This window comes from Platichthys flesus, chromosome 1 (assembly GCF_949316205.1).
Source record: "Platichthys flesus chromosome 1, fPlaFle2.1, whole genome shotgun sequence".
NCBI lineage: Eukaryota > Metazoa > Chordata > Actinopteri > Pleuronectiformes > Pleuronectidae > Platichthys > Platichthys flesus.
In genome coordinates this window covers 28,871,396-29,015,574 of record NC_084945.1, presented here as the reverse complement: position 1 = coordinate 29,015,574, position 144,179 = coordinate 28,871,396, and the positions used below count along the sequence as shown (strand labels likewise).

The following is a 144,179-nucleotide window of genomic DNA, read 5'->3' as shown; positions in this document are numbered from 1 at the left end:
AAAAATAATCAAAAATGATAAAGCTATTAATTAAGAATAGTAACACATTTAATTAGAAATGATACGGTTATCCATTAATAATAGTTCAAATAATGATTGAAAACAATAAAATTATCAATTAAAAATAATACAAATCTGTAATCATTGCTTATTGTCGCGGGGCACCACCCTGGTTACAGGGACCAACAATTCAATCTTTAAATATCAGTCTCAATGATATAGGTTATATTAATAATCTCAATATTTAGTATTAATGATTATATAATAAACAATGAAGGGTTTTAAGTTCGAACACAGGCTATAGTAATCCAGCTGTATACACATACATATGCACAAATAATCACAGAAATACAAATACTTTAATAACAAAAGTATTTATTAAAAAGGGGAAATAAAGTTAATGTTATTTCAATGATTCTTCATTTAACAAACTCCAATACTTCAAAGATGGTAACAACAGCAGCAGCACTTATCACAATTGTCACACATGTAATACGGAGTATCTATGTGTGTGTGTGGTCGTGTGTGTCTGCCTGTCTCTGTGTGTGTGTGTGTGTGTGTGTGTGTAAGAAAGAGAAAGGGGAGTGGCTATTGCGTAATGACGTGGTGACGTCCTCTGGCCGAATTCAAGGTGATGTTACATTCACGTACTTTCAAGATGGAGGTTACCTTAGTGAAGCCACGTTGCGAAAAGCAAAATGGCTGCCGGTCACTGACCTTAACAAAGGGGATCTTTAAGACAAAGAGATTTCTTATCTCGTGGTTTTGGCGCCGAATGGCGTCAAGATGTATAAATGCTCGTTAAAACTAGATTTATCCATGTAACATGAAATGTATAAATGTAGATCGGGACGTGTGTAAAAACAGGTTTAGGAGAAGAGAGAGAGAGAGAGAGAGAGAGAGAGAGATCAGGAAAGCTCTCAAAACATCGTCAGAGACAAACTTCCAGCGAAGCAGACCAGTTACGTGAGATTTATCTTTTAACAGATGTAAACCTCCGCACAATATCTCTGACGGTAACACGCAAAAAGGAAGCAGAGGCTCTGTACCGCGCTCTTCTCAAAAACACAGTAAACAAAGGAACCGGATGTGTCGTCTCGGCCCGCCGTGTAGCACGGCTAAAAACAGATCAGCGATCTACAAACAAACATACAATCAAACAAATGACACGCTAAGTATTTAAACTAGTCTCTGCCCAGACAATAAAGCCTCTTACTGTGACCTTCACGGTGTTGCATGCGCGTGTCGCGCAGATATTTCGGAAGTCCAGTGAATAATCGTGGCCGCTCAAGTTCTGTTGCGCTGGTTCCTCTGTCTCAGCGGCGTTGGCTGGGCCGAATAGGAACGGATTCGTCTTGCTCCTCAACGGGATGAACATCGTCCTTCTTCTTCAGGGATGTGGATTTGGAAAGAAAGTCTCTGAGCTCGGCCAGCGAGCGAGTGAGTTCCTGTGCACGGCCTTTTCAAGTTAAAAACAAAAATAGTCTCTATCAAAGTAAGATCAAACTTAAGATAAAAGAAAATGAAAGAAATGAAAGAAAATAACTCTGGTTGCCCCCTTTAGCAACTAAATCATCTGGAAAGACCCGGAGGGGTCTGTTGACGTCTTCAGAGCAGGGAAAATGGCTGATAAACTAGAAGTTAAGGTTACCCCCTTTAGCAACTAAAACAGCTGGGAGGCCCCGAAGGGGCCTCGTGATGTCTTCAGAGCAGGGTAAAAATGGCTGATAAGTGTGAGAGTGGGAGCGGCCAGGAGCAGAGCAGGGGTTTCTGGGGAGACCCCAGGGATTAAGTTAACACCAGAAGATACAATCTCCGTGCTGGATCTTAGAGGGAGACTTTAGCTGGCTTCATCTTGGCTCAAAGGCCCCGCTTTTACGACCCATTGTGTGTGGATCCTACCACATGGTTAGTTCTGTAGGGACTCTTGCCCAACACTGCATAATAGAAATCTTGCCTGGGCTAAGGCAAGAAAGACACAGTCTGAGGCAGATAAACTTATATTTAGGCAACTCAGAAATAGTTTTACCTTTCTAATTAAAAAAGCAAAGTCTAGCTTTTATCTCTCTGCAATAATGAACAATTTAAATGACCCTAAACAAATTTGGAAAGTGATCAAATCTATCTCAGCCACTGATAATCATAGCGAACTCCCACCCTGTAGTGTTAATGATGCTACCACTGTAACTGACAGGGCTACTATACTTGATTGTTTTAATATTCATTTTTCTGCCTCTGGTTCCTTATTCTCTTAGTCTTCTTCCACGATTGCTATGCCTGCCCTTAATATTGCGTCTTCTGCCCCAGATGTTGGAAACATGTCTCTAGGCCTTATCTCTGCTGGTCAACCTTCCTTTGTTTTTAGGTTGTTTTCAGTGGAAGAGGTCCGTAGAGCTCTTTGCTCGCTTGATATCAGTAAATCTGCAGGCCCAGATCACTTGGAACCATATTTCTTAAAGTTAGCAGCTGATTTTATTGCCAAACCGCTCCAACATCTTTTTAACCTCACTATCACCACAAATTGTATTCCTGAAATTTGGAAAGTCGCTTACGTACTTCCCCTTTTCACCCTACTTGCTTGAATAATTATCGACCCATCCCCAAGTTGTCCATCCTGTCAAAGGTCCTTGAAGGTCTAGTAAACGATCAGTTGAAAGATTTTCTCCATACTAACAACATTCTCTCCCCATACCAATCCGGCTTTAGGAAACAACACAGCACAACTACAGCCTCACTCAAACTCAATAATGATATAATAGACTGGCTGGATCAAAAGAAAGTGTGCACAGCTCTCTTTGTTGACCTTTCTAAGGCCTTTGACAAAGTGGATCATTCCATTTTGAAGCAACGCCTGCTTGATATAGGTTTATCTGAGCAGGCTGTTGGCTGGTTTAATAATTATCTGTCTAATAGAAAACAATGTGTTTGTTTTGAAGGCAGCTCATCCACACTGCTAAATGTCTCTACTAGTGTGCCTCAGGGCTCAGTTCTGGGCCCGATTCTGTTTGTTATTTATGTAAATACATTGGGCAGTAACGTCCCAAATGCCAAATTTAATTTTTATGCTGATGACACAGTTATATACTGTTGTGGCAACACTCTTGCCGAAGCCCTTGGCAACTTACAAATTGCTTTTAACCTTGTGGAAAATCAGCTCATTGAACTAAGACTGATAAATCTGGTAAAAAAATGAAGAGTGAAACTGGGATTCTTCTTCCGTCAGAAATCTTGTTTTTCTTTTTTTACCAGAAAAAAGTAGATTGCCACCACTTTCCTCCCTGTACTTGATTACAGTGATCTCCTATATATGAATGCCCCAGCAAACTGTCTACGTTCTCTAGACACTGTTTATCATGGTGCCTTAAGGTTTGTCACTGAGGTAAATCCCTCACTCCCCGTTGCATCTTATATGCTTGAGTTGAGTGGCCATCTCTGGCATATCTCCGACTTATACATTGGCATATTTTTATTTATAACGCTATCTTGGGTCTGCTCCCCCACTACTTATGTAATTACATCTTTAAATCCAAGAGCAATTACTCCTTACGTTCAAATGAGTTTTATTTATTAATTATGCCAAAAGTTCACTCTGAATTTGGTAAGCACTGTTTTAAGTTCGCTGCACCTGCTGCTTGGAATGCACTGCAAACAACTCTAAAGTTAAAGGAGGTCATAAAATTTGAACCTTTGAAGACTCATGTAAGAGAAATTGGAGCGGCTTCATACCGCACTTGTTCTGGTTTTGGTGGGAATCCGGAGCTTTAGTCCTGTTGCCTTATCTTTTTTTTTTCTTTTAAATGTATTTTATCTGTGTTATGTGATTTCTGTGTGTCTTGTGACTGTTGACATTTTTTGTATGCTGCTGTCTTGGCCAGGCTTCCCTTGGAAAAGAGGTCATTGTATCTCAACGGGGCCGACCTGGTTAAATAAAGGCAAATAAATAAATAAAAATGTTGATCGTTATCAAATTGAACTGAAGGAAAAGTTATTTACTGAGCCAAGTTGCCTTATATCAGCTACAAATGTGACAGCTCATGCTCAAACAACTGCTGTGGATGTTTCAGCTTCCGCCAGCTGCGCCTCCTTTCCAGTTGGAAGTGAGTGCCACACCTAACTCTCAGATTGATGACAATTGCATTAAGACTCTCATTGTCCTCCTCAACCGTACACTTACTCAAAACAATCAGGCAGAAGTTAGACAGCACTCACCTGACCAGTTACAAAAAGAGGTTCTGCAGGGTTTGTTAACCTGTTGAACACTCCACTCTTGCTCGCTGTAGACACAAGCGCTTGTGTTTGTCTTGTTTTAAGCCTGGCCACATTAAGAGAAACTGTCCGAATAACAATTTCAGACAGGAACATCAGATCGCAAACTCACCTCGAGAGCAGCAGCCTTAAAACTAATCGACTCACATTTGGGGAGGGGATGTGTGGGTGACAGTAAATAAACAGCACCAGTTGGTGTGAAAGTGATAGCTCAGAACACACAAAGAGTTGAACCATATGATGAACTGTTCTATGCTACAGTAAGTGTTAATAATAAATTCCAGATGAGATGAATGCTAGACTCAGGTTCCATGGCCTGTACATTCAGTGAAGAAGCAGAGAAAAAGATGCTCATAGAGAACATATTGTCAGAACCTAAACAAATGGACGAGGAAGTGGTTTTAGTAGGTTGTGGAGGAAAACTCGTGAAACCAAAATGTATGTACGAGGTTGAACTGAAAGTGTATGGTGAGAGTTGCATTGTTTTTGCTCTAGTGGTACCAGGTCAGCGAGATTACCTTATCATTGGTACAAATGTGATAAAGTTCCTTTTGCACCAGTTGAAAAACAGTGATGATTTTTGGCGACTTATAGCCAATAACAGTCTTGCATCATCTCCTGAGAGTGAGCAGTTCTTAGATCTCATGGCAAACACATCCCGTTGGAGGGGTTAGGAGCTGCCAAATAAGATCGTCACAGTCAAGCTCAGGCAGTGTCATTCTTCTGGCAAGGCAAGAAAACCTTGTTTTGGGCAAGCTACCTAAAGATAAACCTATGTCACCAGGAAATACTTTTATTGTTGAGCCCACTTCATCCAAATCAATGCCGCGAAACATCATGGTTGGCTGTATTGGGACACCGCTGTGGGGTGATAGATGGGTCCCCATGAAGGTCACTAATCTGCCTGATAGACCCATTAGGCTAAAAAGAAACTGTAAGCTTGCAGACGCATCCCCCTGCTTAGCTGTTGCGGATTTTGAGGTCTTTCAAGGCTCTAGCAAGGTTGAGAAAGCTGCCCCGGAAGAAGACGCCACTTTCACCGATCCTCAGACCTTGAACAGAGACTGCGAGATGTTGGTCTTAGGGACTTTGACATAAATTCATGTCATACTGACCACAAGGGGAAAGAAAAGTTAGTTCAGTTACTTGAGCACTACAATGACGTCTTCTCAAAGCATGCATTGGACTGTGGGGAGACAAAGGGCTTTGTCCATCGGATCCGACTGACGTATGTTTCGCCTTCCTTGTCGTAGAGTTCCACCTGCTCATTATCAGACACTACGACAGGTTTGTGACACTAATGGAAGACCAGGGGAGTACATTACATTACATGTCATTTATTTCACTTTTGTCCAAAGCAACTTACAATTAGTACACTCTACATTCATGAGGGGTTATTTAGGGTTTCAGTATCTTGCCAAGGACACTTAGGCATGCAGATGGGATAGAGTGAGATTCGAACCGGCAACCTTCTCGTTACCGAGCACCCGCTCTATCCCCTAGGCCACGCTCTCCCTATAGATCATACGGAAATCTGTGAGTGATTATGCCTCACCATTGGTGTTGGTATGGAAAAAGGACGGAGGTTTGAGAATCTGCACTGATTTTCGTTGGATGGATGCGAGAACATTAAAGGATGCCCAACCGCTCCCACATCAATCAGTTTGTTTGGCTTATTCACCTTACACCTTTTTCAGCACAATGGATTTGACATCTGGCTTCTATTACATCCCAATGGCTGAAGAGGACTAAAAATACACAGCTTTCACTACGCCACTAGGCTTACACGTGTACAACAGGATGCCGCAGGGATTGTGCAATAGTCCTGCGTCCTTCATGCGCATGATGTTGAGTATATTCTGTGATCTCAACTTCAGAAGCCTTTTATGCTATTTAGATGACCTGCTCGTTTTTGCACCAACTGAGGGTGAGGCTTTACAGAGACTGGAGATTGTCTTTGTAACCTGTTGGAAAAATAAACCAAACTGTTACTAAATATGTTGGAAGAAAGTGTTACAAATATAATAAATATGTTAGAAATATGTTCTTTCATTGAGAATTATTTTTATTTAATTTATACATTTATTATTTAATTCATAACTACATTCTTTATTTTATTCTTCATTTCATTGATCATTTCATTTGATCTCAGAGGTCTTTTTGATTCAGTAGATGGTCCTGTGAAGAAAAACTTTTCAAATTGATTTCATTGGTTCATTTCAGTTTAGCTGAGTTGCTATTGGTTAAGGCAACGCATGTCCCGCCTCCTTCACGTTAGAGACGCTGCGGTAGTGTGTGAAAAATACACAGAGAGCAGCAGGACGATAATTGAGACACAGAGGTTTTGGAGTGATGAAACTTTAAAAAATACACTTTATATTGTTAAAAGGAGGAACTGTGTAAACAGAGAAAAGTCCGGTGAACCACTGAAGCGACCCTGGGAACATCTTGTGTTTGTTTTATTATTTTATTGTCCTGGTGAGTACTATCTGTATTAGCAAATAGCTCTGTGAATTAGCTTAGCCTCGTGGTGGGTTAGCTACCGAGTGGGAACATAAAGTCACAGTGTTGTGGTATTTTTCTAATGATAGTAAAGGAAAACGGGAATATGTGTGTAAAATGAGTATGCATGCATGTTATTTACATTGTATGAACAGAGAAAGACATCATTTAGCTGAGTTTCATGGGTTATGAAGCTATATATTCTGTATATTACTGTGCTGTGGTGTGTATAGGTACGAGGTATCAGTAATCTGAGCATTTAATGGTGAACTGTGAGTGGTCTTATATTAATGGTTTTCTCACTACAAAACAGTGAAGTGGACATTTCATGTGTTAATATTGCGATGCAGCAGTTATCTTTTAACAAGTTAACAGTGAAAAGTTGCATTATACATTGATATTGATAAAATTAAACTGTACAGTTAAGAAAGGTTGAATAGATTTATATCAGTCTGTTATATTATACAGGCTGGGTTTTTTGGATACCCTGAGATCCTGGACCGTGGATGGAGTGATTCTCTCCCTGACGAGGGGGATGGCGAGCTACCCGCGTGAGCATTTTGGATTGAGGAGGAACCTTTCCATTCTTCATTCTCTGTCCTGCCAGAGTGGTAGGGTTGTGGGGAAGGACTTCCAAGAACTTTCGAATTGAACTATTTCTTTTGGGTAAAACATTTTATTTTATTTAGGGTGCACCCGGTAAAAAAAGACATTTCAAATAAGAACAAAAGTAACTGTCGGCAGTGTATGTAAACTGTTTATTTTCTATATATGTTAATACAGTGTTTTGCTTAAATCTACCTGTGTGTTCCTCTTACTCATTGCGGTGTCCAATCTCTTCTTATTACTTTGCCCTGCGAACCTAGTGTGTACTTACCTGTCAAGTGGGTTACATCTTCTAATGTCTGCAAGACCACAACCTCCAGTTAAGTCCTAAAAAGTGCCACTTAATGCATGCGTCTGTTAAGTTTTTGGGTCAGATCATAGATGACAGAAGGGTGGCGGTAGATCCGATAAAGGTCGAAGTAATTTCTAGGATGTCCAAAGCTGTTCTCATGGAAGATGATGGGTGTACACCTTAATTGTGGAGGGTCAGATCCTTTTTGGGATGGTATTTTATTACCAGCATTATATCCCTAATTGTTCTTCCATCGTTAAACCACTCTTTGCTCTCATTGCTGGACAGAAGAGAAAAGGAAAAGCGAAAGTAAAGGGAAATGCAGGGACATACAGGAAACTCAAACCCGATGACTGGACTCCAGAATGTGAAATTTGCTTTAGTCACTTTGAATCAATGCTTCCTTGGACAGGCTCGGTGCAGTATTGTCACAAATACCAGTATTCGGTCCAGTATTGTCACAATAGCTTTCCCAAGTAAGACTGAGCAGTTCCCAAAAGAGGTATCAAGCTCACAGGCTAGAGTTTTTGGCGCTTAAATGGAGTGTGTGTGAAAAGTTCAATCATTGGCTTAAAGGCACTTCATTCACAGTGTGGACAGACAATAATCCACTCACATACATAATGACCAAACCAAAACTTGACGCCTGCGAACAGCGCTGGGTTGCCAAGCTCACTCCATACATATTCAGTCTAAAGCACATTACAGGCACCAACAACATAGTGGCTGATGCCCTCGGCCGGGATCCGTTCGCTAGGACAGTTGGTCAGAGGCTTATCACAGAGCGTTATGACAGTCTACTTACTGAATCTGATGAGGTTGGAGAAGATGCGGTTCAAGATGCCTTTCGTCTAATGTTAAAGTGTTGTCAGACGAAGAGAACCAATCAAGGGTATGCTAGTCAGTCTCATTCTCTCCCACTGTCATGTATTACAGTTGTGAAAGCACTTCTTGATGCTCATGACCAATGGGATTATGCCACAGAGGTTAGAGAAGCTCAGTTAGTCCAGTCTGTTCAGCCCCTCGTACTGCCAGGAAAAGACCTGTTACCTACTTTCTCCCTGGAGGAGCTCCGACCCTAGCATCTCAAAAGTTTTGCCGTTTCTAAGTCGGATAAGAAGACCCTCAAGGAGGGAGAGAGACGGTTTAGAAACAGGGGCCTTGGTGCTCATAAAGCAGTGGGAGAGACTTAAAGTTCTTGATGGAGTACTTTACCGTGTTACCAAGGATCCCTTAAGTAAACAAAACAGACACCAGTTTGTTTTATCTTGATGTCTGGTAGAAAAGGCCTTGCGGGGTGTGCATGATTTAGCTGGACATCAGGGACAGGCAAGAACAATTCAACTGACAAGACAACGATTGTTTTGGCCTAGGATGGAGTATCAGATTTAAGACTACGTTAAATGCTGTCAGAGGTGCATCCTGGCTAAGACACCTGATCCATCCGCCAGAGATCCTCTCGTGAGTATCAGGACCTCAGCTCCTGTGGAGCTAGTGTGTTTGTTTTTTTGGAAAGCGGAAGACAGCAAATAGTGTTCAGTTGATGTTCTCGTTTTGACAGATGACTTCACAGAATTGGCTCACGCATTTACATGCGCAAATCAGACAGCAAAGCAGGCTGCTAAAAAGTTATGGGATAATGTCTTTTGTGTCTATGGGGATTGTCTGCGTGCTGGTTTATCCTAAATATGAGAAGATGAGCCGAACTGGGTTTGTTCAATAAAGTATTTATTTAGAAAGCAATGAAAGGTATCTGTAGCAGCAATTTCTGCTGAGCTCGGTTTGATTGACTCGTGTATAAAAGATGAGGGGTATAAGTTTGTCCAGTTGGTCCCTTTGACCATTTATTGTAGAAAGGTGGATTACAATTCGCTTGAAACAAACTAAAAGACATTAAACTTAAGAGACTCTTGTAGAGTAGTTTTCCTGTCGAACGTCGCAGCACACGGTAAAAAAAGTGTTGCCTTCCTCAGCCACCTGGCTGCTCTGGCTGCTGGCTCTTTAAGCCTTTCCCCTTGGGCTCCACCCTCAGCCTCTCAGGTCCCGTTCAGGTGTCCTTTATGTGGGGATAAAAACACTGTGTCACTCATTCACACACACACACAGACACACACACAGACACACACACACACACACACACACACACTAATAAAGAAAGATAACATAAAGGTTAATTTTGCTCCTACAGTATCAATCAGCAAAGACAATGGGCATCCAACACACTGCCCGGAACTCTAGCAGCCCCGGACAGTTTCGAGTCACATCTCAATACACGAGACCCATCAGAATGCATTGAACAGCCGACGTCTGTACGATTTTATAACAGTTCTTGGTTCCTCCTTCTGCGCACGCGTAGTCCATCCTCTTGGCATTAGAATAAGGAAGTGAACAGGAGACACTCCCGTTCAGTCAGACAGAGACTAGAGGTAAAATATTGAAATCCTCACAGTTTCCAGAGCGAATCCACACAGATCAAGGGGCCAATTTTGAAAGTGAGCTTAAAGCAGAACTACTCAGGTTGTTAGGAGTCTCCAAGTCGCACACTACGGCATACTACCCAATGGGGAATGAAGTGGAGAGATTCGATAGGACCCTCGGTAATATGCTTCGGTCGTTGCCATTGAGAGAGAAGGTCAAGTGGCCCCAACAAATACAGACTCTAACTTTTGCATATAATGCAACGGTGCATGAGACGACTGGATATGCTCCCTTCCATCTCATGTTCGGCTGTGTTCAAAGACTCCCTGTTGATGTCATGTTCAAACAGGTGTTACAGAACCCTGTGGTTGTTGATTATAGCAGCTATGTGAATACACTCATGTCCCACCTCCAAGAAGCAGTAACTATTGCGCAAAAACATTGCATCAAAGAGCAGGAAAAACCAGGGGTTACAATCAAAAAGTCAAAGAACTTATCTGAATAAGGGTAATAGAGTACTCCTTGCCAACAAAGGTGAGAGAGGAAAGAAGAAGCTTGCAGATAAATAGTCGGCGACAGTATATACCGTCATAGACAAAAACCCACTGACACACATATATAAAATGGAAGATTATGCGGGGGACACAAAAGTAGTACATCGCAATCTTGTCCTTGATATCAGTTTCCTGCCCATTGAATCTGCTGAGGGAGACACAACTGATGGTCAGAGTTCATTTGATGATTCTGAAGAGCAGTCTAATTCAGTGGATCTTGTTAACTCTTTTGGGGATGAGGATTCAGAGGGTAGGACAAGTGCTTGGGTGCTGATTGGAACAGGAGATGCCATCAGTCACAAATCCTTGGGTAATCCTCAGATGACAGACTGATGTTGATGTTGCTATAGATAGTGTGACGGCCTGCTGGCCTGTGCCGTTCCATGTCATGTATCTAACCCTCTGTTTGTGCCCTCTGGTCTCTCTGTGCAGTTTGGCTGATTGGAGGTGATGAGCCTTAATCGGTGCACCCGGCACGCAGGTTCACCTGACTCTTTAAAAGCTCTGGCTCCTCCTCCTTCAGGGGATTCGACCTGCAGCAGACACTGCCTAAGCCACGGGTCTTGGCCAGCATCGGCGTATCGTGCTGATCATTTGTTTTGGCTTTGTGCGTTGTCATTTGGATTTGATGCAGACGTTTGGTTAACGTGTTTTGGTTAGATAATTGCACCGCTCGAAATCTAAAATAAAACCATCGTTGTACATGGTCCGCTCTGTTATGTCATTTCTACCCTGGGTGTAGATAGTGACAGTTTTCTTGCCGTACAGACAGTTGACATCGAACACAACCAAGATAGCCAAGCATGCACACCACTAGACACACAAAGTGTAGTTAGGACACGTGCTGGTTGTTAAGAAGGTTAACCGTTTTGTAGACATAATGACTCAGGCGCCATTCACTTTTAGAGGGTCTCTTCTTACCCTGTCTTAGAGGAGTTCTCTTGTTTATTCTTCTTTTTTTTCAGTATATCTTATTGGTTTGAAAGACTGTAATTGATGTGTATTTCTTTTTCCTAAAATGTACACATTGGGACTCAGTGGTTTGGTGTATAAGGCACCATACTGCTCTATGAGAGATGTGAGGCTTGATCACCCTTTTATTTCTCTAAACCTGGTTACAAGGTAAAGCTTATACAGCTGTAGATACAGATTTTACTCTTTAGGTGGACCTGTTCCAGTTTTGACAGGATGTTAGTTGTATATGTTTTATCCTGTTACACAATCAGGATTTTGGTGTAATTCAGGAGGAGTGAATGTAGCAGGTATTAAAAGTAATATAGCATTCCACCAAAAATCCCTCCGCTTTTGTATATCATTGATTTTTGTATTCAGTGTTTGGCGCCCTCTATAGGTTGCGGGTGGTCATTGTATTTATTTTCACGGTTCTCACCAGAATATTCTGGACCTGGCTGAGACCGGCATATGACCCACGCTGTGCTTTGCTCTGCTGTTATTCTGAACAGAACAGAGAAATAAAGTCCTGAAAGACAAGGAAGAAGTTCCGGTCATCCATTATAAGAGACAACGCAGAGTTCATCACACCAAGAAGAGACCGGTTACATATACACAGAATAGACCTCATCGTCATTGTGTAACATTTAGAGTTATAATAGGAGGAGCTCACATAGTAGTAGATAATTCAACAACTAGAAAACACAGGACCTTGTCCTCATCTCACTTCCTCAATTTGTAGGTTCTGGTTAATTGGTTGAGTAAGGTTGTTACAACAATCGTCTATTCACTTTATGAAGCAACACTTAGTGGCTGCAGCTCCAGAAATGTGACACTGATTTGCTGTTTAAGTAAATACAGTAAAAGTAGTAGAAGACTTTACACATTAGTTGTATTAATCTTGTGAGAAAGAACTTCTCCCAGTATAGAGCCTTGTAGGACACCATGAACTCTTTTCTATGAGATTTAAGTGCTGTCAAAGTAGAGATTTTTTTCCATCTGCCTGAGCTTTGCATGTTTAAACTGAACAGTTTACCGTTGAATTCTATTTTCACTAATGCTCACCGTCAAAAGATAGGATCGCAGAAACTCTGCTCAGGCTGTAGCTAATCACTGCTCGGTAACATGAGACATAAGGCCACTGAAAAGCAGATGTGTAGCACTTGGGGTTATAATCAACTGCGCGCTTGTCGAGCTCTTGCTGCTCGTCGTAACCGCCATCAGTGAGTCGGATGGAGAGAGTCAGAGAGACAAGAGAAGTTGTTAATAAAAGTACTGCTGATAATACTATTAAAAATACACAGTCATGATGGTGGAAGTCCTTACTGAATGGCCGTCTGGCCAACTCTGTGTAAAAACAAACAAATACACATGATGAAAAACTCAAGCAAATTATATTAAAAGACAATGAATATATTCCCATTACACAATTATTAGGACTATTATTTAATAGTTAAACAATGATACATACAGATGATGTCTTATACGTGCTTTTAAGTAGTGTTCAATCTTGACTGTATGCTTTTATAACTTTAGCATAAATATCCAGTGATTCTATATTTTTTAAAACAAATCCAATTCATGCAAAGATTAAATGGCCTAGAAAATAAATGTTAATTAAGTTTCTTCTAGGACTAATTTGATTTTAATTGTTGCCGCAGCAGGACAGTGCACAAGAGAATCAAAATAAACCTCAATTGCCACTTCATTGAAGAAACATGCTAATCAAAGGCCTTTTTGATTGTTATTTTAATTACTATTGAAATCAAAGTGATTATACTTGTCCAAATAATATGACTGCTCATATGGTAGGTTTCATTAAAATATTTGGCATGTAATCATTAATTTACTTCCGTGACCCTACCATGGTGGACCCCGTGAAAAAGCAGTCCAAAAAAACACTCTCTAGGTCCAAACTTGACGATGACCATGAATAACACGACGAAGGCGTCAGCGAACCTCGTCCTACAAAAAAAAGCAGAAAAAAGAGGTGGTCATTTTGATGCCAAGTCACCGGTGTTGGGTAAGATCAGCTATCAGTGATCAGCACATTGATGCTGAAGCTTTCGACACCTTGTCACTCTTGTTTTAACTGTATTTGTAACCCTGTACATTTAGTATCTATACAGTGAAGACCAATTACAAAATGCTTACCTTTAATTCCGAATGCTTTAGAGGGTTAGACATTGAGTTCAGTAAACATCAGTGGCCTCCATACTCAGATGTGATAGAAGAGGCAGCATGAGTGTTCAGCTCACACATATAAATATTGACATCTCTATGAAGTTATCTCTGATGTATTGTTGCTTTATAAAATATAATTTGTTCGATTTAATATGAACCATATAGTAAATGGAGGTTTCCTTGAGATCGTGTCTATGTTTCTAAAAGTTCTTGTGTTTACTTGACAGAGTGATGCATCCTGCCACCACACAACAAGTATTCTCCTTACTCATATTTAATCCGATTCATATTTATTTTTATATGTGTAACCAATGTGCAAATGCCAAGACACAGGTAGTTTTTAAATATATTAAAAATTACAAATCGTTCAACAAAAATAAATATTTCTCAGTTAATTTATATTTTCCACTTCAGTTGTATAAGTTCAGTTCATCAACATGATTTCAGTTCATGCAGATTATTCCAGGTCATGCTTATTAATTTAGTTCAATCACATGATTTCAGTTCAGGCACATTAACTCAATTCATGCACATTAATTTAGTTCATGCACATTCATTCAGTTCAAGCTAATTAATTAAATTCATGCACAATAGATTAGTTCATCCACATTTATTCAGTTTAACCACATTCATTTAGTTCATGCGGATATGTGCAGTTCATGCTGATGTGTTGAGATCATACGCAAATGTTCAGTTCATTAATATAACTTATGTTGATCCAAGGAACGGAACGTTAACAAGGGAAAACCAAGGAAAATAAGGGGTTAGGGGGAGTTTGCTCCTACCACTCCCAGGGCAAGGAGGTTGGGTTCATATTAATCCATTTATGGTTAGCTCGCCATCACTGTCAGCTCTGACCAAAGGTGGGGGAAAAAACACCTGACTGCTGATCAAGGTCTACTTGATTTTGAATTTACATCTGGACTAACTTTGTAAATATTGTTATTTTCTTAATGGTTTCAGCTACACTCAGCATCTATTGCTCTTCTGTCCATCACCTGTCTCTGCTCTAAAAAGTACAATCTACTGACAATGCCAGAATGTAGCAAACGAAGTGAAGTTCTGTGATTGACTAGTCTAAAGTAACATTTAAATAGTACAATCAAGAAAATAGTATCCAGGGAATATCAATACTTCCAACAAATATTAAAAACCATATGGAAATCTGGTTCAGTATACTAAGAAGAGTTAGAAATGGTTCCCTCCCAAAATAATATTTTTTATTTAAAATCATTAAAAGAGCATTAAAATTCACATGTAAGAAGGGGGGAGGAATGATCAAGAGCCGAGGTTTACCAGTGTAGAGGCAGGCTAGTCAAAAAGGAGCGGTATCAATAAGAGTCACCCCGATCACACATGCCCCCCCCCCCCCCCCTTTTTGTTTCACTTCAAAAGAGAAATTTCAGTTAACGGCTGTTCACCGGAATCTGCAGGCAGCACAGACAACTGTCGGGAAGTCACACAGGTTTACCAGTTTCTGGCAGTTTTACAAGCCTGAGAATGTTGGGAGGTGACCCCCTGCTCCTAAGCCTAGGGGAGGCTTTCACATGTAAATGACAATGCTCTGTGCTTTATAAATGCAAATCAGGATAGTTTCCCTCTGAAAACCTTTTTCTAAACTTTCTGGCTAAACTAATTACACCAGGCTTAAAATAAATATATAACATGAAATGGTAAATTGTTCTTAAGTAGGCTAGTGTGCTGTATGAATTACATTGGATACCACGAGCAAAATCAATGCTATGAAAAACATTGAAACAATGCACATTATTTTAGCATTTTATTATTATCCAAAACACAATCCTAAATCTCAACCCCTGACAGAGTGGAATGATTACAGTCACTTATTCAATTGTGCTGGTTAGATGCACAGTCGATGAGTTAACCACACATCTACCAGCAATCCACTCAGCAGGAAGAAATTATGCGGAATATGATGAGTCTGTGCCCTGTAAGCTCCAAACCTCTACTGGCTTTACATAAAAATATCTGTCCTCCCAAAATACTGGCAAATACGGCACCATATTAACATGTCCATGGCAAACTAAGCTGTTGACTGCTGAAATTCCCTCATAATTTGAACTTCTGATTAAACTTTCTCAGTACTCCATTAAACACTAAACACTTTTATCCAAAGCGTCTTACAATATGTGCATTCAACTATGAGGGTACAAACACAGAACAGCAAAAATCATGTAAGTACAATCACTTAAAACCAGAAAGAATAACTGGGTCCTCAGTACAATTTATAAGCTGTTATAACTCCCCGCGGTTCGTTTACTCCGCTCCCATAAGGTTATCGTCGCAGAAGAATGCGGAACTCACGTTCTGTAAACAGTCACAAACTGCAGGGGATAAGATGATTTCCAAAAGATTTCCTTTGACTGAAATTCTGCTTTTCGTCTAGTGTTTGTTTATTAGCGGTCGCCTGATAGTGTCGTAGGAGGTCAAGCCTTTTTGATTCGGTGAGTATGGAGAAAAACAGTAAAGTAAAAACTTCCATTTGGATTGTTCCAGTTCCATGTGATGCCTTTTGGATAAAAAAATGCTGAACCTCTTAAGAAGAAAGGCTCCAAATACATCTGAACTTCTGGTTGTCAAGCGGCTTTCGAGACCCTCAAGCAGCATCTTGCTTCTCCACCAATCCTTGGCCACCCTGATTTCAGTCTACCCTTCATCGTGTACACCGATGCTAGTGATGTTGGAATTTGGGCGGTTGTGGCCCAACAAACTGGATTGTGGAGTAACGTCAGCCAGGGCCGAACAGGAGTTTGCTGCCGGGACCCCCGATGCCACAACTGGAGTGGCGTCGGCCGGGACCCTCCGGCGCTGGACAGGAAGGAGACCCAGCCAGGACTGGGGACTGGTGCCTGTAAGCCAGCTGCAGAAGAGAGAGGCTCCGGCTGTGGAGGCTCCCTCTTCAACTTCCGCCACCCAGAGCAGAAAACTTTTGGAGGCTGCGGGAACCAACAGCCTCCCAGGTAAGGTTTAGTGGATGGGGCTGGAGGGTTGATGAAGTCCCTCAGTCTGTCCTGGACCACCACAAGGTGCGGGACGAAATGGCTCACCAGCGGTCATCCCTCCAGCCATGCCTCAATAACAGAGATCTCCTCTGGGGTCTCTGCTTGGTGCTGGGTGCCTGGTGAGCACAGTTTGTCGACCAATGAATCAAAATAAAAAACTTGTCTGTAAAATAAATTACTCTCTGCTGGGTCCATGTCTTTGGTCGGATCGTTCTGTCAGGATTGGTGAGGCAGAAGGACCCAGGATGCAGAGTTTAAACTAAAGTATTTTTTAATGAAAAGTCTTACGACAGAAAAATAACAAGCAGACGCAGGAATCTCAAAAAATAAAAATGAAAAAACAAAAGCACATGAGAGAAAAACAGGAGGCTTACACAGGAGAAGCAGACGGAAGCTCAGGAGACACAGGATACAGAAGCAAAGGAGATCAGGACAGGACATAATGAAGGTTAGACAACGATTCGTCAAAGACATAAGGGGAGCACAGAGACTTATAAAGACACAGACAAGGCAGGGGCAATTGGACACAGGTGTAACACATGAGGACTGGTGTGGACAATCACAGAGAAAGGAAGTGAAGCAAGAAAACATACTAGGAACAGAAATTTCAAAATAAAACAGGACACATACAAACATAAGCACAATAATATACATGAGACATGAGGTAAGGAAACACTCCTAATAAAGAGGCAGAAACTAAACACTGGAAAATTCCAACCAGGTAGAGCATCGGAAGGGTAAATTTAACATTGTTCCTGATGCCCTGTCTATAGCTTGTGTGGATGCCGAGCCTGGCCAGGTTCCTACTTATGCCACAGTACAACCTGCCAAGAGGGAAATGTCTGAAGATCTCCAAATATCAGATGAGGCTATCTGGAAAGCTCAGCAGGCTGACGCTGATATTGTGCAGCTAAATGAAACCATCCTGGATTCAGGTGACCAAAACAGGACACATACAAACATAAGCACAAGAATATACATGAGACATGAGGTAAGGAAACAATCCTAATAAAGAGGCAGAAACTAAACACTGCAAAATACCAACCAGGTAGAGCATTGGAAGGGTAAATTTAACATTGTTCCTGATGCCCTGTCTATAGCTTGTGTGGATGCCGAGCCTGGCCAGGTTCCTACTTATGCCACAGTACAACCTGCCAAGAGGGAAATGTCTGAAGATCTCCAAATATCAGATGAGGCTATCTGGAAAGCTCAGCAGGCTGACGCTGATATTGTGCAGCTAAATGAAACCATCCTGGATTCAGGTGACCAGCTTGTGAACCCCACCACTAGATTCACAATCCTGGAGGACAAAGTATACAGGGTGATACAGCTTCCTCATAAAACACTCTACCAAGTATACATACCCACACCTCTTCGCCAACAGCTACTCCACCTCTTCCATGACCATCCACTTTCAGGACACCTAGAAAGGTTTAACACTTATAAGAGACTGCAATCCCTTGTAGGTTGGCCCAGAATGAGTCTGGAAGTGAAAAACTACTTCCAGTGTTGCCAAACCTGGAAAGCCAGGAAAGGGGTGACACATGGCAGGTAAAGATGGAAGTACGGAGAGGGAGAGGGAAAAACGAAAAGTCAGGCGAAACAGTTCTGATCGGTGGGAGGTTTACGTAAACCTACATATCTGGGACAAGAGTTGCCCAAAAACTGGACACTATCGTTGTTTCCCTGACCAGACCTAATGGGAATTCCTGAAAGTGTGGCCACTGCCATTTATAACACATCTGAATCCTGAAGTATTCTCATATATTGTGGAACTCTTATATTGTATAACTATAATAAAAAATGAAAATAGTGATCAAAAGTAGGAGTTTTCTGCGAAGATGAGTCAGTCAGTAACTAACATGAAGGGTGTCATCTCAGAACTCCTATTCAGCGTTCATTCAGAAAGCTGAGGATGCACGAGAGGCAGAGTTCACAGTGAGTTCACTGGCACACGCCTACGACTCCATCAACTCTCTTTCAGGTGTCCACAGTAAATGCAGTCTGTTTGAACATGCATGGCTCATCTGCATCAGGAGCGTTGGCATGCTGAATCTACTTGCTCTTCATGATAAATATTCAAATCATAAAAGTACATTAGAGGTTGATCAACAAATCCACAAATATCAGTCTTATTTTTACGTCACATGCAGATGGGTGAGGATAAACCATACTTAGCTCTCTACTGACATCTAAGGGTGCTGAGGAACATAACATGTCCAAGCCATTGTGACAGTGAATTATCAGCTTTCAGACAGTTAGTATATATATATATTCAGATAGTATATATTGGGTAGAAAGCCCTTGTGTTGACTGATAACTGTCTTTACACTGAAATTTAAAAAAATAGTGTAGAAGGAAGGAGAGAACTTTTTTTTTCTATTAATCAGCATTATTGTTGTATTAGAAATACCAAATAAGGCACACATTAACGTTGTGCCTCTCTGTCCTCTGAGCAGTCTGAAATATTCGGTTCTATATTACAATTATGTTGTCATTGGCTTTTAAAAATTAAAAGCATTATTTATCCAGCTCTTAACAGAGTCTAGTCTGAAACGTACATCCATGCTGTTCTGTCTCCACCATGTTTCATTAAATCTTTTACAACTAAATCATCTTAATTTCATAAGACCTAGAGCCAATGTATAAATGAGTTGAGCAATTAGTAGTGCTTTTTGGCATCTAGAGGATTATTATGTATGATATGTTATTACTATAATAATTACTGTTATTATCATTATTATTATTATTTTCAAGCTATTATTAATATTGCAGTAAAGTTTCCATGAGATTAACTTGTTTTATGGTTTTAACCATATTGTGCAATCCTAATGAAATATAATATTATTATAAGACTAAAACTGCAAGTGAGCAGAAAATGAACGAAGACAATACAATAGATTGCATGTATCTTAAATTAAGACCAACATTTTTGTTGTTTTATGTACTCTCATCCACGTTTAGGAGAGGGAAATCTCCTCAGTTTGAAGAAAGTCCTCTCAGAGAAGGTTCTCCCTAAGTATTGGAGCATCCCAGGACACAACTGCATGTGTGTAATTGTGATACAGTGTGACCACTTTATCACTTAACAACTGGGTTGAGGAACAATTTTCCTTAAGTAGGGCTTGAGGTAAGTTGGTCTTCACAAAGGGAATAACTCCTTGTCTCTTCAGAACTTCCACAAGCATTGCGTCCTTCTGGAGGGGCTGGTCATGATTCTGGTGTTCATTAAATAAAGAAAAGTAAAAGAGAGTAGTGATAATAACAGCAGATCAACTTGAGCCTTGTAGAGCGTATTGCTGTTGATTAACTGTGATAAATTATCACATATTACCTTATGGGTAAACAATGTTTTGATGCTAACTGGTACTCCATAAAAGAGACCCTGTTTGTTGGAGTCAAGAGTTGTCAGGTGATTGAAACTCTCCAGCAAGTGCACAGTGCAGTAGCTGAGCTTTTTGTTTGCATCTAGAGTCTGTAAGAAAACAGAGGACAAAAACAAATAAAAGTAGGATTAAGAGAAATATTTACTTAATTATGCTAAAATACCCTAGACACAGACATTGACATCCTTTGGTGCCAAAGTCTCTGCACTAATGATCAGAGGATGTACAAGTCAGAGTCAGCTGTCAATTATGGCGTCTCATCCCGTTTTTATCCAATCAAATAAATAATAAAAACAAAACTTACTAGAAAAAAGACACATGAACATTAGCGTAACACCAAAAGTCTAAAATAATTTGTTTGATGTGGTCTGACGTTTCAGGCTGGATCCAGATTAAACAGTTTAGCAAATGTGTTCATGACCTATCATGTCCTGAAAACCTCTCAACAAATGCCTGGGTGAGTTGTGCAAATTCCCCAACATATTTAGATGTCACAGGAGTCTTAAGCAATTTAGTCTTGCAGAGTAGGAACATGCAATGTTAGCACACAATATACAGTTCTTTCTCCAGCTGTAAAAGCTCCATTACAGCAATAAGGCTCCTCCACGGCAATGCAGCCAAATTCAATACAATTAATGCGCACACACCACACAAGCTCCACAATTACTGTAGCAACAGAAAAGGGGAGGGAAGGCTCTGCTAGCACTCGAGGAATAATGCCATGGAACAGAAATTATGAAAAGAGTTTAAAGCAGGTAATGTATTTGAAGGCACAGTAGTGATGCTGCTAGTGCTGAACTAATAGGCCTACTGCTACCTCAGCATTTGCCATGTGATTCACAGTGGGTGTGGGAAGCTTTGCCTGACATTGCTGTCTTATTGCTGTCCTTCTACCCAGCCTGTCATAGACTTTTCTCCTGTGCATGTCAGTTTTACAATGTGCCAAGCAGGGCCGGCCCTAGCAAATTTGGCGCTCTAGGCAAGCTTCACTCCTGGCGCCCCCCCCCCCCCCCCCCCCCAAGTAACTTTGAGTAACTTCATTGAAGTTACTCGGACACTGCTAGCTTGTTCTGACAACACCAAGGAGGTACGTACCTCGATTAATGCCTCATTTTACCCTAATTCTAGAATAATTTTTTTAATATCAGAATATTGGTTGGAGATATATGTTATGAGTCCCAAAATTGATACCACAGCAACAAAGTATATCTGTAGAATACAGCATGAATGCAGCAGCAATAACAACACGGAGCCTTCAGTTCCTCATCCAGACTGCATCTTATTCAAATTACACACAATTTCAAGTACAAGTATTTCTCTGAGTGAAACTGCATTTTAAGTGCATAAAACATACATTCAATTATTATGGTGTCTATTTCCTCCAAACATCTTAATATACATTATCACTCATAAAGAAATATAAACATTTACAATATATACCTATTGAACATAAGCTTATAACTGGTCTTTATAAGGCACAATAACAATACATGACTTAATTACAGAGTCTGTGTGTGTCGGAGCTGAATGACCCACTGTTAAGTAAACAATATACTATCGCGACCCGCCTGCAAGACGACGCGCAGGTAAAATAAACACCTATACAGGCGAATGTAGCCCCGCCCACCTAGTGCGTGAGTGTCTCCCCTCACTGTCCAGTGGAGTTTCTAAGTTATTACCAGTCTAAGTAGAAAATCAAAACAACATCAACACGTCTTAATTACACCCGTGGTGATCAACCGAAGCTTTAGGAGCTAACGTAGGTGACTCTCACCCACTACTAACATGTAGAATACAGGATGAATGCAGCAGCAGTAAAGACATGGAGCATTCAGTTCCTCATCCAGACTGCACCTGACAGTGCAGGGGTCAACTGCTCCCGTGCCAAACATTCCACTTGAGTGCTGCGGTCATTCACTGATTTCTCTAATGAAACTACTTAAATTACTTGGGCCATACCCCATATAGAAGGGGGCGCAAAAAACTCTGCCCAGCAAAAAAAATAAATATATATTTTGTCTTATTTTATTTTTAATTTTTTTGCTCGGCGCAGTTTTTGGCGCCCCCCTCTGAGTGGCGCCCTAGGCAACCGCCTATGTCGCCTGTAGGAAAGACCGGCCCTGGTGCCAAGCATAGCTGCCTCGTATGCATTTATTTATTTCTGGCATGAACCCTTTTGTTTATTAACCTGAAGACATCTGATAAAGAGGATGTATATTCTTGTCCTTTAACTGAAATTCCAGCCACGACCAGTTCCAGCTGCACTTCAGGCTCTCTGAAAGTAATTTATTAAGTAACAATTTTTTTATTTTTTTGGTTAGACATTAAGGGTAAATATATTTTGTGGGCTGTACTTTATATTTAACAGAGAAAAGTGGCAGTAACCAGATGTATCTTAACAGTCAACAGTACACACCAAGTAAACAAATTTAATTCAGGCAGTACGGACAGGCAAAACACTTAGACTGTGTCTCCATTCAACGGCCACATCCTACGGAGGGTCCAATCTATGGCCACGTACAGCTTGTCGGCTGAAAAGAAACAAGATGTTCTGGTCTTACGATAGCGTCACCAGGGACAAAAAAAGTTCTAAGGTTGATTATAAAATGTTTAAAAGGCACTTAAAACTTGTGTATCACTGGCTGGTCAGTTGAGTACATATATTAAAAAATAAATTCTCCTTGAAGTTTTCGCCTCGATTTTTGCCGCCATTACGTCACGGAGGTGGAATGAATCATGGGATATGTTGTGCCGGGAAGGATCCAGACGGTGCTTCCTCTGTTGCACTGGGCTCGAAGGACACTGTAGGAGCAATATTCATTTATTGTTAGCATGTCATATTATTCTGATTAGATAACCTGCAGTTTTATTTTTGGACACTTGGTGGCGGTCATTAGATACACATGGCTGTATAGGGGCATAGTTGACAGGAAATACAATATCAACAGTCTTGAGGGATGATATGATTTCAACTCCAACACACACAGGGAGTGGTATATGCACTATAGACTTGTTAGACACGGAATGACCTTCAATAAAGATGAAAATGATATTGGCTGATATCTGATTTGTTTAAGTTCTGCAATAGGTGGGGTGATGAGGTCAGAGATTGGTGATATCAGTCCACAGATGGTTAACTGACTGTCAAGCTGTTGGACTTCAAGGTATACAATCAAATGAAAACACATCACTCTATCATACATTGCTGCAGCTCCTCTTTTCATCCTCTCTCTGAAACACTTGGTTGGAGCTCCTATCTCTTTATGACCTCCCTGCCAACAAAGCCCATCTCTGCTCTGATTGGCCAACTGGCCCGCTCTGTAATTTGTCAACTGCTCCCGGGGAAATGTCAGCCTTCACTCTTGTTCTACCTGGCTTTGTTAGGAAGTATTGGCAGGAGTACTGTTGAGGCGTTGAGGAGCTTTAGAAGCAACGTTGTCTGTGGGGATTTTTTACAGACCCTTTTCATACAAACAATCTAGATAACACACTTATAGAAAAATAACATAGGAAATAAAAAAACATGCTATATAAAGTTATGAAAAAACTTGTAATAACTTAGTGTAACAGTCTTAAAAGCATAACACAGCACAAACATTAAATCGTGCAAATTGTTTTTCCTGAGGTATAGAAACACGATAAATGTCCCATAAAACATGTTTTTATGATGTTTTCAGTTTTACCTTCAAATAAACTAGGTGAAACAAGAATTATATTTCTACTCTGAGGGCTTGCTGAGGTAAAAGTTCTCTTCTCAGAACAACAACTGACATCGACATTGCAGGTAGATCTTCAATCTCCAAAACCAACAGACAGATTTCTAAACATTTACCTAGATGAAATTACCACGTCTTTCCAATCTGAACAGTTACCCTCTCATCATCAGTCATGTGTTATCCTTGTAAGTAGAGTTGCAGCTGGCAGCACCTGATTTGACCAGACCAATAGGTAAGAAATATAAAATGTTGATGTCTCCTGAAGGGGTGTGGTAAGTAAAGGGAACTAATAAACGTCATCTTAAATTCTTAAAATGTAAATGTATCTGTTCAGGAATATTTAACAATAATTGCTGTGTCTTCATTGCCAGTTGAAACATCACAGAGCCACTAGAGAGCACCATAAAACTGCATCAAAGATGCCTCTTGGTTGAGTGTCTGCACAGTGCACAGGTGGGCGGATACGATGTAGCTTTGCCTTTTATCATCAGCAGTAGGTGGCACTATAATTGTTTAATGCCTCACTGATTAACAGGGCTTGTAAAATGATATGTGCACATCAGCACGCTCACTACGTTTTATTGGTTTGTTTGTATCACCTGATGTGTTTTTACAGATGTCTTTGCACAGCTGCAGCTATAACGTGTCACCTCCCAGCTGCACTTTATTCAGATTGAGGTCCCTCCCTTAAGTGCAGCATGTTTGCCTAATACATAAATGATGCATCTGCATTAGTGTCAAGTTAATAAACATTAACATTTGTTTTTTATAGATGTGTGCTAAAATTGTTTCCAGTTTTGTTGTTGTAAAAGTGAATTATTTCTTAACCATCTCAATGAAACATTCCTTTGATGCAGTCAGGCTTTTTTTCACAGATTGTGTTATATTATCAAAGTGCAAAATCATGCAGGTAGAGCCCCATGAAAATGACAATCACAAATGAGCAAAGCAACAAAAAAAGACAGTTATAGAGGTGAATCAATGAGAAACGTGTGATAAATAACAGTAAGTTGAAGCATAGCACAGTGTCAAAGCAGCGTCAACCCTTAAAGAGCAATAGTTTGGTTTCTGGAAGAATCAAAGCACTGAGACCTCTCCGCTCAAGGTCAAAATTTGCTGCTGATAGGAACATGTGCTCAGTCCCTGTAAAGGGATAAAATTACAGTATCTTCAGACTTCGGTGGAGGTATCTTCCTCACAGAATGATTATTATATCACAGTGTCCTGGTGAACTCTAAATTCAGGGATGGACACACCAAAGATGCATGACACATTTTAGAGCTGATCATTAAGACCAAATCGTGACATGACGCGGAACACATGTGGCCTCATTCTTTTAGCTGTGTGAACAAACTTTTTTGGGATGGGACTGCCTACCTTGCTTACATCCTCTGATTGGCAACAATTATTTTTATTTGACACTTCTCAGTAGTTCACCACAAAGCTCAAACAATCATGTGATTACCATCTCTAATGGTCTCTGTTGCAGGAGAAAATAAGGATAGATAGATGCTGACAATTCTCGCAACAAAATATAATTACAAACTTTGGGTATATGAAAGAAATATAACAAAATAGGATTTGATTAAATATGCAGAGCATGTTGAATATCGAACCAAGACCACAGTAAATAGGAACTATAAATGTATATTATCTGTAAATGTATTTTTCACATTTCCTTTCAGATCATACAAAACGTGGTAAAAATTGTGGCCCAGACACAATCCAATTCCATCTGGTCATTATGATGCAGCCATTTATTTTAGGCATTCAGCTCTCATCATATCACCTTCACAAGGAAAATGCACTTTGAAATGATTCATGTTCTCTCAGGAGCATTGAGAAAAGATTGCTGACACACAAATGTATCATTTCCTGTAAAGACTGTTAATAATCTATTTTAACTGTAATGGTTGATGGGCTCCTCACAGATGGATTGAAATGAATCACAAAAAACACACATCAAACTTTAGGAGCACATTGTATAACTGTGGCATTAAGAAAAGAATGTGGTACTTGAACAACAACCACAACTCTTATCATTTTTAGCTGATGGGACTCCTGGGTGTGACTGGTTGGACAACCTCTAATGCTCAGCAAGGTCAGAGATAACAGTCTCCTCTGGTTGGTCCTTGCAGCTGTACAAAGACAGATGTGGTCATCAAAAGGCTCAGCTTACATGTGTGGTCCAGAACTAAGACACAATCACCCAGAGCACAAGTGAATCATGTAGCAGCAGCGCCTCAATGATACTCAGACCGTAAAGGTCCCATATCCTCTTCTCATGTAGGTGCCTGTATATATAGTGCACCTGTATGTATCGCTGATAGCTAGTTTACAGTAATGTATAAAGCATTTGCTAACAGTTGTTGTTGTGGCAGCACTTTGGATATTCTTTATTTAATTCAGATTTTGTCTTTTTTTTTCTGAACCATTATTACAACTGCACAGTTGTCTGTTGTATGTATATGGCCAAAAAAACTCTTTGTTGATTTTGTGTTTTTAAATGTGTTTGTGTTGTGAATTGTGGCTGCATGGGCGCTTTCCGTCGCTGTAAGACGTTTTGTCATTTCCTTGTGGTCAACAATAGTTTGTTATTCAAATTCTGTGTATGCCATAAGTGATTTTATAGGGAAAGGGAAAATGTCCTTTTAAAGGAACTCTGAAATATATTATTTCCTTAGCCACTCAAAGTAATGATTTACATAGTAAAGGTAGGGAAAACAATTGGTGGCGGTTTTGTTCAATCTCGACTTTCTGGTATCTGTTAATTGGCTCACAGCACCAGCTGATGTTGAGGCCTTGAGGGTAAATTACTCAAAACAAATGACCGTGATATTTTTGTAACTGTAGTGCATACATTTTTGTACATGTAGGAATTATCTTTTGAAGATACGTGTAGGACACATGCTTTTGTACTTGTGTGAAATACAGAGGGGTATTTGTTTCTGAAACATGTATTAGATATATGTAATGTTTCTATGTATATATTTTTTCAGGGCTGTTTTGTCTTTGTATTATTCTGTTAATGGTGTTTGTATTTGCAATTAAATGGTAGGGAATTTGCTAAACTTTGTTTTTTGGTATCATCTTTGTTCCATACTGTTGTCAATGCTAACAGCTATTAGGGAGTTAAAATTAAAACTAAAACGTAGTACTACTGTAGCGTTAAGCTTGACATTTTCAAAAAAACAGAACCAGAAATGTATTTTAAACAATGATATCTGACAGCGGGAGATGCCTGTGAACCAAAGATCCTTACATGTGATAAACTTCTAAGGTAACTGTATAATGAGGTCCATGAGACCTCAGTGAAAGCTGCTGGTGAGAACAGGCCTTTAGTCATGTGATAGTCTTGTGACCGCCTCTCACCAAGTATATATACAGAGGCTACGATCATTCAAAGGCAAAGATGAACAGATGACATGTCAGGGTTAAATACATAACAGCAATGTGCTTTAAAAGGCAGCAACCTGCAGGGAATCTTACTTTGGTGTTTAACTGCAAGCTTTGTGCTCCTGCACTTGCTATTGCTGCTTAGCCCCTCCAGGAGTCTGTCTGAGCAGAGTGTCCAGGTTGTACATCTGTAGTTAGGAGTTGTCTGATCTCCACGTAGAACAATGCAACAGATAAGAAATACTCCTCAGAGTCCAGTAACACAGCTGCAAGCGACATCTGTTGGAGCTTCAAGGTCTTCTCCAGCTCCACAGTCCCTCTTCCCCCTCAGCTCCAATCATAATCCAACAGTTAGGAGCCAAGTGAACATAAGGCACATCACACTATCGCTGTGGCCAAAAAAGCCCCAGGCATACATATTATGGTTGAATACGAGCATTAATTATATATAATTATATATATTATAATATATATTTATATATAGAAAAGAGGATATGTTTTAGCTACTTTTTGTGAAGTGCAGTACATTTACTGCAACACATTGTTCTAGAGACTGATTTATTATGAACTACTGGTCAGTGAGTCCAAATATTTCATGTGGATGAATATGCGCCCAAGAGAACAACGAATATGGAGTTTAGACCCTTTGCTTGTTACCCTTGCATTAACTCTATAACCTCAACAAGTTCAGCATATACAAGATATTTTTATAAGTTCTGGCTTCACTGAACAATGGTTATGCTGGATTGGTTAAAATGACATAAGAATATAAATGATTCAATTAATATTATGATCATATCAGAGAGTTTCAGATGGTCAAAGTCAACCTAAGACATACTTTAAACAGATGTTGATGCATTCTGATTAGTCTGTAGCTTATTTATATAGAAATTACAGCATTATAGTAATCAAGGCTGATAGTGATGAATGGTTGCATAAATCTCTTGTATTTGCCTGGCACAGAAATAGTTATATATGTTTTTTAATGGCATTGATAAAGGTCTTAATTAATAACAGGATTTCTTTAGGGGTTTGGTGTTTTATGCCAGAGAATGCAGCTTGTGTTGAACAGCACAGGATCAGCTCTCAAAGATAGCAAAGCTATGATATTGGGGATAGTATTACTTAGAATATACAAAGTGAGTTGCTAACCGAAAAACAAATTGGAATCAAAATAAAATGTAAAAACTACTGGTAAGATGATATCAAACAAAATTTGCAAGCGATTATTTGAGTAAGATAAGACAGGAAATGAAAGACATAACCACAGAGATCATGATGATCGTGATTGGTGGGTCGTGATCTTGACGGGGGTGGCAGCTAATCACGGATTATGATACAATATGCCTACTCATTAGTATTATGACTACTATTAGTGACAATACCGTAAATCTGTCATTACTGCTCCATTCATCTCTTTTCTTTACTTCATCAATGTTAAATATTCTTATTTTAAGTTTATGGTTCCTTTATTGTGTCCCGTGAAAGAGATGTGTTTTGTATTACAAGTGCTGCTGAATCAAAACTTAACATAACTTCAATAAAGGCAGAACATTTGCATTGGATAATGTGCTCTGGTACATTGGTGTTGCACTTGTGTCTGTTCTGGAAGAGGAATCCCTCAGATGTGTCTCTCTCTGAGGTTTCTTTTTTTGGTCCTACTAGATGGGTTATTTTTCGTAGTTTTTCTTCATTGTTGCTAAGTGTTAAGAGACTAATTGTGATTTGTGAATATTGGCTTTACAAATAGGACTTGATTGTTTGATTAAATGAAAGGCCGAAGATTACCTTTTTCTGTTTATAAAATTAAAAGAAAACTCAAGTTACAATATATTAACTTATCGTTCCAAAAAATTCAACATGTCAGAAAACATGTCACAACTTATATAGGCCTACACAGAAAAGCTTAAAGGCAACATAAAGCATATAGCAAATATAGCTTTGATAAAAATACTGAGACTTGAACCTAACATACCTCAATGGTGGGTACGGCCATGATTAATTTGATCCAACTAGAGACAAGGCCACTATAGCCAGGAAAACACACTAGTACTTGTCAGTTACAGCAGCTCACTGAGCTAGTTATCTTATTTTGATTCATATAGTTAAAGCTAGGGTTAGTAATCCTGGAAAAGTTAGCAAGAAAGAACTTTAAAAGATTTTGCCCTGAAATCTCTCACTTTTTACCAGGTATTAACTATAGCACTTATAGTATGCTCTAAGAACTTCTGCAAATTAATATTTTTCAGGATTGTATTCTAACATTAAATAACATAATTGAAGAGAATCATGTTATATCTTATTTGCCTTTAATACATAATACACTGAAACTTAATCTAAATATGTTGTAGTTAGATACAATACAAATATAAATTTTGCACCTAATTCACAGAATTTGTTTGTTCACTTGTGTGTTTTATATATTAGTTTGAATGATTTACTTAACTGCTGTTATTTTTAATATTTGAATAAAGTGCTTCTTTGAATGTTACAGCCAGAACCCCCCCCCCCCCCCCTTATTATCAAAATGATCTGGCAAGACATATACTATTGTCGACGGGCCAGTGTTGACCTTCAGGCCACCAGTTGTTAGCTACTGTTGTAATTTATTCCGAAATGCCCCGCCTCCACTGACTGCAGTACTGTTTTCCTGTTATCGTTTGTCCAAATCGAACCAAGCTTAGCACTTCACTTACCTAGACCACTAAGAATATGCAAGCAAATTGTGAAGTTGATAGCGGTTTACAAGATATGCGTTCAACAAACAAACAGATGTTTGTGGAATAGATAAATTCAGGACGTAAAAAAAAATTCAATATGAAAACTGATGGTGCTGTCCCTTTAAGCAGTCAGTTTGCCTGTGATTGGCCAGAGCGGGTTTGATTCAATCTGTACTGATGTGGTCTGGGATGTTCCACTGGGGCTCCGGAGCAGCAGGTTTCCCCAACACAGAAACACCAGTCCAGTCAGACTGAGAAGCAGGCAGTTTCTCCTGACGCTGATTTCATGACCTCAGTCTTGCTCTGGCACTCTGAGCAGAGACAACATGAGCACAGTGTCGGATTCTTTGGTTGGCAGCAGCAGGTCTCTGTCTGCAGCCAAGAGACACAAGAGTATCAGAAAGAACTCCAGGAGGATTTATTCAGCGTACCAGGACCACCAGCAGGGGTGAGTTAGCTCCGTCTGCTTTCACTTCTTCAGGTGTACCTTTATCAAAATTTCTGGGAAGCCCATCTGCTCCACTCCACTCCCGCCCATCTCACTCTTTCTCCCTTTCTTTATGGCTGTCATCTTTCTGAGCTTAAAATGACATCACGTAGGTTATATAATTAGGGACTTCTTAATCAAATAGTCTGGAAACACTATAAAGTGTACTTTCCTTTTTGCTTTGTTACTATATATTCCCCTACATGGAAATCTGACCTGTAGCGCCACATTGTATATCAAGTCACAAGTGTTTTTTATCCTGTCTAGCCTTTTTTTTATGCTTCACCAAATTCTGTCAGAAATGATTTTTCCGACTTCATCTCATTTATTTAGATAATTAGAAGCCCAGCCAGGTCACTTAAACTGCTGCCGTCTGCAAGACTTATGTTTATTTTTATGTAGAAACGTATATGTTACAGAGACCAAAAGCACAGAAATTAGTACAAATACAGTAGGAAATAAGGAAGTGAAAAAAACTAAGAAATTCTTCTTCCTTTCTAATTCTTTTAGTTTCTAAATTTTTTTTTTTTAAATTTTACACATCAGATGAAAGACGGTGAAATGTTTTTTTGTTATCCTCGTATTCAAAGGTTTTTCACACACTTTGGTACTATGATCTATCTTCAATTTAATTTTGGTAATATTTAAAAAAATTATTATTATAATAAATAGTCAAAGTTATGGATTGATTATTACAATGGAACGTTTACCAATTTATAGAGCAGTATGTTCTGTATGTATCTGATTGTTTACTTAATTATTCTGATTGCGTAAAAAAGGGTTTGCATCTTCCAACAATCTAAATATCCCCACAATTCAGACTTTGCCTGCTCAGATAGTGAAAATATATCTGCATTTTTGTCAGTGCCTAACAGTCCTTCCCTCGTGATTCACAAATAATTCACAAATCTTGATTTTTCCCTGGTGTGACTTCCTTTGCCCTTAACCCTCAGCAAGACTATAGGAAAACAATTCAAACAAAACCCTATAGAAAAAAACAGAAACCTCAGTTAGAGCCAGAAGTGCGGCAATCCCTCTCCCAGGAAGTTTAATCGATTTTGCCGGTAACACAGAATGTGAACAAAATAGCTAAATTTACAACATTAATGAGAAAGGACACTATTTAACATAAATCAGAATTTGGTTTATTGGAGAGGTGTGTACATTTTTTGTAATATTACAAGAGTAAATGTTTGACCAGGGTGGGGGGAGGAGTAATGGCAATTGTAATGTGAGAGGTATTGCCAATAATAGTCGTATATGAGTAGGACTATTTTATATATAAGCAATCTAGTTGCAGTCAGGATCAGCTGCCTCCCCGATCCACATCCGTGATGATCCGGATCAAACTGTCCACTGTTCAGCCTCAGTTAGCTGTGGAAAAGGCAGCCATCGGATTGACCATACGATTTTAACCTTTTACAAAGAAATAATGAGTGATCTCTGGGGTGGGGGGTTATATGGTCTCCTGATGACTCTTGCTGTCATACAGTTCCTGAGATGACACTTTATTTATCTTTCCTACATGTCTCATGAAGTTATCATTGCCCCCTTTGACCTATACTGCAGCTCCTCAGATGATGAAGATAGAGAAGAGGATGAGCGGGTGGACAGCAATGACCCAGAGGAAATGTTCCAGAACATTCAGTACCAGAAAGAGATCATCGCCAATATCCGGACCAGACCCTGGCCAATGAGACGCAAGCTCAAAGTTCTAAAGTACCCCTCTGTTTTATTGTTTCTTGTGTATCTGCAGACTGATAGATAAATGTGTCCCTTCTGTTCTTGAACACACACACACACACACGCACACACACATGATAATTACATTTCTTGAGAAATAATAATGTAATGGATTTTAAAGCAAGTGCACCAAACCCTCAGCAGTTCACCCACTAAACTCCCAAGAAGGTATGATGACTGTGTCTCATACTGTCACTGAAACACATCCATTAATCAACAAGACTTTAGGAAAAAATTAATTAGTGTCGAAGAAAGTAATTGTTAACCTGTCCTGGACTGATTTTTGCAGAAGCTTTTTCCGTACAATATCACTTATATAGTAATACTTAAATAGTTGTTTTTCAACACAACTTTGAGGTCTCACTTATCTAGCCTATTTACAGAATAAGAGGTGGTAAAGGTGCATTGGGTATGTTATCATTTCACAACTCGGGCAGGATCTGTGATTGTTTATTAAGATGGACGACTCTTCTCCCCCTCCTGCTCCACAAAAATCAAGCTCAAATATCCCAGCTGGTGGTGCTGCCATTCTGCACTGGTGACATAATTTGGGGGAATGGAGCTGCAGCATTAAGGTCCTGCTGATTTGTAAATAACTTATTAAAACCAAACTTCAGACACTTGAACGGTGGGATTGGAATTACCTATAATGAAACTGTCTTTGGGAGGAAGTTAATGGACGTGATTTATTTGGATTTATCCACACGTTTTGGCCTGAGTTTTTGGAACCCTCATGAAATGTCCTTCATTTACAGACATTTTACATACATGTACATTGATAAAAAATATTCCTCATTATGTTTATAGAGAACATAGTTAAGTAATGATGATCGAAAGTTATTTTTGGCATACAGGGTTGGCATAGCCTCAGCTGCATCCCAACACGGTGTGCAACTTGAAATTCCTTTGGAGAATTAGTTATCTACGTATTGCTTACCTTGATTGGATCCTTGTCTTTACTTAATCCTTGGAGACACCAAGAGCTGGGTAGATCAGGCAGAGGACAGATAAACCTCTTAACTTTACATAGCTCTTTACTTGACTATTAATTGGCCCTGTTCTCCAACCGTTTTTAGGAAGACATTTTTCCTTAATCCCCGTGTGCATTTAGCAATGTTTCTGTATCCAGGATTTGTTCTTATGTTTTCAGGTACAGCTTTTTTGATTACGACAGGCATATCAAAGCCTACAAGTTTTTCGGGTTCATAATTATAATTTGGGTTATTACTTAAAGATGTTTACAGGTTCTAAAGCTCAAAAAGCGCTTTGGTTTATTCATACTGTCCATTGCTGCAGCGCGGCTCTGGCTCAGAAACCCTCTGTTTGAGATCCTGCCCCCCCTCGAAAAAACTACTCCCAGACTCAAACGACGAGTCCCACAGAGAGGAGCTGGTAGTCCCGGCAATCCACAATGAAGACTGGAGCAGTGGTAAGTAACATTGTTATTTTGACTATTTCTCTACTTTACATGTCCGCTGACTATACAGTAAAGTTGTACATTACTGTGTTTGGGTGCACTTGAAAGAATGCGCATAGACGTGGAAAATATCTAGCAAAAAGCAAAGGAATATGAAAGTTAACACTATCTAACAATTAATACAGCAGTTACTAAAGTATGTTGCTAGCTACCTGGTAACATCATTAGCCCACACTTAACATTAAATGCATTACAGTAAAGCACTACTCTGTCTTATTTAATCACACAGGATCAGGATGTAAGGCGGGTGTCCCCTTACCTGAAGGTTGGCCAAGGTTTGCAATTCATCCCCTTCTCCCCCATTCTGAGGTAAGGACACTTACCTCAGTGTCCTTGGCCAAGACACTGAACCCCCAAATTGATGTACAGTACTTGTGTGACTGAATCTGTGAATGTCAATAACTGTACTGTAAACATGTTGCATGGTCATCAGGACAACAAAAGCATTATATGAATTCAGACCATTTACAGACCATTAATCATATATTTGTTTCATTGCAGCCATTTGCTGAAATAAAAAAGTTCATTTTATTTCTCATTAATGTACACTCAGCACCCCATCTTTACAGAAAAAAACTGAAATGTAGAGATTTGTTGTTCACACCTGAATTTGGGGATCCTCTGCCTTTTTTCCTTGCAGATCCTCTCCAGTTCCGTCAGGTTGGATTGTGAACGTTGGTGGACAGCAATTTTCAGGTCTCTCCAGAGATGCTCAATTGGGTTTAGGTCAGGGCTCTGGCTGGGCTAGTCAAGAATGGTCACAGAGTTGTTCCGAAGCCACTCCTTTGTTATTTTAGCTGTGTGTTTAGGGTCATTGTCTTTTTGGAAGGTGAACCTTCGACCCACTCTGAGGTACAGAGCACTCTGGAATAGGTTTTCTTCCAGGTTATCTCTGTACTTGGCCGCATTCATCTCTCTTTCAATTGCAACCAGTGGTCCTGTCCCTGCAGCTGAAAAACACCCCCATAGCATGATGTTGCCACCACAATGTTTCACTTTAGGGATTGTATTTAGCAGGTGATGAGCAGTGCCTGGTTTTCTCCACACATACCGCTAGAATTAACGGCAAAAAGTTCAATCTTGGTCTCATCAGACCAGGGAATCTTATGTCTCATAGACTAGGAGTCCTTAATGTGTTTTTTTGCAAACTCTATGCGGGCTTCGTTATGTCTTGCACTGATGAGAGGCTTCCGGCGGGCCACTCTGCCATAAAGCCCAGACTGGTGGAGGGCTGCATTGATAGTTGACTTTGTGGAACTTTCTCCCATCTCCCTCCTGCATCTCTGGAGCTCAGCCACAGTGATCTTAGGGTTCTTCTTTACCTCTCTCACCAAGGCTCTTCTCCCACGATTGCTCAGTTTGGCTGAAGCAATCGTGGGAGCTGAAGAGTTCTGGTCGTCCCAATCTTCTTCCATTTAAGGATTATGGAGGCCACTGTGCTCTTAGGAACCTTGAGGGCTGCAAAATTATTTTGTAACCTTGGCCAGATCTGTGCCTTGCCACAATTCTGTCTCTGAGCTCCTTGGGCAGTTCCTTCGACCACATGATTCTCATTTGCTCTGACATGCACTGTGAGCTGTAAGGTCTTATATAGACAGGTGGGTGCCTTTCCTAATAGTCCTATCAGTTTAATTAAACACAGCTGGACTCCAATGAAGGAGTAGAACCATCTCAAGGAGGATCAGAAGAAATGGACAGCATGTGAGTTAAATATGAGTGTCACACCAAAGGGTCTGAACACTTATGACCATGTGATATTTCAGTTGTTTTTTTTTTATAAATTTGCAAAACTTTTGCGTTTCTGTCAAGATCGGGTGCTGAGTGTACATTAATTAGAAATAAAATTAACTTTTATTTTAGCTGATTTTAGCAAATGGCTGCAATGAAACAAACAGTGACAAATTTAAAGAGGTCTAAATACTTTCCGTACCCACTAATTATATATATGATATAATGTAAGTTTTTATTTTCAACTCTAATAATGTCTCATTCTTCGCCCACAGGTGCCTCTGACACCTCGCCTACTGCAGCTTTGTCAGCCCACTGGAGGCAGACAACCCACTAGAGGAAAAAAAACGGATTATTTGTCTTCTTACAGTGAAGACTGTTACTTCTGGAAAACGAGCTGACTCTGATTCTGAGATAGGAAATGACCCACAAGATGCAACTTCACGCACAGTACACAAGTCTGTGTCCTGATTAGAGCGCGACTAAGCCACGTTTTATCATCCCACTGTGCCTGTTCTACACCTGCCTGTTTTCTTACCTGTGTTGTGGGCGGCTGTGGCTGAGGGGTAGAGTGGTAGAGTGTGCCCCCCATAGAATAACTAAGTGCTGCAAATAGATGCACTGTATGAATGTGTGTGTGAATGGGTGAATGTAGAACTATACTGTAAAGCACTTTGAGTGGTCATCAAGACTAGAAAAGCGCTATATAAATACAAAAGCATTTACCATTTAAAGCTGTGGAGCTACTTTCGAATTATTCCTTATCATGAGTGAGTTCCCTCAAACAGTTGTATAATATACTGTAAATATTTGTGTGCTGGACGTTGTGTGCAGAGCTTTTTACAAGTCTATGGTGCAGAGTGAAGTTGAAAAACGTTGTGTTCATTCTACCTGTTTTTTCTGTAGTGAAATGACAATATTTTTTATGAAATTAAACTGAATTTTTTGTATTACTGTTCACCTGTGTGGCTTAATTATTTATTGAACTGGGGCTTTAGTTCTAACATGTCAAGCTTACGATAAAAAAATTATGTAAATTATTATTTGGGGCTATACAAATACAACTGAATTAAATTTAAGCTGTTTTAGAGGTCTGTATGCAATCGTCACAATCTTCAGACCAGAGTTCAAAACTTTAAAAAAACAAAAGCTATGTAAATCAGCTCAATATCAAGCATTGTAGTTACAAAACAAACAAATTGCCAAACAGGAAATGATTCTGTGAATGTTGTTGCCATTGACAGCGATCAGCAGCTGTGCTGTTAGTCTGTGCTCAGTCCGATATGCTGAGATAAAATAGTTAATATCAAAAGGAACTGGGGATGGTTTTAAGTGGTAGTTTGACATGTCAGATGTGTATCCAAATCATACACAAATTGACTCTGCCCTCAGGATCACTAAGAATAAAAAAGAGTGAGATATGCATTTCATATACAGACAGAACGTGTGATTAGACACTAACTGTGAAGGCTTCCATCTAAATTTGAACCACATGTAATTGGACTTGTAGATGTGCAGGCCGAGCCGGAGAGAACAACAGCTGATAGAGAGCTTAAGATGTGCTGAGTATGTGCCATGGATAACAGGTTTTATAGTGGCAGTTTGTCAGAACCGGAAAAAGTTTTATTACCATCATCTAGGATGAAGTCTGCATTTTTATAACCGTTTTAATTTCAAACTGAATGTCTGCGATTGCTCCAACTGCAGCAGCTCACATTTCACATGGCAAATCATTTTTATCTGCACTTGACAAATTTTTGTTTGTTGACAAAAACCTCAGCCTAACTGAAAACATGTTATCATAAGATAAACCTGTTCAATTTCCAACTCGAAAAGCTACAGTTGCTTTCCATGGATAAGGAGTGTGTTAAGTGCACGTTGAACGGCTGCATTAGTTACAACATGGATCATATAGCCCTCTGAATTGTCCCCTGTGCTGTGAAAGGATGGGCTGGTTTCACTGTCTTATGGGCTGTTAAGCTGCATAATTACTTAAGGCAATTTATTTCAATGAGTGCAATATGCTGTAACTGGATATAGAGGAATCAAGGTAAACAATTATTTTAAAATCTTAAAACAACAGTATTCAGTTTTCAATAGTAGGCATTTACTGAAACGAGTTGGGTGTAAAGGATGGCGGACACGATTAATGTTACGTAGATGTATCAGACCAGGTAACATTATTGATGTGAGCTTGAAAAGATAGTTTGTGTCAAGGATGACAGCCATCATCTTAACCTGAGGGGAGGGAGAAACTTTAGGTTACTTTCGTAACCCCGGTTCTCTGAGTAGCATGAGTGAGATTTTTTCACTATGGGACAGTGTTAATTTTGGCAGCTATTTTTGATTTAGTCTTAGTCTTTTGACAAAAATGCATTTTAGTTTTAGTCACATTTAGTCATTTTTATCCTTCTTAGTTTTAGTCTAGTTTTAGTCGACTAAAACAAATTACATTTTAGTCTAGTTTTAGTCGACGAAAACGAATTACATTTTAGTCTAGTTTTAGTCACATTTAATAGCCACATTAACCTCCTTTTCTATAAAAACATATAGCTGCAGCCTAATAGCTTAAAAATATATGTTTAGTTTTAAATGTAAAAACAAAAAGTGAGAGCAGGTCAGACTGGAGGCGAACACAGAAACTGCAGCTCGGTAGAAACCAACTGCAGCTTCTGCTCTGATCAAGAAGCTGAGGCGCTGATCTCTGATCAGCTGAGACCAGATAAACTCTGTGTTTTCACTGTTTCCATAGTTAAGAAGCAGTCGGTCACTGAGAGGCTTCTTCACGTGTACTAGCTCTGATCTTGTGTCTCTGAGCGAGTGAGCAGGGTGGGGGGCGGAGCCTCGGGACCGGTGCGTTATCTGGGAGCGCACAGACACACACACACGCACACACAGACACACAGACTCACTCGCACGCTCCTGATACTTTATGACGGCCTGATACAATGATGTTAAAAAAAATGATTGTGACATTTTCGTCTCGTCAACGAAAGTTAAAAATAGATTTAGATCCGTTCGTTACGTCTTCGTCTCGTATTAGTCATGGAAAAAGGGTCGTTAACGAATATATTTCGTCATCGTTTTCGTCAACGAAATTAACACTGCTATGGGATACGCCCCTCGCGCGTATTCACAGAAGCACTTATTCCAATTCGCCAGCCCTGATAGGCTGGCAGTCGTGACGTCCGCGTCAAGGTACCGCACCTTAAATACGGTGGACGCGGCGTCACACGTCATTCAAAACAAGCACACCTCTTCTCGCTTCACCCCAGTAGCAAGAAGGGCGGTCTGGTGAGACTTCTCACTCATGCTACTCAGAGAACCGGGTTTAAGAAATTAACCTAAAGTTCTTTTTCTTAGCATTCGTTTCGATGTCTCACTATGGGATATGGAGACTCCCGTATTGCCAGACAAGCTTATCTCGGTGACTGACCGCCAACCCCCCCCTCACTTAAAAGTGAGATCCACATTGGAGCCCACGCTCAAGCGAATTATCTGGAATGATAGTCGCTGTTAGCTAGCTTCGGTGGCAGGCAGTGTGGTGACCGCAGGCTCCCGGTGCCGTTTAGCTATTCAAATAGAAGCAACTACCTATGGTGAAAGCAGACGGATCGGCGTTTATTCCACTAGCGTCCGGCGATGGTGGTGTTAGGTCTGTGGACAGCAGCTAGTTAGCATCAACGCTGATTAGAAAAATGCTTGTTCGTGAAGCGAGAAGAGGTGTTTGAATGACGTGTGACGCCGCGTCCACAGTATTTAAGGTGCGGCACCTTGACACGGACGTCACGACTGCCAGCCTATCAGGGCTGGCGAATTGGAATAAGTGCTTCTGTGAATACGCGCGAGGGGCGTATCCCATAGTGAGACATCGAAACGAATGCTAAGAAAGAGAACTGGAGAATGATCAATACTGAAGGAAAATACGTCAGATTTTGTTATGGTGGAATTGGTGCCAATAAGGAGAACTTCGGTTTTTATCACTGTTGATTTTGAGGAAATTGTAAGGGAACCAGGATTTGTCCTGTAGGCTATCAGTGTCAGGTTGGGTTAAACAGGTGGACCCAGAAGCAGAGTTTTAAACAAAAAGAGTCCTTTCAATGATAAATATATTTAACAGGCGAAAACAACAAACACAGGAATCTCAAAACTGAAAAAACACAGAGCACACAGGGGAAAACAGTAGAAAGTTACAAGAGAAGAGAAGAAGCAGGGGACGCAAGCTCAGGAGATGAAGCATTACGACAGGACAGGAGATTACGACAACGAACCAACAAGGAGAAGCACAGAGATTTATATCCACACAGGGAAGGCAGGGGCAATCACAAAGACAGGAAGTAAAGAAAGAAAACACACTGGGAGAAGAAACTACAAAATAAAACAAGAAACAGAACACAGAGAGTGGGCAAACATGACACACAGACACAACTCATAAACGAACAAACACAGGGATAAACATGAAATACGAGAAAAAAAATTGTTTAGGATTTGGCTATAAATCAATTCAAATCAAATTTGATTTGTATAGCCCATATTCAGAAATCACAATTTGTCTCATAGGGCTTTAACAGGGTGTGACATCCTCTGTCCTTAACCCTCAGCAAGAGTAAGGAAATACTACTAAAAACCCTTTTAACAGGGTAAAAATACGTAGAAACCTCAGAGAGAGTCACATGTGAGGGCTCTCTCCCAGGACGGACATCATCAAGATTGATGGAAAAAATCAGGAAAAAATCATCAAGATTAAAGTTGTTAGCATCATTGATGAGGATAAACATTTTGAAGGATAACTTCAATACTATATGTCAAGCAGTCATGCTGCAATCATAGTCTATGGTCAGCAGCCAGCAAGATGATGATCCACCATTCAGATCGTATCCACTAAAGTCCACGGTCATTGTCCACTGCAGCTTATTAGGAGTCATCATCAGCCGCCGCCTCGGTCGTGGTCCACCACCATTATATGATGCCAACGCGACACAGGATCGGCCATTACCACTACGATCAGCCCGCACGATATAGAATCCTCCATACTGGATCCACCATTGCGACCACTGATGCACCCTCTGTCCCTTTTTGAATTGCTCACTATTGTTTTAAATGTATGTAAATCGTTTGGTATTATTACAATAAAAGGCTGTATTGGCAGATACCAACGGCGCTCTGTTGCTTCCATTTACTTCAAGACCAACAACTGTCATATTTTATCACACCCTACATCAAAAAATATAGACATAGCAATGTTGCAAGCACCAATTAGAAGCTTTCATGGTGTACCAAGTGAATCTTGATAATGTAAATCGCTGGCTGCCAGAAATCCAGATTGGTTAGAACTTGCATTTGTACTGGTTTGGCCCAGCTCCATTAGGTCAGCCTGTCTACTGGATGCACCTCAGCTCATAACTCCAAAAGCACAGCTGTAGTGGATCTTTATTTGCTATTTAGCCAGTCATCATCACAGGAAAGGAGGTCTTCAGGCTTCTTGAACAATCCCACTACTCACATCTTCCTTTAGCTGTGCCAGTGCATCCATAACGTAGCATGGTGTCACCACAATATTTATATGTTTACTGCAATTTGACTGATTACTGCACACCTTGCCAAATTAATCACGACAGTCAGTTGTATCCTAACCTCTCCCCCCTTGACATTATTTGGAAATGCAAGTTTAAAAGGTGACAACAATGTATTTATTTAGGTGGCCTCCAGTGCCCGCTGTGCGCCTGACAGCACTGTTCCCTGCAGCAATTTTACACACAAATCTAAAGTAATTTGTGATGCACAGTCTAAAGATATGTTATTAAATAGTATTTATTGTTCTTAATCATTAATTCACCCATCACCATCTGCCATACTTATTTTCCTGCCTCTAAATCCTTGTATGTATTCGCTCAGGGTTTGCATACAGGTGATACCCTGTTTTATGTATGCAATGGTTAGAAATGAGGTCCTGGGACATTTACCTGTGGCCTGTGGGTTTTTGGGGCTCGAACAGTCAACTTGACTGTTGATGATACAATAACCAGATATTAGGTGAGGAAAATTCTCGCATTTCACACCTGCTATAAGTAGAAAAATGTAATTGTTTCTCAGTTATAGTGTAGTGCCCATTCTAAACATGCCTGTTGCTTGGCCTGTGGTAACTACTACTACTACTACTTCAGAATTATTCCTTCACATTAGTGAAGCAGGTTCTACAATATACTGTCAGTTTTTGTGTTCTGATGTGTGGATTTATCTGCAGAGAAGAATCGTGTGTGGTTTATGTATGAGTTTGAATGATAAACTGAAATGCATTACATGTCAGCTATTTCATGGCAGCTCTTTCAGAGGTCTGTTAAGCAATCAACACAACCTTCAGACCCAAGTTCAAAACCTGTCAAAATAAAAGCTCTGTAATTCCACTCCATATAAAGCATTGCTATAATTTATTTAATTGTATTTATTTGTATTAATACTGAAGGAACCGTGTGTCTACATTGTACCAAAAGGGGCACTGCACTTTCACAGCACTTTTTCACATACAAAAATACATTTGAAGCCGTTTGGATGAACAGTTTACGATATCTGTGGATCTGTAGAAGTGGTGAGGTCAGCAGAGCATGTAGCCTGTATATATGAACAGGAGTCTTCATACGTAATAAAGATACCACCCTTACCGGAGTGAGTGTGTGTGTGTGTGTTTGTTTTCTAGGCAGGCCAGAGAGATTGTTCTGAAGTATGAGGGCCGACTGACCAGAACCAGAGGCTACCAGACTGCAGGAGCTGATGTACGTACATACTATTCATTCAGTATCTTCCACTCTCACATTTCTTCAACAATGTACTAATACATAATATTATACCATATAATACTATCACATACTAATACCACAGCAGGACTTGCATATAAATAGGAGTATTCAACCGGAACTCTGCATGTTTATAAACCAAGGAAACAAACTGACTTTGACCTAAAGTGATTGGATGCTAGCTGATCGAGGGGTGACTCCTGAATAGTTTCTTTATTGTTAATAGGTTTAGAATAATTCTTGCACTCCTGAAAGCTTTTGTAAATCTATTCAGCACAGTGGCCATATCAAGGGATGGTCAAGGCACACTATGAAAGGAACCTATCCTGTCCAAGTCCAAAAGATGGATCAGAACAGAGTAATCAGGCTCATAACACTGGTGCAAACAGTAAACTAGAAGGGCACTCTGAGAAGGTATACCTCCATCAAGACTAATGCCCTACCTCACCATGTCGAAAAGTGTTTAGTTTTATTATAGACTGTGGCACCCCACCAAATTCAAATTTGTCCTGCCACACTTTTCTAATGAATGAACAAAATTCACAGTTCTCATAGTAACGTACGAGATCTCTACACTGGTGTAGCTGTGTGCAGCACTATTTCTGTAGCTGTTTGCAGTGCTATTTTCATCCTTCTTCTTTTTATGCGCACTCACACACTTGTGCAGTTGTCACAGCCGTGAGAGACCTCATAGTTTCGGCGGCAGTTGTGCCTGTACCAGCCAGTGTCATGTAATGTAGTTCTTTCTATCATATGAAAACATAACCTCTAAGTGGACATACCAACAAAGATGGCTCTGCTCTGACTCTACTTACATCGTCTTTCCTAAAGTGTGTCACTGTGTAATATGTGCTCTGTATTGTAGGGCCACAACTCTGCGTACTCTGTCTGACTATGTGCTGAGAGGAGCATCTTAGTGTCATTGCACTGCACTGCAGTAACTTGACCATGCAGAGCCAGAATAATAAAACATGTTGGATTACTTTTGTACAGCCTGCTGAGTTCAGATTTTTACTAAGCATATGGGCTGAACAGACATTAACACACACACACACACACACACGCGCACACACACACACACACACACACACACACTCCAGATCTGTATGTCTGTATTACATACACACATATGGGATCGGCAGAGAGAAAGAGCTGTGCAGCTGCACCACAGCAGCATGAGTGAATTTATAGCCTGTTGTTATAGCTCAGTTTAATTAAAATGTGCAGGCTGCTCAAGCTCCATTAGAATAAATTTACTTTTAGTGAGCGGTGTGCTGATATGGAATTAATTCTACAGTTCGGCTCCCAGTTAATCAACAATCAGTCATTTGTCTGCCTGACCTTATCTTAATTATTAACCATCTCAGTTCTGATTGTATCATCAAACACAATCACAAAACAAATGTCAACATCTTAAATTGTTATTAATCTCTGTCACCATGTTTTTTTTTAATAATTGCTTCAAGTCTAGATAGTTATTAGATATGAGTTATAGAGTACACAGGTCTTACTCCTATTTATTTTGCAGCTGCTGAAGAAACTTTCCCGTGTACTGTACAACATTGTGGTTCTGTTCATTCCCTGGGAAGTGAGGATCAAGAAAATTGAAAGTGAGTTGTCTGTATGTCTATATCAAGGGGTGACTGAGTGGTAGAGCGGTCATCCTCCAACCAGAAGGTTACCGGTTCGATCCTCAGCCTTCACATCTGCATGCCAAGGTGTCCCTGGGCAAGATACTGAATCCCTAAAACAAATGGCCCTCATGGATGTTGAATGCACTTATTGGAATATCAGTGCAATAGGTCTCAAGATTATAATTCATAATGATGAAAAAGTTATAGTGCATTTCTTTGAATATGCATTGTTGTGGAGCCAGCCTGGTCCTGTTCCTGGTTTGGCCTCATTGCTGACGCCAGCCCCTGTTCCTGCTCTGCTGCACACGTCCCCATAAATGGCACTGACCTCATCCAAGAAAGCTACAAACTTCCTATGATTGAGAGACCTGTTCCTCCCTCACTGATATTGGGAACTATGGTCACTAAATCTATGAAATGGCTAAAGTTCAGTGTTGGCATAGAGGGCCTAAAATCAAATTAATACAGGATTTAAGACAGGTCTTCCTTGTGTTACACATTGGCTCATGTTGTGCAACAAGAAACAAGGAAGGTCACAAAGTTCAGCAGTTGCAGTATTTATTTTACAAAGGAAACTTAACATAAAGTTAAACGTGGTAGCCAGTTCTGTGGGTGGGTGTAAAGAAGTAAGAGTCACGCAAATGCCAAGCTGGGATATCCAGGTGGAGGTAGACCTGATGAAGGGGAGAGAGAGCCAGACCCCAGTCTGCATGCCTCTTAAATATTGGTCAGTCCAGATGGACAACATCCCTGCTGATCTCTAGGGTTTGACTCCGCCTACAGGAGCCTGAAACACAAGCACAACCCCACAGCAGGACAATTACATGGTTGTCACACTTACATCGATGGCAAACCTGTGCACTTTAAACAAGGTTGAAATAATAGTAGTATCATGCAAGGGAATACATGGGAATATTGAGCTCTGCAATTTGGGAAATTAAAAAAAAAAAAATTAAAGGCTGCGCAATAAAAACATCATTCAAAACTCTATTCTAAAGATATATGGAATACAGCATGTCCATTTAGCCTATTTCTATTCATGTATCCATCAATTGTAAATATTTGTAAAGATGATTCCAATTGTTTGGCTAACTATTTATATCTCTGGCATTGCATTAGTGTTTTTTTACAAGCTTTTTTTCTCATATTATTCTACAGAACACTTCCACATGCACTATCTCATGTGTGGAGACATTTCACCCCAGCCGATGTAGAAGGAAAGGCTGTGTGCATTTGCAAATACTGTGCAAAGACCTATGTTAATAATGACACAAAGATCCAGAAGCATATAGTCAAGGGCCCAAAGTTTCCTCAGGGCTCAAATCAGCCTATTACAAAACAAAATGTCTATATTTATGTCTATATATGACAAGGTAAATACAGTTAGTATAAATTACCCACACAATTTCCAGTTATTTTCTGTTAATTAACGTTAATTCCCTTATATTCCTGTATATTCCCATGTAAAGTTTCCCACTTTGAATATTCCCGGAATTTTACAACCCTAATTACCACTAATACTTCAAACCATAGTAACCATTTCAACAGAGGGAAGATGGGCAAGTTGCCGTTCCACATCTTTCCATCCCTCAGCAAGAAAGTGTTTGGGCCTACTCTGTTTCTTGTGTTTTAAGGTGCGCCCTCTAACTGTGGGCAGTGTACTTACAATTAGAACTCAAATGTGTTCATAAATTATGTGCCTGCTTCCAATACCTGCCGAATCCAAAAACGTATTGATATTTGGAAATCTACTCGCGATGAACTTGTCTTGAACTTGGGTATATTTTTTGTTTTCATAAATATGGCCATGGTATGTTTTGTAAATGCATTAGAGACGATTATTTTCATTAAAAGAAGATTTCATGCCATTGAAGGACTGTATATAAAGTGTTTACAAAATGTATGTTTTTCTGTCTCTTTAAGGTCACTTTGGGTCGGGCGTGGCTTCCTACTTTATCTTCCTGCGCTGGTTGTTTGGGATTAACATAGTCCTCACCATCATGACCGGAGCCTTCATTGTTCTACCAGAGGTAAGCATGTCTCTGATGCTACATCCTATATGAAAAAACAAGTATAATTCTGCCCGTCATATATTGATTATTGTAAATAATGATTTACTGATTTGTGTTTTATATAAAGAGCAGTCCCTCCATTTTCTTCAAATTCTATTCGCAACAGTGTGAACATGTAACTATAGATCCCTCTTTTCACGATTAATACCCTTCACACCTGTATTCCAATAAGTTTTGGGTTATCAGACTATTATCTGATAGAACTGGACCACATGAAAGTACAGATATATATGCGAAAGAGAGGCATTGAAGTCAAATCCCTATGCTAATTGGCCTAACTACCTCCGGGGGTGGTCAGGTATGAATTGTGACCACAGTAAAAACAAGCTTAATGCAATTAACTTTGCTTATTCACATACAACAACTATGTGGGTGGACATACATAATCATGGCTAGTCAGTCAAGACCCATGAGGACTCGGGTCCCTGCTCAGTCTTCAGTCCTCAGCTTCTGCTTCAAAAGCAAAACAAACAAACCAACAACAACCACAGTAGCGTGGCTACTATCTGTATTTTCTTTTTTCTAGTAATGGAAACTGAATATTAGCTTTCAATAAAAACAGCTCTAAAAATAGTCTAGGAACTGAAAGCTATTTTGTCTGAGACACACCTTTGATTTGTTCCATGCAGAACCTGAACGCAGCTAAGTGTGGGGGAATGAAATGATCCTGTAAAGTGATAAACTGAGTTCCATGGAAGAGCACAAGTGACAAGGAAATTGTAAAAAAATAAATGATTTATTAATTAATAAAAAATGGAGAAAAGCACATGCATTAATGCATTTTTTTACAAATTAATTCCAGAATCAATAAATGAATAGACTATGTTACAAAGTTGATTATTTTTAGATTCAATATTTTGATAGGCAATGAGTAAGGATTATAAAAATAACCATGACACTTGTTCACAGTGATGTCTCATCTGTGGATCATACATGTACACAAACAGTTAACCCATACATATGTTTGTTTTCGCTCATCTGTTGACAATTTTTTATTGTTACGTTATATATCTAAAAAGGTATGAAATCCCATAGGAACTGATTTGGTGCAATAGAATAATTATTATTATGTCGATAGAGGCTTTCCAGGCCTTCAGTTCCTTTTAGATGTAGTAAAGTAAAGTTAAAGAGTCTTGAGGCTTCAATTCACGTTGTCTCTGTCAGGCCGTTATTCCTCCAGGAACCTTCAACGCCATCTTGATCAGAGACAGATGCTGGAGTCCATATTCAGAGTGCAGCGTGAAGTCTAACATCTAGTCCGTGAAGATCAGTTGCAGAGCCTCCTCTCCTGCACACAGACACATACACACACACACACACACACACACACACATTCAATATAAAATCTCGTCTAGGGCTCCAAAATTGCTAGGGCCGGCCCTGCACTGATATGTAACACTGCACTGATATGTAGCACAGTATATTTAACCATATTCTTTTTTGACTCTACCTCTGGAAATGCTTTCTTCATATAATCATTAGTGCTGATTAGAGCATCCGTATTTCCTCATATTTGGGTTTGTAGCCTGGGGATTTTACAGCAGCCCAAGCTAAAGTATAAACTTTAGACGAGAACAAAAGATGGTACAGGATTTATGTTTGTCTCTGAAGTGGCGACACCAGCAATTTCCACAGACATGACTTATCACATCATTCCCCATACCTAATTTTATCACTATGTTTATTTCTTCTACACTTCTCCCTCTCTCCCTCCTGCATTTGTATGTGGACTTACTCTCCACTGTCTTCTTTTTTACATCCAACCTTTATCTCACCTCTGCTTAGTGAGAAATATCCTCTGACATCCAACATAATGACATTGTGTCAAGCTTGTGTCATGTGGCTGATTGTGTGACCAAGGAGGAAATGGAGGGTCGGTCCCCAAAGATATTCTACATTTGTACAACTTCGGACAAGGAGGTTCTGTTTTCATCTGAGATTGTTTGTTAGTTAACAGGATTACACAAAAACTACAGGACAGATACCACAAAACTTGCCACACTAGGGGTCAGGGAAGAACCCATTTCTCTCGGTAACTATAAAGGATTTATTTCAACACTTTTTTAACATTGCGAATTTCACCTATGCGTTGATAATAAAAAAAAAATTATATGTGAATCTTGATGAAAAAATTCACACATATTAAGGGGGTTGGTATCAGTGAGAGTGTGTAATTTCATGAGACCCAAATAAGAATCAGAAGTTACTGGATTAAAATGTGGTTTCATAGGGGTCTAGGCCTTTTTCAGTTGCTGTATGTTAACAAATAATGTTAGAAACCAGTAATTACAACCAATGTGAAGCTGAGAAATGCAATGGAGCTTTAGATATAAGACTTGTTTTAATCTAAGGGCACTGTTTGGCTACGGCCGAGATGCAATTAGTTTCCTACACCTTCTGCGGTCATGTCCGTTTTATGGCCCAGGGCCTTATTAGATTATTTTCAGGATGACTATGTGTATATATTGAGTATAAACATTGCAGAGGTAAGATCTGTTGTCTGACAGAGAGAAGGTTTAAGAATGATTGACTGAACAAGGCTTTCCTGTATGTCAGTGTGGGTTTTCTCAGAGATATTCGTGACTCTAAATTGCTCGTAGGTATAAGAGTTAATGTTTGGTTGTCTCTGTAACTTAGAGCTGTCTGGATAAGAAAATATTTGATTTATAATATGGAACTTAACTATTCACCCCAACACTGACTGCATCAGTGAATCCACACTGCAGGTCCTCTCATCCACTTTCCAGGCTGTCAAATAGTAACACTGCAGCAGAAGTTGTTTTTTGTATTTTAGGTTGGAGACGTCCACATCACACACCATCATGTTGCAAACTCCAGTGGTAACTGCTTTGAACCGTGAACATATTGGCATGAAATAGTTGAATGAGGGTGATTTATCTGTGCCCACTCTTTCTTATGCTGTGATTAGTGAAATACAAACATTTTATGACTCACACATGATGCGGTTGGTATTTATGTGTGTTTGATAAATAAAGACAATTGTTTTTCTCTCCTAACATAAAAAAGAGCTTAAATGTATTCATAATAATAATAATAATACTTGAAATTGTTCTGATTGTGTGAAGTAGCTGCTGGCTGGAGCATCATTTGGAACCACAAGGAGTAAAACTATCCCCAAGGAGCATCTGGCCTCAGCCCAGGACTTGGACACCATCTGGTCTCTTGGGGCAAGCCTCTCTCTCCTTTTATTATTTTATCAATAACATATTACACACAGACAGAATGACCCATTATTCAAACATTACTTTATTGTCTCCCAGCCCTTATTACCTATTTAACATCCTCCACTTTCACAGTTAGAATAGTAATATTATTTATTATCATTATTCAATCATTACGAAAATCCCTTTATACAATTAAATTAAGACCAATAATGAATCACACTCTGGACGTAGTTGACCTTCATGTCATGTCATCATGTGCTGTACCTCCATGTGATTGTTGTGAACATGTGTTGTATCTGTTGGATCTCCACAGGGCTACCTGCAGTACTCTGTGTTATTCTATGGTTACTATGGCAGGGTGAGAAAAATTGGCAGTGCTGGGTATCGGTTGCCCCTTGCCTACTTCCTGGTTGGGATGGCTGTCTTTGCCTACAGTTTCATCATTCTGTTAAGAAGGTATTCATCCTGCTCTTTGCAACTTACTCTGATGTAGTAATGATAATATGACAAAATATTATGAAAGGCTGAATTCATGAAGTTTTCAGATGAGGTCGGATTTATATCAGATTATGTAGTGACAAGGCTGCACCCGCATTGAATATAAAATAATTAAGTAGTGAAATCATTTATTTTAAATGGATCACTGCAAACATCAGATCGGCTCATAGCAGAGGAGTGAGCAGTGGCTTTGTCCTGGAAATATTAAATGTATGTATTTCTGAAACAACAAACCATGCTTTGTAAAACCACAGCCATCTACCCATAAGGATAGATATTGATACTATATTTTATGTGTAGACCAGAAATATAAATATATTGTGATGATGATGTCAGAGGAAGGATGTCACAGAATATTGTTTCTATTGGGATCAACTATGTCCACAAATTCCTTGGAAACCAAGCCATTATCCTGTTCTGAAGTCTTGAACTGGCCAACTGACTGGATACCTGGTTGCATCACTATCCTAAACATATCTCCCGCCCTCATTTTGCAGAATGGCCAAGAACTCTCGTCTGAGTTTGGCCAGTGCCTCTGATGAGAACTTCACGTTTTGCTGGAGGGTTTTCTGTGCCTGGGACTACTTGATAGGAAACCCAGAAGCTGCAGAGAGCAAGGGAGCCGCCATTGTCAACAACATAAGGGTCAGAAAAACACAAAGACACACAAACTACATACTCAGTGAAATGAACATATGTAGGTACTCCTACATAAAGATTGAATCACCCTTCAAGCAGTTACTCTGATATTTTAGATTACTTGAGTTCTACACTATGACTGTCAGCAGTTTTCCATAAAACAAAATAAAAAAAATGTTTTCCCGCACAGGAGGCCATTGTCGAGGAGCAAGAAAAGAAGAAGGACACAAGTTTGTAGGTGTATTTATTTGCTCTTGAGTAGTGACTTCCTTAGCTTCGGTGCTTCTTTCCCCTTTAATCAGTCCTGCTAATTTACAGCAACCAGCTTGTTTTTAAACTTTCACCCACTTCACAACCAAAGTTGAAAGCTTTAAAATAAGGTATGAAAATAAGCGTCTTGTCAAATTAATAACAAATTTTACAATAAAACAATGCTTTCAAAAATGTCGTTACAAATCTATTAATAGATCTTTAAATGACAAAATAAAACCACTTAAAAACCATTCATGAATGAAATCACATTTCATTCATAAATAATTATTTTTGAAAAAATATATTATTTATTAAATAAATGATTCATTACTATATATTTGCGACAAGTCCGTCAGATTGAGAGGAGTAAATCATTATGTGAAAGTAAAAGATGCGCAGCACTGATGTTCGGTTCCAAAGCTCTGACCTCATCACCACCCATATAAAGGTACAATATCTGCCCCCCTCGGCTAAGGTGGGATAGAGGTGGGGCTTTGAAATGCTATTTGAACAGCGAACTTTCAGGTTCTCATGGATGAAATGTGTGCTCTCAATCCAATCATTGTGTTTCGGTGTGTTTTAAGGGCAGTTCTAATTAGTCTGCGCATCTTAGCCAACATCCTGGTGCTGCTGTCTCTGGCTGGCAGCATCTACATCATCTACTTTGTGGTGGACCGTTCTCAGAAGCTGGAGCAGGAGAAGCCTGAGCTGACGCTGTGGGAGAAGAATGAGGTAGCAGAGCAGAGCGGACATCATCATCCTCAGCATCATTAGGTTGATTTGATTATCATGCATATAATACACTTCCAAGAAATCAATGACAGTGGAGAAGCTTCCATCTGTCAGTGTCATCTTTACATTTACTTCCAAGAGCCTGCTCTTCTATCAACCTGCTATTCTATCATACATGCATACACACCAACACACATACATATGTACACATACTGTACATACCTATGTTTAAATAAATACATACACCCATACATAGGTATCTGCATACATACATACATTACATAGAGATTTGTGAGCATGAAAACTTGTCCAGGAAGAAATGTGTACAATGTTGTTACTGAAGTATTCTTGATTTTAACAAGGTCAGGGATGGAAAAGTTGTTGCTCTGCTTCATTGTAAACATTAACAACATTATCAGTGATTTTGGTCGATTCTACCTTTTCCTTCATTGATACATGCCCTGCACTTCACCGCAGTGGAGGTTCCTCTTGTCTGTTTAATCTTGATATGTTTTTTTGCCGTGCGTGTGTTGTTCGGGATATGCACTGATAGATAGAGAGGAAGGAATCGTCTTTTCTGAGCTATTAATTTAGTTTGATATCTGTCTTGATGATAAGAATGCGGCACTCAATGATGCAAAATAAACAAAATAACAAATAAATCCTTTGAAATGAATTTAACTGAAAGTTACAAACCTTTTTTGAAAATGTCAGGAGTAGAGAGTACAGATATTTTGTTAAAATGTAGGCTAGCAAGTAAAAGTAACAATTTGGAAAAAAAAAACATTACTCAAGTAAAGAACAGATACCTGAAAATTATTTTCGTAACAAAATATTTCTAATTCGTTAATTTCCATCTTTTATAATAGTTTCCTCGAAAATCTGTCAGTAATTTTTGTGTAATCTTGTTTACAAACAAACATATTATCCAGACAACAATCAAACAGATGGGTGACAAAAACGGGCTCCTTGAGGTAGAAAATTAGCACTTTCCAAACTTTGGTGAAGGTCCTCTAAATTAAGGAATACCGGACTACTAATGTTGGTGTCTCTCATGTCAACCCTCTGTTCAGGTGAGTGTGGTGGTTTCTCTCATCACCATGATTGCTCCGTCTGCCTTTGAACTTGTGGCTCAGCTGGAAATGTACCACCCACGAACCTCGCTGCGATTCCAGCTAGCCAGGTGCTCCAACATCCAGACACAGATCATTCATTGACACACTATATTATATATTACAGGCCTTACTGAACATTAATCATATCTTCATGTGTTTACAGAGTGCTGGTTTTATACCTGGGCAATCTCTACAGCCTAATTATTGCCCTACTTGATAAAGTCAACAGTATGAGCTCTGCTGTGAGTATAGAAGCCCTGGGGGATACTTTCTATGTTCACTTTTTCTTAGGGAGAGATGAGAAGATGTATAATCTCATGTCAGTGTGTTAAGTGCAATGCTGTAGTCGGGACATTGTTAGCTAAGCATAAAGACAAAAAGTTAGGGTTGTCTCAACCTCTGCATTAACCGATATGTCTAATCGACAGATTTGTCTACGTTACTGATTTTGCTTCTCAAAGTTCCTATCACATGCCAGACTGTATGTGGTACCGTGTTTGATATCCAGGTTCCAGTGAGCACAGGTAACTGGTCTGACTCCAGTTCGTTCTTGGCCACCATCTCTCAGCCCGAGATAGAAAGCCTCTCTACCCTGGTGTCTGAGATCTCTTTGTCTGAACATCGCAACAGCACCTTAGCGACCATCGCCACAGTGCTGGAAGTCACCAACAGCAGCCAAAGCATCTCTGGGACTGTCCCCAACCAGACAGCTCTGTTTGAGAGGAACACCCGCTCCCAGCAGGACCCATGCTGGGAGACCTACGTTGGACAGGTTCTGTCTTCTGACCATTACACACCATATTTCATGCATGTGGTTAATCTCACTTTTCATCAACAAAAAGTAGGTTCAGAAAAATGATTAATGGTAAATGGGTTTTTTTATTTATATCAATGCTGCCTTTAAAATGAAGATGTTTGCTGTACACAGGCAGATTGCACACGTCTCTTGGGATCTGAATGTGTTCTCTTGTCAAAATGCTGTTTCAGTGACTTTGATCAAAAATTCCTTCACTTTAGCAGGCTTGAGGTCCAAATTTGACCTGCTAACGATAAGTAAATGTGCTTCAGGGCCGATTCACTGAGCTAAAGGTTCCCACCAAAAATATAGACGTGAGGATAATTTAGCAGTCTGTAAATTATGAACCAAACAGAAGCTCGTAGGCTTGAGAGGTGAATAATGACATGAACAGCACAATGTTAGCATATGTATATGATGTGACATGCGTTTGTCTGTTGTGTGTCACCAGGAGATGCTGAAGCTGTCCATCATTGACATGATCTTCACTGTGGCCAGTATTCTGCTGATTGACTTCATCAGAGGTTTGGTGGTCCGCTACCTGAGTGACTGCTGCTGCTGGGATTTAGAGAGCAAGTTTGTAAGTTGTAAAATGTAAAGTTCCTCCATTAATCAGTTACCAGACTAAAAAGTTTAACTTAGTAAATTACATACTGTCTAATGTGTTATTTAGGGAGTATTAGAGGTGCTGGTAGGCAGGCTAACTGATGTACCTTGCTTCAAATCTTTTTGAGAAGCTAAGCTTACCAGTTGCTGTCAGTCACACTAAATGTTGAACTCTCACTTTAAAGGTACCCTGTGGACTTCTCTTCTAAACCAACAAAGTCTTTGTTAAGTCCCATTATTGCTCTCAAATAACATTATGCTTCATGCAGGAGCCAGTTGTATTCATTCTTAAGTGGACAAGCTATATTAATTACTGGCACTTATCCATAATGTTGAGTACGGATTCCAGTGCCAATCAGACACAAGTTCCTTCATGGTCGGAACCTACCCGACCAGTGGGATTGGTGGTTATCGGGGTAACTTCAGGTTAACTTAGTTTTCAGTCCTTCGAAGCTCATTAACTTCTTAACAGGGTAAATCACCACGGTAAATTATGCTGGCTAACGGCAAACCTGCTCCGGAAAAGGTTAAGCTGGACATAAGTGATCAACCAGGAGAAAATCCTCACATCTAAACAATTTACAGGTTAATGGTCTTTTCTTATTTATTGTTCTTTTGTCAGGTACAAGATCTGTTACATAGTGTTGGGTGCATACTATGTCTTAATTACAGCACTTAACAGTTACAGGACATTTTATAGCTTGACCAGTTAACATTGAATATGTGATATTGAAATGTTAAAAGAAATTCTTAAAATTTCAATAAAGAATATTATTCAAATGTTAAAAGAAATTCTTAAAATGTCAACAACAAATATTAAACTGGAGTTATAAGCAAAAATAGCAATCTCTTAGTGTGACACTATGAGGACCTAAAGTGGTAGTTATGAATAATTAACTATTAATAAACAGTTCATTTATGAATAAATACAATTTTACTACAATGAACTTGTTTGTAAACACGGTTGAATGTCTACTCAGGTGGCAGACTAGTAGAATTGAATTAAAATATTCGTCTTGACTTAAAAGTTTAAAATGTCAATTATTTCTGGCGTTTTATATTGCATAATTATGAATTATTGCCAACTGTACCCTCCCTCACAGGGAAATGATCAGAATGTCTTCAGAACAAAGGTTCAGTGAAAATATGATTGTTTTAAAAAAAGTGGTCTTGTGTCCCACTTTACCCCAGCTATGGGACTACCATAATAACACATGTTGTAATAGTTAAAATCCCGACAGCTAGATTGACAACCACTAATATCGGACAGAATCATGGGGATTGGTCAATTAAGCACATTTATGATTATTATGATTCATGTGAGCTCTTGCACACCCTAGCTTACCTGCATATTGTTTCTCTGTCCAATTGGCAGGGACAGGGATATTGTTTGTCTCTGCGTATTCAAATGCCAGTTCACGGCACTTAACTGGAGCAAGGCCATGGCACTGGTCAGCTAGTTGTTTCAAGTGTTTGGCAAGCTCCTCCTCCATCTCATCTGTGAATATTCTCTTTGCCTCAGCTTCTGCACCCCAGGCTACTGATTTTACTTTCCCTTTCTCTTTTTTCTTTATGAATCTTTTGAGGGTTGTCTTGTCAATATTTCAAACCCTTCCAGCTTTTCTTAAGGACTTCTTTCCTTGCATGACCTCAGCGGCTGCACTCTCCATCTCTGTGAGGGGTGTTTGGCCCCAGGTTTTCTTCCTGGTGTATAGTTTTTTGGCATGATGGCTTTGTTTATGACAGCATTTGTCCCACTTTACCCCACAGCCACCGTTTTCGAAAAAACAACATCTCTTTGCAATTCAGGCTAATCTTCAGATCACAACATAGACTTCAATTCCTGAAGTATGTACTGATGTATTGGTCCCTTTTAGAGTTAACATCACAGCACATGTCAAGTACTAACATTACGTGGAACTCTGCTGTAAACACACATGGCTCCTGCAACGTTTAACATTATTGTGAGCCCATGTGAAGCACATCAGCTGATAGAGTGGATGTCCTGGCCCTGGTGGTTGGGAGAAAATTCAAGATGAGTTTGGAGCTGGAGTATTTTGCTGTATTAAACATTCAAGCTATTATTTAGTGTTTACTTATTGTAGTTGGGTAATGTTTTATTAATGTTTGTATATATATAAGTGACCTATACTTTCATTTGCAATTTTGTACTAAAAAACCGGCCCTGCACAGGGATTTTTGTCAAAGTAGACTGTCTTTCTTTAGCATATATCACATTCATTTCCCTTTTTAATTTCTCTCCCATTCTGTCTGATGCTAATAATGTCTTTTTTTCCTACAAGGTGTAGATTAGACGACACTGATTATAGAACAAACTCAGGACTCAGAACCCTTTAATGTTTGTCCCGAGGGGAATGTTCTCCTGAGTGAATTTGAATTATCTTCCCTCTTTGAGCATAAAACGTGAAAAAGATTGACATGTAAAACTGGATGAATTTTTTTTTATAACACAGAATTTTAGAAACCTTTTCACTAAAACTCAGAAAACATTGGGGTTGTAACAAAAATGTCAATTAACAGTGTCAACTCTGTGTTTAAATTCTGCTTGTGTACAAAACAAAATATGTTTGCTTTGGTTAGCTCATATGCCCCTAACTGTACCAGTGTTCCCGTTTTTCTTATCCTGGGAGTTTTTTTGTATCCATGCCACAAATACTGAAGAAATTATATTTTGACGAGCCTGTTTTAATATCTTAAAGATTTATGTTTAAATCAACATCATAAACTACACCACAATCATGCTTTTTTCTGTCTTTCCTCAGCCTGAATATGGAGAATTCAAAATAGCTGAGAATGTCTTGCATCTGATTTACAACCAAGGAATGATCTGGTAGGTCTGAAAAATGAGGACATCTTTCCAGACAGTTTTACTACATCAGCACTACCTTGTCATGGTGTGTGTAATAGAGGATCTAATTCAGCATTAATAATATCGCTTCTGCTGGTATGTCTCCCTGACCCTATTTAAAGAACTATGGCCCTCTATGATCTCTTCATTACACCTCTGTGTCTCGATCAACTGTATTTCCTGAGCTCATTTCAGAGACGTCGTCTTGCAACAATGGACACAATGAAATGAAACAATGAGCCACTGGATATAATGGGTTTTATATGGACTGTGACCCCAGTGAGTGTGTGTGTGTGTACTGACTTTTGTAATCCTTCCACCCAGGATGGGAGCGTTTTTCTCTCCCTGTCTTCCTGCCTTCAATGTGTTGAAGCTGATTGGTCTGATGTATCTGAGGAGCTGGGCCGTACTCACCTGTAATGTTCCACATCAGCAGGTGTTCCGAGCCTCTAGGTCTGACACACACACATAAACATACACACACACACACACACACACACACACGTATTTTATTATATTTGAAATAGTCCCTTTTTTCTGTTTCTGGTCACACCAAAATTGTTTAACTTTTCGAATATACTGTTAACCCCTATTGCTCAGCATCTTACCTAAATTGCATGCAGGTTAATTTTTTAACGATGATTAGCACTGCAAACAAATCAAGAATTCATATAAAAGATAGAATTAGTCTGCACTGTACTGACAAACACAATCACAGACATTGCAAGTAGGAACCAGTTCAAATTTCCCGAAAAATTAAATTATGTTAACTACCTAACCCTATCACACAACCAGTTGTGACTGGACCGAAAAGTTACATTAATATTATTATTAATATTATTATTATTATAGTTGTGTTCTCTGTGCCTTGTGGCCTTAATTTCAGATGAATTCACTAGATTATATTCCTGGATCAGCAGAGCTTTTGAGGAGCTACATGTGTCACAATGATTAAGTCATAATGTACAGTATTAAGGGGAAATTCTAAGGTCTAGAATTAAATCCAAGGTTTTTTAAGAATAAAATATTTGTAGTGTTATGAGAAACAGTAGAGCTACGTGTATAATAAGCCTTTATAAGCAGCCTTATATTCAGTATATTGAAATCTCAACTATCACTTAAAAACATTTATACATTTTTTATCAAATTTGACATCAGGGGAGCTGCAGTTTGGCTGAATAAAAAGCTTGGTAATGTTTGAATTTCAACCAATCATCATTATGGTCAATATGATCTATATGGCGTAGAATAATCCTTGCTAGATGCTGAAGAGAAGAGTGCGTTTCAGTGTTAGGTTACTTGAACTAAATGCTCTTGGAGCCTGTATAATCTCAATATTAAATGTGTTTTTATCACATAATTGTTAGTTGTCAGTAGTTTTGGCCGGTCTAATATTGGAGTTACATTGACACATGACCCATCGGTTACAATGACACATATAATATATATGAATATATGTCTATGGTTAATGACTTAAAAGAGAAAGATAAAAAACAGGCATTATCATATACACATGGACAGAGGTGGAATGTAGGGAATTCTATAGTTGTTTAAAAGCTTACACACAATCACAGAACAAAAAGACAGATCATTTTATGTGCATCATTTCTCTTGTGTCACACACCATCCTCATGACTGAACTCTCCATGCTTTGATGATGCTGAATCAGCATCATTACACGCATCTATCCTGGTTTTTCAAGCTATTTCTTGTTTCCATTTTCCTGGTCTGCTGCGATAGTGACAAATCAGTGTGTCGTGCTATGGTGCACAATATGCATACGTACACACTGATATACAGGCCTGCAGTGCTCAGCCCACTCTGATTTATGTAACAAGGCTGTCAGTGGCTCTTTCAGTCCTTATCAGTCAGTCCCAGATGTGCTGAAAAGTCCCCCCCCCCCACCCCCTCACACACACACCCACATGCACACACACTCATGCAGCTGAGAGCACATTTAATGTGGACCATTAAATGCAGTTCTCCTGCAGAAGACAGAGATTGATACTGACACATTGCTGATGAAATTTTTTTGCTTATAATTACAGTTCTGAGACACTTAAATGTGTTTAACACTGACAGTATTTCTGTTGGTCATAATGTGGTGATCTTTCTTTATTAATGAAGTAGGCTGGTGTCGGTAGACCAAAATGAGAAATCCAGGAACTGAAATTAGATACTTGACGTAACTTTCCGGCTCAGGCCAGTCATGGTTTTAGTATGTTTATAACACATTAATATGATGGTGAAACAACGTAGTAATGACAAGCATCAGAGAAGCTACATATATCCTGCACACACTGTATATACACCACATCAGTCAATGCTGATAATATTATTTTGATCCATGTCATTGCTTTAATCGCTTCATTTATTTTTACTTTTAATACTGACATCATGATGACATCATTCCGACCAAAATATTTTTTATTTTTGATCTGAATAATCTTTAGGTCATGTCTGTAGTCCCATCGGATCCAGAGCTTTGTGGAAAAATCTAGTTTTGAACTTTGACTCCATTGTGATATCACTTATCATATGATATTTATATTAAGCTGCAGATTGTAAATGGTTAATGGTTTTGTATTTATATAGCGCTTTTCTAGTCTTGATGACCACTCAAGGCGCTTAATATTACAGTTTTACATTCACCCATACCCACACACATTCATACAGTGCATCTATTCGCAGCACTTTTGATATTCTATGGGGGGGCCATTCGGGGTTCAGCATCTTGCCCAAGGACACTTCCGCATGCAGATGGGTCAGACTGGGGATCGAACCGCCAACCTTCAGGTTGGAGGACGACCACTCTACCCCTCAGCCCCAGCCGCCCTGTCTCTCAATTAGTTGTGGAAATATCTTGGAATATGTGTGGAACATGCTTTGTTGAGTTATTGTTTACACACACACACATGGGATAACAACAGGATAATTATAACATAATATTTGCTGTCATGGCATTGAGTTTTTATTCATGAGAATTTTTTAGTAGTTGAGAACAGATATATTTTATATATAATAGATCTTTACAAATTCAGTTGCCTATAGCTGTATTCTATCTATATCTGTTATATTCATAAATATGTCACTTTGATGCTTCAGCTTCAGCTTCAACAGTATGAATGCCATCTGTCCTATGGTAGGACGAAATATGGAAGTCAGTAAAAACTTAAAATTGAAAAGAAAAGACTTCACAAGGAGGAAATGCAGACACAGACGGACAGGCTGAAAATGTTCAGTTATTTTTTACTGAAGTAGATAGTGATGATAGAAGCTGACAAGCAGGCTAACGGACAAAAGAATAGGGTGTCAAGAAAACAAAAACATGCTAAACACAAGGACAAGTGACTAGGGGGAAACTTGTACTATGAGCTGATTCTAATGAGATGAGAAACAGATGAGGTGGTTGTTGGAGTGAAGACAGGTGAGGAGGTTGTTTCCAATTGAGAAAGGGTATGAGGACATCTGGTGGGCAAATAGAGAGCGACAATAAACAGGGCAGCGAGAGGAATCTAGTGAAAAGGACTTGGCACACACAGTTTATCATTGGAGTGGATGGAACCATTTTATCATATAAACTAAAATTTCAGCAGAGGGCTTTAAAAGCAGCTGAAGACCAAAGGTTTGAAAATAATATAAATAAAAAAACTGTTCTTTCTTCAATGTCCTTTTTGCTTTACCTTTTTTCAGATCAAACAACTTCTACCTGGCTATGCTGCTCTTCATGCTGTTTCTGTGCATGTTGCCCACTATCTTTGCCATAGTCAGATACAGACCTTCGCAGCATTGTGGACCATTCAGGTAAACACATTTATTTGCTGCGATGACATGAGTTCCTTGTCACTGAAACTCAGTTTGCTAACATGGTCTAAAGCCTGAAACATGCTTCTGCGTTTTCACGGGCCCATAAGCGCAAGAGCCCTTCCGGGTCCCTTACGTGCTTATGTATCCATCCTTAAGCCTGAAACATGCTTCTGCGTTTTCACGGGCCCGTAAGCGCAAGAGCCCTTCCGGGTCCCTTACGTGCTTATGTATCCCTCCTTACGTGCTGACGGGTGTCGACCCCCTTTTCTAAAATTTACGGCAAAGCTCCGCAAGCTCACTCAGCCCGCAAGGCTGTGATTGGTCTGCTCTACATCCCTTCTGGAGCTGCATTTCCGGTTTCATGCCCCATAATACCGGCAGAAATCACGGAAGATTTAGAAGAACGAATATGGACCAAATAGAAGAGCACTTGGCAGAAGATATCCGATAGTATGATCACTTGTATAACCTGTCACTGACTGGCGGATTTGTCCGCCAGAAAAAGGCTACGAGGAGCCGCAGTGGCTATGTAAATAAAAAATCGACGAAGAAGAAAGAAGGCGTCTCTAAGGTCGTCTCGACAAAAAGCATACTCCGCCTAGTGTTCTGGCGCGGAATTGCTTTGTAAGACGCGCAACGGTTGGGGAAGCATGAATGAAAACGAGTCTTGCGCCACAGCGGCGTGAAAAGACGCAGACGCAGTCGCAGAAGCATGTTTCAGGCTTTACGTGCTGACGGGTGTCAACCCCCTTTTCTAAAATTTACGGCAAAGCTCCGCAAGCTCACTCAGCCCGCAAGGCTGTGATTGGTCTGCTCTACATCCCTTCTGGAGCTGCATTTCCGGTTTCATGCCCCATAATACCGGCAGAAATCACGGAAGATTTAGAAGAACGAATATGGACCAAATAGAAGAGCACTTGGCAGAAGATATCCGATAGTATGATCACTTGTATAACCTGTCACTGACTGGCGGATTTGTCCACCAGAAAAAGGCTACGAGGAGCCGCAGTGGCTATGTAAATAAAAAATCGACGAAGAAGAAAGAAGGCGTCTCTAAGGTCGTCTCGACAAAAAGCATACTCCGCCTAGTGTTCTGGCGCGGAATTGCTTTGTAAGACGCGCAACGGTTGGGGAAGCATGAATGAAAACGAGTCTTGCGCCACAGCGGCGTGAAAAGACGCAGACGCAGTCGCAGAAGCATGTTTCAGGCTTTTTAAGGCTAACATGGCACCAAGAATCACTTTTACACTGAATCATATGTCACAGAATCTCAAAGGTTATTAACATGTGCCAGTCTTAGCCAAAAGGCACATTTTCAATAGTTTCTCCTCTTTTACTGGAATATATGCCAAACATTTAGAATATAATATAATAATTTTTATATATTAGGTCTGTGTCTATAGTTGCATCCTGTCTTGGTATTTTACAAAAAGAAACTCATTGCCTATGTCACACATTCTGTAACTAAACCAGCATTATATGTATACATCAATGTACTGTAGCGACTTTTGCAGGGCTTAACAGATTTATTGACATGATACTGGAGGGCCGTGTGTGGGAGTTGTGAGACCATTCCCTATACCGACACTTTCAAGATATGCCATGGGCATTTTAATATGTTTTAAATGTGCTGTGTCTTTATTTAATAGAGCAGAAGTTTGTTGTGAGTGTTTCACACTCAGATCACAAAGTACCTCCCCTCAAGCTGATATGGGATCTCAGCTTATGTATTTTGCAGTGAGGGTAACATGACAAGTTGTTGGTAAGAGGCAGCAGATATGATGCCAAGGTGAAAAAAAAACTAAACTGAATATTGTTGGTGGTTGGAGTAGTGTTTATGTTTATGTTTTTTTCCCCCATAACATATGATAACATAATTACAAGTGATTTTGTTTTTGTTGCAGTGGTCAAGAGAAGATTTATGACATCATCTCTGAAACAGTGGCCAGTGACTTTCCCCTGTGGTTCAGTAACGTGATGAATTACGTCACCAGCCCTGTTGTAGTGCTGCCAGCACTGCTGCTGCTGTTGTGAGACTGCACACACACACACACACACACACACACACACACATAATTTAAACAATCTAAGTACATGGTTCAAAAGCATTGCACTTCGTGTCTTAATCAATCAGGGGTGTGTATAACAATAACAATAAACCAATCAGAGTGCAATGTCCCATTCTCTTTAATGGCCAGGTGAGTTTGCATCTTGACAAATATAAAGAGGTGTGATTTGCCAGGTAGTTTGCCAGGTAGTTTTCACATTAGTGACTACTCCCTTCAGACCAGGTTTTTGTTGGTCAAAGGCCACTGCTGCCTCAGGATAACAATGTGGCAGGCTACACCTCACTTGAAGAACAGCATGTCCAACAAGTCAATTTTCTCAAATGGGTTCAAGAGCACTTGCACTTTAAACAAATTGGGCAATGGAATTTTGTCACGCTTGGTGCTGCTTTGTGCTGGATTTAAGATAGGACCTTTGTCTGCAAATGACTGCAAATTAACCTGCCAACTTGATTTCTGAATTGTCCTTGTTTGTTTTTCAGCATGCTGATATATTATCTCCAAGCCATAGCCAGATCCCTCAAATTCACCAACAACCAGCTGAGGATGCAGCTCCAGACTGTGAGTTTCTAATGTCTGAACTCCTCGACTAGATCATATATTATATATATATATATATACTGTATATATATATATAAATGTGGAATTTTTCTTCCATCTCTTCAGGAGCGAACTGACGACAAGAAGAAAGTCTTTCAGATGGCTGCAGGTATTTGTGGTGTTGTGTCAGGTCTCCTGTGTGGGTCATAATCTCTTCAAGAGTCTTGACATCACCAACACTTGCCCTTGTGCTGATGCTGTGACATTTAACCCTTCCTTAGCAAGACTTCAGGCTCCAGAGGCTGCTGCTGACCAAAACCTGGAACAGCAGGAGAGTGACATCACAAGCCAAGAGGCCTCCATCCACACGCCATCCCCCCGGAGGAATGGTAGTGTCACAAACTTTCAGTCGCCTGTTCGTCGCGGAAACAGCATCCGCACCATCACCCAATCAGCGTCTCGGGCGGACCTGAGCAGAGGAAGTGGGGCTGGATCTGGCAGAAGTCCAACAGTGACCATACTGCCCAAACACAGGCTGGAGCATATCCCTAACAGGTCTCACACTTATATAGTTTATTGATTTAACCTAGCATGTTAACTTCAAACAATAGCTGACAATTTAAGTGATGGATTGAAGTGCAATTTAATTGATTTTGAAAATATTTACTTGTATTAGTAAAGAATAGGGCCAATGATTTAAAATGTTCTTGATTATTATTTAAAAAACCTGCATAGTTTGTGCTTAATTAGCATTAACCTGGGTTTCAGTGAAGACTTTTATTACTGCTGTCTCAGTTTGTTTTTCATCCTGACAACAAATGTTCTGTGGAAAGCAGTGTAACTTGTAAGTCATGTGAATGTTTTTGGCATGAAGAGGTTAATCCTGCTGCAGTTTGGCTTTAATGGAAAATAGCAGTATTTATTTTTCCTTTTTGCACGTTGAAGACCATTTCTGTTCAAACTGCATATATATACACATATCACCGCTATGACAATACACAAAACATGCAACCATTGATTTTCTTTAATTTCAGTTCATTAACCCTTTTAATTACACATCACAGTAAACAACACAAACATCTTGTCTGCTTTAATTTTGTCAAGATTACGAGGTTGTATGCAGTGCAGACATTTCAAATCAGTCCATGCTTTATTGCAGCATAATGCTATGAATACATAATATCAATGTCAATATAAACGGATAATCATATAAACTGATTCTTATGTGTTGTCCTCTCTCAAAACAGGCCCCCACCATTTCTTAGTGGCCCTAGTGGATCTTGTAGGTCTAAGTCCTACCATCACATGGCGTACAATCCCCCAGCTCGGTATTCTGACAACATCCACTCTGACCCCCTGTACAGGAAGACCGTACGCTCAATACATCCTGTTGAGGCTTCTGGGTTCATCGCTGCACAGAGTTATGGAGGACGCCTTGGCCATACTCGCTACGTGATTGTCAATGAGCACGAGCCCAGGAAGAAGCTGCTGCGCTCAGCCACTCGGATCCCTCGCCATTACCTCATGGAGGAGCCTGCAGAGATCCTAGAGCTGTACCCACGCAACATCAAACGCTACATGCCCCGCACCACTCACCACCAGCTACATCCTCACCGGGCCCACCCATCACAGCAGCATCTGAGTGAGGAGGAAGAGGAGGAGGAGGAAGAAGGAAAAAGCAGGAGAAGGATGTCACAGGCTTATCGGCCTCATTCCCTCTCTGACCTCCACCAGCCAGCGCACTTCTACGTCGGTGACCGTGTGGAAAGCCACGTATCCATGGCTAAAGACAGCCACGCAGCTCGAGGAAGATATGGAGCACAAGAAGAGGATGACGAGGAGGATGGCCGAGAAGAAAGAGCCTGGAGGGATATAGAGTCACATTCACAGCCCCAGGCCAATGTGAAAGGAGCAGACCATCTTCTTGTGCGAACCAGGCGTCACATCCATTCCCCGGGAAGACACTGTCCGTCCCCAGCCAGGACCAGGCTCACAGAATCTCACATGAAGCCCAAGACGAGGCCGAAACTGGAGACCCCTGTGACAGAGTCAGACTCAGCCTCCCTGGCCTCCAGCAGTGACCAGCAGAACAGCAGCACTGACCAGTACATACAAGTCATCCACAACAAGGAGCGCTATCTCAAATCTGATGCCAGGCAGGGAAAGATGGCCAAAAAGAAGTCCAAGACCAGCTTTGATCTAAATGTCACTGAGTCAAATGACCTGGTCTGCTCCAATGTATGACATCTTTACTTAAATGAAGTATATATTACGATGTGTTAAAACACTGCATTTAAAGCACAGACAGTATTATAGATGTGATTTCTTACTCCTTTGAATGTGGTAATGTATCATTTTGATACAGCTGATTAAGTTACATACTATATATGATAAGTTATAGTGGTGTGCGCCACACTTCCTTTCTGTGCTATCACAATAAAACCCTCTGTATAGAAACTCATTGATCGTCTTGTACAGTAAATGTACACCTGCATTGAAGTGAGCACTACAAGTCCCAGCATGCTCTGCTGCAACCACCGAGGTCGCCAGGAGCAGGTGCGTGAAGCCAACCAGATTACAGGAAAAAGTCGGCCGCCTTGACCTTCAAAATAAAACATGTGAAACTTGTGGCTTCATTCGCCGTTGCGGTTTGCTCAGGTTCTTTGCAAAATATCTGCTTAAATCCCCGTGTACTATTGGAAATATAGGATAATGGTCACAAAGGTGCATGATACGTTTCAAAGGACGCATGGGATTGTGAATACTCCTCTTGTTTTGAAAGTAGTAACCGGAAGTGCATAATTTCTAGTTGATTTGGCGACTCGGGATTCTCAGATTTCAGGGAATTCTTCCAGATACTTTGGGTTTTTATGGATTTGCACACCGAGGGTTACACGTAGTCTCAGGGTAGCCGAATTAGAACTGTGAGTAGTTGTGTTTTTATTCACGTACATTTACGTCGCTAGCTGCTCGTCTTTTAACGATTCGTGTTTACATAGCGAATCTCATTCATTGATTTTTGGCTAACGCGAGCTGTGTAGCGGCGGTCCTCGCTCACCTGACCGGGCTCTACTGTCTGACTGGACCCGAGGCACAGCTCAGCGACCGTGGGCTTCTTCTCAACTGAGGAACAACCGCCCGTGTTACGACCGATCGTTTGGCCGCTTTAACGCCTGCTAGTCGGCCGAAGCGAGTTAGCGAAGTCAACTTTCACCCACTACCATGGATTATAAAGATAAGGCGAAGACGGCGGCTGACTGCTTAATGAGCTACAAGAAGGACGAGTCCGGGTGGAAAGTCTGTAAGAAGTCTGTAAGTGTTCGCTGCTTTTGTCTGATGTGAACCATTTCAATCCACTTGCTTGATACATGGTGTCCTGTGGCACCGTGAGCCAATAGGAAGCTGCCGTGAGGATGGCGTGTTATGATGTTACACGGGCAGCCAACATGACATTACAGGCTGCTGCCAAACTGAGTCGTAACTCAATGGGTCCAGCTCCAGCGATCGCACCAAGCAAATGCATGTTTAATTCAATCAATTCGTTAAATAGATTGTGAAGCACTTCAAAATGTAAACCTTTTAAACAAGACTATTATTGCCATTGGAGTAAGCAGATGTTCACTCACACACACTCACATATAGGGGACAGTAAAACAGATAAAAGCATAAAATACATCTTCCACTAAGTCTACAGTTTTTGTATTTGTTGACACAGTCAAGTTTGTGGCCCTTGACTGTCAGTAAGTGATGCCAGTGAGTGAGGGTCTACTTTATCTAAAATATTTAAGGATAATGATATAGATTTAGGATCAGAGTGTTATAACTCTGTCATATCATTGTTTTAATAGAACTTTAACATCTGAACTATTGACAGCTTTGAGTGGTCATCAAGACTATAGAAAAGCTCAATATTAAATACAGACCATTTACCTTAGTTAACTGATTCAGATGTCTTGACTATTGATTCCAATGTTTGAAAAGGCTCTCACAGACCACCTGTACACTGGCTAATGCATGCAATTATCCAATCAGCCAGTCACAGGCAGCATTGCGATGTTTATAATGTGAATGAGAAAATTTAAGAGGAGAAAGGTCAGATTGGTTTGAGGCGACAGAAAGGTTACAGTAACTCAGATAATGTCTCTTAAAAAACTGTGGTGAGCAGAGAAGCATCTCAGGATGAACGACATGATGAACATTGATGGTTCTACAACAGAAGAGAACACATCAGGTTTCAGAAAGTGAGGCTGCAGTGATACAAACAACACTGAAGATTGACAAACGCTTATTGGATTTAGAGTCATAATCTGAAGTCAAAAGCATGGATCCATAGAGACAACCTGCCTTTTGTCAACAGTGCTTAGTGTTGCTGGTGGTGTGATGATGATGGTGAATATGGTTTAAATGTCACAGTTTATCTGAGTATTGTTGCTGAAAATTGTTATCCCTTTAAAGCCACAGTTTACCAGCTTCAGTAAACTGTGGCTTTAACCCTAACCCTAACCCTAACCATGCTCCATGTTACAAGGTCAAAGTCTCAAAGTGGTTTCATGAACATTAATGAATGAATGAATGTGTTGTGGACATGTCAACATGGAGTATATTCTCAAAGACAGTTTTTAGTATCAGGTGGAAACCAGAGCACATAGGGGAACTACCAAATTTTAGTTTGGTGTTCCTAAAAAAGTGGTCACTGAGTGTAAAGCTTGTCATTTCCAAATATTCAGAGATCAATATGTCCTCATGTCATGTCTTGACAGAACACTTTCAGCCCGAGCCCAACACTGACTCTGAATGAACACATTTAATTGGCAACATGTTGCATCAGCTGAGACTGACACACTAGCTCTGAAGTAAGAGGTTAAAATCACATACTGTATTAGTTTATGTGGCTGTTTTGAGATCTGCAGCTTATCAGAGGAAACATCATGTACCAATGTTGTTCACCATACAAAGGCAAATGTTACGTCACACGTCACACTGACCATGCAATGTTTTATTTGGCAGAATGACGTGGTAGTATCTTGGCGCCCCTCATCAGAGTTCCCTGGGAATGTGTGAGTAACCTCAACTTTATCTTTCTCATCAGTATATGGCAGTAAAATTAAACTTTGATTTCTTCATTGATATACTTTTTTTCATGAATAAGTTGTGGGGACTGTTTATCTGTGTGAAGGGGTTAAGTCTTTAGCCTGTCTAAGAAAGTATAAATCTAATTTACAGCAGAGTCATGCCTTAACAATCTGCTTTCCCTGACTGTTTCCTGTCGTCTGACCTCCATGTTAGTTATAAGGGGGAGGGGGTTGTCAGCGGCACCCTGGAGAAGGTGTGGGAGTGCCTGAAGCCAGTGCCCAATGGGCGCCGAGTTAAATGGGACAACAATGTCAAAAAGTTTGAGCTTGTGGAACAAATCTCAGAGGTGAGTTGCCTCATCTCATTTCTGATGAAAAAGATGTTATGTCACTACCATTCTGAATCAGTTAAACCAACTCTCATTCCATGCGTCACAGATGCACTAAAGCTTAACATATTGGTGGCTTCATATGGCAGCACCTGTACTGAGTACCTCAATTGAATAAGTTACATCATGTGTGGTCTACTGTACTTTAGACTCATACATTACCTGATACCTGGGGTGATATCCATTTTTTGCTTTTGGTTTGTTTGGCTCAGACTTTAAGTACATTCCCTTGTCTCTCACTCTTGCACAGGACACCTCCATCTGCAGAACAGTCACGCCCTCAGCAGCTATGGGTATCATAGCTCCACGAGACTTTGTAGATGTTATTTTAATCAAGCAATACGAAGATGGCACCATTTCATCAAATGGTGCGTAATGACCCATTCTTGTCTACTGTACTTGCTTGCTTTGTTTTTCTACTTTCTAAGATTCATGTCACATGGCAGGACCTGACCTCTCTTTACTTTCAGTGATTTTGATGCAATTTACTGTTTACTGAGGGTACATTAGATGTCGAAAGGTTGTTTTGGGCTTTGAACCATGGGCCTTCTGTTTGGAGGACTAAAGGTCAGAGATTACCTTAAAGCAGTGGTGTACAAAGTACTTGAAAGCCATACTTGAGTAAAAGTACAGATATCTTACCTGAAAGTGACTTCGGTAAAAGTAAAAGTCACCAGTCAGAAAATGACTTGAGTAAAAGTCTTAAAGTAGCTCATATTAAATGTACTTAAGTATCAAAAGTATCTGGTGTTGAAATGTACTTACCTATCAAAAGGAAAAGTACAAGTATCAAATTAAAAATGTAAAGTGCTTTTTATAGTAGGCCTACACAGAAACAAAACAACCGAAATTGTTCTATTCAGACTTTATTTCAACTGATTTCAATTATTATTTATAAAATAATATAGAACTCATATATGAACAAGTGAAATTGGAAGTGATGAAACTTAAAATGAATATTAAATAACATTTTCTCACTTTCTAACAAAGAACTTTAACCACTTTAAACAAAAAATGACGGGTTGTATTCTTACCGTGCCATGACAACCATGCCATATAACAGGTCTTAAAGCGACACTTGTAGAACATGAACTGACAATGCATAAAATACAAAACCCGACAGTGTTTTTTTCCTTTTTGTTTATATTAACAGTGATTGATAAGGTCTGATTTTGAGACCCGTTTCCCCATGCAACTACACAACCCAAACCTATACCAAAGTTTACAATTTTGAAATAAAGAGACCTAAAAACTCAATGCAGTGGTTAAACTTTGGTAGAGGTTTGGGTTGTGTAGTTGCATGGGGAAACGCCTATAATGACTTTAATTTGTCATAGTGCTTTATTAAAAGTCAACAAACTTGTGGTTCATCTTTAGCAGAAGTTGATTCTCAAAATTGCGTGAATCAAGCCGAGCTCTTCGAGGGCTGAAGACAAGTCCTGCAATGCTAAATAGTCGTTCACAGGCTGCAGAGGCAGGCAGAGGTGTGTTCAGCTTAACAGACAACTTGCAGACAGCAGGGAACGTCTTCAGTACATCCATCTGATCTGCTGTAAGGGCCAGGTATCCATCTAGTTGGTTGGAGCTGTCTTGAGTAACGTGAGAGCTCTTCAGCGAAGAGAAGAAGTCTCCATATGCAATATGTTGCAGCCAGAGAATATAAATGGGAGAATAAATTACCAACTGCACTCAGACAATGGACATACAGAATATACATAGATTCAGCAGAAAGAATATACTCTACAAATAGCTGTAAATGTGGTGAACTATAACAATTATGAGCTACATGCAATCCAAACAACAATTTGTGTATGCACGCCTACACTTGGACCATACCTGGACGCGCATGCACGCGTCTACTTTGTAGACACGCATGTTAAGTAAAATGCTCAACTGTATCTGTTCTGTTGGCAAACTATATTTTACCAGCGACACTTTTGCACTTATTCCTGGCACAATACATAACATGACTCTGGCTGCCATTACTTAATTCACTTACCTGAATGTGTTTTTTGAGGTTCGACGGAGAGTTTTGAAACGCCATTATTTCCGTCTCCCTCGGTAGACACAAGAGGCATTTCATTCGATAGGATGTATCTTGTAGCCCCACGAAGGCAAACATGGTCGCGGGATACGGCCACGGGTGTGGTGGATTTGGTTCTTTGGCCGTGTCTTCAGCATCAGCGGTGGATGAGGTAGCCATGGTGGTTTACTCCGTGTATGGTGCCGCCCTCAGGTTATCCTCGCGAGACACCGTCGGTTCTCGCGCAAACACGCACAGTCCGGATAATCCAATCGCGATGAGAGACAATTATAATTATATTCAGATTTTAATTTGTAACGAGTAATGAGGTGTTCAATGAAAATGTAACGGAGTAAAAGTATATATTCTTTCTTTTAAATGTAGTGGAGTAAAAGTAGAAGTCCTGATGAATATAAATACTCAAGGAAAGTATAGATCCTCAAAAAAACGACTTAAGTACTGTAACAAAGTACTTCTACTCCGTTACTTTACACCACTGCCTTAAAGAAAGTAACAACCACCATTTGAACAGGTAAATACTGGTTTAAACAATGAGCAGTAGCATGTTCCACTGTCACAAACTCGTGCAGTGTTCTGTGGCCTCATTTATAGAACAGTCCTTTGGATTCATACTAAAAGTGTACGTGCAGACAAAAGCCGAAAATGGTGTACATATACTAAATCTGATTTTATAAAACCATGCGCATGCACACCTGAAGGTGATGTCCACTTTATAAATCACAGTCCACCTGGAAACTTTAATGATGAAGTGGATCAATAATCTGCTTCAGTTCCCCATCGTCACTTTCCCGTCTCCAAAATGATTGTGACAAGGGTCAGAGTTAGCGTTGAAGCCCATTCTCTTCTTAGACTGCAAACCTGATACTATTTCCTATTATCATTTTTTTTTCTATAAAGATTAACAAAATCAAGATGGAGTTAAATAAATTTAAATAATACAAAAATGGAAACTCTAATTCATATCATAAAAAAGCAATAGATATTAAGATGGGGAACATTCACTGAGGATCTATTGTTTTTGGGGATATACATGCTGAATAATTTGGTTTTAAAGCATCTGGAACCACTTATGTCAACCTTTGATATTTTAGGGTCACATTAAAGGGATAGTTCACAGAAAAATGTAAATTCACTCATTATCTACTCACCACTATGCCGATGGAGTTGTGGGGGAAGTGTTTGAGTCCACAAAACACTTCAGGAGTTTCATGGGTAACAGTGTTGCAGCCGAATACAAAACAATTGAAGTCAATGATACCTCTTCTTCAGATGTAATTAAAGAACAGAAAAAACATAACATGCTTCTTAAAAGTGTTCGCAAGCCCCGAAATTCATATTCTACTCAAAACGGCGTCATTTACACCATGTTTTAAGCCTAAATCTCCTTTGATATCTTTATACTAGGTTAATTAACCGACCCTCTGGCACACCATCGTATGACTAAGACCGCTAGCTTTGCTACTTCAGGTAGCGGACACTGTTTACCACTGAAACTCCTAAATTGCTTTTTGGACACAAGCACACACCCACCCCTCCATCGGCATAGTGATGAGTAGATAATGAGTGACTTTATATTTTTAGGTGAACTATCCCTTAAAGGAAACAATTATAGACCCATAAGTGATTATTATTTGCAGTCCAAACCTTAAAATATAACACTTAATAGTGCATGAATTAGTCCTATTAATTATGAAATTTCTGTGCTGTATTTGCATTATTTTTTAGTAATGATATATGAATATGTTTTTCCCATAAAGGATGACGATTATTAACCACCAGCTCACCACTAACTCAAGCAGCAAACTGTATTATTTAGCCACTTACAGGAGATGGAAGTACTGCCTTTTTCAGACAAGTTGGGAACAAAGTCATAGGTGACCCAAACTGATTCAAAAGAGCCTCCAAAGATGAATGCTCAAAGCTCTGCTGTAAACAATCGTCACAGTTCACTCCTGGTGGTAAAGTGCTGTTAGGTAATCTGTGTTTCTTGTACCAGTGGACTGTATTCCCACCTGTCAGCCAATAACTGCCTTGTAGGAGAGACCAGTTGTACTTTTATACTGACACACATGACAGTGATAGCAATCGTCTCACCTAACTCAGTGATAAAGCAAATTAGTGTTTCCCAGGAGGCAAACGGTTGCTTTAATTGCAATGTGTGTTTTCAATCAGCCACCAATGTGACTCACCAGAGCTGTGCTCCCCAGTCTGGCTTTGTGAGAGGATTCAACCATTCTTGTGGTTGCATCTGTATCCCAATCTCAGGGTGCGTACACTTAACACACACACACACACATTAAACAAGTACAGTGTGAGTCTGGAGAGCTCACTGTGCTACTTGTGCTTCTCTTTTTTTCTTATATTTTCTCTGTGTGTTTGTTCCACTCTGTCTCCAGAGAGCCCAACAAAACCCAAGTTTTCAGCTTCTTCCAGACCGACCTTGGTGGCCTCCTCCCTCGCTCTGTGGTTGACTCGTTCTTCCCCTCCAGCATGTCTGAGTTCTACAGCAACCTGGCCAAGGCTGTGAAATCCCTCAAGGACCTTTGACATGACACGTTCAGAGATCTACCTTCAAACTTGAGGCCTCCCGACTGGTCAGGCCAAATGTCCATTCCAGTTTAAACCTTCCAAACTCTACAGCAGTCAGAACACTCAGACCACTGAACCCAATAGATATAACCCGCCCTTCATGTATATTCCTGTTACTGCAGGAGCAATCCTCTAAATCTTCAACAGTCAAACCATATTTTGAAAGCAGTTTACAATGAAAAATGGCTAAATTGATGAGGGCTTCCTTTTGAAAAAAACACCCATTCCCTTTATTCCTAGCTGTGGGATGAATTTAATTTTAACCTATTTTACAGAATGAAAATAGTTTGTAAAATTGTGTTGGTACATGTTCTAAAGGTGCAGTAAAAATTCATGTTGCATGTACCTTATTTACCCTATGCGGGTATCAGATTGCAGTACTGCCTCATACCTCATATAGTTGTTTGTGTACTTGAATTGTTATAGTTTTGCTCATCTCCACTCACCTACTGGAGGAGCCGTCTGCCTTTTTAATGAGCTCCACTGAAGCACAGGAGAAATGGTTTAAGTGGCTGGATGTTTTGATTGGGAATACTTCATGTTAAATGTGGCTCTACTAAGCAGAAAAGAGTTGCCCATTTTTCATGGCATTGGTTTCTGTTGTCCATTTCGCTTTCTTTTTCACCACATTCAGTTGTCATGCACTTTTAGTTTCATTCAGCCAGCTTCTCAAAACTCACAACGACAAAGGTTGTCAACACATGATTCACAGATGCTTTTCTGTTAAAGTAACACATTTGAAGATGCTGCGAGATAAGACTGTTAACGTGACAATGTGTGTAATACGATGATTATTTTCAGTAGGTGATACTGTAAAAGAAAGAGATGGTTCACTTCAGCTATGTTCTTAAGATGAAACATTTCTAATGCGGAATTATGAGTGACAAGGGTCAAGACTCTTTCCAAAACAACCGTATAAAACTGGAGAGCTTTACTAGGGATCATGTAAAGGAGACATTGGTGTGAAAGACACTAGAATGCACACACGGTTTAAGAAGATGATAAGAGTTTTTAAATAGTTTTATACTTTTAATTTAAGTGTGTCTGTAGGGAGTTCAACCAATGCTAACATAGAGTGAAACAACTCTTCTATTGTGATTTTGTACTTTCAAATGAATCTCTTTCAAAGCACATTCAATCCCCACATTAAAATCCTGTTATTTTGAATGCTGATCCCAAATGACGACACATACACTGAACCTTATTATAGAGTTAACCTACAAATGAATCTTACCTCACTGTATCACATAACACAAGAAAGCATTTTATATGTTTTTGGATAAAGACACACGGTGATCCACAAGATGAGATATGTTGTAGAATCTGTAGTAACCTATTTCCAGGGAATAGTTTTGTCATAATCCTACCTCTCTGTCTAGACATTGCAGTTAATGAGGCTTCTATGTGGTTAAACAGAAATGGGAAATGAACTTAAAGTGGGCATTATCATGGAGTGTTGTTTCCCCTTGTCCAGCTCAGGGCATGTCTGATCATTCTTTCATTTTAACTAAGGGCGTATGAGACGTGCACAATCAAGACAATAATAATAATAACCATTGGCTTTATCTATGTCATGTGGTCACATTTTCAGGTTTGATGGGGAGAGACATACCTGCACACAAACATCATAGCTTACACTGAACACTTGAATCAAAATTTTAAAAGCATGTCTATATTTATTATCTTAGAATTTAAGTTGCTATCATAAAAGTGCTACCTGACGTTATATATAAAATATTAAATGCAAACTGAAAGTGTTTCCACAACTGCCAGATAACTTTTAAGGTATTTGGAAAAATAACCTGTACTGTATCATTTTAATCTTCATCACTGAAGCTCACTGTGGTAGAGGAAATGAGAAAATGCTGAAAACGTTGTGTGCTTGTCTCCCCCCCCCCCCCCCCCCCCTTATTGGTTCCTGAATGATAACTTGGGGATTAAATTGATTGCTTCAACACGATCATTAATAAGAAATGCCTTGGTCTGAAATGAGTTTCATCAGAGGGTGAAGATGAGCATCAGAGTCGGGGGGGGGGGGGGGGGTTATTTGTACAATGCTTAGTGATGGTTGGTTTATATCAAAATTCCATAAAAAAGTGTTTTCTTCTTTACCTGATCACCTATATTGTCTTTTTACCTTGCCTTGTAGCCAGTAATCATAATGAAAGACCTCATTTCCATTTACAAATCATATGTGTTTAAGATGTGATTTGCTTGCATCTAAAGGCATTTTCATGTATATATTGTTTAAAATGAGCCAGCAGGGTTTTATTTAAACGTCACATTGCCCCATGGAGGTGGATGCTGAACTCGAAGAAACAGATACATGAAGAATACAAAGGGAAGGGAAATGAGAACCTTTGACATCATGACCAAATCTTTACCATGTGATCTGTATTTGGTCATTCTGTCTTCTTCAAGAAATTAAATGACATTCCTCTGCATGGAATCCCAATATTCTAATGGAGTTGGGTTGACATCTCAGCTTAAGAGAAGTGATGTGCAGATCTCTACCTTTTTTCATCAAGTTATGATGATTATGTATATATACAGTTTCGATTAACATTTGTTGACTTTGGTGATGAACTTGCTTTGTCTCCATACTGACATTTTTGGACATATAACATGTACACTACGGCAGTTATCCATATTTAAAGTATTAGACGGATATACAGAGTAAGTTCTATGTTTAGTACTTGAGATTCAGACACCAATCCAAAGTTTTCCAGTGCAGCATTAGTCTACCATGTCACATGAGCCTACTACTCATTGTTTTAACATGCAGCTGTTCACCTTGTACTGTTCTCTACCCATTTAATTTTGTATTTCACCAGCATTAAAATCTGATCAAAAGAAGCATCTGTTGTCCATTCCTGTTTGTCTTCTTTTTGTGAAGTGTATAAAAGAAGAAGTTGACGAGTCATACACTTGTGAAACCATTTAATATGCCAACAGAAAAGGAAACGTTGTGAAATGTATACAACTTATTTTTAATTTGTTATCGCAGATATGACTCATCTATAAATATCACCTTTGTAAATAGCGATCTTTGGTTTCTCATGGCTTGCATACGTACACATTAAGGCATCATGTTTGTGTATCAGTCCTGACTGAACAATGGGTTAATTTTAAGCATGGAGAAATGTTGCATGGACAACACTTACAATTTATAGAAAAATAGTTTTTACCATTGCCATGAATACATTCCTCTGAGAAAAGAAACAAAAACTTGACATCTGTCAAAGTCCTTGCTCTGCACTCTCAACCCATTGATCACTTGCTCACAGCATCAGTCTGAATATTGTGCACTTTTTTTTATTGTGGATCATGAATACATTCAATGAACACAGAGGAGATTGAGTCAATTCAAATATTTTTTCCCTGTGCATCAATGAGCACTGAGGACTGAACACAGACACACAACTGAAACTTTCCTGCTGAGTTTGGTCTGACTCATCATTTTGTAAATGGCTGTCAAACTGAGGTACTGAATCAAAAAAAACGCTCCACAGAGCTTCATCATAAAGGAGAGCGGGGTAATGTGAGACATCGGGTAATGTGAGACACCCCCTGTATCTAAGCAACGGAACACATTTTTGGTCATGTGACAATTATGTTTTCAAGCCCCTCCCAATCCCCCGTGCCATGAAGGAGAAGTTGGTGCTGGTGGAGTGGAAAGTATGTTTTTTCACAAAAATGGGGCCAAACACCCCTCGCAGAGATGGAGAGTGCAGCCGCTGAGGTCATGCAAGGATATAAGTCCTTAAGAAAAGCTGGAAGGGATAGAAATATTGACAAGAAAACCCTCAAAAGATTCATAAAGAAAAAAGAGAAAAGGTAAGTAAAATCAGTAGCCTGGGGTGCAGTAGCTGAGGTAAAGAGAATATTCACAGATGAGATGGAGGAGGAGCTTGCCAAACACTTGAAACAACTAGCTGACCATATCCATGGCCTTGCTCCAGTTAAGTGCTGTGAACTGGCATTTGAATACGCAGAGAAAAACAATATCCCTGTCCCTGCCAATTGGACAGAGAAACAATATGCAGGTAAGCTAGGGTGTGCACATGAGAGATCACATGAATCATAATAATCATAATGTGCTTAATTGACCAATCCCCATGATTCGGTTACTAGTCCGATATTAGTTTTGGAATGTGTGGTTGTCACTCTAGCTGTCAGGATTTTAACTATTACAACATGTGTTGTTATGGTAGTTTTAAATTGGAATAAGTAAGTGGATTGCTTTACCCCCTTGATTTCTCTGGTCTGTCTCACTTTACCCCGTAGCTCAATCATATTTTCACTGCCCTTTGTCGTGAAGACATTCTGATCATTTCCATTGCTAGGAAACATCCTGAAATAATGGAAAATGTGTACATTTTACTGATATATAATTTTAGCTCGCCTAGAGGTTAGCAAATGTAAAAAATTTCTCACATTACCCCGCTCTCCCCTACATACAGTACCACTGCAGAAAAAAGAAACATTTTCAATCTGTACGATTCTCTTAATATGTTTGATAACATATTTGTTATTTCTTTAATTAAAGACAACAATAAGGACGAGACCTAATGAATGGCATGTCCATTTTCATCAGTACAACAGCAGCACAGACTTTCTCCTGTATTTATCTCCTAATCAGACAGAAATATGAAGCAGATGACAGAGGCGGCTGGTTAGGCCTGATCGGTAGCTTGTTAATTAATACTGTGATGGACAGATCAGATACTGTCACCTCTTTGTCATACTTTTGGCTGACTCTAATGTATCATACTGTATATTAAGAAAAAAGTTGTCACCATCTTGTGAACATGAGTAAATAAACAGCCTTTTAGTCTCCTACATTTTAGGCGTAAAGATAAATCATGACTTTTGAATCAATAATACAAAGTGTTGTGCTCTGGAATGATTTAACTTGTTTACACGATGCAGGACATGGCATCAATAGCCTCAAACATGTTTATGTGTAATGATAGGACAACTGATGAATCTAATCTTTCAATTACACAGTGTCACGTTGCTGCAGCAGTAGGAACTAAAGCTGACGTTTGTTGTGTTCACTTGGGTGTTGTCACTTAGGAGCATCCCAAGAGTGGAGGCTACCAGCTGTGTTTGGATCTGTAAAGGGATTCCTTCATTTGATATTGTGTGTTATCATCACATCTATTTACTTAGTCCTGACAGTGCAGTTTTTGTGCAGTTGTGATGCAACATTGGATGTTGTTTCAGAAATACTATACTGGCCAGCATAGAGTGCAATCAAGCAAGAAGCTACACATTCACCACAGTGTAGCCTAACACAGTGAGCCCTAATAATAACATTGGCGGTCTGATCTAAATGAGCTGTTTGGATTTCATGCAGTAAGTCATTGTGTTGTGCACCTAATTTATTTACTTGCGAGCATGACACTGGCCAGGCTCCGAGCTATCATCAAGTGATTGTCTACTGAAGGTAAAAAGTAAAACTCTTAACACAAAAATAAAGGTGGACCACATTTATACCTGATTTCTAGGAGTTTGTTAGAAGGCCAACATTGGTGTGTCCCAAGTTCCGATGTTTTCTTATCCTTTTCGAGCAGCTCTCTGCAGCCACAGTTTGTCTCATTCTGGCGCTCCCTGTTGCTCTCGCCTCCTGATGACCAATGTGATTGGTCCCTCGGGTAAAGCCTTGATCATGTTCCAGGCCTCGAACCTTGTCATGTCCTGCAGACTGCCTCCCTGCACCTGCAGCAGTTCATCTCCACACTGCAGACTGCTCTGCTCTGCAGCTCCACCTGACACACACACACACACAGCCTTTTTAGCTTTTTTCACAGTATTACTATAAATAATATCAATATGTTGTCTTAATTTCAGAGCTGCCTTATTTTTCAAATTAGTTTCTCTGGCTAAACACGCGTTTGTTTTCTCTAGAAACTGTACTAAATACAGATACATTTATAGTTTGAGCTGACACCAAACATGAATCATGTCCTTTCCTCTTTTAAGACTCTTTTAGTTGGTTGGTTCATGGTGATTTTGAACTTTTGAATTTATCAGGTGTTGTTTCATTTCCGTTTTAAAGGTCAAGTGTTATTTAGAGAAATTGACTATAAGATACATTATTTCCTTTTCATTTGTCCGTTTTCATTATTTAAATAATTTAAGTCTTTGTACTCAGACAACAGGTTGTATTTGATGCAATAGAATGAGCTCGTTTTCCAATGTTTACAGCAGCCCAGAATGAACAAACCCGACACTGGCTATATAGGACGTTTTCTCAATATAATGTTACCCGGAGACCACCATGGGCTCTCCTATACTGTTGGAAACAGAAGATTATTCAGTTTGGTATAATCTGCAAAATTACCACTAGATGGCCCCAAATCCCACTCACTGATCCTTTAAAATATCCTCAACATACATGTACCTGTAAAGATCCTGTTGATGACTAAAGGCCTGTCTCCATGGATCGAGCCTTTTCCTCCCTCCAGAGTAAAACCAACTCCTCCAGCTCCTTTGTCCAGCTCCACCCTCACCGGAGCCTTCTGCTCCTCCACTGCAGCACAGAAAAACAGTGAACAGGACAGGGCAAATGCAACCTTCATAACTCCTTAGTACTTAGAACAAATAGTTATTAAAGTTACCATATAACAGGTTAAATTAAGAAACTGTTTCAGGCCTACGTGAACAGCATTTGTCTGCATCAACTGAAAATCCTCCCTTAGAAAAGCTATAGATTCCATAAAGTCTCAAAGTGTCAGGACTGCACCTTTGTGTGTGTTTGTATCACTCACCTGAAGGGTTCGGTTCTTCGCTCTTGCAGCCTCCCCCCTCTCTGCCTCCCTCCTCTGCTCTCTTGCAAATGACCACCACAGCCAACTTCAGATTCCGGGCCTGACGCATAGCAGCGGTGGCCTCGGCATGTGTGACGCCCTGCAGTGTTTGTCCGTTTATGGACAACACCTCATCTCCTTTCTGAATGGTGCCCTCCTGAGCCGCCAGGCCGCTTGGAAACACTTTGTGTACCTGAACAGAAGATAATATACAAGTGTCACAGAGAGAGATATTCAGTGGCACAGACTAGACGTAGCAATGTAGAGGGTTAAAACGTGTTTATGGTAAATGATACTGGAGTGCAAGACTTGAGAATATGACGTGCCTGGGATTATCTGTTATCTGTTTCATTATTTATCCACATTATTGACACTGGGTTTTCAGTCAAATCAAACTCTTTTAAGTCCAGGTTAGATGTTCCTAATTCCATAAAAAAGCTGTTCACCAGCAGAGACATCCTGACACACGGTAAATGCCACCAGAATAGAAATCTCTGTGACAATCAGTGCCTTTGCTCAACCAGACCTAGTCTCACATGATGTGCTACGTGTGACTGCAAAAGTCAATCTCAGCATCTCAACAGAGGAAACATGCAGCCACACTGGATCTGAGCTGCAAAGTGCTAAAGTTAATGATCGTCAGAAGTTTGGTGTCAAACATGCAGCTTCAACAATACCTCATTCTGACTGGGACAATGTTGTGCAGACAGGTTATTGCTAAGAGGCTAAACCCTCATTCAGAAGGTGGTTTAATGAAGGATCATCAGAAAATTGCCAAAGAAAAGCAGTTTAAACCCAGCAAGAGTGAGCTTGGTATGACATATGTGTTCACATATTAAGTCTGACCCTTGAAAGACAAAACTGAATTGGTCCTTGATAGGAACCTCCCTCCACCTCGGCTCTAAATGAGCAGTTTGAAGTTGTACTGAGAGCTGCTTACTGTCAGAGCTTTGGTCTCCAGGTCACAGCCGCCAGCGATGCTGAATCCCAGACCTTCTCCCTCCTCTTTATGTAGAATCACAACATGGATGTCCACCAGTTGCTGTGGTAACAAAAACAAAACATGTTTTATTATTTTTATGAAGGGACTTTGAGCCATCAAGCAACCTTCACAAATATGTGCCTTTATTTACATTACTAGAGGTTTCCAAATGTTATATAGTCACTTTTGAGATCTTTTTCTTTTTCCAAAGAATCCGGACCAAAATGGCAGCATATGCTATAAACAACCACCTGCTGAAAAGACAACATGGCCATGACTTTATGCCTAAAATAATGTCGTGTGAATAGTCTCAACGACTGTCCCAAAATGTGAATGAATGATGAATAAAATGCATGAATCAATTTTATGAACATCAACTGTGGAGCCAATGGTTGTAAACCTGATGATATAGCATGATATGTCGCTAAGTCAAAATGTAACAGGAAAGTGGTCATTACGTTTTTTTCAGAGTGCAACATGTGAACGTTTTTCAGACAGTGACACCTTGTGTTTGCAGATCACAGAATGTACTGAATGTGTGTGTGTGTTTGTGTGTGTGTGTGTGTGTGTGTGTGGCGTGTTAATATACAGCAGATGCTGAGCACACAATGGCTCCCAGATGGCTGGATATTTGAGTTGTAAGTTGTTACTGAGATTTGACCAGGAGACATGTGAAGTTTCCCTCAGGCCAAAACAACAAACATTGTTCATAGCTATCTGGAAGACAGTGAAATGTTTTGTATTTCGAGACAGTAAGTGACCTGCACAATATATTATAATATACAATATAATAAGGGAAACAGAAACCAGGCTCTGAGCATAGTTATAAAAAAAATCTCCAACCCTTGGAAAGCTCACTGATCAACCTCAGCTTGTTTGTTTAATGAACATGTGAATAGGGTTAGGCTAGCCTTGTTTACCTGAAAAACAATCTGAGTATTTCTAGAATTTAGACCACAGCCCTGAGTTTGTCTATTAGAGGTTAATATATTTTAATAAATTACATTTTTCCTGAACGTATAGTTCAGTATATAACAGTGATACTGCCAAAGGGCTTCAATGGATGGGGGACAAAGTAACGTTAAGAAGGTGGTGCCTATACTGAGGGAATCATGGACCATCTGCCTGAGGGGAGGAGCTGCTACTAGAGACGACTTGAGTTAGAAATGAGATGATTTTTGAGCCTGACTGGTTATAGTTTGCTGAAGACTGAGCTGGGAGTTGTGATGTTCACCGTGGTTTTCATGGCTGTGTTTATAACCTGGTGGATCTTGGCCTTTGACCTTATAGTTAAATTACCAAACCATCCAGAGATACCTTAGCACAGGGGGCTCTCCATCACTGCGTGATAGATTTTACCTTCAGCGTCTCTTGATCCAGAATTGTGACTTCCTGGATCATCCTCTGTATTTCCTGGGAAGAGATGGCTGAGATGACGGTATGAGCAGAAGCAGAAGTGACTCCTGCTTCAACATGAGATCCCCCCTCCTCTCGCTCAATGGTGCACTCTCTCAGTGTGGCCAAGCTGCGTTTCAAAAAACAAAAACTGAGATTAGGCTGTAATCGGTTACACAAATCTGAGCATATTGCACACCAAGAGTGTGCAACTGAGCTGTTAACAAAAAAGTTGGTGATAAAAATGCTGCTCTACCGATTAAACAGGAAGTTGTTTTTTTAACCTGGACCCACTTCCTTATGAATATCAAACCGACAAAGTTTGCCTTTTCAATATGTCTCAGTGCAAATCTTACCTGACAGAGAAGCCTCTGTCGCTGCTGTCCACTGCAGGAGCAATATCACACCCAGGGTTTGTAGTATCCACTGATGAGGGGTCCTGCAGGTTTGGGGAGCGAGGGTCACTAGAGCCGGTGTACATGGGAAGAGAACGCATCAATGCTTGTGAAACCTGGAATAGAAACAACATTGAAAAAAATTGATTTTAGACAATTTTAATCTACTTATCCTTGGACAACAATGGTTAATGGACTGGATTTTTTAACTTTCTTATAGACCACGCAACGTGCTTTACAGTACAAGTTGCTTTTACCCAGTCATAAAGTGCTTCTACACACCATTCATACACTGTCTGCAAAGCAAAGCCATTTGGGGCAAATTGGGGTTATTAACTTGCCCAAGGACACAGGAGGAGTCCTACAGGAATCTAGGGTTCGTGATTTTTAAGGTAGTTTTCCACAATTTCTTTTTTTTTGAACTTTTTATTTCCTTTTATCAAATGCAGTCATACAGTACATCACATCATTTTAACATGAAATTAGGTGCCACAGGTGAAAATAACAGTGGAGCGTTCTACAGTCAGTAATAGTTCTACAGTCATCATGGCACTCTTTTTACTACTATTAGCTGCAGATAAAGTAGTATACATGATCTGGATAAACTGTTGGTTGTCCTACACCAAATTGTAATGAACTAATATCAACCTCCATATAATGTCTGAATGTTTGTGCAGATTTGGTTTAGAAACTACTTTTAATAATAAGTTTAGCACTAAAAGGACATTTTGTGTCTGCCTATCCTAATGGGGAAACACAGTAAATTTGGGTATTGTGATGTAAGATGGAGACAATAAATAAATCCTGGGCACTGTGATTTATAGGTTTAGGAATTCAAGTCTGCCCTTACGTCTCTGATTATAGTTCCTAACATGTATGACCGATTACCTGGTTACTGAAGGCGAGAATTTTTCCTAAATTCTCTGCCTCCAGGCCTCTCAAGGAGGTACTGTCTGTAGGGAGACCAGCACTCAGACTTGTGCTCAGCTTTTTTTCTTGGGTCAGTGCTGCACCCCCCTCCGTACCCTCTGGAGGACTTTCCCCATCTTCTTGATTGGATCTAATGGGTGTCACCGGGGTTAGGACATCGCTGAGATCCACTCTCTCTAGCTCAGACAACTGTTTGGATGGTGAGACATTGCTGTCATCATGAGCTGGTGGGGAATGTGAATCATTCATCCCCGGGTCCAGATCAGTGCTGATGGAGTCAATGAGTGGGAGATCTGTCTCTGTCTGGACAGAGGGAGATTCATCTTCCCAGGACTTTTCTGTTGTTTGAAGACAAGCTTGAGAAGAGGAGGAGGTGACAGCAGAGGGGGACGTGGAGACAGTGTGTTCTGTCTCCTGAACACATGTAGTTTGGTTTGACTGGATCTCTTTGGTGATTCCATGTTTGCGGTTCCCAAAGTCTTCAAGTGAGGCATGGTCCCTCCGGGCCTCCTTCTCCATCAGAGGAAGGGAGCTGGAAGGTGACACAGGCCTCCTATGCCCCCCCTTTTCTGGACTCTCTGGACTGGAAAAAGTCTCAAATGAGTGGATCTTTTGTTTGATTGACACTGCAGATGAGGCAGATCTGATTGCAAAGCTTCTGCTGAAACCCACAGCAGGCCTCTGCTCTGCGGGTTTAACCTGCTTCTTCTGGTCCTTCTCATCTCGAATTTTCCTCAGACTCTGGCGAAACCAGGTGGGCTTGGGTGCCACCGGGGGCCCCCTCTTTGATTCTGGAGTTTCACATGTGTTTTCAGGGGTCATATTGGACTGAGGATCTGAAGTCACATCTGTGATTGTACCATTGAGCTTAGCGGGGCTCTCTTCATCGCTCATGGTGGAAGACTTGAGGTCGATGGCCCTTGTGCGGTCAGCTAGGTGTTGGCAGTGGGTCTCGGACAGTTTTTCAGGGGATGTGTCTGAAAGGCGAATCCAAGGATCCTGAAGCTGCTCTTGGGAGCGTTGTTCAATACGAGCCTGCCTCCTCAGAGCTCCTCGTTTTGGCTCTGAGCAGAGCACTGCTGATGAATCCTCTGCTAGATGAGGAAAGTAGGAAAGTTAGAGAAAAGAAAATGTGTGTCAGAGATTTGTATGGCAAAATATATCGATAGATATTACTGTGTATTCACAGAACAATATGGTGAAGAGACCCGGTGTAAATAAAACAGATGATCACCAACTTGCTGTGGCCTCAGATGAACACCATCATCATGATTCAGTTTTATTCACCGACACATAGAAGCCCTGCTTCAAACAGGAAATGGAACCTCACTTACTTTCCACTGACATACTTACAACAAACATGGCCACAGGATAGGCTTGCGGTCACATTATTTATATAGACTATATGTGAAGTTACATTCAGGTGCATAAATGTAAGATGGTAGTATCATTACCTACCTATGTGTTGACTGTCGTCGGTGCAGGCAGCAGTGTCTGAATGAGTGAAGTCGTCTTTGCTCCCCTCTAACTGTTCTCTTATTCGCTCTCCTTCCTGCTACACAAACAGGAAGTATTGTGTCACGACAGCTTCTCTAACAGCAACCACAAAAAGGTGCAGTAATGTACTCTGCTTCCGCTCTGACATTCATCTACATTCATCTGCTACTTTTAAACTGTTTGATTCAGTCATTCACTTGCTCGTAAAATGCTCAACAACTATGATGCACACCGACATGCAACATGCAAATGCCTTCATGCTGACATGCACACAAAGTTTTATCTGCACAATATGCATTTACACAACTTTTCCTTACAAGGTCATGAATTGACACAAACACACACACACACACAAACACACACATACGTAACCCAGGGAATAACAACATAATCCAATAATAAGAAGAATCAATATTCTTATTATTATTTATAAACACTACAGAGTAGAGGCTTAAATAGTACATATGTAATATTATATATTTTAGTTACTATAATTCAATTAATTCAATATAATCTACATTTGCCCAATATTAGGAGTATCTCAAATATTATAGAGAGAAACTCCACAGTTACCATAATGAGCATTATAATAATTTCCCCATTATCTGTATAATCTATTACTGAGCAGAAAGGGTTTCGTTTTATTAGATCATAAAAAGCTCCATGCACTTAGCATGCTTTCACTAGGACGACACTGAATGCCACCATCACTTCTTCACATACATTCCTGAAGAGTAACCTCAGGATCTTTTGCAAGGCTTTGTATATACTGCTGAAGAGCTACAGGCAGTGGAGGGACAGCAGTGAGAAGCATGATTGGTACACAGGAGGAAACATAGTTAGTATCATATCAGCAGTATATTTAGAAAGACACACACCCACAAACACTCTTCGGGTCAGTGTTGGACAAGTGTTAAACACTGAGACGGAGATCTTATGGTTCTGTAGTTAGATACTCTTAGATAAAGCAAATAGCTATCATTGTCTCTCAGACAGTGGAAGGTAAAAAGTGATATGGTTAGGGGATGACCTGCGTAACCCCCTCAGCCACAGTCACCCCAATAGATCAATTTAATGGCCAAGAGAAAAACTATCCCAATTACACACTAAGTATTGATAAATGGCTGACATTTAGGTGCTGGAGAAAAATTTAGTTTGGGGTTGAATTTGTTTGTGTAGAACTCACACATGTAATACTAAATTTGTTTTCTTTCTGTGTGACTCTCTGCAACCACACATTCTATAATGCCACAAGTATAAAAGCAATGCAGACCAATAGATTGTTTGTCATATTATCACAGAGTAAGTCCAAAGTCTATGCTTGTGTAGTCATAGGGTAAAGGGACAACTAAATTATGAGCCCTCATGTTGTGAGACAGTCGATCATGATAAAAAAATTAAAACAATACAAATATTCTGCTAAATGTGCAAAATGTGCACAAGTGACAAATTTCAAAAGCAGACTCATTGTTGTTCAGCAGCTGTAGTCTCAGTGTTGTACCTGGCAGCTGGTGTGTGATGAATACTCCAGTCCTTCGTCTCTAACTGGAGATCCTCGACTAGAACCACTGGAGTCTCCATTGTAGCCCTCCTCGCTGGTCACATCCTGAGGCCAACAGTACCGACGTGGAATAGCACGCATGCTGCAGTTAGACTACAAACATACACACACAAACACACATGCACGCACGCACACAAGCACACACACACACACAGTATTAATGTCTGTGACAACAGTTCATTCTCCCTCAGGCGAGATGGGAATAGATGGGAAAGCTGAGTGTCACGGCTTCACCAGTGTATTCCGGCATGTCCATCAGAGTGGTCAACAATTACATTACCTGGACTCTTGGTACTACCGTTTTCCTCTCAAGGCCCAGCCTTTAGACCCTCTACATGCCGGCTGTCGCTCGGGAGGTAGAGCTGGTTGTCCACTATCCAGCTTTAAACCCAGTGTCCCCCATTCTGCATGTCCTGTCCTTGTGCAAGATGCTAAATCCCAAATATGAGTGGATATGTGTGTGATAAAATGCTGCACATTGATGCACTGTATGAATGTGTATGTGAATAGATGAATGGCAAAAATATTGCAAGGGGCTTTGAGTGGTCATCAAGTATAGAAAGTACTATATAGAAATAGAAAATGTACTATTTACCACTGTAATGTATGAAGAGCTGTAAACTTGTCCCTGCTGTGCCCCGCCTCCTGCAAAGTAATACTGAGATAGGGGCTTTGTTGCTTTTTTTAACCTGTCTCTACAGAAAACCGCAGGAGTTACTTTGTGCATGTGTGAAAGGCAAACCGGGGGTAAAGTCCGGACCCAACCATCCAGGCTTATCCGCAGGTCATGTCGGAAAACAACTTAAGTTATGCTGCTGGATGGATGGATGGATGGGTGGATAAGTCGTTGGATGGATGGATGGATGGGTGGATGGAGGATTGGATGGATGGATGGATGGATGGATGGATGGATGGATGGATGGATGGATGGATGGATGGATGGTGGATGGATGATGGATGATGGATGGATGGATGGAGTACCTTGCTGCCCCTGAAGGCCAGATCCAGGGCCTGCTGACTGGAGTTATTGGCAGGAGGAGAGTTGTATGGGATATTATAGTCCTCTTCAGGATACATGGGCACAGACAGTCTGTTGTCCAACCACGTGTCTGTTACAGACTACAGGACAAGGAAGATAAGACACACTACTACATCAAAAGAGATAACATCTAAAGACACTGATCTGACTTATTTTGAAATCGAATATGACAACACAGAAAAAGAAATCGAAACATACGCTGTAAGACGCTGTATGTGAAAATGTCAACAATCACTTTGAGCTCACTAATCTGTATATTGAACCTTTCCATACAACCTGTGGTGTGCCTGCTTACCTTCGGTGTGTCCAGGCTGTGGACACGTGATGATGGCTGATGGTGTGTGTTGTGAAGGTTGTGCATGTTGAGACAGCGGTTGTAGTGGTGGCTGTTGGTGTTATCACTACAGGAGCGGGTCATGGTCTTCTGTGCTCGTCGAACCGTCACCTGACTGAAACTCCTCTCTAGACAATGCTCACACCTCTGCCGACTGTGAGAGCAAGACTCCAGTCTGCGCAGCCCTGGGACAGAACAACACAAATGATGGTAAATCATACATCAATTGAATTGTGGGAAGAAGCAACTATGCTCGATGTGGGGAGAGCACGCCAACTCCACAGAGAAAAACCAATGACTCCCCCCAGCTGTGTCATGACCATGCTAAACAACCAAGGACCACTGCACTGAATTAACATATGAAGATGAATTTAATGTTTGTATTTTGTGTCACTGAAGGAAGAACAATTTCTAAGGTTGCTAACTGCTGGGTTGCATTAAGGTAAGTGGAGGAATATATGCAAAGGAATATGTTTTGTGATTCCTGCAGATTTACAGAAGTGAAAAAGATGGGGATTAGGACAGAGGAAATGAAAGCTAGCCTGAGTAGGAACATGTGACTATTGGAAATAAATAATAAACAAATTAATATTTTACCATCAATACTCCACTGGCTCTTATCCTTCCTCAGTTTGCTGCTTTCCACTGCTAGAGTGATGGCATCAGTCAGTTGCTGCTCTGATACCTGTGACACACAGAGGGCAGAAGATGGGAGATGTCAACATGACAGTAACATCTTGCTGCGCAACGTAAAGAGCAGTGGTTGTGTTTGTGTTCCAGAGCGGGTACACGTTTACTCTACCTGAATAGCACAAAAAATGCTAAAAACGAATACATTTTTTTGGTGTAAAAAGTGATGAAGCCAAAATATCAACAGATATAAGGGGAGAAATGTGTGTGATGACATTGTTATGTAATTATAGCCCTCTTATTGTAGTAATAGATGTAGATGCAATGTGTACAAGAAAAGAAGGGCAATAAATGGAAAAATACCATATCTGTGATTTCTATGAAACATGCTAATCAAAGCCACAACTTATTGCTCCATTAAAGAGCAGGTAACTAATTGACAACATACAAGGGAAAAGAAATGTCTTCAGAATGTCAAGAGAGAAGATTTCCATTTGGTACTGCACCATATGAAAGAATCTACTGTTGGAAATACAGTACCTCAAAGGTCAGTGATGGACTTACATGTTATTGGTTTTGCTCATTTCATGGGTTTGTTGAAATGATACCATCTTCAGAATAAATTAGATGTTTAAACTATGGCAATCACGAAATAACATGTTAGATTCAGTTTAACAAACTAGAAATTAAAAGGCAGAAGGGGAGAAATGAGGGACTTTCAAATGTACAATGTATTTATTGAATGCACTAGATATAGAGATTCATATATAAATATATTTAAATACCGTAATTTATGATCTTCTTGTGAGGATTGTGGAGAGTTTTGTATGATTAGTCTTTTGTGCACTGAGGCTTGTGTTTCTGTTCAGAATTTGTCACATAATTTTTTTGTGGTTGATTCTTTAGCGGCTTTCAAAGACTTTAATGGAGTGGTAAATAGTTCCAAAAAAATGTGAGTGAAAATGTGTATAATTCCTCCCTTTTCCCTGAGGATGCATTTTTCAACATGCATATATGATGTATGTGAGGTGATTTCTGCTCTTACATATAAGACTCACATACTTGTGATTTTCAGGGCTGTAGGAGCCACTAAAGGCTCCTACATGTTCCTACATGCTCCTAATGTTTTTTTATTAAATTGTCATGAAAGGACTAGTAATGATCTGATCTTTGATTATTCCGGAAATGAAAAAAGAGGTAACACAAACACACACACACACACACACCCACACACACACACACACACATACACACACACACACGCACACACAGTGTAGAGTCTCCAGCTGAATGTCTTGGAGTGTGGAATGAGGTAGGCAGTGAAAGGAAATCCACACTAGCAACACAGATGCCCACAGTTGCACCCATGAAGCAACATTAAGAGTGACCCAGGAGAGGCTTTGGCCCCTTCAGCCAACTAAATCGCCTGATGGCTGAAATAAAAGAGGTGGAGGCGTGGCATACTTTGGGGTCGGGGTGGCGACTGATGATGATGTGGACTGGACCTGGTGTGCATTGGCTCAGGACTGTGTAGACGTCATTCAGCGCCATGTTGTAAACCACAGTGTCGTTGATCTCCATGATCTCATCTCCGCACCTAAAGGTAGCCAGCAAAAGTTCAGGAACAGAAACAAAAAACAACTCTGAGAGGAGAACTATTTGACAAACACATGCATATTGTATACAGCAGTATAATCATCATATTATATGCATCGTACTACATTATATATATATATATATATATATATATTTATATATAAAGTGAAGACTTATCTTTAAGGTATTTCAAATGAAATCTTATTTCCATTGCTGATCAATTTATTGCCTCTTGTTGAATTGTTTCATGTATATGCCAGGACTGTGTGCGCTGACCAATCCCAATATGTCATGAACCCTGACCAACCCGTTAAACACTTACTCTTAAATGCCTTTCTGCCATGGGAACTTTTTGGTTAATGTATTATTACCTTTTGTATTTTTGAAGACATTTTCCTTCCAGCTAATCACAGTTAAACAGCTCATTTTGGTGTTTTATTGTGTTGTTATTTCGTTTGATGCCTTTCAGCGAATTTCTGTTTCTTGTTTTCTTGCTTCTATTAATTGCCTTAAACCAGCCTGCCCTCAGGATTAATGAAACATTATTATATTGATTGCACTGTATTGTTAACACTGAGGCTGAATGGGAAACTCTAGTTGTTTTTTCATACCGGAGTCGACCATCCATGTGTGCTACAGATCCAGGAGAGAGGGTGTGGATGTAGATCCCTGGACATCCATCACCAGATGGAACACAGCAAAGTCCAATACCCAGACCAACACCAGCCTCTGAGACACACGCAAATCAAACTTTATTGTGATAACATGATGATGTTTCCCTGAAAAGAGATAAGCCATACACACAGAGCCACTGATATCTGTTGTTCTTTTGGCCATTAACACATATTTGATTGATTCATTGACAGCCACTACAAGTTAATTAAGTGATGTGAACAATTTTGCAAGGACCTGGTGAAGACCAACTTATCTTCAGTTTAACAGATGACGATGTTTGAAAGGAATGCAGGGTATAACCAAAATGTGCTTTGTTTGCGTTATGTTACATTTTTTAGAGCTTGACTTGTATTATGGACCAAAAGGAAATTATTCTTCTTGTGAATTCCTTGATGTGTTAATCTTTAATTACAACTTTTTTTTGTTGACATGAAAATAAAACAAACTGAATATTAGATTAAGCATCCGATGAACCTCAGAAAAGCAACTCATCCCACTATAGAAAGAGTTTGTGGATTTTTCTAAGGCTGACCTTTGTGCAGGATGATCTCCATCATGATGCGGTCCCTGGGTTTAGCAGGCTGACCGGGGACACTCAGTGTGTTGCTGCAGGTGTTGTTGAGGTAGTTGAAGTCTCCCATGTCAGCACTGACCCTGGCCATGCCAGTGGTGGAGCTCAGGGAGCGCGACCTGCACAGCTGAGCCACCTGCGCTTGACCACACAGGGCCCCGACACGTAGGCTGGTCCTCACCACGAGAGACAGCATACCCTTTTTAATTTGCTGCATAAGACATTTCATATTTCATGTCAGTACTACATGCTTTTAAAAATGTTGGTTTGCTAGAATTAGGCCACATGGGTTTGATCAAACCCATTCAAACACGGCTCCAGAGGAGAATATCAGTGGACCTTTAGATTAAAAACATGTTGTTAATGATGCCGTTTCAAGTCAAATTTGAATGTTGGGGCTTACAGACACTTGGATGACACCGCAGGAGCAGAATGGAAGGATTTTATGTTGTTTTCAGTTGTTTTTTTTACATTTAAAGAAGTGGTCACCAGTTACTTCAATTCTATTGGATTTGGCTGCAACGCTCTTTCACCCTGAGACTCCAGAAGTGTTTTGTGAAGTCAAACCCTTCACCCACCCTGCCATCAGCATAGTGGTGAGTAGATAATGAATTAATTTTCATTTTGGGTGAACTATCCCTTTAAGGCCTAAATGTATCTGTGCTCACATCGAGCTGTCCGTGGTGCACACACTACCACTGAACAAATAACCACAAAGATCCAGCTGCTGTTTCCTTGGAAACAACACTAGTGACCACGCCATGTTCAATTATTAATTTATCACGTTTAAGTATATTACCTATGCTAAACACGTCACGTGATGCCATAAACTGAGAAAATGCTAACCCAATAAAATGGGTTGAATCTAAAAACATTAGCCATAATGACAAGGTTTTTTTTGTTTGGGACAGAACCATTTTCAAGACACTCAGTTGTTTCAAGTAAAAGGGCACTTTAATCTGAAATCATTTCACTTAAATTTAATTGAGTCGACTTTTGTTGTGGTCTGCAGCAGTGGCTACTTTTGATTAAAAAAAAAAATCTATGTATAATTTGTTTTCACAGTATGTGAAAAATATTACAACATTTCATCATGCAGTCTTTTAAAAAAGATTTGGATAAATAAATCTGCATTCATCCCTGTAAAGCTAAGGCTCCTTATCAAAACTATAAATCAAGAAAGACAAAGTTATAATTATTATCAAAAAATACACAATAATGATTGAAAACTTGGTCTCTAAATGCATTTAGCACGAGTGTTTTATGTGTCATATTTAATTGGATCACTTTTTTTCTGTGGTCTTGTTGTTTTTAAATGCATGATGGTGAGTGTTTTTCTGCAAACGTCTGAATAAATAAATCAGCACATGCATGGTTGTTTTGCCAATCGAACGAAGATAGCTCATAGGGTCACAATGCAGTGGCCTCACTTTGAACTTGTGCAGGGCCTCATCATGAGTCAAACCAGGAAGAGACTCTCCATTCAGCTCCAGGATCTCATCACCTGTGCAGACACACAAACAGACAACCTTTGTGTTGAAGGCCAAACAGCTAGTCTGTGACATGCCAGCTGACACTAACCAGGGATCTAAACACATCACAACATTATGATATGTTAAAAACCTTAATGTCTTACACCACAACATACTTTTAAAGTGAAACTATAATAACCTTAATCACATACACATTAATCTACACAATTGGTTTCATGTATCAATTGAGATCGGCTGGATAGGGGTTTGTTGAGAGTGACGTTTGATTGCATGTTAGAAATATGGCTAAGTCAAAAGAATTTTCCAAAAAGTTCAGAGAAGAGATCATTGCCTTGCACAAACAAGGAAAAGGATATAAAAAGATAGCAAAAGCACTGAATGTCTCTACAGATACAATTGGAAGCATAGTTCGCAAGTTCAAAGTTGAAGGAACAGTGGCTACACTACCTTGGCGTGGCAGAAAGAGGAAGCTATCTGCGGCTGCCACCAGATTCCTGAGGAGGCAAGTGGTCAAACCCTAGAGTGACTGCAAAACACCTGCAGCAAGACTTGGTTGCAGCAGGCACTGAGGTTTCAGTTTCTACAGTAAGGCGCATACTAAACACTGAAGGGTTCAATACCCGGACCCCAAGACATACACCACTACTGACCCAAAAGCACAAGAAAAGTCGGCTCCAATATGCTGGAAACCATATAAATAAGCCACCAAAGTTTTGGAAATCTGTTCTGTGGAGCGAAGAAACAAAACTGGAACTTTTCGGGCCTATGGATCAGCGGTATGTCCGGAGGAAGAAGAATGAAGCATATGCTAAAAAGAACATCCTGCCTACAGTGAAGCATGATGGTGGCTCACTGATGCTCTGGGGCTGATTGCTTCCTCTAGCACTGGAAACCTGAAGCGTGTGGAGGGCAAGATGGATTCAGTCAAGTATCGTCTGAAAAAACGTCATGCCGTCTGTGATGAAGCTGAAGCTTGGGTGTCATTGGACCTTCCAACAGGACAGTGATCCAAAGCATACCTCAAAGTCCAGAAAGGCTTGGTTTCAGAAGAAGAAATGGAAGATTCTAGAGTGGACATCACAGTCGCCTGACTTGAACCCCATCGAAAATCTCTGGTGGGATTTGAAGAAGGCGGTTTCAAAATGCACACCCAAGAATATAACTGAACTGGAGGCCATTGCCCTAGAGTAATGGGCTAAGATTCTTCAGGAATGCTGTCAGAAGCTGGTGTCTTGCTATGCATCACGTTTGAAGCAGGTCATAACAGCAAAAGGGTGCTCTACTAAGTACTGAAGATGCTTGTCATGAAGGGGTTGAATCATTCTGAGAATGCAGTAGTCATTAAAAGTAGCATTTTGTGTTGAATTTGGATAAAAACCGTTGTAATATTAGTTTCAATTGCTCTTGAGAGATTTCTCTTTTCATCTTCCCCCCTACAGTAACATGAAAGATGGATTAGGAGCTCAGGTTAAAGATTTGTCTTTTGTTTGTAATTTGCTTTGTTTTCCTTGAAAATTATGGATTAATTTGTGGATTGATGTTTGTTATTCTGGGCATTTCTCCCGTCAGTCATGACGTGAAAACACTTGTTATTAAGTGTGTGTATGAGCTTCATGTTCATGTTTGTTCTCACCCTCCTGAAGCCTTCCATCAGCAGCGGCTGCTCCTCCACGGAAAATGGTTTTCACATAGATTCCCATTGGTCCATACATGCTGTCCCTCCCGCCCACAATACTGAATCCAAGACCCTGGCAACGGCAGGAGAAACACCATTTATAACATTTTGAAACATCACAATCAGAGTTAAAGCGATGGTTTCACGTTTTAACCAGATGACAAATTAACTGAGACTAGAGTAGTTCATATCAAAAGTAGCTGATGGAGCCTGCTCAGAGTCACAGTGAAGCCATTTAAAGCTCGATTTGCTGATGAAGCCCTTCAGATGCAGATAAAAGCTCAGGGAAAATGTAAAATGTTAAAAACTGCTAAAAGTACTATTCAAACATGTGTGAGGTGACTTCTCCTGCTGCAGAGACAGTAGTGCATAAAGAATATTGTCTGTTAAGCAGTTACTATGGTCTGCTGAGAGCAGCGGTGAATGAAGAGCAGCTGAGAGGGAACCCAGCAGATTTGAAGGTGGCAGTAGAGTGTGATTCCTACCTTGCCGTGGCCCTTCATCAGCACTATATTACAGATAATGAAGGCTTGTTGCACGTTGCTGCAGGAGTGTACCAGCTGGGCAGAGCTGAGAGAGCGGGAGGGACGGTGCACAGGCTGGAGAGGACCCACAAGCACACACACACACACACACACACACACAAACCAAATTCAAAATGGCCATTTATTTATACCAGTAAGTTGTTACATGATACTAGTGACATGCTTAGACACAGCAATTTGGGATAAAATAACACTGAGCTGCAGTAGCTTCTGGAGCATTTATCATCAAATAATAAAACAAGACTAGTCTTCTACTGTTTTAACATCCTTCCCTGTGTCAATTATCTGTGTTCTTTTACAATCTTTGATTAAATTAAACCAAATACTAAAAGACAATGTTATCCTTTACTTGCTGAACATTGATGTCTTTGTCTTTTTTTTAAAAACTTTATTGTTACTGTTAAACACAAAGGAAATGTCATATGTATTTATATATGTACTGTATGAATGTATGGGTGAATGTAAAACTGTACTGTAAAGAGCTTTGAGTGGTCATAAAGACTAGAAAAGCGCTATATAAATACAATAAACAAACAAACATGGTGCAAGTCACATGATGGAGCAGCACAGCTCGAGTTGGCTGCCTGAACTGGCTCGCCAGCATCACTCCTTTAATTTCAATGGAAAGCCTGTGTAAAAGGTTGCTATATGCCACTGTACTGTATTTATATATGTATATATAAATATATATACATATATAAACATAAATATACCTGTGTGGTGGTGTGAGGAAACTCCAGCTGCTGGGATAAAGACTTCCTGTTTCCATATATTCCACTACTCCCATGAGGATGATAGCTGTACAGCTCCGGGGTCTTCATGATGATGCTGTCCAAATCCCCGATCCAGTATGGCTGGACACCTGGTTACAGACACAGTATCATCAGAACAAGGATAAGGGTTAGTTTTAAGATAAACAAAGATTTTACTCTTTACTTTAACATTTTTTTGATGTATGTCAATGCAGTTGCTATGTGTGTCACTTATATGCAAGTTAGCATGTGATGGCATCTCGTGGCATATAGCAACCTTTTACACAGGCTTTCCATTGAAATTAAAGGAGTGATGCTGGCGAGCCAGTTCAGGCAGCCAACTCGAGCTGCGCTGCTCCATCATGTGACTTGCACCATGTTTGTTTGTTTTTTGTATTTATATAGCGCTTTTCTAGTCTTTATAACCACTCAAAGCTCTTTACAGTACAGTTTTACATTCACCCATACATTCATACAGTGCATCTAATCTCGCACTTTGTTATTCTATGGGGGGGGGGGGGGGGGGCATTCAGGGTTTAGCAAATTGCCAAAGGACACTTCGGCATGCAGATGGGTCAGACTGGGGATCGAACCGCCGACCTTCAGGTTGGAGGACGACCACTCTACCCCTCAGCCCTATGTGACACAGCTCACAACCATCTATAATACACACCCAACTTGTCTGTCTATTCAAGCTGATTCAGTATCCATTCACGCTTTAAGATTCTAAAATCCAGTTTTAAACCGATTATAAAATAAAAGATTTAATTCATCATTATTTCAGAAGATTAAAAAAAACATAAAACTATAAATTTGAACAATGCGAATAAAAACATATCATCAGTTATCTGATTTTATATGAACCCAGTGGTGATGTGTTGTAACGTTACATCTGCATAAATGTTTTTGTCCATATTGTCTTCATGCAGAATGAACAATAATGTACCTTAATGTCACTAATGTACACTGCTCTCTACAGTCTGTTCAGTTTAGCCTCACACCAGTGGAACTATAAGAATAGCTTTTCACAATCAGGACAACATTTCCCATAAGCACGTAGTTGGTGTCTGTAAAAAAAAGAGTACTTTCTATCTTTAGATTATGGTGTTGTATTTTGAGACCCTAACCCTAACCCTTATTCTATCAAATCAGAATTCAGATTTTGTGATTCTTTTGCTTTCTCTGATCCTAAAATATTGGTTTTCTCTGTGCAGACTGAGTGCATATAAACAGTTTCAGAATGGTCTGAGCCTTGTTTTGACTCCTCCTCCTCATGTGCTCTCGAGAATCTTCTGCTCTTGGATATTTGTGCAATAAGCATCAAAATTCCTCATCCAATAAAATATCTATGTATACCAAGTAGGACACAGACCCTCAACCTCTCACTCCTTACATAATTTGGGGGGACAACTGTACTCACAGGTTGAATTTGGCCGAGTCATGTTGCTGGCTGTTTGTCCTGGTGGGCTCTGCTCATTCTTCTCTGTTCCCCAGCATTTCTCCTCATTAACCTCTGGGATGGGTAACTACAACCACCCACACACACACACAAATATACACACACAGCCATTGCAGCATGAGTAAAGAAAACAATGCAAACAAAGGCATAATGCAAATATAGAGGTGGTTCACACTAGAGATTGAAAGATGGTTTACCTTGAGGGGGTTGTTGTTGGCTACAAGTTCTTCATCTGTGTACCCAGGCAATGATTTTGGGTCTGATGGGGAAATGAGAGCCGGGTGCTGTTGGCTCTTAGTCAGTGAATGGACATGGTCTTCATGTGTAGAAATGTCCTAAAGTAAGAACACACCACAGATACATTTCAACTGTGGCCTAAACATGAGTAACACAAGCTTCCTCAGTCCCAGTTTTAGTGGCTGGAAATCTCGCTCCATAGCTGAAGTGATGCATTTTAAAAAGATGTATTAATGTAGACTTTGCCTGAGTGGCTGGTTTCTAAATACCGTTGTATATATACTGCTGTGAAGAAGTATTTGCCCCCTTCTAGATTTTTTACATTTTGGCATATTTGTCACAATTAAATGATTCAGATCATCAAACAAATTTTAATATAAGACAAAGATAACCCAAGTAAATACAAAATGCAGTTTTTAAATCATGATTTCACTTATTAAGGGAAAAAAGCCGTAATTGCCCCCTAAACCTAATGGTTTGCACCTAAGGGTGGCACTGGTTGTGCCACCCTTGGCGGCAACAACTGCAATCAAGCGTTTGCGATAACTGGCAATGAGTCTTTCACATCGCTGTGGAGGAATTTTGGCCCACTCTTCTTTGCAGAATAGTTTTATTTCAGCCACATTGTAGTTTTTTTTTTGTTTAAACGGCTTGTTTAAGGTCATGCCACAGCATCTCAATCGGATTTTTACTTCCGGACTTTGACTAGGCCACTCCAAAACCTTCAGTTTTTTTTTTTGTAGCTATTCAGAGGTGGACATGCTGGTGTGTTTCGGATCATTGTCCTGCTGCATAACCCAAGTGCAAGTTCCTTCAGTATGTTCTGGTAGAGAGCAGAATTCATGGTATCATCATTATGGCAAGTCGTCCAGGTCCTGAAGCTGCAAAGTAGCACCACCATGTTTGACTGTTGGTATGATGTTGTTTTTATGAAATGCTTGGCTGGTCAGCAGTGGCTTTCGCTGTGGAACTCTCCCAATGGATACCATTTATGCCCAGTGTCTTTCTTATTGTTGAATCACGAACACTGACCTTAACTGAGGCAAGTGAGGCCTGCAGTTCCTTAGATGTTGTTCTCGGGTCTTCTATGACCTCCTGGTTGAGTCGTCGATGTGCTCTTGGAGTAATTTTGTTAGGCCAGCCACTCCTGGGAAGGTTATCCGATTGTTCCAAGTCTTCTTCATATGTGGATAATGGCTCTAACCGTGGTTCACTGAAGTCCCAAAGCCTAAGAAATGGCTTCGTAACCCTTTCCAGACTGATATATGTCAATTACTTTGTTTTCATCTGTTTTTGAATTTCTTTAGATCGCGGCATGATGTGTTGCTTTTTGAGATCTTTTAGCCTACTTCACTTTGTCAGACAGGTTCTACTTAAGTGATTTCTTTATTCAACAGGTCTGGCAGTAATCAAGCCTGGGTGTGGCTAGTGAAATTGAATTCAGCTTTCCAAAAAATGATGTTAATCACAATTCATTCATGATTTATCATGGGGGGGCAATTACTTTTTCACATAAGGTCAGGTAGGTTTGGATAGCTTTTTTACCTTAATAAATGAAATCATCATTTAAAAACTGCATTTTATATTTACTTGGGTTATCTTTGTCTAATATACAAATTGGTTTAATGATCTAAAAGATTTAAGTGTGACAAATATGCAAAAATATAACAAACCAGGAAGAGGGCAAATACTTTTTCACAGCACTGTATATACATATGCTTTTCTAGTCTTGATGCCCGCTCAGTGCACTTTACAGTGCAGCTTTGCCATTCAACAGTTCACACAGTGCATAGCTGGTAAGCACTTTTGGCACATGGAATGGGGAAGAGTGGGATTGAACCGCCGATCTTTTAACTAGTGGACTACCCAGTCTCCTTCCTGTGCCACCATCAAAACTGTAGCTCTATCTGGCACAGACCACTTCCTGTCTGCTGATTTCACCCCTAACCTAAGCCCTAACCTGACCATGTGTGCTTGTCTTATTGTGAACTTTTCACTAGAACCATGTGGACGCTGGCATTTCGTCACTGGGGAGGGATCCAGACAGACGGTGTTGAAAACGGAATCAGCTGAGCCCAAGTCGTCACATGATCGACATTCTTTCCTACTTCTAATTTTCTCCATTCCTCCTTCATTCAACTGTTCTGGTTTCCACAGCCACTTAAAGAGAATCCCAAAATACCTGGCAGGATGATAAGGTTCTACACTGCCCAGCAGCAACCGAAATACAGAAACCTAAAAAGAAACTCATATAGAGCCCCTGTGGCTGCTGAGGAGCAATGAAAACACATCATTTTGGGTTCAGCACTAACACCTCTGATGACATATCCAAACAACACATAAACAGCATGTGCTTCTCATTCTAACTGAACAGTTCATCTCCTTAAAAGCTCACTGCTCCTAAGTGAAAATCTATTCTGATTCAGAAAAGATTATTTTGACAAAATTAGGGATTTTACTGGAGCTGTAAAATTACATAACATTTTCCTTACATTCCATGACTTGTTCTTTGTTCCTGAATGTGTCAAATTCCTTTAATGCCCCAAGTCTTTTCTAGACATCCTGAAATTGCAAAAAATGATCTAAACCTTACTGAATTGTACTCTCACATTAGTCTTTTCTTGTTGACTGAATAAAAATTCTTTGAATCCCATTATGTGTTTCCACTTTGGAAAACCTGCATATATAGCCTTTTGTGTGTGTGTTTGTCTATCTATAGTTATGAGGGCCAATTTTGGTTTAATACCATCATTTTGAGGACATTTTTACGTTTGGAGGACATTTTGCCTGGTCCTCACGAATTCAATGAACTGTTTAAGGGTTAAGACTTGGTTTTAGGGTTCAGGTCAGAATTCGGTCTATATTAGGGTTTAGTGTAATAGTTAAGGTTATGGTAAGGGGCTAGCATACAAGTCCTCACAACTATAGAAAGACGTGGAAGTGTAATTGTTAAGACTGGGAATCTGACTGCAGCATGAAAACATGCCGAACTAATAGCAGACACCTTCACTCCACTGTCACCTTCAACATACTGACAGTGAGTTGATTTAGTGTCTCATGCAGTTATGCATGTGATCATTGGGTGGATCAAACACACACGATAATGCTTGATACTGATTATTACTCATGCCTTGATTACTTCATGCTCAAGCTGTGCACGAACGTTCACCGGCAGCTCAAAGCTGTAGGTGCAGGGAGGACTGTATTCACCAATGAACTGTCATTGTAGAAAGTATTCATCTCAGCCATCACATAAACATCAATATGCTATGTTTGCTGGGTTTACTGTTGAGTCCATTGCATGTGTGAACTCCCATTACCTCACTGTAGGGTTTAATGTGAACACTCCTCACTGGCTCCCCTTCCATCCAAGCACTGCCACTTAGAAAGTGTCCGTTAAAGGGTGCCAGCTTGTCTGGGCTCGGCAAGCTGCAGCCTCTGGAGAGAAACACACAGAGACAGCTGAAAAACCAAGAAACTCCAAAAGTCTCCTGCACAAAACCTTGCAACATGTCACATTCAGGTGAACAGCAGGAGTAACACGTAATATTGAGGCACACTTTCACCATTAACTAGCTGATTTTTAACACACATATGAGGAGCTTGTTGGTTTCTTTATTAATCATTATAAAGCTTATTTATGTTGCATTCTGCAAGTCTTGATTCTCTGACCACTGGGTCATTAACTAATAAAAGGAAATATGTGTGTGTTCAAGTGCTGATAGACTTATGAATTAGATCATAGATGTTAGGGAGTTTTGGGCCATCCTCACACATTACTGTCAATGCCTCTATATATAATGCATATAATGTATACAACACATTATATCTGTACACCATTGAGAGAAAAGTGTCTGTCGAATTCCACACACTCTCTTCTCTCCATCAGTACCCAAGGTCAGATAATACATAAAGGACCCAACAACAGTACATTGTAGTGTCAAACTCAGACGCTCAAGAAAGAGAGGCATGAACTTCATCTCTTTTGCGTATTTCACCAGTGGCAAGATGTAAGGACACAATGTGATTTAGGAATACACATTTAGACTTTCCAGACTATCCAATAGGATGCAAGCATCTACCTGTCACATACAGAGTGACAGCAATTCTAGCATTCATGGATGTTCTGTTAGAATGGGTGGCGGAAGTAGAGGAAGATATATGGGGAAACTGTGAGAGACCTTTCATACTCTGTTATATTTATATATTGTTTTACCTTCTGGTCTCCTTGATGCATCAAGTCTACATCAAAAACATCTAAATAAGTTCTCCTTTCACCAGCTTCCAGAAAACTTCCATCACAAAGCGCTATATAAATACAAAACCATTTACAATCAGTGAAGCCGCTCTATTCTGACCACTTTTTCAGTAACGAGTAATCTAACATGTTACTATTTCCACACCAGTTATCAGATTAAAGTTACTTGTCCAAGTCACTGTGTGTTACTATTTTGTCATTCTTGCGTCTCTGGGAGTGAAGTCATGTAGCCCAGTGATTTTCAACCAGCGTTCCGCGGCACACAAGTGTGCCGTGAGAGATCGTCATGTGTGCCGTGGGAAATTATCTAATATCTAGTGCTGCCTCAACGTTTTTTTTTCGGGGGGGGTTCCTTGTCAACGGCGCCTCACGGCGTCGCTGGTGCGGGAGCTTTCTTTCTTTGTCTTGGGCCGCGGGGCGGTGTCCGTCAGCGGTGCGGAAGGCGGGGACCGGTTGGAGAGGGACGGGTACGGCGGTCGGGGGCGACGACTCTGTACGCGTGTCGGGCCCTTCTCGCGGATCACCTCAGCTACGGCGCCCGCTGGGGGAACCCTCCGTTCGCGCGGGGGGCCCCCTCCGGCGGTTTCCAATAAAGTGAGTGTTGGCAAAACCGGTTGTCATTTTTAATTTAAGGCGGCGGGGGTGTTGTCGGCAGCTGCTAAATGTAACTAATAACATAACTTGTAATCTGACTTAGTTACTTTGTGAAGTAACTAAGTTACTTTTAAAATCAAGTAATCTATAAAGTAACAAAGTGACTTTTTCAAAGTAACTGTGGCAACACTGTTTACAATAGAGATCTCACTTTATGATGAGGAATATAATGTAATAAAGAAACATAATGTACTTAATGTAGAGTTGTATATTTGTTACCAATGCTGTATAAGAGTGAAAAGCGTTTCACATAATAACTCAAATTTAAGTTATGAACCTGAATACGAGTAATTACATATATATATATAAGCATTTAATATGCATTTTCTCTTAATCCACATTATATATCCAGATACAAATATCTCACATTTAGTGGAATGTATGTTAGTATGTAACACAGTGTATCTTTCACCACTTTTCCAGGACATTCTTGAGTAACCAGCCACTTAGTGGTGGTATTGGGTTTTATCACCTGTGTAGGTTCCCTCCAGTCCTCCCTGGCTCCACATTAGTGTCTTTGTTCTGTGTCCCACTGTTATCTGCCATTTGTGGTCCACATACGTCCTCAGCAGGCCCTGTGGCTACACACATCCTCCAAATACTGCTGTCCTGTAATAACACACACATTTACATATACATGCATATACACACACAGTCATTGAGTATAAGGGAACTTCTATGCTAGCTATGGTATAAAGCAAGCTTTAAGAGCAAATAAATCATCTGTTGGAAGCCCAGGAAAAAGAAAAACAGCAGCAAGTTTTATAGGTGCATGAATTGAGCCACAGTGTTTGGAGGTTGACTTTATGGGACAAGACCATGTACAACAATCAGCCACAGTATTAAAACCCATTACCCAGTTTTAGTGTTGTGGCTCATTGCTAAATTGCTGCATTTTTAGTAAAACCATGATGCCATGAAACCATCGGAAATGACTGAAATTAGAAAATAAATTTATTGAAGGGGTCAGAATGAACTTAAGAATTGCATTAAAACCAGTCACCGGTTTTATAATCATTCTATATTGTATTGTCTCTTTTGTGTTAAGAATGTGACCAGATCATGTACCTGTGTTCAGTTGACTTGAATATGTGAGTCATTTTCACAAAACTAAACATATATGAAACATAGAAATATAATATGGAGAAGATAGTGTTCTTAAAATCATTTATCTTATGACATCATGGATATATTCACCTTTAAACACAAAACCTAATTCATTATTTATTTTTTAAATTGCCAAAGATTACTATGATATTGTTTCTTTCTAGTAGGTGATTAAAGGTGATTGATGTCTAACCTGGCATGAATTAGCCCTAGAGGGAAACACTGCTCCATTAAATACTGTTGAGCTCAGCCTCGGTTAGGGGTGTTTAGCAGCCTGGGCTTTAGTCCAACTGTAAAGTCTTCACCAGGATTCAGTCTCTATTGTCGATGCTTAATATATGAAAAGTATTAAGGCAGGGAGCTTTTCTCAGTAACCTCTGACTTAGCACAATAAATTCTGATTTTATATTGTTTATGAGGTGAGCGATAAGTGACCGACAGTCCAACCCTTGCTGACATCAGGGGAATGTGCCATGAGGGCGAGCTGTAGAAACCCAGCACAACAAACCCTGTCTTTGTCTGAATGTTTGACATTCAGGCCAGTCACAGCTCTCAACCTAACACACCAACACAAGGCATGTGATTATCATTACATTTAGACAACACTCTCCACAGAGTACATCACGGTGTTAGCAAGCTGATACCACAACAAACACGCTTTTCTACATATCATTCTATCAAGAATTAAAATAGTTGAATATATAAGTTTACAGTAATATTGAGGAAAAAGTTATATGATATAAATATATATATATATAGTAATATAGGTAATTAGTCTGTAAAAAAAATATGAATTACTCATATTGACTACTCTCTTTAGAATAACATACCGGCATACATCTATGTGCACAACAGTGCAAGGAACTTCAGTGTGAGATAGAAAGAAAGAAAACACCAGCATAGTATGTTATTTACATTATTTGCAGAACAACGGCGCCTGTGGCATCAAGTGGTAATTACACAATAATGAAAAATAAAAACAAATTCCAAGAATCTCTTGAATTACTTGTTTTAATTGCATCATAGATGACTTGAATGTCTATGGTCTGGTCAGAACTAACTCATGAGTTGTATTTTCTGAAGGTGTCCGTAATCAAATGCACATTCCAAGGACAGAAAGCATTTTGAAAACTGACAATTCAACGTGCATACAGTTGCATTCTTGCCAAATAGTTGGTGGCCAGAATGGTGGTGATGGTAAATCTTGGAAAATATGCTCATTCTCCCAAATCAAAAGGGAAAATGTGGTCACGGTTGTTAATTACTGACTGAGCTCCTGTTTTTAGATCAGACTGTCTCCAGGATTCTAGATAAAAGGTAGGCCGACCGAACTGATTTGAACCAAGCTGAGTAGAGGGATAGAGCGTATAGGCTGTGGACAAACCCATTACATTTTGGTGTGGATCTGATGAAAGGGGTGGATTGAGGAATATTTGTACCACATTATTTAACATTGAGAAATACAGTATTTTCTCGACATTTTTGAAAATTACTCCGAAAATAATATAGGGATCTTGATGTTAAAAAACAACCTATTTATGGCGTTGGAATCTATGAGTCAGAACAGTTTGGTACTGATGATCAGATTTACTCCTTTTAATTTGTAATGTATTTGTTGGACTGTTTGGCCTTGACAGAGGTATACTCTCTAGTGGGTCATGGTTTCCTTGTTCTTCTCCAGCTTTGTGTGATTCAACAATGTTAACTTCTCATGACGGCAAGCGGAACTCTCTTGTGACTTGTCATAAGACAACCATCATCCAAAGTATAACTTTTAATCCTTTGTGAAGATGTATGCAAACATTCCATAAAGATATCATTTTAATATTAACCAATTTTCTATATAAGTTCTTTTAATAAAATAGGCTTTGTAACTGTGTGGGTCTGTGACTCAGCAAAATAGCAAAATATTCACGAGAAATATCACATAATATAGAGCCTCATCATTTGTCAAGGTCAACCCCCCCGACAGATCAGAGGAGAAGTGAGAGGATCACAGCACTCAGTAAGATTCTTTAAGTAGGAACCTTAAGTCTGCACTGCATTCAATAGCTTTTGAGATATTTCAATCTGGACTTAAGTAGTGGGCTGACCAAAACACTGCCCTTGCTATCCTAAGAGCAATGCCACAAGCAGGGTTAAATAATAACTATCAATGGATGGATTCAACCGGCTTTCTACGTCACTTGGGTTTTAAGTGAACTTGTCTGACATATGCCAATCTTCTTAAATTTTATATATGTTATTGTCAACTCTTGCAGTCATACCTTGATGCTGAAGGATCGCCTCGTGCTTCGTTTATTCTCCCTGAGTGTGTTGGTATGATTGAGGTGATGTTCTGCTTTGCTCTCTCCTCTTTTTTCCAGGTCTGATAGCTGGGTCGTCCTACAGTGTCCATTCTCTGTATCTATGTACCCTGTTTGAACCCCAGCTGTCACATCTGTCCTCCAGCTTGAACCCTGCGTCCTGCACCCATCTGCCATGTCCCTAGCATTCATCTCTTCCACGCCGTCATCATTAGTCTTGGAGTGACACAGGATCAGGGACCTGGACAAAGACCGTTAAAGAAAGATTGTCAGAGCCAGGCATGAAATCACATAAATACTAAACCTACCTGACCATAAAATAGTGGGTTAATGCAGCCATTCAAGTAATATTGATGTTAACATAATGCTGTGCAACAGAACAGAAAAAAGAAATATTAAAGTATTCTATCTATTTTCTGTCATCATGAGGCAAATTTAAATCAACTTGAGCCTATTCTTGACTATAATAATATATAATAAAGGTTTACAGTTAAAAGGTTAGTTATGTGTCTTGCACTCTGTATAGCCCTAGTTGTAAGCTTTTGAGTGGTGTTGGTACCTGGAGAGCATGGCCAGCTTCTTGGAGCGGTAGTTGTGGCTGCTAGTTGGGTTGTTGCTGTTGCTTTTCCCCTGTTCCCTGCGTCTCCTCTCCATCCTCCTCACAGCCGCTGTGCTGGCTTTCCTCCTCTGGTGGGAGTATCTTTGAGGCATGGCCGTCAGTGTGTGTGTATGTATGTGTGCCGGGAGCTCAGGAACCAACACACTCCTCCCAGCCTGCCCGAAGCCTAATGGAGAGGGACGCTCTGGAGGGCAATTAGAAAATTCGGTTAGGACATTTTGATTGCATCTGTGTGTATAAGTGTTCTGAAAAACTGCTGAGGCAATTTTCTTTCCCTTTTTTGAAAAAAAAGCAAAGTGGAGTTTTTCTCAATCCTCATGACTGCAGCTTAATCAGACTACTGTTGAGAGAAACCCACAAACACTCCACACCAACACACACGCACACACACACAAACACAAACACACATACACAACAACACACGTACACACACACAAAAAATGGAGTGGCAAATCACTGAAGTGAAGGGAAAGCAGCAGCTGATGAGGTGGTAGAGGCTCACTTAGGTCAGTTCATGTTCATATCCACATAAGCTACACTATGTGAGAATAGATAATGATGTTAGCCAGGGGCCCATTAATGGGCTGGAGCTCTGTATACATCAACGCTTCACACTCCAGAGAGCACTATAGGATGAGCCTCAAATGCATTATACATGCTAGTGTAGATGGCCTCTCAGATTTGTGATGAACACTTAGTAAACAATGTGCAGAGGCTCTGAAACCCATAAGGCCTTTGGTCTGTAACCATTATCTTGTTAATTTTCTCCTCAAGCCACCTGCAGTCAGAACTTGACTGGCTCAGAAGGTTTGAGCGGTGCAGAGCAGATAAGGTTTACAGTAATAAGCCTCAAGAAAAAGTTTGAACACTCACACAGGAAGGGATCAGTCAGGATGGCTTTTTTAATCTTTCAAGATGGTCACTTTGTTTATATTTGTCCACAAACAAGATTAAATGTGCCAATTAGTGAGCTCCAGACGTGCAGGTTGGCAGATATCTTTTTTGTCAGCACCAGAGCTTCTTGCTTTATATTTAACTTACACTTAAGTGGTATCACTCTTCTTATGTAACACTCCAAAGAAAGTGAATAAAGTACAATTCCCATAATAACAAAATGTTGTCATCTCATGGGACTCTGGATAAGACAGTGAAAACACAATACATCCCAAGATCATATCATCGATCGATTTTTCTGCTTACCTGGTTCTTTTGGAATATGACTTTCAGAATATTTCTTATGTTTGTGGATGGATTTTGATCACATGTGGTGTTCAGTTTATTTCCGTTTCTCTTCATGAGAAACCTGTGAACTCTGGCTCATAATTATTATGTCCAGGAAATGATAATACATTCTAAAATACATCATGTAATATATTTATTACAACAGATTTAGTGTTTGGCGTCTAGGCTCCAACTTAATCACTCCCCCACATGATTACACAGGAATGATGGGAGTGATGAGCAAATACTTGTAACCCCCCGTTGGAGCCTACAGGTGGATGCTGGGCCTACAGGTGGATGCTGGGGTAGTGGAGGGACTGAAGCAACAGGTAGCAATACTGCAGCAGCAGTGCGAGCAAGAGGAAGGAAATGTCTCTCTGGTTAAATAGACCACCTGATAAGGTGGGTGTGTATTATAGATGGTTGTGGAGATTTAGGTATGTCACATGATGTATGTCACGTGATTTATGTCACGTGATGTATGTCACGTGATATATGTCACTTGGCGCAGCGCAGCTCGAGTTGCCTGCCAGAACTAGCTCGCAGGCGTCGCGTTCATGTAATATATTTATTACAACAGATTTAGTGTTTGGCGTCTAGGCTCCAACTTAATCACTCCCCCATATGATTACACAGGAATGATGGGAGTGATGAGCAAATACTTGTAACCCCCCAAAACTGCACATAGTCGGAGCCTGACGTACGGATCGGTATCTGCTATGTGTGCGCCATTCACCGCCGCGGTGTGGCCATTCTCCGTAGGGGCATTAGCCTGCAGGAGAATATGCTAACTAGTGAACCTGTTATGTGAGCCATTCACCGCCGCGGTGTGGCCATTCTCCCTAGGCGCATTGCCTGCAGGAGAATATGCTACCTAGTGAACTGTTATGTGTGCCATTCACTGCCGCGGTGTGGTCATTCGCTGTAGCCAAATTGTCTGTGGGGGAATATACTACCTGGTGAGGTTCCCTATACGGGAATATAGTGAACTTGGCACATGGCAACATATGCACCGGAATTTCACCTTTAAGCCCAGCAAACCACCTGAAATTAAATAAAATAATCAGTCTGCAAAGCACATACAAATTATTCACTCACATGTTTTGTTTGTATCGCCAATATTCAAAACATGATTCGTTTCATCGGGCTTAACAAATGCGACATCCTGTCCTTAACCCTCGACAAGAGTAAGGAAAAACTACCAAAAACCCCCATAAACAGGGGAAAATGTAGAAACCTCAGAGAGAGCCATATGTGAGGGATCCCTCTCCCAGGATGGACAGGAACAGATGTATGCCACGGCAAGGGTGCAATGAATCCCTTGGCATCGTTCGCATTGTATCGTCACCATTTGAGGGGATGAAGGCGCGCCGAAACATGCCTGTGACTACCCCGGACGCGGAGACGTGATGGATCCCGAGATCTGACATGCAACAAAGGATTTATGCAGCGGAGATTACATATTAAAACATCAAGGCTGCAGATGATGTTTGAGAGTCAATATTCCTTCTTGTGGTGTCCAACATAGCATGAGTAGCATTGATGATGGAGTGTTGCAGTCATAGCGGTGCAACATCTTAGTGAGTGCGGGGACAGCATCCAGGTGTTAGGCCTCAGCTCTGGCAGGGATGGCGAAGCTTTGAGGAGATCTCGTCATGCATTTTCGACCATTGTTGGTAGGCAAGGATGTCGTCAGATGGGTTGAAGAGGGATGCAAGCGTTTGATCATAGAGGAGAAAGAACAGAAAGCAGTATTATTCTTAGCATGATAATTGTTGTGCAATAATGCTTAAAAAGAGATACCATAGAATGGTGTGCCTTTAGGCACTCAATAAATTTGGTTATCAAAATAAAATGTAAAACATTAATATTTAAAATATTAATATTAAATCATAACTTTAATTGGTTAAAGTTCTCGCGGGGCACCACCCTTCATAGAAGGGAAAAGATAGCCAATTTATTGATTAAGATCAGTCTCATTTAGATCTAGTTCAATTAGAAATCTCAATATTTTACCATTAAAGATTATAAAATGAACAATGAAGGTTATGGAGTTCTAACGGTTCTAACAGTCTAACGGTTGGGAAAATGCACTTATGCAATATTAATGACAAATCATTTGTGAAAGGAGAACATTTATTATGAACATAATAAAGTATAGAAACACAAATTACTGAACAATCCAACTGACTAACTAGGAGGTGTGTGAGTGTGTGTGAATGTAAATTAGCATGCTTTAAAGAATGGTCCCTAAGATAAGAGCCCCCCCCCCTTCTTCTGAGGTCGCTTTACGGCTGAGGGGGAAGGTTTAACTAGGTGAGATGCGTGTCTGTGTGGATGTTAATCAGATAATGATAGAGTCAGGGACAAAGCCTGTGGCGAGCCTAACTATTAACCTTCCTTTAACTTATGCCTACAACGTCACAGCATATATCAAACTTATAAACACACACCGATCAAATAAACAGTCTTGCTTTGCGTAGTATAATTATTAAGCCTAGATTATGTTACCAGTCCGAGGGAAAGAGGAAAAGAAGTTGCTGTTCAGTTTGCAGTTCTGTGACGTCTCCTGGCTTTGTGGTCATAGAGTTCTGCATTCGCGATTCTTTCGAGCCGTGTGCTCAGATGCTGGTGGAAGTTTTCCTGCAGGACATTGCGTCGCTAGGAGGAGTTTGGTAGAGCTTGAAGGGCGAGGAGATTTCCTTGAAGAGTGTGGGCAGGGGAGCTGCACCTCTGACCTCCGGTTGTGGGTTGGATAGAGAAGAAAGCTGGATCAGCCAGGCCCCCCCCCCCCCCTTGGCGATGTAGGAGAAGAGAGGCTGGACAGCCTGCTGGCCTTCGAAGGATTGTAGAAAGAGGAAGATCTTGGGGAGACCTCTTCTTATATTGGCCCCGTTGACCTCACAGGTCTTGGACCAGAGTGACCAATAGGAGTTGACCCTGGTGGCTCTTGACACCTTTGTGTGATATTGCCCAGACCCCAGGACATGCAGCATCCTGTTACATCCTCTGGGAGACTGAGTTCCTTGATCAACAGAACCTGTGGCATCTTGGGGGATTGAGTCCACTCCAGCACATGCGGCATGTTTGTAACAAGTTTGACTGAAAGGAGGCCTGTGGTTTGCACAAAAACCATGTCCCAACATAATTCAGAAGTCTCGACAAGATCTATCAGACTTGTTGTGAACATGTGTTCTTCTAAGACTAGAGAGGATAAGGTCATGTAGAGGATTAAATAAGCGTCCTTGTCAGATTTCCTATTAGACTGCTTCCGTTATCGTATACTCTGACTCACCTTGACAACAATTCAGTAATAAGGAAATATAAAGCCAAGGTAAATGTTAGGTAAGACTGTCATCATTGAGGATTCATAGCTTTTCTATTGTAGCAGCATTGACACATGATAAGGTTATTGGTTCTTGATCTATTCACTGCTCTGTAGGAATTGGATGAATACCATGGGGTCAAGACGCTTGGGTATGGTTGGACAGATGGGATTTCCCTCTGCTTAAATAGACCGCCTAATGCGGTGGATGAGTGCTGTGGCTGATTGTGGCAAGTGAAGTATGTCACCTGATATATGTCACATGATTTATGTCACCTGATGTATGGCACATGACTGAAGCAGCGCAGCACGAGTTGCCTGCCAGAACTAGCTCGCTGGCTTCGCTCCATTTCAGTCAGACAACTCACGTTTGATTATTTATCTTATTTATTACGATATTTATTATTCACAGTAGAACAGGTTTGTGTTTGGCGTCTAGGCTCCAACTTAATCACTCCCCATATGCTAACACAGGAATGATGAGCTTATACTGTAACCCCCCCAACACTGCACAGATTTGGAGCCTGACGGATGAATCGGTATCTGTTATGTGTGCGCCATTCAACGCCGCGGTGTGGCCATAGTTCTCCATAGGCGCATGCATGCTGGTAAATATGCTACCCAGTGAGCCTGTTATGTGTTCCACGCCACTGCGGTGTGGCTATTCTCCATAGGCGCATGCCTGCTGGAGAATATGCTACCTAGTGAGCCTGTTATGTGTTCCACGCCACTGCGGTGTGGCTATTCTCCATAGGCGCATGCCTGCTGGAGAATATGCTACCTAGTAGGGATGAGCGAGTACAGCATTATCTGTATCTGTATCTGTATCTGTTAACCATATGAATTATCTGTATCCGTATCCGTACTCGGAGTGGGCTGGGCCTAACCTGGAAGTGGGTGTGATTTAACCCGAGAGTGTGTGTGTGAGTGTGCGAATGAGTGAGTAAGAGAGAGACAGAGAGAGAGAGGGGGAGTGTGTGTGTGTGTGTGTGTGTGTGTAGCTTAATTTGTAATATTTTTTATACCACTACTACCTAGAATGTGTCAGACACTCAGTGCGTGAAGTAAAATAAAACTGGTTAGAGCCAACGGACGGTTTAAAAAAAAAATAAAAAAACTCCAACGACCGGCAGAGAGAGGGAGAGGGAGAGAGAGAGAGAGAGAGAGAGAGAGACAGAGAGAGAGAGAGAGAGAGAGAGAGTAGGCAGACGCTAGAGGGTAGTCAGACACTCAATGCGTGAAGTAAAAAAAAAAACTGTTTTAAAAAAAAAAAACGTCTGAACGAACCCACGTTTAACAGACCTCTACTGGTTAATAAGTAAGTACAAACTGAAATAAAAACAAACTTAAAGACCCGCGAACCTGAGTGACTCAGAGACAGAGAGCTGTTCTGTGAGTGATAATTTATATTATACTCGTTTCAGCCGAGTATCCGGCTCATCTCTACTACCTAGTGAGCCTGTTATGTATTTCACGCCACTGCGGTGTGGCTATTCTCCATAGGCGCATGCCTGCTGGAGAATATGCTACCTAGTGAGCCTGTTATGTGTTCCACGCCACTGCGGTGTGGCTATTCTCCATAGGCGCATGCCTGCTGGAGAATATGCTACCTAGTGAGCCTGTTATGTGTTCCACGCCACTGCTGTGTGGCTATTCTCCATAGGCGCATGCCTGCTGGAGAATATGCTACCTAGTGACCCTGTTATGTGTTCCACGCCACTGCGGTGTGGCTATTCTCCATAGGCGCATGCCTGCTGGAGAATATGCTACCTAGTGAGTCTGTTATGTGTTCCACGCCACTGCGGTGTGGCTATTCTCCATAGGCGCATGCCTGCTGGAGAATATGCTACCTAGTGAGCCTGTTATGTGTTCCACGCCACTGCGGTGTGGCTATTCTCCATAGGCGTATGCCTGCTGGAGAATATGCTACCTAGTGAGCCTGTTATGTGTTCCACTCAACTGCGGTGTGGCTATTCTCCATAGGCGCATGTCTGCTGGAGAATATGCTAACTAGTGAGCCTGTTATGTATTTCACGCCACTGCGGTGTGGCTATTCTCCATAGGCGCATGCCTGCTGGAGAATATACTACCTAGTGAGCCTGTTATGTATTTCACGCCACTGCGGTGTGGCTATTCTCCATAGGCGCATGCCTGCTGGAGAATATGCTACCTAGTGAGCCTGTTATGTGTGCCATGCCACTGCGGTGTAGCTATTCTCCATGGCGCATGCCTGCAGGAGAATATGCTACCTGTGAAACTGTGATGCGGACCATGCACCCCCGTGGTGTGGCCATTCGCTGTAGGCACATTGTCGTGGGAGACTATATACTGCCTGGTGAGGTTCCCCCCAACTGCCCTGGCTGTAGGAGAATATATTGTGAACTTGGCACATGGCAACCTTTACCCCAGAATTTAACACTCTAAGTCCAGCAAACCACCTGAAATGCAATAAAAAAATGTCCCTCTGCTTCAACTTCTACAGACCTCAGAGTGACAATGGGAGCCACAACAACTAGGGCTGCACAATTAATCAAATTGCATGATCGTCAGCGATATTGACATTTAAAATGCGTGCTTTGCTACATATCCAATCAAGCGCTTTTTCGACTAACATTCGCTAAACACCAGATGGGAGTTGTCATGCACGCACCCTGCAGCGGTAGCCAGAAAAAACGTTTTGTCTGCAGCCAGTTCCGGTATTTCTTAGAAGAGTAGAGACAGAGAGTAGCCAGTCACGGTGTTGTGTGAAAGGTAAATCAATTATCAGGAGCAGAAGGCGAGGAGCTAGTCCTTCGAAAAGGATCATCATCCAGTGTTTGGTAGTTTTGGAATTTAGCGCAAGTGATGATAACCAAGAACAAATCATGCCAGAGTGCGTTTAGAGTTGTGTTTGCGCCGCATAGCAATACAACTACCTTGTTTAACCACCTGAAAAAAACAACCCACAAACCATAGTACAACAAGTGCATCAAGGCCAAAGCTAACATTACCTCCCTGAATCTCCATCCATGTCATGCCAGAAGTCATGAGAAAGTCATATATACAAGTTATTTACAATTATTGCATTCAACATCTATGAGGGCCCATTTGAGGGTTCAGTATCTTGCACAAGATTGAACCCCAACCTTTGGTTGGAGGAAGACCACTCTACCCACATTTATATTATATTATATAATTGAATGTTTCCGGAATAACAAAACATATTACCTGCTAGCATTTGATTCCTTTGGGAAAGGTACTGTTGTCAGGAGACAGGAGCTTCAAACCCATGGCTGGAGATTGGACTACAACTCCCATAATCCTGCTGGAGTGACGTACCAGGAAGCACTATAGCACGAGCGGGACCGTAGTTTTGTTTACATCACGTGCAGGGAAGATGGCTTGTGATTCGAGACTGAATTGTTTCATTCATATAACGTTCAGTGCAGACTTCATTCAGCAGAGGAGACAGGATGAAAGCCCCAGCGGATCCAGGCGCGCTTCCTCTGCCTCCGAGGGACAACATCCCGCGGTGAGGGAGAAGTTGGTAGAGCAGAGATGTCCCGGGAAGAATCCGTCAGCGAAGCTGCCGTCAGTGACGCTGCCACCAGCGTTTGTTCGGCCTCGCGGAGCCGCCTTCAGTCAAGAAGTAGTTGAAACTAACTCGCGGCTCAGACCGGATGAATTAAACGCTTCGGGTGCGCAGCTCCTCCAGGATGTGGTGCTCGCTGAGAGGCCCGCGGAGTCGTGGCGCAGACGCTTTGACGTCCGATTCACACGTAGTGAATCTTGAAGGACCGAGCCGAAATTTCGGAAATAAAGCAAACTTTTTCGGAGGAGGAATCACTCGGATTGAGGGAGACAACGACCCACGGAGAAACAACGGTCACTTGGTCAACGGCTGAGACGCTGAAGCAACAGGTAGCAATACTGCAGCTAGAGCGAGCAAGAGGGGTTGATGGGAAATGTCTCTCTGGTTAAATAGACCACCTGATAAGGTGGGTGTGTATTATAGATGGTTGTGGAGATTGAGGTATGTCACATGATGTATGTCACGTGATGTATGTCACGTGATGTATGTCACGTGATTGGCGCAGCGCAGCTCGAGTTGCGTGCCAGAACTAGCTCGCAGGCGTCGCCATATTTAAAAGTTAGCAAGCAACTCACGGAAAAGTCGGCTTCTAGCAGTTGTCAGGCTGTGAATATTCATGTGTTTTGGGGGTGTGGCTTTGATGAGAGGCTGATCGGAGGGAGTGTATTGTTTGCATATTTGTAGTAAGTGTAGTCTGCTTTTCTAAACTTGATGACCACTCAAAGTGCTTCACGGTACAGTTTATTGCCCTTCACCCATCCCACATATTCATATAGTACATCATAAACAGCACTTTTTATCGGGGTTCAGTATCTTGCCCAAGGACACTTTGGCATGTGGAATGGGGAAGACTGGGATCAAGCTGCCAAACCTCTGATAAGAGGATGACCCACTCTACCCTACCCAACCCGAGAATCTGATCAACAGCCCCCCGTTGTCACGTTTGGTACATTAATCCAACCATTGAGGACAGTTTCATTTACTTAGAGGGAAAAAAACACTTCATCTAGCAACTAAGCTTTACTATCTCTTTTTTTTTAAACAAGCAAAATGTTCAGGCTGAACTTAACTCAGACTTAATCTGAGTGTATTTATGTCAACAACAGTGCTGAATGTACTTTCATCCTCTTTTTTCGTGAGGGTAATTAAATATTGCCTAAACTAGGTTGCCATATTCAAACTTTCTTCTCATTAATCAAAGCCAACTGTTTCTGTTACATTAGTACAAATATGCAACATTGAAAATAATCCAGCAACTAATGAATGTATTAGGGAACTGGATACTGGACTTGAATTTAAACTCTGGCTTTGCTTCTGGATTGTTTCGCTCAGTACACAAGCACACTAGTGTTTCCCTCATGGCCTTTGGGGATGTTCTACATGTTTGAAACATCAATGACTGAAAAGTAAGCAATTTCAATTGAAGTTGAATATGTCCTCTCAACAGTTTTAAGGGCATTTCCATGGTAAGGTTGATGGGAAAAATGCCTTTTGGACCACAGGAGATATTTACCATCTGCACCAGCAACAGTTAGCATCGCAGCACATGCAGGGAATGCATCGCTAAATAAAATAAAAATAGACATCCGAATAAACAAATAAATCAATCATCAGTAATAACCCTCAGGTTCCAGCAATCAGTATGGAAGAAAGACTTGTCTTCCCGGTGAATCAGTGGCTCTGATCCTAGAAGTGTGTTAGCAATTATGAGGCATTAGTGTGCTGTTGTTTTGGCCAGATAGACAGGAAACAGAGACATGATCTCTATGCTAGAGGCCTGTAAGCCCCATAGACTGCATCTCTCCCTCTCATACACTGATATGCTCTCCAGCTGGATGTCTGCCAGCTGATGGAAAACCTTTACAGAAGTACCGGTGGAACTCAATCTCAGCTTCTTTCTCTACACCAGTGGTTCCCAAACTTTTACAGTCCCGTACCACTTCTGACATTCAATCTCCAGCTAACTACACCCCCCCCCCCCCCCTGGCATTTACATGACATCAGTTCTCATCAGTAGCACTACAGTAATGTTCCCCTCTCACTGATCTGATTGAGAAAAGCTGTGGAGCTGCTGTTTTTAATACATCTGCAAGCAGCCAACCAGCCAGGGGTGCAGTGCTATTTATTAAAGATCACAGAGAAGTTGTGCCATAGAGACATGGCAAGTTCACATACATTAGTCAACTACTTAGCACACATTCAAGGTTAGACTGAAACTGTTAATAGTTTCATTATGGTGAGAATGTAACATCATTCAGTAGAAATAGACCATGGATTTGGTAGGTTGCAATTAGTCTGGCATTAAACTGTATAGTCAAAAAACCCAAGTGGTTAATTTTGAATTGTTCAATTTATATCTGCTTAACAGGCGAAGCCACATTGGAAACATCAATTTTGAGCAGAGGCTGCAGTGCTTCTGTGCTATAGCTATAAACATGTAGCTTAGCTATATTTTATTTCCAGCCGCAATGTTATGCAACGCAAACCGTCCAAGTTGTACAACCTTTGAATTGTATCTTTGTAAATGCATCACTAATAAAGAAACTGTCAGAAGAGCGAATGATGGGTAGTGTTATACTTTGACTTCACTATATCCATGCACATAATTATAACAAAGTATCACTTGTAAAGACATCACATCAACTAAACCAATGAAAAAGAAGTTGCAAGATGTATGATTGTTCATTTCTTTTTTATGAATTGCCCGACCGGCGCCGTGGAAGGCTGCTGTGTCTCGCGCTCTCCCACAGCTCTGCTATTTTTTTCTCTTTTTTTCTATCTTTATTTATTCTACTTATTTTGTATCATGCACTCCGGTAAAGCGAGCCCTATCATCATATATGATAGAGAACAACCTCTGTCCATCGGTTTGACGATAAAAAACACTTTTTCATCGCCACCGACAACAAACAAAGGAGACTACCCATGGCGCGGTTTACCTGCTGTACCTGGAACACCGAGGCGAGGACGAAGGAAAATAGGGTCGCGAGCCGGCGTCCTGGTCCGGCTGAGGAAACGTGAAAAACGGCCTCCTCTACCAAGCATTCTTCTGGCTAATGTCCAGTCCCTGGACAACAAGCTGGATGAACTTCGTAGCAGGATGGCGTTTCAACGGGACATTAAGTTTTGTAACATGATGGTTTTCACGGAGAATTGGCTCGACCCCTCGATCCCGGACTCCGCCTTGTTCCCGAGGGGGTCTCCATTCACCGCCAGGACCGGACAACAAACTCAGGTAAGAGCAAGGGAGGGGGTGTCTGCTTCATGGTGAATAATCTATGGTGCTCTGATGTGAGAATTATTTCTTCAGGCTGTACTCCGGACCTGGAGGACCTGGCATCTGTCTCATGATCAGATGACGACCTTATTATATCCCGAGGGGGGTTTAAATCGGTCATTCTAACAGCGGTGTACATCCCGCCGAGCGCCGACACTAACCAGGCACTGGACGAGCTGCATGCGGTGATCGACAGGACAGAGACATCACGGCCCGAGGCTGCGTTTATCGTGGCCGGGATTTTAACAACGCCAAGATGAGGAAAGTCCTGCCGAGATACTTCCACGCTGGATCATGTTTACACTCCCTTCCGGGGTGCGTATAAGGCCCTCCCCCGCCCCCCATTCGGCAAATCAGATCACGTTTCTGTCCTGCTGCTGCCTTCCTATAGGCAGAAACTCAAACGTGACAGACCGGTGACTCGGACCATCCAGCAGTGGACCAATCAATCACACTCGGCTCTTCAGGACTGCTTCAGCACAAAGGAGTGGTGCGTGTTCCAGGATGATGACATCAACACGTACACGGACGCGGTCATCTGCTACATTAGCAAATGCATCGATGACGTCGTACCCAGGATTACAGTAAAAACATTTCCCAACCAGAAGCCCTGGATAAATGGTGACGTCCACGCTAAACTCAAAGCACGGACTGCTGCCTTCATCTCGGGGGATCTGGAGGAATACAAGAAATCCAGGTACGCGCTCCGGAGTGCTATAAGCAGTGCTAAGAGACTCTACAGGGACAAAGTGGAGTCCCATTACAAGGGCTCCAACACTAGGAACATGTGGGCCGGACTGAGAACCATCTCAGACTACAAAGCCAAGACCAGCAGTGCTGATGTAGTGTCTGCATCTCTCCCAGAGGATCTGAACACTTTTTATGCACGCTTTGAGAGTAACTCCCCGGCTGCGGAGATCGAAGAGGCCCAGGAGGACCGCTGCCCCCCAGCCATATCCAGGGCAGACGTGTGGAAATCTCTCAACCGGATCAACCCACGCAAGGCACCTGGACCTGATGGGATTCCCGGCCGAGCTCTCAAGGTGTGTGCACATCAGCTGGCAGATGTGTTCACAGACATCTTCAACCTGTCACTGCTCCAGTCTGTAGTCCCCGCATGCTTCAAGAAGACAATCATTGTCCCTGTTCCCAAAAAAACAAAAATCCTCTGCCTGAACGACCATCGCCCAGTAGCACTCACTTCCATCATCATGAAGTGCTTTGAGCGGCTGGTCCAACCATTCATCACCTCCTCCCTCCCTGACTCTCTGGACCCTCTTCAGTTTGCCTACAGGTTAAATAGGTTGACTGCAGATGCCATCTCCCTCACCCTCCAAACTGCCCTCTCCCACCTGGACCAGAGGGACACATATGTGAGAATGCTGTTCATCGACTACAGTTCAGCATTTAACACCATCGTGCCCCTGAAGCTCGTCACCAAGCTCAGAGACCTTGGGCTCAACATCGCCCTCCGTGAGTGGATCCTGAACTTCCTGACGGGCAGACCACAGGTGGTGCGGATCAGCAGCACCACATCCTCCACCCTGACTCTCAACACCGGGGCCCCCCAGGGCTGCGTGCTCAGTCCTCTCCTGTACCCCCTGTTCACGCATGACTGCGTGGCCACCCACAGCTCCAACACCATCATTAAGTTTGCTGATGACACCACTGTCATAGGCCTGATCACCGGCGACAATGAGAAGGCCTACAGAGAGGAGGTCAGAGCCCTGACATCTTGGTGCCAGGACAACAACATCCATCTCAACGTCAGCAAAACGAAGGTTGCTGATCATGAACTACAGGAAGAGACGAGGAGAAGAACGCGCCCCCCTCTCCATCAACGGGGCCACGGTGGAGCGAGTCAGCAGCTTCAAGTTCCTCGGGGTCCACATCACTGATGACCTGACCTGGACCCATCACACAGACTCCATCAGGAAGACGGCCAGACAGCGGCTCATCTTCCTCCGCAGGCTGCAGAAGCTCCACATGGACTCCAGGATTCTCTGCATCTTCTACAGATGCACCATAGAGAGCATCCTGAGTGACTGCATCACCGCCTGGTATGGCAGCTGCACCGCCCTGAATCGTAAGGCTTTACAGAGGGTGGTGAAGTCTGCCCAGCACATCACCAGGACAGCGCTACCATCCATCTTATTTTATTGTATAGGTTGTAATTACTTGGGCATTGTTAGAAGAGAGCCTGAGACTCAAGCATTTCACTGCCAGCGACTGCTTAATGTTATTGTTGTGGATTTGACAATAAAAATCTTGAATCTTGAATCTTGAACATTTATCTTGTGCACTATTCAGCAGTTCTCCATTATAAACTCGCTGGAATGCCGACGACAGTCATCTGCTCAGGAGAATGCACAGAGAAAATACACAATGACACTTACTTACCAGTTATATTTGTCAATAAAACCTGAACAAAGTAATCAATTATCTAAACTTCGAACATGTCTCAAGGACATAAAAACCTGGATGACCCGCAATTTTCTCTTATTAAACTCAGACAAAACAGAGGTTATAATACTTGGCCCCAAACACCTTAGAGATGCATTATCTAATGATATAGCTGCGCTAGACGACATTGCCCTTGCTTCCAATGAAACAGTCAGGAACTTGGGAGTGATCTTCGATCCTGATTTATCCTTTAATAGTCACTTAAAACAAATTTCTACGACCGCTTTTTTCCACTTGCGTAATATTTCAAAAATTAGACATGTCCTTTCACAAAAAGATGCAGAAAAACTAGTCCACGCCTTTGTTACATCGAGACTGGACTATTGTAATTCATTATTATCAGGCTCCAGCAGTAAGTCGTTAAAGACTCTACAGCTTGTCCAAAATGCTGCAGCACGTGTCCTGACGAGAACAAAGAGAAGAGAGCACATTTCTCCAATATTAGCATCGCTACACTGGCTCCCAGTTAAATCTAGAATAGAATTCAAAATTCTCCTCCTCACCTTCAAGGCCCTTAATAATATAGCGCCTTTTTACCTTAAAGAGCTGTTAGTACCTTATAAACCCGCTAGAGCACTCCGCTCCCAGAATTCAAGCCTACTTGTCTTCCCTAAATTCTCTAAAAGCAGAGTAGGAGCCAGAGCTTTTAGCTATCAAGCCCCTCGGCTGTGGAATAATCTACCACTTTCAGTTCGGGAGGAAGTTACCATCTTTTCGTTTAAAAGTAGGCTCAAAACCTTCCTTTTTGATAAAGCTTATAGTTAGAGCTAATTAGTGCGCCAGAACGTTATTTGTTCTATTTTATGACACATGACACACAGAGCTTCTCTTTCCAGCTTCTCCTTCCTCTTCTCCATCCCTATCCCCCTTCCCCGGAATCCCTTTGCTTTATCACCCGCTGATCCAGGGCCTCTGTGGCCGCACCATGGATTGCGGTTTGTGGATCGCGCACCGGGGGTCGCGGTGTTGGATCCAGTGTGGCGGATTCTGAATCATGTGGGCTGATCGTGGTGCTGGTGGCGGACCCTGTGTCGCGTTGGCATTGGGCACGGGCGGTGGACCAGGGCCGCGGTGGTGGCTTGTGATGAGTCCTGGTGGGCGGCGGTTGACGGTGACTAAGGACTGGAGTGGCGTCTGGTCTGGATGGTGGATCGTGGTCTAGATGGTTGCTGAGCATGGACTGTGCTTGCAGCGGGACTGCTTGGCATGTCATGTTGGGGTTGTCCTTCGGGATGTCTACCCTCATCAAATGCTGCAGAGACTTTGATTATTGATGATGTTCTCCTGCACGTGGCATCTATTGCACTTCTGTCCGTCCTGGGAGAGGGATCCCTCACATGTGGCTCTCTCTGAGGTTTCTACATATTTTTACCCTGTTAAAAGGGTTTTCAGTAGTTTTTCCTTACTCTTGCTGAGGGTTAAGGACAGAGGATGTCACACCCTGTTAAAGCCCTATGAGATGAATTGTAATTTGTGAATATGGGCTATACAAATAAAATTTGATTGATTGATTGATACTTCACCGCCTCTGCTTAATACTATTTTCCACAGGCCTAAGATGGTCACGGTTAGACACCCAAGAGGACAGGTAGGGCTGAAGAGCATCTTTCACACAACATGATATATGATGAGATAAGGAAAAGTTTCAGCACCTCAGCATTAAAGCAGACTGAAAGCAGAGGAAGTAGCTGGCATGACTTGGATGTACTCAGCAGTCCTCAATTCACAGAAAGTCAAAAATGCACTTGTGATTTCAGGCTTAGTTACTGAGACTTGCAGTTTCCACCCAGTGCACCGCTGCACGTCTGGTTAAATCTAAGTCAGTCAGTGAACCCAGATTTCAGCACATTGTCTGGTCTCCATACACAATAATTGTTGACGGCTTTTAGTAAACTCCCTTTGTAGTGCCTGGCTGCTCTTCATTTTAAAATAGTTGGAGCAAGTAATTGTTTTTATATCTGTGTCCAGATTAAATGGACACAGTTAATATAGATGTTCTTTTTACCTTAGACAGAGCCATGCAGACTATGTTAGCCCTGATTAAACTTAAACGTATAGACTCATCTCCTTATTCAATGGACAGACATCAGATTGAAATTGATATCGATATCAAGGGAACAGTTGCTTCACTGACTTGGCCCTTCAGGGATACATTTGGTTTTAACTTTAAAGGACTCATCGTTTGCCCATTTTACCAAGTTGATATTGTTCCTTGGGGTCTTAATGAAATGTCTGTTACATACTTTTGTACCACAAGGATCAATTAAAACAGCATCTTTTTACCCTGTCTAAAACAGGCCTCCTCAGATTGACCTGTTTTGAGTGCCCCGCCCCCCTCTCTACCCCCCCCCCCCCCCCCCTTCCCTCCAAGCTCCTTCACGAGCTAACGCTAGCTGCTGTTAGCTGCTGCTCCCAGTGAGCTGCAGGTCACTGGGAGCATTGGAGACAAAAGCTGCGGGGAAGCTGCGGTTACATGGTGCGATGCGGGGACGTCCAAGGCAGTGGCGGATCTGCTGATGTGATGACATATGGCGCATAATGACATAGCAGCTGGGATCAGCTAACGTCGCCGCCTCGGAAAGCCCGGATCGCACCGTGTCACCGCCGCTCTCTCCGTCGTTTTTGCCGCGTGTTAACTTGCTGCTTACCTTGAGCCGGCTACATTGCAGGAAAGCTAACGCTAGCTGTATCTAAATGGCCGCATAAACATGCCGATCGTCGAGGCGAAGACCCCCGGGACACTAAGCGCTTTCCGCAGGATCCGAGCTTCACCCTAATGCACAGTGTCGGCAGTGTCAGCCCGGGCTCCACTGGCCCGGCTCCATCAACGCCGTCTCCCCGGGGAGAGTGCGTTAGCTTGGGCTAGCTTGCTAGCTGGGAAACCAGGTAGCCGGGCCGTCTCTCCCCAGAGCCGGTGAGATGATCACTTCTTTTTCTGTCATAATCTCATTCAACGCCATCTAGCGTATCGTTTCTGACTTAGAGGAACCACAACAAATCACGGGAATTGTTTCTTTTCCAGAGTTTTTGGGATGGTAGACATGCCAGATACCCAAATTAACGTGTAGAAGCACTAAAAAAATGGAATTTTCATTGTCCCCTTTAAGTTGAATTCAACAGATTTTTACATTTTGCTACCTCCCTTCGATGTATACAAATGAATAAATATTCCAGATATGGGTTCCAATCATAATAGCTTTTTTTTTTTTTAAGTATCAAATAAATAATTTAAGCCAAATCTTATCTTGTTAACTTGTTTTTGACCTATACTGCAACCAGCCACGGAGATGATCAAGGTCATTTCATCCATCTTTATCCAGTACATGGCTTTTACTAAGTTTCCAGGTCGCTGATGGACCTATCTTCATGTTATCAGGAGCCATTCAGGCCCAAAGAGGACCGCTTCTGTCTCAGTGAGACTCACTGCTCTGAGCATTTAGAGCCCCTGAGTGTGGTTATTGTGTGTATTTCAAGCTTCATAAAAAGTACTTGTTTCAGTGTCCTGAAGATGCTGACTGACTCCTGTGATGTCAGCTTTGGTACATGGCGAGTCCAACTTTCCCCTGACACACAGTACTCTATTGATGTAATGACATACAGCAGTAACACTGTTCACTATTAGGACATGGATGTAGAAGAAAAACTGGGGGAGGAGAAGAGAGCATAGCGTGGGTCACATTGCGTGTCTAGGGTAGAGGCTTGAGAAACAGTGTGTGAACACATGTTTGCATAGTTTCTGTGTGTGTGTGTGTGTGTGTGCGTGTGTGTGTGTGTGTGTGTGTGTGCACTGAGAGAAAACATAGATTTTGCCTGTAGCATTAGTAAGGCAGGAATACCCGCCTAACAGAACCTGATTGAGAGAAAGCAGAGGGTGGAGCTGCTGCACAGCCGAACAAAGTGTGTGCTGTTTGCAGTTTTCTCTGGGGATTTTTTTCCAGACTGAGAGGTGGAGCAGGACCTAGATGACAACCAAGAGCACGTCTCAGTCACGCTGCAAATGTGCACTTCACCACTTTTACAGTTTGGACAATCACAGAGATCGCTTTTGGTTTGCCCGACAGGGGCCACTCAAGGGAGGTTCTACGGGTCTGGCTGCGGGTGTCACTGTGTGGAATGATAACTGCAGGCTGTGTATTACCATGTGGTCGTATCTAAGTCTGGCCTCGTGGGATTTTGATTGGCTGTGGGAGGAGTAGCAAGGAATCTGTGTCCGTCTCTTACTGGTCTCTGAGGGCAATTTGGGCTGTAAAGGTCGCTTTAGAATGGACACTTGCAATGTTAATTTATGTTTGCGTCAATTCATGAATCAACACACATAAACAAAAATACACAAGCACATAAACACACAAACAAACAAACTGATTTCACACATCTAGTCCTCAGGACAAGTGCATGATTTAATTTCCTGGGTCTGCAAATAATTTTGGAAGTTACACAATACTCATGTCATCAGAAACAACTGTTTCTCGTTCTTTCCTGTCATTTAATCTTAATATCTTAATAGGCTACATCAAGTTGGATTCCAGTCTGAGAGATGGTTTAGATTATTGTGGAGTTGCACTAATAAACCTGCCATCAGCATTAGTAGTGGGATTAATTCTTACCGTAGTCAATCATGTTGCCTCGCAGCCAGCATCCACAGCTTCTACCAAAGATACAAACAACAGGTCCAAAGGATGAGTTCACTCCAGATAAACAGTCAGAGGTCCAGGCTAAGCATCGGGTTAAAAGCTCAAAGCAAAGATTCCTCCCTGCGCTTCATCTGGGTTAACGTGCCTGTACCTCTTCTCCTCCTCCGTCTTCCTCCTCCTTTTCCTCCCCCTCGTTTGTGGAGAACACAACACTGTGTCTCAGTAAGGCACAGCTCCCCAAAATCACTGCCCCTTTCCTGTGAGTCAGCTCCAGAGAGGAAAATACACCAGTTTGCTGGGCCTGACCTCACACCTACTTTGCATCACATACTGGTTGTAGTCTTTTGGTCGTGTGTGTGTGTTTGTTTGTGTGTGTGTGTGTGTGTGTGTGTGTGTGTGTGTGTGTGTGTGCTGCATGAATGGATTATCTGTGGTTCAGTCCAGTTTATACATCAACACACACCCCTCAGTTGAGTCTATATGTATTTGTATGGATCGAGTTTTTAGTTTGGTCAGTGTTTTTTGCACTGGACAGTAAATATACAGATGTTAGGTTGATGTTGATTGAGCCAGTGGATGGGGAGAACCACTCAGAGTGAAGTCACTTCATTCAGACAGGGTGCCTTGGGAGGTGAAGCCTTAATGAGGGTGTGGTATGTGCTTTCAAATGTTGGCCATTTTTTCTGAGAGAAACACAGAGGACGCTCAGCAGCAGTCAAACTACTTGGTTTGTCAAATTTTTGGTCATGCACCCCCTAGATGAGCATGTGTGATGATTCATATAAGCACTGGGTCTTGGTTTAAATTTGAATACTTAAAATCTAGAAGGTTGTTTGTTGACGTGATTCTAGAGAACTACTGCCTGAACCTGAGAGACCAACGACATCATGCCTCTCACTCACACCTTGCAGTAATCCACAATGGTAAGTAGGGTTGGCTGAGGGAGGTGACAAAAACATCTCTAACAGAATTCTTCATGCAAATATTTGTACATAATTGAGTCAGCTATCCTCAGCGGGGAGTTTGCCATGCATTTTGTTGTGCTTCCCTCTAGTGGCTTGCCTGTGCTGCCTGTAGTGTCACTACAATTCCTTTATCTCCTTTCAGTCGGTTAAATGAGCAGCAAGGAGTCAGTGGCGGTTATGGGCACGGGCGGCACCTTGTCATGTCAAGTGGGGGGCGGCACGAGCACTTAAAAAAAAAAAAAAAAAAGTAATCTGGCCCATCAAGCAGTGATTATCAAACTTCGACCCTCTGCAGCATAGATATATATAAAGTCTAGATCAGTGGTTCTCAACCTTTTTTCAGTGACGTACCCCCTTCGAAGAGAAAATTCCGCAGAGTACCCCCTAACCAGCGCAAAGCATTTTAAAACTCCATCAATGTCCATAACATTGCTCATTTTTAGTGGTCTCTCTTGAACTATTTCGAAATAAAAAGATATAAAAAATAACTATTATTATCTCAATATAAATAAAGATTTGTGCACATCAAAATAATTATCAACTTAAAGTGACCTCTTTTGGGATCATGATAAATATATGTTCTCAAACTGAACTCATGAACTTAATTATAGCTAAACACTTCTTCCCAAAAAATAAATCATTAACTTAGTTTTAAATAAAAGATTAGCTCAAAACATATTTTTTCAATATTTATCATCTTAAAATATCTTCTTTAAGGATCGAAAAAAATACTGACAGGTAGCTTGTTTCCCTCTGCTTCGGGGAGGCTTTTCGCATCGTGTCTTGAGATGACCTGAATTCAGAAAGTTTCCTCTTAAAAAACTCAGGTGGCTTACCAACATGACTTTCATGTTTTGTCTGGAGATACCGCTGAAGATGTGTTGGCTTAATGCCACTGTTGGCTAATCTCTCCCCACAGAAAAAAACAAAAAGTGTAAATAACCCAATCTATGTTATTGTTAATATTGTTGAAGTGTCTTTCTGTTATTTTATTGTGAAATATTTGCTCGCTTTAAGGTCATACAATTTCATTTCCGCTTTTGTATTACATGCTTTTATTTTGAAAGGGTACCGGTAGAGACGCGGACTTGTTATGAATGACTAACTTCACAACGGAAAACTTTTACGTTTTAGCAAGGCTCCGAAGAGGCACAAGCTCTCACGGTGTTGTTTAGGGAAGGCTCTCTGCTCTGGTTTCGCCTTCTTTGGTACTTGTCCCTCCGTGTTTCAGCAGCATTGCTGTTTTCAAGGCAGGTGATGACAGGTGATGACAGGTGGCGTGTGCCAGGTTGGGTCAAACCATCGGTATGGGGGAGACTCTGTTTTTTTAGGATAATTAAATTGAAAAGCCTACTGAATATAAAATTTAGTTCATGAACTTACACTTATATTTTATTGAATGTTTGTTAAATAACAATTTTTCAAGGATTTTTGAATGGATGCTAATTTTAAATATATAAAAACAAAATCTCAAGTACCCCCTGGAGTACCTTCAAGTACCCCCAGGGGTACGCGTACCCCCATTTGAGAATCACTGGTCTAGATCATAGGTCTTCAACAGGGGGTCCGCGGAGGTACTGCAAGGGGGTCGCGAAATCTTTGGTTGATTAAACAATTTTTTTAATTATTATTTTATTTTTTTTAACCAATTTTTTTCCCCACAAATTGAAATGTCTTTAAATACACATTTACATGCGTCCAACATATTGTGAGGCTGATATGACCCTCTCCCGGACAACCTCCATCCGTCCAAGATTAGATCAATTATGTGCTATCCATCAGGGTCCGACATCTCACTAATGTTGGCGTATGTGTGCCATCCACAGATGGCTTGAGGATTCACTGTCTCTTCTGCATGCATGTTTAAAATAAAAACATGAATCTGTGAATTACTTTAATAGCTCAGTATTGTATGCAAGATGTATGTTTATAAATGGCAGTGGCATGGCAACCCTGTACCTTGCACATGTTTAAATTAAAAACATGAATAAATGATCCCTTGTAATATTTGATAAGCTTAGTATTGATTGCACAACAACAGGGTAGCTATGTTTATACAAGGCACTAGGCCCAGTTTAATATAAAACACAATTTTATACTGTATATATATATATATATATAGTAGGGGGTCCTTGCTCCATCTCTTGCACAATTTGGGGGTCCTTGGCCTGAAAAACGTTGAAGACCCCTGGTCTAGATGTCTCGGCCACAGGAGTCGCACGTCTGCACATGGCGGCCATCTTGCCACACGCAGCTCGCCCACCCATAACATTGTGTTGTAGTGGTAGGTACTTTTTAAATAACCAAAACTTGCTAAATTCACAGCCGATTTTTAAATGGTTCGGTTTGTTACAAAATTCAGAGATGTAGTTATGACAATGCATACTTATGAATAATTATGTTATTTTCAAAAAAATGAATAATGTTCTATATAGGTTTTTTTTTTAAGTACATGTAGCACTACCAACACAATGTTATGGGTGGACGAGCTACCTGTGGCAAGATGGCCGCCATGTGCGGACTTTCGACTCCGTTGAACAGCACACACACACAGGCGCCTGGGTTCCGCCCCCCCGCTCCACTCACTCTCTCAGAGACACACACAGTGTTGCCAACTTAGCGCCTTTGTCACTAAATCTGGCGACTTTCCAAACCCTCATGGCGACTTTTTTGTCAAAAGCTACGAGCGACAAATCTAGTGACTTATTCTGGTGATATTCTGGCATAAGGTGACCAGATTTCTGAAATGAAAATCGGGGACATTTTCAATGCGGCGGTGAAAAATCATTACATATTATCATTATGAAATAATAAATGGGGACAAGTACTTTTTCATGTATTTTAACCAGCTTTTATTACACAAAAGGTCAGAGGTGCCATTAGGGGGCAAAAAGTTAGGAAAATTCTGAGGGCCCGTGGCTGTGACTGACAGGGGCCCTGAAAAAATATTAGAACATTAGTTATGTTAATAAAAAAACATCATTAATGGATTTTAATAGAAAATCAAATTTATAATTAAACAAACACTTTATCAGTATGCAGAATGTTTCCTGTATGTCTTCACAGTGTTATATTATCACAGCTCAGTGTCAGTAGATATTGTAAAGTTAGTTGTACTATAAGATAATTGAAGCCTTCACAGGTAGAGGTGTGGTTACAGAAACTGCACATGGTTGGCGTTGCCTGTGTGTGATGGTGGGTCCCTCATTCATCCACCTCGGCCTCAGGAGCCTGGGTAGAATAAGAGCAGAGAACATGAGAAAAACTGCAAGAACAGAGCCAATAGTAATAGGCTACTGTATTAAAATCAAAACCTACATTTATAAAGTGCACCCACAAAAGTCACTCAACAGGGGGACAGTTCCAGTATAGAAATTGGGCTCATATATTATCTGTTTCTCCACCTATCTCCTCTCCTCTCTCACTTTGTCTCTCTGTCTCTCACTCTCCCTCATTCCCACTTTCTCTCCCTCCCTCTCCTTACCTGATTTGCATTTTTCTCAGAAGAATGTATTTCCTTCTGGATGGCTCTGTCTTTGGCCAGCATCTCCATAAACTTATCACAAGGGAGGTTGATGTTTGTCTTTACAATAAGTATGGCCTTGATGGAAGGAACAGTGAACCTATTTCTGCTGTCTGTCCATATGTCATTCATTTGAGAGAACACCCTCTCTACTGGTGCATTACTGCCGGGTAAGCACATGACAACACTAATCTTGCCAGGTTAGTGTGCGGGATGTCCTTTTCTTTGAAATGAGTAAATACTGTGCTCCATCTCTGACTGAGTGGTGTCTCAATCTCTCTCCATTTCAAGAGTGATTCCCCCTTTAGGAACTCTTGCAGGGCAGAAACCTCATCAAACAAATCATCTTCTTTGATTTTCACATTGGGGCACTTTTCCTGCAGTGTGGCTGTTGCCTTCTGGATCTCTTCGCGCAGAGGTTTCTTTTTTAAAAGTCATTTAAATTGTCTGTATGCTTTCCCCAAGCTTGCAAGTAGTTCACAGCCGTTGTGAAGAAAGACTGAGTTGTATTGAGAAAGTTTTCTCTAGTAATTGCTGCATTTTCCACGAGCTCTCCCAGTAGTCCTCTGGCCAGTACTGGAATGAAGCTGTCGTCACGTCTTGCTGTCAATTTGATCTCCACCTCTCTCAGGATTGCAGCTGACTCCACAGCACAGCGGTCCTGGCCTTCAAGCTTCTTGATTGTTTCACTAAATATGGCCAGGTTTCCATGGGCAAAGGCAAGCCACAGTTCAGTCAGTGGATCTTCAAACATTCTTCGCAAGACAACAGGGCATTTCTCTTCAGAAAGAAAAAAGGCTTTAAGTGGTGCATACATTTTAAGCACTCTTTCTAGAGCAGGGAGCATGGACAGCCAGCGAACGTTGCTGTGTCCTAAGATTTTTTGATACTCTTGGCGAACAAATTCACAAAAGCTCTTCAATCTTTCCACTCTAACAGTGTGAATATGAAAATACCCGAATATCTTTGTGAGCAGTTACTCTACATCGATGGGAAGGGTATCCATAGCTGTTCTGGTTGCATTATGGATGATGTGGGCAGGACAACCCAGGCCAATCACCTCCCGCTGCAGTGCATTTTTCACTTTGGTGTGGACGTTGATTCTCCCCACCCTATTCAGCCCGCCAAAGTTGGTGTTTGTATTGTCGGCAGAGAATGCCACTACTTTATTTTCCAGGGAGAATTTTTCAATCACCACCATGATCTCCGCTGCAAGTTCCTCTGCCTTTTCTCCTTTAAGTTCAACAAAATCAAGCAATTTTGTTTCTATGGACATGCTGCCATCATTTGCTTTGCAATACCTGATGATTAATGGCAGCAGCTTCAAATGTCCATGATTGGATGAATCAATGGACAGGGAAACAAATTCAACCTGCTCTAGGTCCTGTCTTACCATATTGGTTGCCCATGGTGCGAAGACGTTATTCACTATGGCTTCACCTTTGGTCCGGCCACAGGAAAACTTTGGCTCATAAAGCTTCTTTGTCAGTTGTGCTGTGCAGTCCATAGATCGGTAACTATGATTGTGTTTCATAGTGTGGTATGCCAAGATGCCCTCCTGCACAGCTAACTCGAACTCCTTTTGGGAAGGCTCTGTCTTCTTAGAGAATGTGGTGATAGTGGGCGTAAGAGCATTGGCAGTCAGACCTTTTTTATGTTTTTTTGTCTGCTGATGCTCCACCACAGAATATCTCCCCCCACTGGCAATTGAAAAAGAAGACTGGCAAAGGGTGCAGTGGACCACTGTGTCGTCTTGGCCTGGGCGACAGGGGCGTATAAATGGAAATTCTTTCTGGATTTGTTCTGTAAAATGGCATTTGCGCTTCTTTGAAAGAGCCATCTTCTCCTCTACTCTTTTTGCCTCTCGTCTGTTCTCTTCTCCTTCAATGCTTTTCTTTTCTTCACCCTTCTTTCTTCTCTCCTTAGCTTCCCTCTGTTGTTTACTTCTTTATTTCTGCCTTTCCACACTATTCTCCTGCTCTTTTCCTCTTCTCTCCTTCACTCTGTTGTTTACTTCTTTATTTCACCTTTACTAAAAACAGTGACATATAAAACAGTGACTCAGGGCACCAGCTAATCAAATGGTCTGCATTTATAACTACTACAGTCATTGATTACCCACACAGCGCGAAACAAAACAGCAGCCCAACACACACAACTATCAACCATTGACTTATTATTAATTAATTAATTATTAATTAATAATATCATCATTATTATTATTTTAACAGTCTCAGGTCACTATGCCTACAGGAAAATTATATGCTAACAAAGCAGTTCCACCTCCCCCTCTTCCAAAACAGAGCCACATACAATGTCATCACCTGGTAATCTAATGCTAACGTTACCATTACAGCTTCACTTATGACAGATATGAAAACATTGTCATAATGTTAACGTTCACTGACTTTTATAACGTTACGTTAGGTCTTCAGTTCAGATAAACAATCATACTTATTTTAACGTTACATCACTTCTCTCACACACACACACACACACACACACACACACACACACACACACACACACACACACAGCCAAGTCTACTGCCAATTCACACAAAATAAATAAGTTCATACACAACATACCATTTATGACCGCTGATCTTCTCTTTTTCCTTTTTGCCGCCTCTAGATTGTTGTTGTTGACGCTGCTGCGTCTGGTCATGCGTCTTGATAACGTCTGTACGTCATACGACGTCTTCTCTGGTGATGCGTTAAATGACTACAGTAATAACTGGTGTTTGAGTCTGCGCGGATTTTTCCCCCATTCAGTGTCAAAATCTGGGACATTTCCGGGGACAGCTTTGACCGGGGACACATCACCGAAAACGGGGACTGTCCCCGGAAATCGGGGACGTCTGGTCACACTATTCTGGCACAATGATGTGCGGTGATGATGATATGCGCAGGAGGATGATGTGTGCTAGCCTGACGTTGTCAGACTCACAATTCTAGTCAGAATGTGAGTCTGAGACCGCTCCATTGGGCTGTGATTATGGGGAGTGTTTCAACTGACCAGGAAATACATTTCCTCTTCGCTCAATTGGATAGACCTACAACCAATCAGAGCAACGTAGTATGTGACGTATATTAAGCAACGCATTGTGAGTTATTTACTAACGCCGGGTTCACACCGGACGCTGAAGCGCTGCCGAAGCGACCCTTCAGCGCAGCGCCAAGCCTTAAATAACAGCTGGCTCCCATCCACTCCCATGTTAAAACTTTGTGCGGGTCACACCGGAGGCTGAAGCACCGCGCTGCGCCAAGGCTGCCTCGCGCCGTGCAGCGATCGTTTCGGCGTCGAGTCTATTTTTTGCGCTTGACGCGAGCGTATCGCACCAGGAAACACACTGAAAAACGATCTTAAACTATATTGATGACATATTTTATATGATATAAATGATCAAATACGCATCCCATACTTTGAAGTCCACTTCTATTGTCCTGGAGTTTTAATTTGACCAATGACATTATTAAATGTCCCCCTCTGCCCATCCACTACAGCAGTGATTCTCAAATGGGGGTACGCGTACCGCTGGGGGTACTTGAAGGTACTCCAGGGGGTACTTGAGATTTTTTTTTATATATATTTAAAATTAGCATCCATTCAAAAATCCTTGAAAAATTGTTATTTAACAAATATTCAATCATATATAAGTGTAAGTTCATGAACTAAATTTTATATTCAGTAGGCTTTTCAATTTAATTATCCTAAAAAAACAGAGTCTCCCCCATACCGATGGTTTGACCCAACCTGGCACACGCCACCTGTCATCACCTGCCTTGAAAACTTCAACAATGGAGTTGAGTTGAAGTGCAGCAGCAATGCTGCTGAAACACGGAGGGTAAAGCGCCAAAGAAGGCGAAACCAGAGAAGAGAGCCTTCCCTAAACAACACCGTGAGATCTTGTGCCTCTTCGGAGGGTTAAAACGTAAAAGTTTTCCGTTGTGAAGTTAATGATTCATAACAAGAAATCCGCGTCTCTACCGGTACCCTTTCAAAATAAAAGCATGTAATACAAAAGCGGAAATGAAATTGTATGACCTTAAAGCGAGCAAATATTTCACAATAAAATAACAGAAAGACACTTCAATAATATTAACAATAACATAGATTGGGTTATTTACCCTTTTTGTTTTTTCTGTGGGGAGAGATTAGCCAACAGTGGCATTAAGCCACCACATCTTCAGCGGTATCTCCAGACAAAACATGAAAGTCATGTTGGTGAGCCACCTGAGTTTTTTAAGAGGAAACTTTCTGAATTCAGGTCATCTCAAGACACGATGTGAAAAGCCTCCCAGAAGCAGAGGGAAACAAGCTACCTGTCAGTATTCTTTACGATCCTTAAAGAAGATATTTTAAGATGATAAATATTTAAAAAAAATGTTTTGAGCTAATCTTTTATTTAAAACTAAGTTAATGATTTATTTTTTGGGAAGAAGTGTTTAGCTATAATTAAGTTCATGAGTTCAGTTTGAGAACATATCTTTATTATGATCCCAAAAGAGGTCACATTAAGTTGATAATTATTTTGAGGTGCACAAATCTTTATTTATATTGAGATAATAATAAAAGTCTTTAGTTATTTTATATCTTTTTATTTCGTAATAGTTCAAGAGAGACCACTACAAATGAGCAATGTTATGGACATTGATGGAGTTTTAAATTTGAATGTGTCTAGTTACAAGGCTTAATAAATCACATTACATTTGTCTTTCAACCAAAAATGCTTTGCGCTGGTTAGGGGGTACTCGGCAGAATTTTTTCTTCGAAGGGGGTACGTCACTGAAAAAAGGTTGAGAACCACTGCACTACAGCCACACAAGCAGTGATACAGATAAAAAGAGAGAGAGAGGGGGGACTACGTATTCTCCACATAGGCTTGAGTGGAGAATACGTAATTTACCCCCGACACCCGACATTTAACGGAGCAAACAGCAAACAGCGAAGTTCTTCAACATGGATGACATTAAATTAATAATTGAAGTGGAGAAGTGCAGTGAGTTTATGATCCTCGGAACATGTTGTATAAAGACAACACCAAGAAAGACAAATGTTGGGACGCTGTTGCTTAATGTTGGAGCAACAAGTAAGTATATGCTTTTAATCTACTGGATCAACGGGTGATATTATTAGCGCTGCCCGGCGGTTCAGCGTTGCTTCAGTGTCCGGTGTGAACAGCCAAGCGTCGGTGCGATAGGGATTAGCGCGGTGCTTTGGCGTCGCCTCCACGTTCTCTGTTCCTCTTTCAAAATGAATGCGCTGTCGATGTCTTCTAAAACAGACTCAATGGCAGCATCTACACATCTCAGCTCTCCAGGGGCAGGCATGTTTGTTGAAAACGAATTCCACCCAAGGGCACTTTGATGACGTGGTTGATTACCTTACCGTTGATCATCTGTCCATCATCGTATAAAGCCCGCCCTGACAATCTGATTGGCCCGGTCGGGCATAATTTCTCCCCAACGGAGCGACTCCAGACCGAACTTCCCGACCTAAAATGTTGTGGGCGGGGCTAAGTTCGTCTGGCATCCAGGCTAGATGTGCGCCGCACCTCGTGCGGTGCAGGATGATGTGCGCATATCATCATCACCGCACATCATCCTGCGGCGCACGTCATCGTGTGGCGCACGTCATTGTGTCTATAGTATAGATACACAATGAGTGATTTGTAGATTGCTTGTATAATAACCAGAACTATTCAGTCGGACTTCACTGATACCATCTGTTTAGCTCTGTGTCACAACGTTTGCACTTGATTCAATGCATACCTCTTAAGAGTTATCTTAGCTTCACACCTTCAGAATAACAACAGTACAAGTATAACATGTTTGTTTCATGTTGTTAACATATCAGACCAAATGTTTAGAGAGTTATCCATGAAAAAACTTTGTCAACTGTGGATTTTTTTATTGCAACATCAATGTTGTATTTATCAGCTATCGAAATAAATATGCCCAGTTCAGATAAAAAACTTATTTTGAGAAAGAAGCCTTTACAAGTATGGGTAGCTAATGAGATTTTGAATTTGGTTTGAAATCCCACTTTGTACTTTAAGTGGGAATCATTTACTGAAAAATGGTACATTAAGTTAAGTTCATAATAATCTTTTTTATAAAATATATCCTCTACACTTTACACCGTTACGGAACAGTATTTAATATCCAGATTAATTCAACAATTTAAATATCTATTGATAATATTATACCTCCGGACAAATTATTATGAACATAATGTTAAGATAAATTCACACTCATGTTGTGATTCTTCATATTATAGCTTTATGTCTGACAAATCGAGGTTTGTCTGTCAGTTTAATGTGGTGAATGGCTTCGGATACTAACCTCAGTGGCTAAAGACCTTGTTCTGCAGGGGAGTATTTATACTAATCAAAGTATGAAAATCACAGGAATTACTAGCAACATTAACAATGGAGCTGTTCTTGTCACATGTCCTGTAGGGTTAAGTTTTGCCAGTGAGTGTACAGGACTGAAACTGACTCTGTATCTGGTTGGAATTCAGCCATCCTTTCTTTCATTGTTTACATGTGCTTTTTCCGACTGCGACATGTCAGAATGGCTGCTATGAAAAGGAATAATCCCAGTGACTCTACTAAAAGCACAGAAGCAGTTTCACCTACAAAGACAAAGATGATGGCCATGAAATTAAACTCTCCAGGATTAACCCCAAGCCAATGTGGTAGATAGTTAAAATGAATGATGGTGCTGTTTTAGTTTTGTCAAGTGTCAAACAGAGAGTTGCATGTTATTAAACTTAACATTACCTCTAAAGCAGTGGTTTAAATAAAATTCAAGTGTGTGATAGAGATTAGTTAATCTGCACTTGATTAGTATAGCCTGGTTGAATGATCTGCTGATCGATCTGCTGATCGATTGGATACACCTGCAGAGGCCGGATTAGGGGAGCTCTGGGCACGGTGTCATTCTTGAAGACTCTGACGCAGAGGAAACACCGTGTCCGACTCACTTGATTAACATCTCCCCTTTTCAGTTAGGAAATGAGTGTTTATGTTCTGTGAATATGTTATTAAGCTGTTTTGTTACAAGATAAGATTTATTTTGATTGTTGAATGTGTGTTTGTGCAGTTAGTTAACACGTGTATGTAGCTCCGCTCTTCCAGTGGCAGACAGGTAGCAGCACGTGGGTAGCATGAATGATACAGATGTTGTCTGCATGTTAACCATGTTTAGCTTAGCCAGACATACAAACAGAAAGTATGATGTTGCTGATGTGTTTGTGTGTGGTTAATGTTCACTATATTTATAGGTGTAAATAATAAGGATTAAGATATTTTTATTTTATTATTGCCAATAATGTATGTTAAATAGGCCTTTTCCATATATTGTTACCGGTCCATTTAAGTGAATGGAAATAAAATATGACACTGTTTAGTATTTTATATTAAAAAAACTGCTGTAAATGTGTAAATTGATTCTGTATATTATAAACAAATTCTTGAAGACGCTGACGCAGAGGAAACACCGTGTCCGACTCACTTGATTAACATCTCCCCCTTTTCAGGGCACAACATCAACAGGAAAGAAACCCTGATACTGTCTTGGATTCATGTTTGGTAAATTTCACATCATTAAATATAAAGTTAACGACATTTCTGTCACTGACTGACCCAACAAGCTTTTATGTCTTCCATTACCCAAAACCAGTTAGTTTTTATTAATAACTCTGCTTCTCTTATGGTGTCCAGGACCACTATGACAGAACATCTTGAACTGAATTAATGGTTACTTGTTAGTTTTAGTATTGATTTTAAAATGATCATCAATATCACATTCAATAGATATGTATAGAGATCGTCTGCGGTTAGCTAAGTAACTGAAGTGCAGTTTACTCTGTCTCTTGTTTCTCGCTGTGCTCAATGTAGCACAGCGAGAAACAAGAGACGTTTATTCTAACAGCACACAGTGGAGCGGCTCTGTTCTGTGCTGCAGTATGTGGAGGAAATGGACCACACCTCAGAGGGGAAAGAAACATTCCCAGTAAACAGCCTGAGCGCAGGACCCTTCAGGAAGTTTCTCTGCCATCTCTGGACGCTGGTCAGAGTCAGGCCTATTATTAAAGACTAAAACTCTCCCTCCCTCTTTTTGCTTCCATCAGTGGACTAACTTTCTATATCTGTCTATGGCCAAGAGATGAGTTTCTTCTTTTCTTTTCCTCAGTGATAAAGACTCTTATGTTCTTCTTTAAAATCATTCCAATGTTACCTCTGTACAGATGAGCCCACAGTGCATTGTCTTGTAAACACTGGGAACTTTCTGGGGTACACCCAGGTCGCCAGCATAACACTTACAGAGACAACCATTACCGCCAATGATCACCCCAGCCAGTTTGGGATTCAGACAGGGAACCACCGCCCCACCATGCCACCCACATTTATGTGTCTGAAAACAACTAGAATTATCTCGATCTTAAGAATTATGTTCATTTAAATTATTACAAATGTTTCTAGCTATTTTTCAAGATTGGAAAACCAAATCAAGAAAACTGTGTTTCATCTGATTATCTGTCAGTGCCGTCATTTAACATTTGTGTATGTGTCACTGTTGTGTTTGTCTACCAGAAACGTCTGGATCAGAGAAGTTATCAGCGAAACCAGCTGATCCCTCAGAAACGCCCTGTGTGTGCAGCACAGCATCAGAGAAACTCTGATTATCAATGTGCAGCTGCTTTATTCATTGTTTTTACTGGATTAAATCAGCGCGTCTGTTTGTTTTGAGGGGGAGGAGACTTCTGAGGAAAATTCAGCTCCTTCTCAAAAGGAATCCTAATCAGGAGTTCACATTTTTAATAGATAATGCCACATTTATATTTCTAACCATAATATTTCAGAAACAAAAAAAATGAAAAATGTATTATCCACCACAGTAGGGTGTGGCTGAGGGGTAGAGTGGTTGTCCTCCAACCTGAAGGTCGGCAGTTTGATCCCCCGTCTGACCCATCTGCATGCCGAAGTGTCCTTGGGCAAGATGCTGAACCCTGAATGGCCCCCCATAGAATAACAAAGTGCTGCGAATAGATGCACTCTATGAATGTGTGTGTGAATGGGTGAATGTAAAACTGCACTGTAAAGAGCTTTGAGTGGTCATCAAGACTAGAAAAATGCTATATAAATACAAATCCATTTACCAAAGTGCATTCTGTACACACCAGGTGCTCACTAGTTACTGGCTCCCTCTACTGTTAAAATTAGGTAAGTGACTTTTTACCAATTACAATTGCTGTACTCACAGAACATTGCACCACCTTTAGTGGATTTAATTTTCCGTTGTGTCCCTGCGTAAATACTAACCAGTTATTTTGAGTCTTATAAAACAGGAAAGCATCAGTGCATTTGAGTCTTTGGGGCAGCACAGAAATCAGTATCTTCCGTTAGGTGCATGTATGTGCTGTACAGAGATTAAATGATGAGGTGCATGTATGTGCTGTACAGAGATTAAATGATGATGTTCACTTACTTGATGTGGGTTGTGGCATCAAAGCCATTAGTTGGCTAACTCCACTCACTAACGCATGTATGAAGGTGGAGGAAAGGTCTAGGCATGTGGGCTGCGGTGTTGGCAGCATCTCAGCTGCTTTATTTTGGAAATAAAGACAGTTAATAAATCTGACTTTTACTTATAGTGACACCCTGTTTACTTATCGAGCTTTCTTTAACCACCAATTTTTTTCATTTAGTTTATTGGCGATTATTGATTCATTACTTCATTATCTTTCTTTGTTCATGATTCACACTCTCTACCCAGAACACCATTTTTTTATTGCATCTCCTCATCCATCTTGTTTTACCCCAAGCGGTGTTATATAAATGTCCTTGCGACACAAATCTCTACTTTCCCAATTCTTTCACATAATAACTGGTAATGACCATTATGCCAACACTGCATCAAACTAACACACAAACCCAGGTCTCATTAATTCCCAGCAGTTATTCAGAAACATTGCCTGCACATATTTGACTCCAATGTACAAAGTTATATCAGGACACGGGCGTCTATAGAACTAGGTAGATTTAGGTTTGATTCTGGGTTTTCAATCCTATGAAGCTAGTTCACTCACTGTAAATCTCCATGGTAACTGATTGAACCACAAACCTGCTCCATTCTACAGCAACCTGACAGGGACAAAATACTTAACAGGAAAGTGACCAATAATAAAGAGCTGCAGATACTGTTTCAGATGAGTGGAATCGTTTTGCTGCTCCAGACTTTTCATATGTACCCTCGTTTTAAAACAGAGCTACTAGCAAACAGAGGGAGAGTTCATCACACTAAATGTATAACTTAAGTCAGGGTTCCCGTAATGTTGTATTTAATTGCCTCTTTCCCCCATGAACACACCCATTGTGTAATAGCATTACAGAGTTAACTGGTTGACAACCAGCGTCATTTGACATGTACACACCAGGGATCCATCACCTCAAAGAAGTGGCTTTCTCATATATTATACTTTATCAGATTCTGATCAAAAGCTTCTGGGATCATCTTAATTTCACAGTACCTGGCGTGTGTTGATCATTGAGTAAGCAAACCACATGCATTAGCTCAAAAACACAGCTTCTTCAGTGACAGCAATATTAATACTCTGCAAAAGATCAATATAGACTAAATTAAAAAGCCATGGCCTGTAGTAAGGAGTCCTGTCACTTGGGCGTCAGTGGGTCTCACTGTAGTGATCACTGTTGTGAGGAGCTGTTATTGCTGGAGAGTTCACAAATGAAAACCAAACATGTCCTGCCGACACTCCTCCACATTAAAAGCAATGAGAGGCTGACATCAGATCCCAGGTATTCCCACCCATGTGAACAACCCTAGGAAAAGATAAGCCTCTTTTGGTCAAATAACACCATTCATGAAATATATACAGTTTTAGAGCTCTGTGTTTTATCAGCTAAATCAACTGTGACTATTGTGGTTCATTTATTCTGTACACACAACTGGAAGAATATGTGGATAAGGTGAGGATGGGTTTAAATTTGCTTAAAGTGCTCTTGTAACAGCAGATCATCAAGGTAATAACCACCAAGGCCCAGTTGTTATGTAAGGAGATCACATAAGTGACCCTGATATAGATGCAAAACACACTGCTAACCAGTCAGCTAGTTGTCGCTTGTTTTTTCGCTCTACTGTATTGTATTTATATTTGACTGCTGTTTGCTGCGTAACACAAAATAAAACTTTAAATTTCCTCATATGGGAACATGACTTGACGCTGAGATAACTATTGTAATATATTGTACATTTTAAGTTGAAATACTGTTGTATAATAATTATTATTATACAACAATCTTTCATAACTTTACTATTGTTGCAGTGTTGTCAGCTTGCAAAACTCCCATATTTATTTAAAGACATTTAACTGAACCTGTACGAGACAAACTTAAACTGAAGAGCAGCCACTGGAACAGGACTTGAACTTTGCATTGGACAGTTGACAAGTCAAACACAACTGTATCACACCTGAGGCTCTGTCTGCTATTATTTTGTTTGCAGTTTGCAGCAGTCTCAGAGTTTGCACTTCTACTTAGCTGATATTTTATATTTTACAATTTCTGTCTGTGATAGGGAGCTTTTACATGTAGGCTAGCAGAGCTGAAGAGACTTCACAATCTCCAGAGAAGGATCATCTGGACCAACCACAAAGAGGTTGGTGTGACATATGTATTGGGCCTCAAAGGATGATTTAAATATTTAAATAGCCCTTGATAGATAAATCTTTCCCCCCCACTGGCTTAGATAAGTTGTGGTTTTCCACTGTGGTTATTTTAGCAGCGAGAAACAAAAAGCAGTTGGAGCTGCAGGCTTTCATCAAGCTCTGCTATCTTGTTTCCACACTAATGGCTGTGATCTCACCCACCCTCCACCGGGCTTTAAGACAAGAGGAAGTTAGGATCAAAAATAAGCCTCTGCCTCTCCTCCTGGCAGGAACGGGATATGTGAACTGCGCTCACATTAGTAGGAAATCACAAAGGCATTTTTCTCACACACACTTTCCCACAGCACAGAGGGATGAGGTGATTCCCAATGAAGTCAAAACAGTGGCTGCAGAGGTGGACTGAGGCCTAGTCCCGTGTAATGTTTGTGTTTGTGTGTGAGGACAATAGTAAGTTGGGTGGGGTAGGAACAGGATATGAAGTGTGCGTTTTGAGTGGGGAGTGGGCTTGTGTTAACAATGTGCATAGTGTCTGCTCATCAGAGGGAAGCTCTCCAAACACTGTGAATCCAAAAAGCGTTCCTGAAGTCATTGTGGCTCAAAGGTCAGTGTGTGGGTGTGAAAGCACCCAGCCGACCAACTCTTCCCTGCAGGCAAGTCCACAAGAAAGAGAGGATCTCAATTTGGCTGAGGTCAAAGGTCAGTTTTTTACTGTGTCAGGAGCCAAAGAAGGGCTGGACGTGGAATTAAAAATGGACTTGAGAGGCAGCCAAGTTTCCACATTCTGTGGCTGGATGTTAACAGAGGGTGTTTGCAGTAAAACAGAGCAGATGTCAAGGCTAAAGAACAACTGTTTAGTCCCATAACCTGCAAAAACATCACAACAGCTGCTGGGAGCTGTCATATGAATGTGCAGTTTGGAGAAGGTGTTCAGTAGTGCTAAGCTGTACAGCTTTTGACACTGAATTTAAGACGCTGTCCAGAGTCATTTTAGGACATGTAGAAAGAAAGTGCTTTGTGCCTATAGGCTTTCCACATAAATTACATTTGGTCTTTTTTACACAAAGAACATTCCCACACCCATGTGAATGTAATTTCTGCAAAGAATCCTATGTCCTCAACACCGAGGATCTGTAACAATTAATGGACGACGCATCTCCACTTTCTCCCAGTGTACAAAAGGAAAATATCATAGATGAAGGTGATGCCATATTGCACTGGTCATGTCAATTCACAGTAGGGATTTGGGCATGGGGAAAAACTGACCAGTGTAACCCCCCCCCCCCCCCCCCCCCATGCACTATAGCTGAGTATCCTATTTTAGTGGCATCTATTGAGTGATTGATTGATCTTAGTTGAAGATTGATACCTACATTTACCTTCAGGTGATTTAAAAACATGAAAGGTCCTCTCCTAGAGTGCGAGAGTCAGTTTGCTGTTTGTCCATTCTAGGCTACTGTATAAACATGCTCAGTCTATTGAGAGGTAATGAAAACACAAGGATTTTAGTTTGTTATCAACTTATACACTAACTAAAAGATCACAGTGAAGAAAATATTAAATTTCTGCAGATAGAATCACACACTAGTCTTTAAACTGGCTTCTGTAAATGTTTAATCAGTTCATAGTAACCTTTGTCCATATGGGAACTCTTTCAGTTTGAGACCCAAAATAGACATTTTCTGTCTTCCTCAAACTTTCAAAAATTCATCAGCACAGGGACATCTCCTACTGGTTTCAGTCTGCTCCATTAAACAGTCGACCTGAGGCCCCAGGTGTCACTCTCACTCACCACAGTGGTGCTATCATGTGTGTCGATGAGGCACACATTAACCGCCCACCTGCTTCTTCACTAATAACATTCTGGACAAGATGTCAGAGTGCATAGGTGGGTATATGATGTTTGATTTGCTTAATACTTGACTATAAAGATCATTTGAACTTTTGAGTTATTACTTCATCTCATTCTAAATATACACTTGTTAGTGCTGTCATCGGTGTTCAAATAGGGAGTCAGATTGGACCTTGTAAACTTGGTTTTCACACAGGCTTTTGTTGGTCAGTCTCAAATGTTTGTATTGTTTAATATGGGTAATTTTCCTCTCAGATCAACAAAGTGACCAGATGCTTAACTATTTAGTAATCATGTTCAGTTACATGGTACATTAACATGCAGGTTTTAAACTTAGCAGGCTGCTGGTCTGTGTGAACAGGGTGGCCTGGTATGGAGTCAAATTCACAGCATCAACTATTGGTTCAGTCCCTCCCTGGCTGTGAAGACATACAGACAATTTTTTTAAATTATTATTTGGATAAGTCTGTCTAGTTTGTCAATTTTTAAGCTCTTAATGTTGAGCACCTATCCACATAAATAACACACAGACTCCTCCTCTCTGAATTTAAAATTGCAACTAATAGCAACCAGTCTTTGGATTTTCATTTTGACATCATGCGATCGAGAGTGAGGAAATTTACAGAAGTCACACTTGAGATCCTGAGAGCACCGTCACATTTTCAAGTCAAGGTTCACAAGCAAACTTCTCAGTGAGTTGTGAGAATATTTTTCAGCTGCCTGTTAAGAGGTTCATGGTTACAGCCCCCCCCCCCGCTCTTCTCTCTCTCCAAACACAGTCCATGTTTCTGTCACACTCACCATAACAAGGGTATCATCCTAGCTGACCAGCTTACTCCTGAAGAACTCACCCGTATTCACAATATTAAAACTGTAGTGATATTAGTGTGTTCTAAGCGACATGCCAAAGTGTCCTCGTGCTGCTGCTGCTGCACAGTATGAATGGGTGCATGGCAAAACTTTACTAAAAAGCACTTGGTCATGGAGTGG

General features: G+C 40.8%; 3 protein-coding genes across 3 annotated transcripts; 2 read left to right on the top strand and 1 right to left on the bottom strand.

Moving 5' to 3' along the window:
• The first annotated feature begins 30,340 nt into the window (after positions 1–30,340).
• Positions 30,341–65,488, top strand: LOC133955793 (transmembrane channel-like protein 3). The gene is made up of 22 exons (XM_062390820.1): positions 30,341–30,462; positions 32,071–32,220; positions 42,144–42,219; positions 43,769–43,850; positions 45,798–45,904; positions 49,036–49,134; positions 49,445–49,587; positions 50,127–50,274; positions 50,459–50,502; positions 51,105–51,252; positions 52,326–52,435; positions 52,531–52,609; positions 52,876–53,139; positions 53,615–53,743; positions 56,553–56,620; positions 56,963–57,091; positions 60,332–60,442; positions 62,350–62,475; positions 62,994–63,072; positions 63,178–63,220; positions 63,333–63,606; positions 64,299–65,488. The coding sequence occupies exons 1-22, from the start codon at positions 30,341–30,343 to the stop codon at positions 65,293–65,295; spliced, it is 3,528 nt and encodes a 1,175-aa protein (XP_062246804.1). The 3' UTR covers positions 65,296–65,488.
• Positions 65,489–65,859: 371 nt separating this feature from the next.
• stard5 (StAR related lipid transfer domain containing 5) lies at positions 65,860–76,001 on the top strand. The gene is made up of 6 exons (XM_062390830.1): positions 65,860–66,363; positions 68,059–68,108; positions 68,338–68,470; positions 68,763–68,880; positions 72,729–72,822; positions 72,953–76,001. Exons 1-6 carry the CDS (start codon positions 66,274–66,276, stop codon positions 73,101–73,103), a joined length of 636 nt encoding a protein of 211 aa, XP_062246814.1. The 5' UTR covers positions 65,860–66,273; the 3' UTR covers positions 73,104–76,001.
• Positions 76,002–76,070: 69 nt separating this feature from the next.
• il16 (interleukin 16) lies at positions 76,071–125,144 on the bottom strand. The gene is made up of 27 exons (XM_062393012.1): positions 125,132–125,144; positions 106,611–106,854; positions 106,013–106,292; positions 103,111–103,247; positions 101,047–101,164; positions 97,687–97,824; positions 97,451–97,556; positions 95,992–96,140; positions 95,219–95,332; positions 94,692–94,806; positions 92,996–93,069; positions 91,527–91,776; positions 90,931–91,048; positions 90,188–90,320; positions 88,691–88,778; positions 88,055–88,278; positions 87,702–87,839; positions 86,661–86,813; positions 85,883–85,939; positions 85,121–85,217; positions 83,621–84,753; positions 82,694–82,848; positions 82,302–82,467; positions 80,901–81,002; positions 79,922–80,153; positions 79,555–79,683; positions 76,071–78,919 (listed from the first exon to the last, which is right to left on the bottom strand). Exons 1-27 carry the CDS (start codon positions 125,142–125,144, stop codon positions 78,747–78,749), a joined length of 4,836 nt encoding a protein of 1,611 aa, XP_062248996.1. The 3' UTR covers positions 76,071–78,746.
• Positions 125,145–144,179: the final 19,035 nt, after the last annotated feature.

Coding starts and splice junctions, on each gene's coding strand:
- LOC133955793 (XM_062390820.1), top strand. CDS start 30,341: ATGAGCACAGTGTCGGATTCTTTGGTTGGCAGCAGCAGGTCTCTGTCT. Junction 49,588..50,126: donor TTCATCATTCTGTTAAGAAG/GTATTCATCCTG, acceptor CTCATTTTGCAG/AATGGCCAAGAACTCTCGTC. Junction 63,221..63,332: donor AGTCTTTCAGATGGCTGCAG/GTATTTGTGGTG, acceptor ACCCTTCCTTAG/CAAGACTTCAGGCTCCAGAG.
- stard5 (XM_062390830.1), top strand. CDS start 66,274: ATGGATTATAAAGATAAGGCGAAGACGGCGGCTGACTGCTTAATGAGC. Junction 66,364..68,058: donor GGAAAGTCTGTAAGAAGTCT/GTAAGTGTTCGC, acceptor TTTATTTGGCAG/AATGACGTGGTAGTATCTTG. Junction 68,471..68,762: donor TTGTGGAACAAATCTCAGAG/GTGAGTTGCCTC, acceptor ACTCTTGCACAG/GACACCTCCATCTGCAGAAC.
- il16 (XM_062393012.1), bottom strand. Junction 94,807..95,218: donor TGATGAAGGGCCACGGCAAG/GTAGGAATCACA, acceptor TGCCGTTGCCAG/GGTCTTGGATTCAGTATTGT. Junction 79,684..79,921: donor CGAAGAACCGAACCCTTCAG/GTGAGTGATACA, acceptor TCTGTGCTGCAG/TGGAGGAGCAGAAGGCTCCG.